At 29.8% G+C, this 144,179-nt stretch overlaps 3 protein-coding genes across 9 annotated transcripts in view; 1 reads left to right on the top strand and 2 right to left on the bottom strand.

The window, feature by feature from the left end:
- Nucleotides 1-28,077, bottom strand: part of LOC142330315 (xylulose kinase-like) — a 64,324-nt gene extending 36,247 nt beyond the window's left edge. Inside the window, exons 1-7 of one of the 4 annotated variants that reach the window (XM_075375536.1) lie at nt 27,953-28,077; nt 23,135-23,211; nt 16,052-16,134; nt 11,900-12,047; nt 8,518-8,697; nt 3,463-3,564; nt 1,100-1,231 (exon numbers count right to left, since the gene is read on the bottom strand). In XM_075375536.1, coding sequence (XP_075231651.1) covers nt 1,100-1,231; nt 3,463-3,564; nt 8,518-8,697; nt 11,900-12,047; nt 16,052-16,134; nt 23,135-23,188 — 699 coding nt within the window. In that variant the 5' untranslated portion in view covers nt 23,189-23,211; nt 27,953-28,077. Of the gene's footprint in view, nt 1-1,099; nt 1,232-3,462; nt 3,565-8,517; nt 8,698-11,899; nt 12,048-16,051; nt 16,135-23,134; nt 23,233-27,801 lie in introns of all 4 variants that reach the window. The other 3 variants (XM_075375535.1, XM_075375533.1, XM_075375532.1) reach the window with 3 other exon arrangements.
- Nucleotides 28,078-54,360: 26,283 nt separating this feature from the next.
- LOC142330705 (cytochrome P450 4C1-like) lies at nt 54,361-94,023 on the top strand. Its single transcript, XM_075376151.1, has 13 exons — nt 54,361-54,532; nt 57,731-57,837; nt 61,765-61,852; nt 63,141-63,326; nt 66,493-66,568; nt 69,515-69,641; nt 70,165-70,169; nt 73,910-74,031; nt 78,825-78,937; nt 82,146-82,380; nt 84,822-84,841; nt 88,903-89,080; nt 93,854-94,023. Exons 1-13 carry the CDS (start codon nt 54,361-54,363, stop codon nt 94,021-94,023), a joined length of 1,599 nt encoding a protein of 532 aa, XP_075232266.1.
- Nucleotides 94,024-95,976: 1,953 nt separating this feature from the next.
- Nucleotides 95,977-143,645, bottom strand: Polr3E (RNA polymerase III subunit E). Of its 4 annotated transcripts, none has more exons than XM_075374898.1 (10): nt 143,475-143,645; nt 142,606-142,707; nt 138,186-138,334; nt 131,095-131,288; nt 126,366-126,550; nt 118,671-118,881; nt 114,443-114,645; nt 110,344-110,513; nt 104,199-104,338; nt 95,977-98,373 (listed from the first exon to the last, which is right to left on the bottom strand). In XM_075374898.1, exons 1-9 carry the CDS (start codon nt 143,508-143,510, stop codon nt 104,239-104,241), a joined length of 1,350 nt encoding a protein of 449 aa, XP_075231013.1. In that variant the 5' UTR covers nt 143,511-143,645; the 3' UTR covers nt 95,977-98,373; nt 104,199-104,238. The 4 variants fall into 4 exon arrangements, with proteins under 4 accessions (XP_075231013.1, XP_075231012.1, XP_075231011.1 ...); XM_075374896.1 differs by lacking the exon at nt 95,977-98,373 and adding an exon at nt 107,399-107,627 and having other exon boundaries at nt 104,208-104,338; XM_075374897.1 differs by lacking the exon at nt 95,977-98,373 and having other exon boundaries at nt 103,940-104,338.
- Nucleotides 143,646-144,179: the final 534 nt, after the last annotated feature.

The raw sequence follows: 144,179 nt of genomic DNA, 5'->3' as shown, positions 1-144,179 counted from the left end.
AGTGACAAATGAAGAGGTATTGCAGCAAATCGATGAAGAAAGAAGCATTTGGAAAAATATAGTTAAAAGGAGAGACAGACTTATAGGCCACATATTAAGGCTTCCTGGAATAGACGCTTTAATATTGGAGGGACAGGCAGAAGGAAAAAATTGTGCAGGCAGGCAGTGTTTGGAATATGTAAGACAAATTGTTAGGGATGTAAGATGTAGGGGGTGTACTGAAATGAAACGACTGGCGCTAGATGGGGAATCTTGGATAGCTGCATCAAAACAATCAAATGACTGAAAACAAAAAAAAAAGCGCATGAAAATCATTCTAATACACAATCTAAATTTTTATTGATTATATATTACAAAATGTAAGTTGTGAGAAAATAGTCCTACTAATACAGATTTTAAAAACAGTGAAGAGAACTATTATCTGTGTAAAAGTAAGGACCATTCAGCATACTTGAGCACATGCATAAAATCGTATGCACATCACATGGCTGAACTCCAACTGAAGATTACAGAAAATACGCCTGTAGTGTAACCATTCATTTTTCACATCCTGCAGACAGATACATTGCTGGTGAGTAGAGACATAAATGTTGCTAGCAGAATACACCAATCTTTAGCAGCTAAATAAAGTACAAAAAAAAATCCTCTCAATAAGGAACACCACTGTATATCGAATCATGCTTGCTTCATACACACGGCACATCCATTCTTTTCCTTATCTACAGTATCAATAATTAATTTTAAGACAAGAGATGCCATATAACAAAGATGTTAACAATCCTACAAGAACATTAATTTTAATTTTTCAGTCAGACAATAATTATATATAAGGTATAAATACATATATATATTTTATTAAATCATATAAATTAAGTTATACAGGCTATGAGTTCCAAGTGTAAGTTGTTTATATTGAATTATTTTAACTTTATGTTGAATCTATAGTTTTGACACAGAGTCCAGTTTTGCTACAGTTTTTCTATATTTGTGAATGTAATATGTCAATAAACATGTTGTTACTACCTATGAATCAACAGAACTGCAAAATACAACACAAAAAGATATTAAACATGATTTATTTATACTACATATTAAATACCTGTAGGCAAGCCTGAGACCATTCTTTCTTTTGAATATCAAGCAAATTCATGCCAGATGCATCAGACCAGTCTATTGGTGCATAAGATCCAAGAAATAATGAACAAGCAAAACTACTCACTAATGAGATTCTCTGAAAAAAAAAAAATTATGTATGTCATTAAACAATAAAACTAGGTTTCTTAAAAAAAATTAACTACATTTTCTTTATGAAAATCACTCAGAGTAAGACTGATTTACTGCATTATCAGTTTTAGTGAGTCTACTAGTAATAACATGTTTTCCCCATCCCAATATAACCTCTTAGGAAAAATGTTAAAATTTCATGGATATAACAGTAGCATTTCTTATTATATCATTTTAACTGACTATTTTACAACATTTTTCACTGATAATGTTGAATTTTTCATTTCCAGAAAAGAAATAGGAAAACTGAAAAGGTATGATAATGAATTATTTCACAAGGGTATGAGCTTTTAATAATGTTCAGTAACTGACAGCAGCAATATACTAAGCACTCACAAATGGGTCAACATCCACATGTGGATGCAAGGTATACACTAAATGCAAATCAATCATAATTCTGCTATTTGTGTTTCATAATCATTTTAAACTAATTAGTTTGTTAGTTAAATAAATATCAGTAATCATTATAAGCAGGGATCCTATTAAGCAGTGTAATGCTCATTATTCTTATTTTAGAGATAAATGCATACATACTACATTGAAAATATTTTTATGACAAGGAAAATAAGTAGAAATTTTTATTGGAGAAAAATATCATTATTTTCAAACCTGTAAACCTTACTTGAACTCTAATTATATATTAAATTTAAAAAACCAAAAATTCTGTGAAATATCATTCAATGCTAAATAGCCATCATAATTGAAGTACAGGTATGAATATAAAAATTTTAACAATAAAAATTTTTACAAAGCACAGAATTAAGATGTCCTTAATCCTTCCTTAAGTTGTCCTAAATTCATTCCACTGTTTGTGAAAACCCATTCCTTTAAAAATGTTTGCCATGTTAATTTTTTATACATCATTATTTAACAGATAAAAATAGACACTTGCTTAATGTGTTAGATTATTAAGTACAGTCATGAATTGAAACAATAGGATATCATTCAGAATAAATGGAATTTTATCAGTTTAATAACCTCTGAGAGTATAGGTACAAACAAAATGTAAGTAAAAAAACTTGTACTCACACACCTCTGCATACTTTATTGAAGGAAATGTAATGACAATTCATTGGTTCTGTAATCTTTTGGCTCTTTCCACCCTAATGTAAATAACCTTACAAGTGACAACCAGTGACATTATATGCCATTAATTTTATAAGAAATCAAATTATTCAAATGTTGCAATTAATTTTTCTTTAAATAATTATAATTTTTTATTACAAAATGAGATGCTAAGTTGCCACTTACTACCAATCAACAATGATCTTACACAGAAGACAATGGTTTTTTTAAAAACATTTTAATAAAAGGTAAATTTAAAAAACCAGATTATAGCACAAGACAGATTATAACACATATGTTCGTGGAATTCCATGAAGTTTCTGTGAAGCTTTCCTTCAATCCTACTTCCCATATTTCCATATCCTTGATCCCTTAATATCCATAAAAGTGAAAGTGAATTCAGTCTGCTACACAGACTTCATCAGTATAACTGGGAAAGAAAAAATCTGTAAGTGATTCTTCCTTAGTATAACTAGATAGGTTGGCAAGTTTGGTTGAAGACTGCTTTAGACTCTTTATTATCTATCTGTGGATAATGATAACTGCAAAGAACTCAACTCTGTAATGAAATGATCATCGGCTAAAAGTCTACTCCCTCTAATCTAAATTTTTATCTACAGAATAGACCAATCTAGATAAAATCAGATGTATCTATAATTTACATGAGTGTAAAAGTTAAATAACCAATTTATGGTATGAATTTTTTTAATAGTATCTGATTCACAGGAAGTTAAAGTTCATGTACTATCACTTGTAGCAATCAAAAGGCACTGAATAAATTAATAGTAACAGATCCCAGTACATATTAAAAGATACTAATGTTAAGGTGCCAAAAAGCACACATTAACTATTGAAGCAAGTAAATACTTGCTTGTTGTAACTATTATCAATTATTTATAAATAATCTTAAAAAAGAAATTTATTTTACCTAAACCAAATGCATCACTGTTTATCACACTCCGTTTATCAAGCAATTTAGTAAACATAATAATACACCAAAATTAATGTCAAATCTCAACCACTGTCATCACTTAAAGAAATTAATAGAGAATATATTCATTCTAACTACCAAAATATATGTAAAAATGATGTGTAGTTCAAGTAGATAATTACCTCAGTGTTTGCATAAGCATTAGGTTTAGTTTCAGCTATCTTTGCAATTTGCGCACCAGAAAATCTTTCATAAGCTTTAGAACCAGTAATTTCAGCTAATTTCTGAAAAAAATGAATCTTTAATAGCATTGAAACTACATTCGTTTAATTAACACCAAAAATTAGCAAAAACATTTAAAATAATAACTGATCATTTTAAATGAAGTTTAATCTTTTCTCTTGAGATATTTTAAATCTGTATTATTATGAGAAAATTAACCTCATCAGGTAATTTAAGAGTATATTTCTCTGAAATACGAATCTCTTTCTATAATTATTACATTTAAAATCATACTTAAAAAAATGTACCAAATCTACAAAAATAAAATTACAAAAAGTTATCAAATTTTTAAAAACTTGCTTTATACTTTTTACTTCAATTAAACTATTATCATACATTGCATGAGTTTAATTAATAGGTTAATTTGGATTTCAAAAGAAAACACCATATATTGAAATTTTTAATATATTTATAAAATACCAAACAAATTTTCAAACATTTACTATACGAAGTAACAAAATAGTAAAGTTTTTGCATAGTGAAGTTTTATAATGAAGTTTTTATTTCATTTACTTAATTAACTACCACAATGTTTTACAAATGTTCTTATGAGTTTTTATAAAAGATTTCTCATTTGATCCATCTCTGATAATGCATCATTATTATAAGGTTTTCTTTCTGTTAATTTGGAGCCAAATGAATCATTAGGAGCTGTGTCTCAACATACTGCCCGCCAAAAATCATCTGTACGCACATGCACATGCGTGTGCGCGTGCACACACACACACACACACATATATATGAGTGATGAAATGTTGCCAAATTCAAAACCACAAAAACTCCAGCATCAAGTTTTTGCCATTTTTCTATGACAAACAGCTATCAGATTTGTCATCTGCGACCCCAAAAACCTTGCATAGTCGTTTTGCATATTTTGCAATTTTTTACACCTGCACCCTTAATTTAGCCTGCATGGGAGGATGTTTGCAAAAGTAATGGTGGAATATTGTATTGCCTCCCGACCTTAATAACAGTGCAAGATTTCATCAATTGGCAATGTCAGGAAGTATGTTAAATTAAGGATGCAAGATTTGAGGACAAACACAAAAAAAAAAAATCTGATGTGGACAACACATGACTTCCTTGTATGCCTATTAAATTACATTTATACATTTTTTTTTTTAAATGAAAAGTACATAAAATTTTATTTCATTAAACACTTTTGATATGTTTTCATTTTTTTTATTTTTATTATTACTATATTATTATTCATCGTAAAACTACTAACCTCTCAGAGGTTAATAATAATTATTAATAAATCAATATATATATAAATTAAAAAAAAAGAAAGGAGATGAAGTGTGATTTGAACTGTTACGCCTTCCCCTAAGATCCAAATATTTCATTATTTAAATTTTTTTGCCTGTAACTCTAGAACCAGTGAAAATAATTACCACTTATGATATATCATTGAAAAGCTCTCAATGAGAGCTTAATTCAAATTTCTAAATTTTTGAACAATGCATTGACAAAAGCAATGAATATTCAGATCATTATGATGAATACTGCGGCAACTTTCTATTTATATCCCAATTAGTGTCACAATTTCCTATTTCCAGTTTTTTTTTCTATTATTTTGAAAAACATTTTCTCCATTTATTGAGGTAGTCAGTCTAATATGATACCATTTTTAACAATTACACAACTATAACTAAAATATTTATACTGGTCGTAAACTGCTGTTTTTTCATTCCTGATGAAGTATGGACTTCCACCAGCAACAATCCTCCTCATCACTTTCTCTTTACTGTACTTGTATGTGTCACATAAGCATAAAGTTTACAATTTCAAGTCTTAATACTTAATATGAAGAGTAAAAAAGCAGTAGGCTACTAGATAAGGGTTTTGTGAAGAAATCAGAAAAAAATAATACAGGACAAAGCATGCAATGGAAATATAAGGAATTAGAAGGAAGACAGGAATATATCAATGGGGATGGATTATGGTGTTTAAGACAATGTTTATCAACCTCTGAAGAAGGGTTATTTACCTGTTTCACAGGTAAATAACAATAAATGGGAGGCGACAGCATATTAAAAAAAAATTATTAAAAAATTTATTAATTTACTGAATGGAAAGCAAAACAAAATACATTCTGACAAAATAAATAATCAAAAATACACATTTACACTGATACAATACACTTATAAATAGGATTGTATCGGTACTGCACAATATAACTTATCAATACTAAATTAAAAAGAAGTTTAAGTTTAAGTTTACCTTTGCTCTGCAAAGTTTTTCAAAGGAAGGTTCAGTGTTAGAAATAACCACTCTGAGTTCTTTTTCTATATTTAGCTGAAATCTATATTTTGTCTTCAAAGCAACCACCGCAAAAAATCCACTTTCACCAAGGGTAGATGTTGAAAATGGTAATAGTATAAGAAATGCTCTTGTTTTCAGTGCAAAAAACTCATCCTCCCCTGTCCAAAATTCAAAGAATGATTTATTACTAAATTGTCTTTTGATTTCGCCGCTTGCTGTGAAGTTTATGAAGATTTCTTCTTCAGCAGTTGAAAGCCCTTTAGGAGTATTTTGAAATTGATATCTAACCCCAATCATAACTTGTTACCAAGTTGTTGTCAGCAGGAAAATACTTTTAAAATTCTTTACCAGCATGGTTAAATGATTTTCAATGGTTACAAAACAACTTTCACATGTTGTTCTTCAGCCTTAAAATTTTTAACACGTTCATCCACATTTGCAAACATTTCTAGGGTTTTTGCTTTAAATTTCTGCTCCACAATTCCAATTTTTTACAGAAAGCATTAACTTTACCATTCATATCAAACATATGTGTATTTGCTCCTTGGAGTTGAAAATTCAAGGTATTTAATTTCTCAAATATGTCAACCAAGTACGAGTAGCTCAATTCCATCACAAATAAACAATTTTGAAACTTCTTGGCTTTCAGTCGATTTTCCTCATCTACAAAATGGCAATTTCATCTTAATTCATAAACAGGTTGCAAAAATTTCCCACGTGATAACCATCTTGCCTCACAATAAAATAGTAACACTGAATGTGCTGCATCCAAGTCTTTACAAAGTGCAGAAAAGAGTCTTTTTTTAGGGGTCTCATTTTTATATAATTTACTACAGTTATAACCATCATTAACATAATATTCAGACCAGAACTCATTTCTCTGGAAGTCAGAGCTTCTCTGTGGATCATGCAATATGTGCAGATGCACTGTGGAGGGTTTTGTTTCACAAGTGCTTGTATACTTTGGAATCTTACAGACATTGAATGAGCACCATTGGTGCATATTCCAATGCAATTTTTCGACTGTATGTTTACCTTGATTATGAAAACATTTAAGATAGCAAATAATGCGAGTGCTTTGCTTTGAGTTCTAATGGCTTGTAAAAAAGTAGTTCTTCTACTGCTGACATACAATTACAAAATCATACATAGGCAATGAAATGAGAATCTTTTATTGCTATCTGTTGTTGCCTTATCAAGCTGAATTGAAAACAATTTGACATGCAACTTCCCGAAAGGCTGATCTGTACATTTTTGGCTAAATCACCAACTTGATGGGCAATAGTATCATTTGATAGAGGTATGGACTTAGGTATAAACATACCTAAGTATGTTTAAGAATTCTTAAGAATATTTTCTTGATTTTATTTTCAGACCCACTCTTGTCTGTGCACTTGATGCTTCACTCTTGTCAAATACTCACTTAGGCCCACTTAAAAATTTATCCATGATTCAGTATAAATCTGCTCCCATGAATATTGTTTGCTATCTTAAATCTCCAAACATTGTTTTTAAAATCTCAACTGCAGCTGGCAAAATAAGCTCTTCACCAATGGTGCTTTTTACATCTGGTATTTTATATGAAACTTTATAAAAGGCAAGTAAAGCTTTTTCATTCAAAGACAATGTTTTTTTTTTTTAAATTGATGTTTGCTTTTCATATGATTTTAATTTTAATTCTAAGAATTCTTGGGGTTTGTTAGCGTATTCACTATGAACAGTTTCCAAATGTTATTCAAGGTTATTAGGTTTCAAGCTGGCTGCTGCCAAAACTTTTGAGCAAATGACACAAGGTGCCCTCTTGTGTACTTACTTCAGTACTGGTAAACCCAAAGTTTAAGCATTCTTAAGAATATTTTCTTGATTTTATTTTCAGAACCACCCTTGGCTGTGCACTTGTTGATGTTTCACTCTCATCTAATATTCGCTTAGGCCCAATTAAAAATTTATCCATGATTCAGTATAAATCTGCTCCCACGAATATTTAATACTATGAGTTACAATAAACATGCAAATTACAACATTCTCGATAGATTCGACAGTGATAAACTATCAACTTGAATGAGACTGGCTCAAATCAAACGAGGTGCAGCATTTATACAAGTTTGAGCAGACAGTCGTGCTCACTTTCAAGAATGTTGGAGACAAATCAGAACTTCTCGCGAAGCTGTGGGAATGTCCAATATGGAGGACATAAGACAGAGAACAATAGAGGCATCAATTCTGGTTTTGTCATTGCAGCGGATTGGTGTTGCCAAATATCAATAAATTTACTTGTTCTTAGTAATCTGTAAGGTTTGTAATTAAGGTCATTGTGTAGCTTTACCATCAAACTACTCAAAATACATTATTATTGTATATTGTTATTATATGAGAGGGAGGGCATGATGAAAATTAGGACACAAATACTGAAAGGTTGAAAAACGCTGGTTTAAGAGAACAATCTACAGAAAAATCAATGAAATGTTGCCAAGGAAAAGACAGTTGAATCAAATTTTTTAAACGTGAAGAAAAGAGAACACTTGTAAAAGATAGGTTTAGAAACAGAAGAGGAAAATTAAAGGAAAAAGCAAGCCAATACTCACATCAATCTTGAGGTAGGAAAAAGAAGAGTTTATAATTTAATCATGCAAGAAGCATAAAGATTAAAACTACATAAATCAATTTCACATATTTATTATTTTTTATACCTCAGCTCCACCAACAGCTTCTTCTAACATTTGGCATTGTTTTGTAGTACTTGAGTCCATCCAAATAGGGGAATGGGAAATAGAAAAACATGACGCTAATTGAGAATGAAGGAAGTTTGATGGATCTAAAGAATGAAGAATATTCTCAGCACCTATCTGCCAGTATACAGTTCCATGTTGCTAAAAAAAGTAATTAAATTCCTGTTATTTACTCATTAATAAAGAAATGAATTAAGTGTTTTATTTTGTTCCTAAAATAAAACTCTGATTTGTACTTATTTTCAGTAACGCTGTGTCATGAATATGTTCTATAAGACTAAATAATCGATATTTTAAAGGGAAAATAACCTTAAATGAATTTATTGATGTTGCAGTTGTAAACTAAATAAAAATTACCAATTACTAACACCACTTTAATAAAAACATACGTAAAAACAAGAAAACAAGAAAAAAAAGAAAAACACAATCTTTCATCAAGCTCAATGTAAAAGATCGTCTAGTCATGTAGTTTATCATGATAAAACTACAAAGCTAAATTACAACTTATCTACATTTTATGAGATAATTACAAAAAGCAAAATGCAGTCTATTATTTGTGTATTATGATAACTTATACTTATCTTTTTCACTTTTTTTATTTTTACCCTCCCCACCTCCAAATCCAATTACTTTTAGCATCATAACATAGTAAATCTTTCTTTCTTGATCATCTCACTTATCAGATTGAATAAATGTTAGGATTTTTACCCTTTTTAGAGATATAAGTAAAACAGAAGATAATTTCAAGATTAACAAAATTTTTAAATCAAAACCTGCCATATTAATTTTATATGTACAAAACTTTCATTACTACTCAATACTACATAACCAAATAATTAACTTAAACAACTTATTTTTTACTCTACTTTTACTGCTAATATGTAAAAATATTAATTAAACACAACATGTTTCTAAATAGGTTCTGTGTTACATTTTCATCATTCGATTAGTAAAAACAAATTGTAACTAAAAATGATAATTTTTTTATTAAAAAATAGGTAGAGTTACAACAGAATAAAACTGTACTGAACTGGTCTTAATATCTTTTTTTTCTGTTTAGCCTCCGACACCACCATAAGGTATTACTTCAGAAGATGATATGTATGAATGTAAGTGAAGTATAGTCTTGTTCAGTCTCAGGTTGACCATTGCTGAGATGTGCAAGAGTAGCTTCTCCCTCACATTACAAAAATGCTAATATCTATTAAATTATCCTGGTTATTCCAGAATAATAAATGTGTAAGAATGAATTATAGCTTAATAAGATAAACATACTGATATGCTGCAGTATATTTAGCTCTGTGAAGAAGACAAAAGGAAACCACTTCACCTGTTCACTTTCCCTAGTAAGCCTGATATGAAATTCTTGTTATTCTAGCTAGAGAATGATAAGCTAACTTTGGGTTTAACTTTCATATGTTTAAATAACCTATAACCTGTCGATTATTGCACACATGAAGTGAACAAATGCAAATAGGATTAACACAATAATAGGAAAAAACAGTCATATAAATAATTTACTTTATATGAAATAAATTTAATGTTATACAGACACTAAAATTTAAATGAGGAAAGGAAGTGGATTTAGGACAATCAGTCATAGCATTTTTCAGACAATCAAAGAAGACAAGCGATGGCAAAATATTAACTATTGAATTAAACTGGATATATTTTTTGTAATAGTACATGTTTTAGATGCACAGCAGAAACTGACACCTGGTTAAGCCATACACATATAATCAGGTAATTACTATGAATATGTAATTTTATGGTTTTACAGATTTCTATTGGTTTAAGATTAGAATACAAATGGCTAAAAGAAAAAATGACATTAAAAGAAATTCAAGAGAATTAACATTGTGCAGTCTGAATCAAAATCATCCAACTAAAGAAAAAAAAACATTTTGAGTGAACAAAAATTATAATTACATTTCGAAATAAAATATTACTCTATAAAAATTAGAACAATTTTATTTTTTAATTATTTAAAGGGACAAGAATTTTTAATGCTATTCACTTTAATATTATTCATGATGCCATAACTATATTTCAAAAAAGAATTACTGGCTCTCACATTTGTACAACTTGAAGAAGAATTTAAAAAATACTAAAAAATACAAAATGTCAGACATCTCAGAACAAAAAAACTTCAGGGGTCTTTATTTAAAAAATCTTCAAAAAAAATCTGTTCTGTTCGTTCTAAAAGTTAAACATGAAAATAAGTAAAGAAATGAAAAATAATGATTACTGCAACAGGAAATAACAGCCAATAACTAGAAAACTTTTATCTAAAAATGGCTGTTAGCTAAAAATGTTTAGCTATTATGTAGTTGTTAAAAGGGCATACTTTAGGATTTTTTTTGTTTATTTCAGATGAGCATAAAATTGAGTTAGGTCAAAAAGTAACAAAAAAAAAAATACATTTTGTAGTTTTTATTAGTTTGAAGGAAGATTCCTATAGATTTTCGGAGTTGCATAGATAAATCTGATATTACATCAAGTACAAAGTACAACTAAGTTTCAGAAAAGGTAATTTTTTAAAATTCTATTCTAAGATCATAACCACTGATAAATACAAACAGAATGCAGTGAAAACTACACTCAATTTTTCTTTTAACACTGATGATATACAAACCAGTTTATTAAATGTGACTTAGACTGTATGCATTCTATTTTACTTACACATTTTAATTTCTAGGATATTATTGCCTGAGAGAAACTGTTCCCTATATTGAAGAAACATCAGGTTATAAGAGGTAAAGTTTATTAAGGAACCAAAAACTCAAACCATCAGACTGACAGTTTAAAAAAATAAACTACGATGAAAAATACATCAAAATTTCATCCAATCTTTAAAAAATGTTACCAAATGGGTAAAAAAATTATATATATATATATATATATATATTTATTTATATGTATAACTTTCTGATAATTCAAATAATTCACCAACATACTGACCACTGTGTCAACTAAGAAAAAAAAAAAAAACAAATAACCACCAAACATAGTAAGAAAAACAAAAAAAACGACCCAAGGAAACGAATTGGTCAATAGTCCAATTTCACAAACCACAAATAACAAAAACAAAAATTAAATGAAATTTTAAAATTTAAAAAACATAAACCCTAACAACCACAAAATTTATAACACAACTTAACTTCACTGTCATACTATTGGTATTAGCGCTTTAGGTTTTTTCTTACTGTGTTTGGTGGTCTTGGTGGTTAATTTCTTTTTTTGGTGTATGTGTGTGTGTAATATTTATTTTATAATAGTATAATTAAAACAAATTTAGAATTCAGAAACATAATTGTATTAAGATTTCAACTTACTGACCTACCTGAGCAGTACCAGATAGTGCTGCTACCTTAGAGAAATCAGCACCACACACTCTTAACTTATCCAACAACAGATCCAAGGCTTTAACCCACATAAGAACAGGAGCAGTTACAGTCTTTTTATCAGCTCTGACAACACCACTATGAGTTCTTTATATAAAAAAAAAACACAAATATATCTTTTTTTAAATTGTATAACAGCTGTATTCATTAGTTGTAACAATCAGTTACCAACTATACATTTCATTAATAAATAAAATAACATTTGAAAGTTGCTTCTACAGTCAAATTTTAAAATACTTTCTTTTCTTTATATATAGAAATTCACTTTCAGATTGTTACGCAGCTGCTTTATAGATAATTTAAATGCTGATTTTTAATGGGATCGAACTGTAGGTAAGTAGGAAATCTCTTTAGTAAGTCATTTAAAAAAAATATTTTATCAGTTTTATTTTTGTTCATTTATAAATTGCTTTTTCTAATTTAGAATTGCTAGTTATAAATTTTGTATTGTGTAACTTAAAGATGCATTAAAAAACAATAAATAAATCCACACAGCAAACAGACTGATGATAGCAACACAGAACAAAATCAGAGTGAGTTTATATTAATGCTACATGATTCAGACATCTTAGAACCAAAACCTTCTTATTTTAGTCTTATTTTAAAAATCTGTTATATGCTCTTTTTAAAAGCTGAACAAGAAAATGAGTAAAGAAATGAAACATAATGGTTACTGCAACAGGACACAACAGCCAATACCTGGAAAACTTTGATCAAAAGTGGCTGTTGGCTAAACTCTTTTAGCTATTATATAGTTTACATTGATACATAGTTTACAATAGCTTTTATATGCTGCATATAAATTTTGCATTTTGTGATTAATATTTTTAAATATACCACCTGTTTTTATGAAAAAATGTATAAAGCATAACTTTTATTCCAAGTAGTAACTATATAGTTTTTTTTTTATACCAGTGAGTGAATGTGCATATAGTATTCCCGAAGTAATATTCTGTAGTCATTTCAACTCAATCTACATGCTCCTGATATGTGGGTATGTTATTTGCTACTTTATAGTATGAAATTGTTAAAAATAGAATGGGTAAACCAGACAAATGTATATCATGTGTAAAAGCCACGATATAATCAATATAAAGCTAATAAAAAACTACAACTGAAAAAGAAATTGTTCTGAATGGCATACGTAGAAAAGCTCCAGACATAAAACGAGCACATGCAATGCAGAACTGTTACATCTAATGCTTAACTCTGGTAATTTCATATTGGAATAGTCCTCTCAATCAAAATTGTAACTATAATAGGGTAAAAATATTAAACTTTTGCATAAAATGTAACAATTAAAATTCTATTACATTCAATGCAACTAAATAACAAAACTTAGTAATTCCTGTTTATAAATTTAAATTAGTTTCAGTAAAAATATTTCATTTAAAATAATTATAGAGCAATCTATTAAAGTTTTGTTCATAATCATTTTTAAATAAAAACTTGTTTGACATTGAATGCTACCTATACATTATTTGCCTTTGTTTTAATATTTCACAGTTACTGTTCATTACATTTGTAAGGTCAAACACATTTTTTCTGCTTCCTTGGTTATAAAGTAATAAAGTTTAGCATATAGAAATTTATTTTGATAACTTACAGATTCGGTTGAGGTCTCATTCCATAGCAAAAGATATCAAGTTTTGACTCGCATAGTTACTTTTTGAACTATGTGAGTCAAGAATTTGATTAGTACTGAATACTGTCACCAATTAAAAATGGATACATTTATTGGTGTGGAACATGCTGACTGTGTGTTTTGGTTTCACAATTTTCAGTCAACAACTGCAGTTCAATGTAATTTTCGTATATTATGGTAAGGAGCCTAGTAAGCATAGAATTTACTCTAGATATCAAACCTTTGTTGAGAAAGGTTCTTCTGTGAAACATACAAAATCACCAGGTCACCCATGCATCCCTGAAGATGCTGTGAAAAAACTCAGAGAAAACTTTGCAGATAGTTTGAAGAAAACAACCAGATATGCGTCATGTAAGACTGGCATTGCACAAACATCTGTTTGACATGTTTTACGCAAACGATTGCACTTGAAGTATACAAAGTAACCATGGTTCAACACATTACAGATGATGACCAAGTTGCTCAGTGCAGTTTTTTGTAGAAATGATGGATAGAACTGCAGACAATGTATTTTTAAACAATTCAATTTTTAGTGATAGTCAACATTTCATATAAGTGGCAAGTGAGCACCCATAACTGCTGAATATGGGGTGGCAAAAAACTCATCAAACTTTGAAGCACATTTGTGATAGCCCTAAGGTCAATATTTTTTGTACCCTAAGCAAACAAAGATGTACAGCCCGTTCTTCTTCCTATAAACTACATGGTGTAGTTTATATGGACATACTTCAAAATTTTGTAATTCCTCAGTTAGACTATGATCACTAAGATGGATGACATTAATATCAGCGAGATAGGGCACCACTTCATTACTGCTTAGAAGTCTAAGATTTTCTTGATACCAGATTCCTAGGTCAGTGGATTGGTTGTGAAAGTCCAATTGCATGGGTACCTCACTCTCAGATTAGACCTTGCTACATTTTTTCTTGTGGGGTTTCATTAAAGATCAGGTTTAAGTACTGCCTTTGTCTGCAGATCTTCTAGAGCTAAGACTTTGAATTAATGCTGCAGCTGCATAGGTAACGCTCGACCTGCTGGCTACAGTCTGGAATAAAATCAACTTCAGGTGAAATGTACATCGCATTACAAATGAAAGCCAATTCAAACCAAAGTGAATGATAGGTGACAAACGTGATATATTTTTCTATGAAATGAGACCTCAACTGAATCTGTAAGTTAAATTTGTGAAGTCATTTTTGAATTACCTGGTATATTTACAAGATGGTTTCCATAAAGAACACACTAATTGTAATGTCACTGACAAAGAATCTGTATATTAACATTAAAAAAGATTTTTGGAAACAAATTTTCATATATTATTTAGAAAACGAGCATTCTAAATTTATTTTAAAATGTTTAATAACATTAAAATATGTTGATTGTAACTGCTTCTGAATCTGCCAGGGGAGTTCTCTTTTTTCTGCATAAGTCTGGCACTTTTTTACCAATCATTTTGTCAATTTCATATTCCCTGTTAAAATGTTTATAACAAATGAGTGACCACGATTATAATAGAAAAAGAAACTTAATTACCCTTAACAATAAAATTTTCCCATATTAGTTAACAGAATGATCAATCCACCCAATGAAGATCACTTCAAAACATTTGCATTTTTACAAAAACAATGTTGGAAAATAAAATTTACTATCTCATGAATAACTCAAACCATTCTCTAAATGAAAATAATCATATGTGAATATGATTAAAACTCTTGCATCACTATGATCACTACTTGCATCAAAGGAATGAAATAAAAGCAGTCCTGAAAAAATTTATCCACCTGTTTTGAATCTAATTACTAACAATCATACACTAGCACAAACACTACATAACATAAGCACACATTTACTTACCTGCTTTTAATATATAGAACAAAATTAATCTTTTTACAACCCTGTTACTTAAATAAGTTTTTCAAAGTAATGCAATTATATAATTAAATAGAAACCTAAAAACCATTTAAGGAACATACTTACTTTTTTATTTAATAAAGTTCCATTAAATTCAGCTTCATAGAAAGAAATTTTTTTTATTTCAAAGGTTTAGATTTAGAGGTTTTTATTAACTAATCCTATTATGAAATATCTATAAACGTAATACAGATGATCAAAATTTAACTTCACCCAAAACTTCTTATCTGGATAAATATCACTTAACTAAAATTGTTCCTACATCAATAACACATATAGTTAAATAAAAATGTATAATGATCATACAATAAAAAAAATAATAATAATAAAAAACTGAAAAAATACATTATGAGATACGCAGAAGATATTTGTTTTATTTATTTCAACAATCATTAGAAACAGCCATATACTGAATACGAGTTGATCAAATCATGTTAAGTACAAGTCTCAAAATAACAGTAATTCACAATTCAAAAACTTACTTAGCACTGATATTACAAAAATACAATCTCATTTAACTTAGTATATTACAAACCTGAACTCTGGAAGCATACTATCGAATTGGACATGAGTTTCCGATAATATTTGAAGATTTTCATCGACAATGACTCCTTTCAGCTGAAAAAATATCATAAATTTTTAAATTAAAAAAGTACAATTTTCTAAAAATCACAATTATATTAATATAAATCAGGATACAAAGAATTGTTTCAAATAAATTAACAATTCAGAAATGGAAATAAAGTAAAACAAAATCATGATAATCTGTCATTCGTAAGGACCTCAATGAACAGAACAAATAAATAACAAAAAAACATACTGAATTACACAGTACCTCCAACACAATTGAGAAAAAAAATCACAAACGAAAATTCTTTTAACATTACTTTATTCTCTCTATTCATTCCACTACCTGTAAGGCAGTAAGAGCAATTTTGAACAATTTGATAACTGCATTCCCCTAATGTCAATCTACTAGGAGAGGTCTGAAAAAATAATGTAAAAAAAAGCTACCAAAGCACTGCATGACTTTCCCAGTTAACAAAAAAAAAAATTAAGAGTTGAGAAAAAAAAACAGAAATTATATTTTTTAGAGGGGGAAATAAATTTCAAGAAACATTTTTCTAAAAATATTCATACATAGGTTAAGCTTTAAAAATTTGTTTAAGTAAAGTTTTCTCTAAATCTAATACCCTCTTCAATAAAGGCTAAAATAGAAAAAAAATGTTCAAAAAAGCTTTTCTGCATTTAGTCTGGGGTCTATAATTTCTAAAAATTGTAGATATATTTCTTGATTGCTCTATGTATGAAGTATAAATTTCCACCAATTTTTAAAAAATATTTAAACCAAAAGCAGATACAGTAAAAGAACAAAAACATATATGTTTCAGTTTTGTGGGGATTGATTATTTTTAACAAGAATTTTTTAGATTATTTATAGATGCATTGTAGGTAACATATTTGCTTTAATACAATTTTCTGAAAAATGCATCTGAAGAAAATTAAAACTGTTTTTTTCGCATTATTCCCCAACTCCTTAACAAATTTTGAAAAAGTTAATATGATCAATGGCCCATATATAGAAATACTTGAGCCACATTTGAAGAAAATTATTTTGGTCAATCTTGAGATATAAGATCAAAATCAGTGTGACACACACATGTATATATAAATACACATACATACTTAAATATGTATATGTTTCTTTGATCAAGATGAACTAGTTAGACCCTCAACATAAATATTTGTAGAAAACCTGATACTCCATTTTTGACGTGATCACCATTCTTTCCCCTTAAATACAGCTATTCTAGCTAAAATAACTGGGAAAGTAATATTATTACTGATGTTTTCAACATTAGATTTTTCTAAATCCAAAAGAAACTGTACAAACGGTTTTCATTCTCAATGATAAATGGAGATCGGTATATTACATATTGTTAAATTATTAAATTATCAAATTTTTTCTCACGTCACAATTTTTATTTTTAATATGCTACTTTCTGACATGTTCAAGATGTTATGGAATAATCAATGCACTAAACGATTAAAATACAAGATGTGTTTATATAACAGATGGGTTAAGAAGTTGCATATCTTTATCAATCTTTACAATACTGATAGTTAGATTAACTTACAGTATTATAAACTAGTAGGCTAAAGGGTGGTGCTCAAAATAATAGAAGTTTTTATTGTAAATCAAAGATACAACATCTAAAACATATAAATAAGCTCCATTATTTATAATTTATATTTATTCTGGAAGAAACAAACTGGCTTCTCAAGCTTTAGAAAACAGGTATTCTAAAACATTAAATAAAACTCTTCAAACCTTTCCTATATAATAATATGAAATAACAGTTACGTTATGAAATTATTTTAATGAGGCACTGATTTAAATAAACCTGTTTGAATTACAAATTAATCATCTGTATAAATAAAGTTTCATTAATGCAATAAAACATCACACTAAAAGCAGCCGATATGTTTTGAGTTGATGTACAATTCTCTTAACTAAAAAAAGGAAGAAAATCATTTAAGTAAATCTAGCTATCATTTTAAGTAACACCAGATGAATAAATTAACAACAGTTTATTTTCTACTTTTTTCTACAAAATTGCATTTTTAGCAAAATTTCAGAGACTATCAATGAATATATCAGATGTATCAAATAAAAATATAGCTTTATATTCATTTAATTTCTCTCATCCCAACAATCATAACAGCTATTATTGTGTTTTAACATTGAAGATATGGGATGAAAATCATATTCTCAGAGGAAATAAATTTTACTGGTGCCTCTTGTGCTGCTGATGTTATACAATATTTATTAATTATTTTTACAAAAGGAGAGATTTACTCAATAAGTATTATTAGGCAAACAATTTGAGAATAATTTAACAATAGTCATAAAAAGATAATACAACAAATAAAATGTATATTATCCAAACTAAGTAAACAATTTGAAAAAAATACTTTTGACAACAAATGAACAATTAATTATGCAATTCCTTTATACAACTTTTAAACATAATGTTTTCTTTTTCATTTTTATTTCTGAACAATTTATATTAGAATGCAACTGATTAAACACCAGCTTTACATTCTTTTAATTTCCATCGTCACTACAAAAATAACTGCTATGACTGTATTTTAACATTGAAGATATGAAAAATTTGCTATAAAAAATTTACTACTTAGCAAAGGTTTTGAACTTTAATTGATTTAATATACAATGTTCATAGAATGACGATTAGAAACCCCTCAGGGGCAATAATTAAATAATTTAATTATATCAAGTGCTGCTGGCATAAGGTTTTAAAATATCTTGTAATTTCCCTTCGGATTAAGCCCTGAAAATTCTGAGAAAATAACTCAATTAAAATCATAAATGCAACTTCATTTCTGCAAAAACAATATGACACTAGTAACAGTATCCAAAAGGGAATCATATCAAATATTTCTTAGCATTGGTGATCTAAGAATTCCAATTTGTAAAATCAGCTTTTTTTGTCATTTTATTATTACTAATCTCTTTAATACTTTTGCTATTCTATCATATATTCCAGGCAACATAAAATCATAGTATTATAACATACACAAAGATGCATCCTACCTCTACCCGAATAAACTACAGCAAATTATTGGACAGTTTCCTTGTCTAAATTAACAGTTGCATTTAAAGAAGTCTGTTAGATTTTTTATCTGCAACCTTTAGCTCACTATCCTTTTATAGCATCAGCAGTAGCTATGTTTTATTGCTTTATTTATAGAATAATAATGATGATCTAGTAACATTAGTCATAATTTATCTTAATATATCATCCATCAATACAAAACAGAACCAGAAATTTGTGTACCAGGTATAGCTTCTAACAATTTTTTTCTGTTAAATAATGACAGTTTAATAAAGAAAATATGTATGAATGATTGTATGAAATTGTAACAGACAATTCTTGAAAAACACCACAATCGAAGTACATTAATAAAGGATATAACTATAATAATATATACAGAATAAATCATTAAAAATATCTGGGAATAGTGGAAGGAACTGGGCTAATCATGTTCATTATGCAAAAGTAAACTAAAGAAAATTTGTATTTATGTTCAGGAGGTACATGAGACTTAAAAAAAAAATAAATAAGACTGATTCTATAATACATAAGTTCAATCCCAGATTATGTTTGTACCACAGTAAGGAATGCAGCATAGTTACTTCTGGAACAATTAGACATCACACAGAGGGCTGTAATAAAACAGATTCCTAACCTAAATCTACTAAAAAAAAGTTTCAAAATAAAATAAAAATTTAATTATTTGGTAAATTTACACAAGTTTTATCAACATTTATTTAGATAAAACAAAATGTCTTTGTTATCAAACATTGATACTTTACAAAGATACTGAAGGAAAATAAAACAGACAACATAAAAATCATTAATCACTTTCTAAGACAAATTCCTATCACATATAGAGGCAGACATAAATTCTGAGAGTTTTATATATAATACTGCAAATAATCTGAAAAATGTTTATACAAATGTCTGGGGTTCACAAAGAAGCTTGTAAACTTGCTGTTCAAGATTAGAACAAATGAAGCTAAAAATTTGGTTGCTTTAAAAATATTACTAAGATTTTTGCTATTATAACTGTTTAGCAATTACATTAAGGTAATAGCACATTCTCGTGGTATTTATTCCCATAATGTTTTAATGGAACCTTTTGCCCAAACCAAACAATAGAAAACAAAGTTGCATTTTAATATCATATTAAAGAAAACATTAATTGCTAAAAGGTACTCCTTAGTGCACAATACATAATTAATTAATTTAGAATGTATTACTTGTTATTGTTTTTGTTTCATCTTGTTTATTTTTATCACAAATTTATTGTATAAGCTAAACACTGATAATAACAAGTTTGTTTTTAATGATAATATATTTATATGTTGACGCATGTGTGTATACATTTCAAAATATTAACATATTATTTCAAAACTATTAACATATTATTTCAAAACTAATACGTCAAACATATAAAATTAAACTACAAGTCAAAACCTATTTTTTACACACTTACAGATAACCTTCGACAACATAAATACATCTTTTTATATGCAAAATAAAAGTTAATAAATATGACACACATAATGAATAACAGTAACATATATTTTCATGTCTATCTTAGCAAAGCTGCACGTGCATGTGTGTTGTTTATTTACAGAAAAATGTTTAAGTCACATGTACAGTTTATAAGGACAATATAAAATTTCTAAAAAATATTTAAATATAATTCTACAACAAACATGTAACAGTTTAACAGTTATTCATAACAGCCTAATAACATACATATTATTTTTATCATAATGAATAAATATTACAGATAGTAATTACTGTTGAAAAAGTGCTGATAAAATAATGTATTATGGTTTTTTTTTTCATAAAACTTCAAACAATTAATTAGAATAGATTATGATGACATTAGGTCAATGTTTTTAAACGTACAGACAATTGATTTTGTTATTTTCAATTAAAAATAATGCATAAAAAAATATTCCCAAAGTTATTAATACATAATAATTCATCACACTTGCTAAGTTTTACAGTATGATAAATATAAACTCATCGACTACAGGGAGAATTTAATTTTAAATTATCTGTTACAATATGTTTTTATATATGTTGATACAATAATCATAAAGGATGTAGGCAATCCCATACAAGATGAGCTTTCCAAGTTACTTCAAAGACTAGCATTCTTACAAGATAATAAGAAACCCATACCAAAAGTGAAGTGACTTCCAACTGCCTTCTTGACAGAGTCAAATGTACCGTAGCACAATGGCATGCCAAACCTCCCAATATGCAGGATTTATTCAGCTCTACGCAACCATCATTCTTCTTATAAGTAAGTGGTTGTCTAGTAAACAGGGCACCTCGTATGTCAGACGTTTTAAATGTATCATAGTTATAAGAGCGAGACAAGTAGTTAAAAACATAAAAGAACTATATAATACATTCATTCTTTCAGCCAAAAAAATAATGTATTACATCAGTAATGGTAGATGAAATGTATCTTTTATTGATTGGAAAACCCTTTCTTAGCACAAGCAAATAATAATTTTAAAGCTCTTTCTTTTTTATTTTAGAATCGTCTTAAGGATATTAATCAAAATAATTTTTCCTGACTTTTCCTAAAGACACCTTTAGGAATAACTCTGTCAAAATTCAACCTCCCAAATGGAATTAATTAGAAAAGAAAATTGAATTAATTAATTAAAGAAATGGAATAAATGAAGGGTGAATCAATGACAGTTTTTTTATTTGTCTGAACATGTTTAATACCTCAGCAGTATTTTATATTGGTTTCTAACACTATAGTATAAAATAAAGCTACAACACTTCTTTTATCCAGTTTACTTTTAATGGAGGGTTTTCTGAAGATTTCTGAAACATACTTTCAGTTTCATAATTGAAATCTGTGCTGAGTTTAGAGGTTGAACTCAACATGTTAGAAATTGCAGGGGAATTAAAAATTCCACACTCATCTTGTTTCACCTTTAACAATATTTGATAAGGCAATCCGAAACTTATTTTGGATATTTTTGAGTTAATTTCACATTCAAACTCTAAATTCTATTGCAACTAGATCTAAAATTAAATGGGGACCACGGAATCCGGTTTTCCCTTTTAGAGTTAGTCAAAAGGAAAAACTCAAGATGTGTTTTTCATTTGATGTTGAAATTATCATCTATGCTGAATTTTAAATTACAAAACTTTACAAGATATGCAAAGAATAAGGAATACAATGTAAGTAAAAGTTTATGTAAGTTAAGAAATTTCTAAAAATTGGAGCAAAGTTAAAAAATTGTTGTATTAAAAATATTCCTGACAAACTTCAATGTTGCATCACAACCCTATTCACCCCCTTAGGGATAACAAAAGGAAAAAATTCTACTTAATGATTATTATCTATTCCTGGCAGGTTTAAAGTTTCCAGCTCTTCAAAGGAAGGTATAATACAGAAATTAAAAGAATTATTAATCAAGTAACTGTACCCATATAATCATATAATCAAGAATGTTTAAAAATAAGTAATATAAAAGTCACATTTAGAATATTTCAACACAGCTGTAAAATTTTCCACATCACTCTAAGGAATTAAAAACTAGTACTCTTCTCAATCTTCAGAAAATAGAAAAAGTAATATTTGATTAATCAGTCAAGTTTTTTCACCAATGAAAAAATGATCGGTAATTTTCTATTAGCACCTTTTAAAAATCACTTCCTGATAATTACAAATCAACAGGCAATAAAAATAAACCACCAAAATAGAACTTGATGAAAAACTAAGTTATAATTGTACTACTTTCACAAATACTTTTACATCAACCTTATTATAAAATTAACCAAAAACAATACGAACTACGAAGCAAAAATGATTTAAAATCAACAGCAAACAATGATCAGAAAATACAACAGAAAAGTAATGTTGTTTATAATATAATAAAACTAATTTCATTTTTCAGCACTGAAAAATACCCAAATAATAATAAATTTAAACTAAAAACCTAACATTTAATAAAGAAATGACTAAATTAACTACTTTAACGTACCTGCTGGGTACTCAGATCAATTCCTAAATACGTGCATTCGTCTTTCAAAGTCATTTTTTATTATGAGTGTTCAACACCTACAATAAAAAATAAAGAATCTGTAAATAATAAACACTATCACACAATAATTAAATGTTACATAAACACAAGGGTTACAACTAAATTTTTCAACAGCATTTTAAAATTTGAAAAACTGCTTAGATTAATTTATATATTTTTATAGCGATATAAGAATTACACAAAAAATTTTTAAGATAAACTTTAAAGAACTTTTAGTTAATAATCAAAATATACAGTGACAAAAAAATGATTACTTTTGTTTGTTTATCCATATTAAGTCCATAAATATGTAATTTGTTCATGTAAAATGCAGTTTAAATTCTTCAAAAGTAGAAGATATTTATTTTTAGGATTATAAACCAAAAATTCTAGAATTAATTATTAGAATTTAGTGTACAATAATACCTTAAATGCTGAGAGTAAAAATAATGAAGAATTTTTAACGAAGGTAGTAAAAATTGAATTAAGAAATTTATTTTACATTTTTTTGGCTTGATTTTTTTTTTTAAATAAAAATAGTTTAAAAAAACATGAAGAAAAAAATCGCTTGCAGAACAATGACGGTGGGGAACCTGCACATTGATAAAAATGTTTTAAAAATAAAGGAATGTAGAGAGTAGTAAAAGAAACAATCTTAAGTGTGAGTCAAGGACTTTGAAATGCAGGAATATGATTATTTTTCCTAAATTGGTTCAACTAATTTTCTTAGATTTTTGTGTAAAAATGCTTAAAATATCACAAAACTATTATCATTATTAATCTGTTGCTAACAATACTATTGTTAGTACTGTTATCATAACATTAGTATTGTTGATGACAATAAAAAATATCTTAAAATTGTTTCTGTAGACAATTTAATTTTTCATTTAAAAATATCATTCAGTTAACCATGATCAAAAAAAAATTCTAATGGAACAACGAGAGTAACTACTCTACAAAATAAAGTCATAGAAATCAGTCAATTCCATGAAAAGTAAGGTTCCCTAAAAATACAGAAAAAATACATATTTATCAACTTGACAAACTCTTCCTTTTTAAGTACTCTAAAAACATATACATATTTGAGTAAACATTAATTTACTTATTAACAATTTCTTAACAAAAGCATTTTAACAATAATTTTTAATGACAATAATAAATGAACAAAACACTTAAATAATGAATTCAAAATAAAATCGTCGATTTTATTTAAAATTTCTTCTTTTAATTAAGAGTTGCTTCTGGGTCAATTAGGGTACTGTACACTGTGTCACCAGAAATTTTATGGTTGTAGTAAAACATTTTACTTAGCATAGATTTTATTCTAAAGGCATAAGGTATACTTAGTAAACAACAAATATAATGATTATTGATTAAACATAATGCAGATGCACTGCTCAATACTAGACAAACTTTCAGTTATATATATTATAGAACGTAACAGGCTGCACCATCCACAGATTAAACAGCTACCAAAATATATACCACTAATAGTTCTCTTACAAAACAGAATTAAAATAATCCAAGTAAACAGAGATCACAATACAAAAAAAAACTAACAAAAAAATTGCAACAAACACACATGTACAAACCCAATGTATATTATTTTACCAACATGAATATTTTTGGTTAAAAAAAAGTCTTGCCAGAAATATTTTTGCTGTATTTTATCTACTACATAGTATGATGTAGATACTCAATAGATGGCAGAGAGGTAGAACATAAACAATAACAAAATTATATTGGAGAAAATATAATTGGCCTGAAAAAATGTTTAAAAATAAATCATGGGACTGAACATCATTCATTATCCAGAAAAAATGAACAATTTTGAGAATAAATTATTTAAAAAATAAAACTATTTAAAATCATGCAAAAAATTGCAAAATTATATTTTTTGATAATTATTATAAGAATAACATGAAATCTAAATTTATATTCTTAAAATCTTCACTTTCAGAAGTTAGCACCAAATACAACTACAGTTGTAGTAATTGTTAGAAACTACTGTAGTTGATAGTTGTAAGGAAGTACTACCCTTATTTTTATGACTAACTTTTCAGCAACTCCATCAAAAAGTTGAGATTTAAAAAAATGTTAGGAAAATATTATTTTCCAATTTTTCAAAAAATATTTTAAAATGATGTTTCAAGTCTCTTACTTTACATAAGAAATTTTATTTAAATCTTTTTATTTTTATTGGTAATACAGGCCTATAAAAAAAACACTATCCATATGGAAAAAAAACCATTAGGAAGAGACCCATGTGTTCAAAAAAACATAAGAAAAGGAATGTAGAGAAATGATGTAAAGAAATTGCTACTAAACATTATCTAAGATTCTGAAATAAAGGAATATGTATCTTTTTTCTCAACTAAATCTTACATATTTTCACATGAAAATATTTTGATTATCTCAATACCATCACAGTGTTCATTATACAATAAAAATGCAAACAATCCAATAATAAGCAACAATGTCAAAAAATGAAAAATATTTTCAAATCGCTTTTGAATTGCATACAATTTAATGGAAGAATCTTAGAACAGGATCACCAGGGACTCTTCTTCTACAAAATAAAAGAATGAATTATCAAAATCAGTCTACTTGGTAAAGAATAAGGCCTACCATCCATTAAAAAAAAAAAATATATATATATGAGTGTATGAAGAACTGATTTTTTCATGAATCACCATTAAAATTTACAAATAAACAGTCAACTAAGAAAAATAACAAAACCACAATTCATTTTCTATACCTTTAGCATTTACTAGCACAAAAAATGTGGATTAACTAATTTTTGCCTGTAAGCTTCTCTTTAAAAGTAAGAAAACATTTTAAAAACTACATTATTCACCTTCTTTTAAAGACCTTTCTATGCAACAATTATAATTTATCTAAACATCTTTCAGCAATTTAAAATGTAATAAAAACTTGCTCAATAACGATTATATAAAGAAGATCTTTTTAATTGATTCACAAAGCCATTTAAGGGCCAAGTGTGGTTTATTAAAACTGATTAGTTCAAACTGTCCCACCGGGTTGGTCTAGTGGTTAACACGTCTTCCCAAATCAGCTGATTTGGAAGTCGAGAGTTACAGCGTTCAAGTCCTAGTAAAGCTAGTTATTTTTACACGGATTTGAATACTAGATCGTGGATACCGGTGTTCTTTGGTGGTTGGGTTTCAATTAACCACACATCTCAGAAATGGTCGAACTGAGAATGTACAAAACTTCATTTACACTCATACATATCATCCTCATTCATCCTCTGAAGAATTATCTAAACGGTAGTTACCGGAGGCTAAACAGGAAAAAGAAAAAGATTAGATCAAACTACAACCTGGCATAAGATAGGATCTAGATTGCTAGATTCTGTGTCATCTGAATTACACATATTCACAATTTACATATAGTTCTTTATGTACACACTAGTGGGCAACTAACCTGGCTGCTTTCCAGCCAGCATTTCAACATTATTCTTACCATGTTATAACATAGGGAGAACCAATTTTCGACTCAGAGTTGTAACTTGATTCTTCGAATGTTTTAAGTCATTGCACATCCTAGATCAATTAGGTCTCAAGTTATTGCAATTTTCGTGTTTTCTACATTTTTCTTACCACTTTATAAAATATTTAAATAGAAAACTAATTGCTGTATTTATCAATTTTTAAATTTTAATTATAATTTAATTCTGCTATTTTTACATCATCAGAAAATTGATAACTACCATTATTGTAAGCAGTAGCATACATATCAACTAATGACCTACAAAGACACAACTAACTATGATTAAACTCAGAAAATTGTAACTGTAGATAGTTTGCTTTGACCATTTACTAGTCTATTGTTACATTATCATTCGGTTAAAAATTATATCTGAAACCATTTATTAATTCTGTAGACACACATTTATATGTGTACCAAATTTCATATTTATTAAAAGATTTTTCACTTGTTAGATAACAAATTTTAATACCTGTTTTCATATCTGATGTCAGATATTGAATTACTAAAATATGATGACAGCTGTTATCTAAAATACTACAAACACAAACACTATCAAATTTATCAATTACTCTTATTTAAAACGTACACTTTTATTTCAATTACAAAAATATTTCTTAAAGCCCAAACCCTTTCCTTACATAATTCTAATCAATTGTTACAGTAAACAGACATTAAATACCTTTACGATATTATGTAGCAGCTATAAATCCTATACTAGTTAAAATTTTAAAGCTTGAAATACATTGTAACAGAAACAAAACTCAACATTTAGAACCACTTAAAAAATTATATTTTGAAAACCTAACGTATATTGATTAATAACCTGAAAAAATTCTACAACCTATTAGTACAACACTGATAAATATTAACAGAATAAGTTAAATTCGAATCTTAACCCGTACAAAATTGTAATTTTAAAATAATCTACGCAACGTTAAACACCACTAAACATCCACACAGATGGTGTAAGAAATAATAATTACAACTGGTCATAAATAATAACGAATAATTTTTTTTAAAAATGTGTTTGGACTGAGACATGATAAAATCATACACTTTATACAAACACCAAAGTACTTCTATTCTTTATTAACGAATAAAATATGTTAACATACCTGAAATATAAATTTTAGTTCTACCTATTATCACTATTTATTTTACACTAACTTCTATATTATTTCTATTAGATCGGTAGTATTACATAAAAATTAAAAAAATATATATACATCGGTTAAAACCAATTCGACAGATTTAATAAGACATAACCTCATACTAACGATCTGGGAGTTCGTTCCTGAATGAGCACGAGTCTACGAACCAATGAAAAACAGCGCTCTGTGCCGATAGTTTTGGATGTGGAGCAGCAAACCGTAGCATTTTACAACTACGTTAATAATGATGACTGCAATGATACATAATGATGACGTCAACTATATACACCCTACTCATTTTTTGTGAAACGTGTTGTTCTAAATACTAATAAGGAATCATTTGCGATCCCATCATTTCGCCACATCATAAAAATGTTTTTATATAAAATTCTAGGTTTATATATTAAAAACAAATGAATTTATGTAGTTTCATACGATTAGTAGTGATAAAAATTTAAATTACCCCTTACTATAACTAAAATAAAAACGCAGCTTCGTTTAAGCACAAAACAACTGCAAACTAAAATAAAATATCATACAATTTCTTTAATGCTTATAAAACATGAGTAAAAAGATTATCACTCCAAATTTTTTTTACATCGAGGTCAAATATATAAAAAAATTATTAGTTCTATTATTGAAGTTTACCACCTCAAATTGCCTGAATAGGGATTTTACCGATAAGTTCCTTAAATTGTAGGCAAAAAAGTTATTTTTTATATTTAGTTTTTTTTCATTACATAAGTCAATTTTATATTTACTGCGATTTTTTTACTTATTCAAACACTTCAAAAAGGAGGAAATTCCCAATTCAACTTGTATGATGTTTTTTAGAATGTATACTTAAGCTTTTCTAAAAATCACATACTGGTATAGTTGGGGTATGAAATCTGAATTTTGTAGTCAAGCAGCTAATATGCTGTATATCAACAATTCTACAAACATTTCTCGTGTCGGTGTTTACAAAACGGAAAACTAAATCTGTTCATTATTTAATCTCAATCATTCTACAATTTACATTAAAAGTAAATCTAATTTATCAAAGAAATCGCTATCCCACATTGATATTAAGTATAATTTAATAACTATTTTATAATGTCAATTAAAATAAAATTATCCTGAATTCAGTGGCGGCTCGTAGCTAAAATTAGTGGGGGTGCTCCTCCAGAAATTTTTTTCTGGGCCTTTTCAAGGCCATGGTTAAAATTTTCTGTGAAATTAAAAATCTAAAAAATGAATCAAATAGAAGAGCAGGAAGCACGATAATAATCTAATTCTACACTTTATCACATTCAAGAATATGGTACACGGTTTTTATGCATATTGTGCTTTAACTGAATTTATATATATCTTAATAATATTCGGTTTAACTGAATAAATAATAAAATTTCAATACAGACAATATTTTGTAGTATTATTAGATAATAACTTAATAAAATGTCCGCTTAAAAACACTATACCAACGATGTTTAATTTATATTTCTATGTACACAGAAACAAATACATAATTCCTGTTTACTAATTACCTTCTCTTTTTGCCCTTCCAGCGTGTTTTTGGACAGATTTGGCAATCAAAGAGCCCTTGCTTTCCGCCATCTTCTAATCACTATTGAAAAAACAACTAAACTACTTTCATATTCCTTCCACCGACTATACTAGAAAAGGGAACGAAGAAGGAACGTGCCATATGCACGCGGAGTAAAAAATAAACACCAGCACGTCAGAGTTGGCAGTAACAGTGCTCTCTTTCCCTCGCAGCTTCCTATGTGCGCATGCGCACAACAGCCAAATACCACGCCGCTGGAACTGTGAAGCGCACAGTTCCATACAAAGATTTTTGTATTTTTTTCATAAACTGGGGTTGGCTACTGACGTTAAGCTTAAGAATTATAAATTGTACAAGTATAAAGAAAGAATTAAAGAAAGAAGGATTCATTATATTAAATGTTATCGATAATATCAACTGGAAGTTGGGAATGCTGCAGTTCCACAGTGCCTATACGCGAGCCGCCACTGCCTGAATTATATTACTTGTAATTATTGTTTGAAAATGTTACAGGTATTTCTAAATCTAAATTATGATAATTTATGACCCAGCGATAAAAAATTACAAATGATGTATTTGTTGATAAATTGATAAATTTAAAGTCAACACTTCCTTTTAAATGAAACAATTTTGTGAATACGATTTACTGTAATAAATCAATCATTCTAATTAGCTGATTAATGGTAAAGACATACATCGATAGTAAGTATCAAATACAAAATTAAAATAAGTATTATATTTATTCTAATTATAGAATACATTAAACTTGAAAGCTTTGCGTAATAATAATGTTCATTATTATTATTATCATTATTATTTGTTAATCGGTTGAGTCGTTTCGCCAGTACCGCGTTTTGCTTTTCTTGATTTATAGTAGTGCGTATATAATAAAGGTTAATTTTTTTGTGATCTGTAGTCGTAAGCAGGATGAATGAACTTAAATCCACTGTGACTCGTTAAAAATTATGTCGGCAAACTCGGGAGTTAATCAGTAATGTGTAAAAATTCATGAAAGAAGAGCAAGTAAATTTGCAAAGTTGGGAAATGATAAGCATATTATTCCAATTCAAAAATGTGAAGAAAGAACGGAAGCTACTTGTAAAATATCACGATCGCAGATTCAAAGAGTAAGGAAACAGAAAAAGGAGTCAATAAAAAAATTACAAGAATACCCATCAGAGACTTCTACTTCTTTCAATATACCATGAAAATACAAAATCCGTGACAAACCGGCAACAGGCCTAGATGATCTCGACATGTGCGTAGTAAGGACAGTAAACGAATGTCATCTCAAAGAAAAAAAATCCCTTTTGGGACGCCGGAAGGCGGAGGTAAATTTCACCGGTGCTAAGTAGCGGATAAAAAAGATTTACATCTTAAAGTAAAGAAAAACTTCAAATTTACTCAATACGACAATGGTTGAATGTGAAAATAAATGTTTAGCATACAACAAGAGCCCCATCTTCTAACACAATTCCAGAAATATTTTGGTCATCCTTTGCCGTAAGGGTTGGTCATGTCAAAAATTGTTTCAGAAAAACGTTTTAGGTAATGTTTAGAAGATAATGACCACTTTAAACCGATTCAATAGTGTGCCTATTAAGAGAGGTATGATTTTTTGTCTTCGAAATCCCATTTTTTCACCCCATGGGCCAATAGTTGGTGGTATCAAAAAACTTTATTTAGATAAGTTTTAGACCCTTATCCAAAGAATAGTAGGAACTTTAAAAAAAAATCGATATTTTACTTAATAAGAAAGTTATAGCGATATTTTGTTTTTTTAAAGTCTCCCCATTTCCACCTCTATGATTCGATTTTGGCCGTTAACGAACTCGACCGAGATTTTGGGACGAGTTATTTTTAAGAAGCAATTTGAAAGTGATTGGCGAAAAATTACGACAGTTATCGTGTCCGCAAGAAAGTGAAATACGAGTATAACTAGATGATAACATATCTGACGGTGGTTTTGTGGTCTGGGGGATGTGAAACGCAAAGATATGTCGAAATTTTACCCATTACAATAGGTAGTTTTCTTATGAAATCTACCTAACAATTTCCCACCATTCCAAAACTGCTGGTAGGTCTGAATAATTTAAATTCTCAGAAAGTAAAAGAAGCCTAAGAAGAGTATTTACAACAATTGGATTTCAAATGGAAAAAAGACTGAAAACATTTGGAAATTTGTTCTTCAACATCGTAGCATTAGAATTAAACGAATACAGTATGTAAATGCGATCAAAAAATTCAGAACTGAAAACAGGCCGATTGACAGACCTTGATGAAATGTATATTTTGTCAAATCATACGTACGAAAGCATGGAGAAATGTTTCAGGGGGAGGACTTCTAACTCCAATTTTTAATGGCAGCAGACTGATTATTGTACATGCTGGGAGAGAAATGGGATTTATTCCGGACACGATATTAACCTGAAAACCAAGTGCAACAACTGGCTACTACTACGACTCTATGAATGCAAATAATTATTTAAAATGGGCTGAAGAAAAATTAATTTCCCGAAAATTCCTTAATAATTTTAGAGAAGCATCTTATCATAGAACATTGTAAGAAGAATTACCGATATCCAATTCAAGAAAACAAGAAATGCAGGACTGGCTACGTAATTAATACATTCCATTATCATCTACTATGCTGAAACCTCAACTATACGAGATAATTAAAAGGAACAAAGAAAAAAAATTGTATATATTTCATGAACTTGCCAAGAAAAATGGACATGAAATGTTACTACATGAAATGTTACTGTCTGTACACCCAGACTTAAATCCTATTGAAATGGTTTGGTCTGAAGTAAAACTATACATTGGAAGCCACAATCTCACTTTTGACTTTAACGATGCTTCAACTGATTGCCGAAGATAAATCTTCTAAAATGGACTCGTCGCGTTGGAAACCTTATTGCGAAAATGTACAAAAAAATTAAGATAAATATATTAGACAGGAGCACATAACTGACAATACTACAGAATCTCCCGTGTCGTCATTTTCACTACCACTTATCATCTTCCAAAGATTCTGTAGTATTGTCAGTTATGTGCTCCTGTCTAATATATTTATCTTAATATATTTATCTGGAAGATGATAAGTGGTAGTGAAAATGACGACACGGGAAATTCAGAATTTAGCGATTTGGGTGATGACATTCATCCGCTTTAGTTTCTAGTGTTTTGTTTATTTTTATTTTTGCAAAGATTGTGTATTATTTAAATTTGCGTAAAACGGGCAGAGGCTTAGTATTTTATTTTCTAAAGATCTATAAAAAAATTTACATAACTGAAAAACAAGATGATTTTTTCATTAGGTAATAAGAAGTAACAGAAATATAACTGTACATTATCAATTAAAAATGAATTAATTATATTATTTAATACTTATCACATAATAATATTATTACTTAATATTAATTCTTGATAATATTAACATGAATGAAACAATTATAATAATAATAATAATAAATATTAGTAGTGCTAATTTTGCGTAGTGTACAAATATACAGACGTTTCCGTAGCGAACCGTATGTTTTGCCATACTGGGGTAATAGGTTGTCAGTTGGAGCAGAATCAGTTGACACTAAGCTTCAAGATACATGCCCTTTACTTATCCTACTTATTTCTACTATTTTTATACGTTAAAAGATTAGTTCCTCTGTCAGTAATAATTTTAATCTTCCAAAAAATATCATTGGAAGATTTTTTTAAACGAAAAATTACAGTGACCAAAATTTAGTATTTGAAGATATTTCAAATTATCTGTACAAATTATCATTATTTCAAATTATCTGTACATTTTTTTGTCATTATTTTTTTATTATTGTATAAGATAAGAGTATCGATATACAATCCGAAGCCATTCTAATATTTAAATAACTATCGCAGAAAACTTCAAGAAAACTAATGGAAAAACTTAAGATGAAAAACCAACAACATTCCATTACAGGAATTTCCATCTGCAGTTTATTCTGTAGTCGTTACTCGACTCTGCAATCCATAGCAGTCGATGTCTGTAATCTCACAAAAAAAAGAATTACTAAAAAATCTCATGTGAACAACACGTGACTTTCTTGTATGCCTATTAAATTACATTTACATATTTTTCTAAAATGAAAAGTACATAAAATTTTATTTCATTAATAACTTCTGATATTTTTTCTTTTTGTTATTATTGAATAATTATTCATCGTAAAAATTTGTTTACAATGAGAGGTTAATAATTATTACTAAATCAATATATTTAAATTTAAAAAAAATAAGTTAAAACAAAAGGAGAAAAAGTCTGATTCGAACCGATGTTCCTTCACCTAAGATCCAAATATTTCAATAATTAAAATTTTATTTGGCTATAACTCTAGAACCAATGAAAATAAGTACCACTTATGATATATCGTTGAAAAGCTCTTAACGATGGCTAATTACTGCAGTTAAAAAAAGTCCAAAATCCTTTTTTTTGGATTTTGGGCTTTTTGGACAGTTTTAGTTCAATTGATGTATGATCGTTTTTGAGTTATGCGAAATACATACGTACAGACATCACGCCGAAACTAGTCAAAATGGATATTTCCGTTGAAATCTGGAAACCGAAATTTTTCGCGATCACAATCCTTCACTTCGTACAAAGAAGTAAAAAGAAAGTTACAAATTCTTCTTTGTCATTCTTATCTTTAAACAGTTAAAATATATATCAAAAACCACTTAAATCTTTCATTTAACGTACTTTTTTAACATGGCAATTTTAATTCTACCGAAGACCATTTTCGCAATGGTCAATGGTCTTCAGTAGAATTAAGTTGTTATCACAACTTTAATTTTTTCCATTATTTACATCAGTTCCATTGGAGTAATTCTGGGAAGCGATGAACTCTTATAAATCTTTAATATCGTTTAAACATATTTATCAATTTTGTGATTGTTTTCTTCTTAAAACGTAAACGCTACAAACTGAAATGAAGGTTAACGAAAAATAGAATATGAAAAAAGATAATATGCTTTATAATTTAATTATTATATTTTTTTATGTTTTTCTGTAATTGTTCTTCATTTTAATATTTATCAGATAATTTTTATGTAGTTAAATAAATCAACAAGAAACAACTTCATTTTTTTTTTTTTTTAATTTTAGGTGCTGAATTAAACCCGTTTTTACTAAAGAAATAACATTTTTAAAATAAAATTTTCAGGATTAATGGTTTTTTTATATGTAGAATGTAGATTTAAAATTTAGATACCAAAGTAAAATTTGTGATAACTTGAAATTTCTTGTATAATTACATTTTATTATATGAATGGATTACAATAAAACTAAGCAATATTGTTTATTAAAATGAAAAACGAATTAGATTTACTAATGAAAAAAATATAATTTAAAAGTTGCAAACAACCCTGTTTGAGCTGTTTAATAGATCAAATATTTATGTTCACGTGGTTTCCATTTTTTCATGTTAAAAATACATAAATATGAATAACATATATACATACATATATATATATATATATATATATATATATATATATATATATACACACATATATATTTACACCCATGAATGTCAGTATACATGTACTTACAGAAATTCTTAAAATAAAACTTAAATTCTTAGGAGTACTTAAATTTTGTCTGTGGAGATGAAAAAATCACATAGTGAAAATGTTTCATCCTCAGGGATGTAAAACTATGTTATCCTTAGAGAAAAAATTATTGAAAATTTATCATGTCTGTTACACAAGTTAGAGTAATTGCAATTTACCTGTTGACTATTCCTAACTTATTGGCTGTATGAGTACAATCAAAAACCGAACTCAATATTATTTACGACATTACATCATGATAACCAACCCAAACATTCATCGTATGTGATCCAGAATTTTTTAAGACAAGTACAGAATTCTGCAAGTTTGCCAGGTTGCTAGTGAATTTTTATTATTTCCCAAACCATATACTTTATATTTTAATTATTTTATTTGCTACTCCTGTGTGAACTTGGAAGATTTTTTTAAGAGGATGAACAATCTGAAATAATAAAATATTGTAAATATAAATAACTATGCCTTTATCAATAATAATAAAATCATGTACTTTTCATTGTAATATTTTTTTTATATGTGTGGCTTCTTTTTAATTATGTGAGAAGCAGCTGAAATGTAATACAGACTGGAATGTAATGAAAGAACAAAATGTTGCAAAAAGCTACAGATGCTGCCATTTTGTCATTTAATCTCCTTCTACTAGCATTCCAAAACTTGTTGAACAAGACTTCTCATTTTCTGTCAGTCACCATTGTTTTGGAGTCGAATACACTTGCTATGTCAAAGTGTTTAAAAAATTGAGTGAAAATTGATTGAACAGCAAAAAATGTTAACGTTAGTGACATTATCGTCTACTGATGTCTATTTTAATCTGAAAACCATATATAGTGATGAAACTGTTGATTGAAATACTTTGAGTAGATGGACAATAAAATTTTGTGCATAGAAGCTGGTAAAGCAAATATTGAGGATGAACCTCATAGCAGTCAACTAGTTTCTGTAACTGATGAGAAGCACCAAAAGGAGGTGAATGAATTAATTCAGAATGACCATTCCATCAGACAACAACACAGCACCTCCCAGATATCCATATTAAAAGAATGAGTAGGACATATTATTACACAACTGGACTATCATAAAATGGGTTTGCAGTGGATGTCACATAAACTCTCAGAAAAAAACAAAACCAACAAAAGGAATGGTGTAAATAGTTTCATTAATGTTATCATGACGAGGGAGATGATTTCCTTTACAATATTATGAAAGGAGACAAAACTTGGGTGTATCATTACAACTGAAAAAAAAAACCCGCAAAGCATGGAATATCAGCATTATGGTTTATCACAATTAAAAAAGTTGAAAAGATAACCCTGCTCAAAAAAAATTCACTTGTCAATGTTCTGTTATTCCAAATATGAATACATGACTGAGTAACTGGAAGTGAGGTTGACTGTAAAACCTGTGAGATACATAGGGATGTTAAAACACTTTAAGAAACGTGTGTGTTGTGTTAGACAGTCATTGGAGCTGAGAATTCTGCAAGATGATAATGCTCAGCCACAAGCATCGCATACAATCAACTCTTGTGAAGTTGAAATTTGAACTTATTTCACATCATTCATACAAATCAAATTTGGCACCCTGTGATTATTCACTTCTTTCCACTATTAAAGAGGGATATTAGGGATATTCATTTTATCACAGATTATGAACTGGAGGACGCAGTGAGGTTGTGGATCAAGGAAAGAATGCCATCATTCTTCATTGAGAGAATGTGAAAACTGGTTCACAGTTGGTAAAAATGTATAGCTGTAAATATAACTAAGTGGAAAAATAAATGAAAGTTTTTGTAATAAGTAAAATTTACTTTTACGACACATTTACCACCTCTGATACTTTATGTATGGTTTTATATGGTTTACTCTTATTTTTTTCTACAGAATGTTTATTTTAAACATTAAATAGTGTTGTTAGATAATAATAAATCATTTGAATATCATTGTATAATATTGCTTATTATGACAACAGAGGTCTGTTGGTACCTTGCTGTTTCATTGGGAATGGGTAAGCAGTTTTCCTACATGGATCAGTATAATTCCATAATAATTAAGTTAAAGAAATTAAAACATAGTTTAAACAATTATTAATTAAAAATTTACGTATTTAATATGGTGGTTTATTAACGCGCTTAATATTAATTTTCAAAATTCTAAACTTTACTTTGTATTTTTTTAGTGTAAAACATATCCAATGATTTTTAGTCAATTACGTTCAAAACATAATCGAGTTCCAAAATATTCATAAATAATATTCTTGAACTCACCAGGTCTAGTGGTCTAGTGGTGAACACATCTTCCCAAATCATCTGATTTGACATCGAGAGTTCCAGCGTTCAAGTTCTAGTAAAGGCAATTATTTTTATATGAATTTGAATACTACATCGTGGATACCGGTGTACTTTGGTAGTTGGGTTTCAATTAACCACACATCTCAGAAATGGTTGAACTGAGACTGTACAAGACTACACTTCATTTACACTCACACATATCATCCTCTGAAGTAATACCTAAACGGTAATTCCCAGAGGCTAAACAGGAAAAAAAAGAAAAAAATATTATTCTTATATTATAACTAGCAGATCCGGAAATGCTTCGCTATTAATAATTAATAATAAATTAATATATTTAATTTAAAAAAAAAAGTTAAAAAAAGGCGATGAAGTTGGATTTGAACCAATGTGCCTTCAATGTAAGAGCCAAATATTTCATTAATTAAAATTTGATTTGTCTGTAACTCTGGAACCAATAAAAATAAGTACCACTTATGATATATCATTGAAAAGTTCTCAACGAGGGCTTATTACTGCAGTTAAAAGTTCAAAATCCAAATGTTTTGGATTTTGGGCTTTTTTGGACACTTTTGGTCCACTCAATTGCAATCAAAAGGGAAAGTGCACAACTAGATGTTACAACAGTCCTAAATCCAACATCTCAACATCCTATAGCTAATCGTTTTTTGAATTATGCAAGATACATACATAAGTACAGACATCACACCGAAACTAGTCAAGCAGGATTCAGAATGAATATTTCTGTTGAAATCTGAACACCAAAATTTTTCACAATCACAATACTTCCTTTACTTCCTACAAGGAAGTAAAAATAAATAAAAACAGTTTTTTTTTCCTTTTCTTATTTACACATTGACAGTGAAAGTGTACATTTATAAACTAACATAGAACTTTGCATATTTTTCTACATGTAATGTTTATTGAGAAAAGAATGTTTACAAAATGTACTTTATTAGCAGGACACACATCAGTTAAATGTAACACTTTCTAATTAGAGAAAATAATAGTTTAATAATTCTATGGAAAAAAAATTTCAATATTTCCAATAATTTCTCATTTATTTTTTTTTATTTCACTTATTCAATTACACAGCTTATAAACACATTTTATTTGCTTTGTCTATAACAAAATGACTCCTCCAAAAATACTGGGTTTAGAAAATCTGTCAAAATATATCATGCAAACACAATTTTTCAAGTCACAGATGAAGATGTTCAAGGAACATTTTTTTTTTGGTAGTACTTGTACAGACGTTGAATTATAAAACTTTCTACCTTCACTTCCCTGCCTAACAACAACCTTGTTTCCTCACCTTTTCTACCAACTCTGCTTTTCTTATTCACAATCATTACTTAAATTTGCATAAGTACGTAGAAAATTTTCAGCAGATTCTAAACTGTTTAGTTTTTTGCAAACAAATTACAAGTTATTTTAAGAAGTTGTACATGCAACCAAAATGAATGGTAAAATATTTTGGTTTGAGAGAAAGCAAAAAGTTTTCTTGTGGAACAATATTATTACAGAAATATTTTTGTTTTCTCTAAGTTAATATTATTTTTTGTACGACAAAACAATTTATAGTTTAGTTAATAAATAAATTAAAAAAAAAACCATTAAACATCAATTGGCTCAAGGAGCCATATTATGAGAAATGGAGGGGGTTAAGTATACTTTCCAAAAAATGTTTACCTTATACTTTTAAATAAGTATTTAACTATTAACATTTTAAATAAACCTGTAACACATATATTACCAGTATCTTTACACATCAATCTGTATTATAAAATAAAAGCACTGACCAAAAATTTTAAGAGGGCCCATAAAAGCAATATAATAAACAACTGAACTCATGTGTTAAACAGTTACTTATCTGCAAGGGCAGTGAGGTTCAGTCATATAACAAAGGAAAGCCTTGAACAGACTAGTCAACCAACAGCTTGAGTTCAAGAAAATTCACAGGATTGATGACTATTATACTGTGGTTGCAGTTCTCATTCACAATGTAATGTGTTTGGAATTGACCTCCAAATAAACACAGTTATGCAACTGTAACACGGTAGAGAAAAACATGCAACAGTAAATATTTAACCCAGAAAACTGCATAAAAACATCTTTCCCAATACAATAAAGGGGGAAAAACAAAAACTTTTTGAACTAAAAAATAACATTATGTTAATATATAAAACACTGATAACAGAATATATTAAATCTGATTCCTCACAGAAAACTGCTATAATTGTACTTTTTATCAACTTTACACTAATACTCCTTAAAGCAAAATTTATCCATCCTTTTGACTGAAGTCCTGCAATAAGGCAAGGGGAAAATACATGGCTTTAATTTTTTTTTCTTTTTACAAGTCGCCAATGTCACAGTTGCATAATTAATTTTCAACTGATATAAATTCTTTATCTTTTAAATTCTAATAAAAGAATTAACCCTTTTTTATAAAATAATAAAAATCCTGACTCACTTTTTAAGTAACTAAAAATATTGAGGTGTATTCTGAGTTATGATTCCATGAAAACAAATTAATAAGATGAGATCCACCAGGTTAGTCTAGTGGTGAACGTGTCTTCGCAAATCAGCTGATTTTGAAGTCGAGAGTTCCAACGTTCAAATCCCAGTAAAGGCAGTTACTTTTATACGGATTTGAATACTAGATCATCGATACTGGTGTTCTTTGGTGGTTGGGTTTCAATTAACCCCATATCTCAGAAATGTTCGACCTGAGGCTGTACAAGATTATACTTCACTTACACTCATACATATCATCCTCATTCATCCTCAGAAGTAATACCTGATGGTGATTCCCAGAGGCTAAACAGTAAAAAAAAATGGTTAGTACAGATGGTGTTGCCAGACGCTAAAGCGAGCGAGATGATTACACTCAAAGAAAGGGGATTCCCCGGTTCCATCGCAGATTAAATAATAAAAAGTTCCATGCTCATTTTAACCAGTCCGAATTGTAGATGCGACAAAAATATGAAAATAAATGGTTCAAATTTTTAGTTCAGATTACCAATATTATATTATTTATTGTGAAATTTTGCCACCCCCAAAAAGTGCCACCCAGGGTGAACTGCCGCCACTATGCTATGCCACTGTCATAACATAAGGAAATATGTAATACACAAGGAAGATTAATCGACTTCTAATGTACAATGTCAAAATGGAGTTTATATAAATATATGATGAAGTTGTTCTAAGATATCACAATAATTAATACACGGTTACAACCTATTTGTTTTCTATAGAACTTTTGTTTCTATAGAACCATTGTTCTTGTCACTATTTTGTAAATGCAACGATGAGAAAAGAAACATTATATGAAAAAGTATTGATTGCTCTTCAATGTAGTTGCTCTACATCATGGGTAGATTCAGCTGACTGTACCACTGAACAATTGATTCTAACTGCAGACCATTGTGGGCTCTACACTAAGCTCGCCTCCAACAAAAGACTGTTGCTGTCAGCCAAACTCTACAGGTAATGAGAAAGAATAATTCAGCCAGCTTTAGATGATCATACTGAACCTGGCAAGTGAATTCCTAAGAGTTTACACCACTAAATTTTACTTGCAATCTTCAATAACATGAACACAATAGAGGGATAGCCTAAATCTCCTTGTACAAGGTGATACTTGATGCTGTATGCAATAGATCAGCACACGGTTTGATAGAAGAATCTTAGAGCGAAAGGTTCATGCTCAATTTACTGTTTGTTTCCTGTACAATGGCTGAGCAAGGTGAAAACTGCAAGGGTGTGTAATTATCCTATCATCTTGTACAGTAATTTAGTGTAGGGCAGTTTTGTAGTGTATAATTTAAAATCCATAATCCACATGAGGTGGAAAGATTTGATCAATTATCGTACCTTTCATTTTCAATTTATTTCTGGAAAAGTAACACATGTGCAATAATGGATAAAAGTTGAAAGAGGGTAGATATCATTATGATTTTAATGCGATATTAATTGCAAGACACTTTGATAATGTAGCATTGGGTAGTGAACAGGCTATCGGCAATCATGTGCAAGTGATGAATTATGATTCTTTTCTTATTTGAATTAGCTGTTTAAAAGCTATAGATATATAGTAAAATGTACATGCAAAGATAAGGATTGATAAAATTCAGTAAAATAATAAAACATTAAGAACATTTTATGAATATTTTATATTCATAAATGTAAACGAATACAGTTAAGTAAGGAGACAAGTTCCATTGTCTCTTTCTTGTTCTAAATTCCCAACCTATTAACATACCTCACCCACACACCAATAGAATGAAAATAAATCATGGTTTTACAAAAACTGGGTACAACATAATAAAGTATTTCATTTGTATCTGTAATTAGTAAAAATAAAAGTACTTCAAAAGGGCTAATGCTAAAGTACCCTCCCTCATCTATCCCTGTCTTTTTGAGCTCAAGAAAATATTCTAGATGAAAATCATTATGGTAAATTATATATTTAAGTAGTTTACCACTCGATTAACGTACAGACTATATAAAGGGTATTAGTATACAAGAGGTATAAAGTATTAAACTTTAGTCCTTCATATGATTGTTTAATTAAATTTTTATAATACCTTCAAATATAGACAGGAAATATGAAACAGTTTCATAAAGTTTCACATTCTTAAGTATGGTTTAAAGAGAAAATATGTTTTCATATAGTTTCATAGTTAGCATGTACATCAAACTTTGATTTTATTTCAAATTATTAAAAATGTTAATCAAAAATATTCTCAGTAATTAGAGGAAAAACAGATATAAGCTTAATTAGATTAGATTAGAGGAATTAGATTAGAGGAAAAACAGATTAAGCTTATCCTGTATCACTGATACAGGATAAGCTTAAAAGGAAAACATCATTCTTTTTATGTTCGAGTTACTTTCAGAGTCTCGTAGAGTTTCTATTCAGGAACTATGAAACCTACTCTTAATCAACTGTTCTTCAAACTTTCAGTAACAATTTAATGGGAAATCCAATATGTTCACAAATTAATGAAATGACTGTTTTGAATTTTTTAGCTATTATCATAAGAGATTCAGAACATATATGAGGTATGGAATAAACATGCAATTCTGTGTAACCTTCTTGGATATAGTTAAGGGAAATTAAAAAAAATATGAGCATTTCAGTATCTTGTAGAAAATACTCATGACAGATTTTAGTTTCACCTCAACTGGAATTATGTTTCTGAAAAACTAGTTTTGTGCCCCTTATTAATACATTTTTCTCAGCAGCAGCTTATTGTCTAAGGGACACATTCTGAACAAACTCTTCTGGTCTTGCTACCTCTTTAAATTCCCTTAAATTTTAATCTCATCAGGAATTACTAAAAAAAAAAAAAAAATTGATTTTTTTTAAAGATCCCATTGATTAATAACTATACCAAATTTTAGTTTCTTAGATGTTCAGAAAACTGAAAAGCTATTGATATGAGGACCTTCCCATTTACGTGTACAGGTAAAAAATGATTAGTTAAAACACATTTTCATAACATACAACAGAGTGGTTTTAAGAATGAGTTTTTAAATTTTTTCAAGATTTAAAGTCTGGAGTACTTAAGATAGGTTTATTGAAGTGTATCTATTTCTTATATATACGTCATAATACACTTTATATGAAGTGTTTTACATTTTTTAGAACGTTTTCTAAGTATACATACTGTAGTTCTTTGAATTTAAGATGCATCCTAAATTTTGTAGATAATTCTTTAAAAAATAAAAATATCCAATAGAAATATTAAATACTGTACAATCTATTTATTATAAATTACTATTATAAATTAGTCATGTAAGAATTTTGTATATATCACTATTTTTCATTAAGTTCATCTTATATTGAAAAATTAATTAAAACAATTTATTAACCAATCCAAATATGCAGTAAAACACCTTTTTATTTTTCTGTTTAGCCTCCAGAACCACCATTAAATGCTGATAATCATTTAATTTTGCCGCTTGGTATAAGAGAATCGTTTTTAATCAACCACTGATAGTATTGTGTATGAATTCGATCTTTAAAAGATTTATTAACCCTTGACATCCCAGTGGTTGTAACTGACTTGCAATATCTCCAGGAACTATAACAAAATCACATTTTCCATTTGTCAGTTTTGTTTTAATGTTGTCAGACAAATTACAAAGAAAAGCATCTAATACCAACAAACTGTTCTGTTTCAGAAGTCCACTCACTCTAAATTTCCATACACAAATTTTTTTTTTTAAAGAGGTGAAGGAACCGCATTTACAGGCGCCTAATCAGTGTCGGGGTCATTAACAGGTTCTGCAAGATGTTTTATTAAATGCGTCCCATACAAATCCTAACCGATCTTGCATTAGATCGCTCGTCATCCAGGCGTTCAGTTGAACCCAAACAATTATACTGTCACAAGAACCCTCTTTTGGAGCAGATTTCCTGTTCAGAATTACTTAAGGTGATAATTTGTTTCCGTCGGCAGTAGCACTCAACATAACAATTACTCTTACTTTCTCATATCCGGTTGTTTTTACCTTTACTTGTTTATGTCCCTTCACACTTACGGTGTAATTTGGTGGCAGATCAAATAACACAGCAACTTCATCAGCATTAGCGATTTGACTGAGACAGTATTGTTTCTTTAATCGTACATCGATTAAGTAACGTTGATATTGAACTCATTTACGCACGTAATCTGATGGTAACATCTGGCAAATGGAGGTTCTGCGACGAATTAATAGACATTAGCTTTTCATGAATTTCTCACACCATCCAGGGCTAGCCTTAAATTGAAGACCATTATTCTTGGCAACTTCCCTGGCCTTTAACATCAGTCCATCTCTTATCACCGGAAGACCTTTTGAGCGGAGTTCCTTGAAATTGACCAAAATAGTAGCATCGATTTCCGTTTATTTTCAGTGTTTTGTTCCCGAAAAATATTTCTTCATTCGTTTACACGCAAATAATTTCTGTTTCATACTGCGCCACCGACGCACATTCGTTTCATTTACCGAGCACTGTTTAACGGCGGAACGATTTTCGATCTGTTCAGCGCGTAAAATAACCTTGCGTTTAAAGTCTGCGTCGTAAGTGAAACGGTTTTTCATGATGATGAAACGGTTAGAAAAACACAACAACAAGTAGAACGGCAACGGTTATGAAAAAAAACGAACCGATTTCTAACTACATTGTGATCCCGTACGCCTGTTCAACATCGAATGGAGGTTAGACATGAAACGTGAAAGAATTTTGTCATCGTGCATAGAGCACACGCACAAATTCCAGAACGATGACTCATCACTAAATTATGTCAACAATAAAGCTCTTTGAGATTGGTCATCTTTCTAGAAACTTGTGTACGTTCTGAACACAATGACAAATGTTTTTTCACGTTTCCTGTCTGGTCTCATTCGATTTTGAACAGGCGTACGGATTCAAAAACTTCAGCTTTACACCTATTAACTATGCGTTTATGTCAAATAACATTAGACCTCCAATTTAAGTCGAACCTGACATTTCGACCCTTTAATCTGTAAAAAAAGGTGCGTCTTAAATTCGAAGCAATACGGTATTTTGATTTGTAAATGACTTATTTGTCTTTTAATATTTGCGTATTGGATCGTCGCTTCGGCGGAATTCCAATATTTAACTTGCCTATGGAATTTATTACCTATGTATGCGATGTAAGCAGATAACGCTTCCACAGTTCAGTTATTCAAAGTTTCCTAGGCCGAAGAAGTTCAAACAAGGACATTCAGTAAAGGAGCTTATGGCTAGTTTATTTTTTATTTTTTGAGACAAAAAGGTATCTTGCTTGTGAAAGAACAATTTAGCGTTCGTGGAACTACTGTGAATACGAATTATGAAAACTTAAAAAACTTAGAAGAGATGTAAAAATAAATGTTGTAGGATACAACTCCGTGGGAATTGGTTTTTTCATGACAATGTTCGAACACATACGGCAAATCGGACAATGAGGCGGCCGGCCTCCGTGGCGCGAGTGGTAGCGTCTCGACCTTTCATCCGGAGCTCCCGGGTTCGAATCCCCCGGTCAGGCATGGCATTTTCACACACGCTACAAATCATTCATCTCATCCTCTGAGGAATGCCTAACGGTGGATCTGGAGGTTAAAAAAAAAAAAGACAATGAGACGATAAAAAAGATTTCTTATACCGCTGACTTAGCTCCCAGCGATTATTTTCTTTTTCTTCACCTTAAACAGTGACTTGCATTATAAGGTCTGACAATGACAAAGAATTGAAAAAAGGCGTTACCGCACGATTTAAGTTTCTGGCGGTGGAATTTCTTGAAGAGGGAATGAATGAAGATGCTAATGAAATTCTATGAAAAATGTGTTGAAGTTGAAGGCAGCTATTTAGAAAAGTAATAAATGAATTTAATTTTTATGCGTAAGTAATAAAATCTGTTTATATTTTTCAGTTTTGTTTTTATTTTAAAATGAGCCCTACTTTAAAAACACGCCTCGTACAATGATCAGTAGTATACGATATTATTCTTAACTGACTTGACTTACGTATCAATGTTTCTTAACCTTTTTTTAACGTTGTTTACCTAAATTCATTTAATGATAAATTTATATAATAATTTTTGGAAATTTTATTTTAAGCAATGCTTTAACCATTAGCAATTACCGTCATCAGGGTTTATTGTTTTTATTTATTTCTTTTTCCTGTTTAGCCTCCGGTAACTACCGTTTAGATAATATACTTCAGAGGATGAATGAGGATGATATGTATGAGTGTGAATGAAGTGTAGTCTTGTACATTCTCAGTTCGACCATACCTGAAATGTGTGGTTAATTGAAACCCAACCACCAAAGAACATCGGTATCCACGATCTAGTAATCAAGTCCGTGTAAAAATAGCTGGCTTTACTAGGAGTTGAACGCTGGAACTCTCGACTTCCAAATCAGCTGATTTGGGAAGACGCGTTCACCACTAGACCAACCCGGTGGGTAGGATTTATTGTTTGATGTCAATATTATTTACGCACGTTAACATGTATAAATAAAGACATACGCATCGCTCGTTTTTTAAATAAGCATTAATAACTCCAATATATTAGTTATTAATATCTATTCGTTTTAAACGCTTATTTAAAATTTGATTAAATAACAAATAATTAGGTAAGATTCAAGGAAAGTTTCACGCATGATATATACTGTTACCGTACACTCAAATTTTCAGCTGTACAATTAAAGAGAAAAATTATCATAATTCACAAGACCTTGAAGCCGGTTATTTCATTCCAAGTTATGAGAAAAAAAATGTGTAGACTAAATTTTGTTACGACATGAAAAAAACCGTGATATTGAATTTAACTATGCTAAATGGTATCTTGTGGTAGGTGGAAGTGAAGAACTGATCAGAAATAAATTAATTCTCCGTCATCGCATACTTCTAACTTGGAAAAACATAAATTTATTTAAAATAAATAGAAAGTAGATAGTGAGCAGGTAAGTTCACAATTTATTTTATTATATAGTATTTTTATTCAATAAATTAATAATTATTAATAATAAATGAAAATAAAACAACAATTTTACATAGCCTATTTTATACTATTTTTAAAAAATTAGACATTTAACATCTTTCTTCAATAAATTAATATTATGTTAAAAAAATTGAATATCTGGGTTTCTTCCATTATAAAAGATATAAACTTTATTAAAATAAACATTTAAGAGATTTTTATTATTAGAAAAAATAATTCATTCGTAATAAAACGCACACAAGAGCAGCAGATCGAAAAGATTTTCTGTATAACATTAAACAAATAAAATATTTTTTGTCGTTATTAAAATGCTTTGATCGTTAATGAAATGACGTACACAGAACATGGTAAATGATTTTTCAATTATATCATTTACTCTTGGTAGCCGCTGGTAAATTGGAAAATAGAAAATTTTACGGCTATTAAAAATAACACAAATCATTGTTACAAAAAAAATAAGACAAGACAATAAGAGAAGAATAGACATAAAAAAAATTATAATAAAGAAACAAATATCTGTAAGTAAAATATTGCGTTTTTTAATTAAATAATATGATTATTTGGTCAGAAAAACTTTCGTATATTACTTTCCAGGCGAATGTAGCTAGAAAATTTAAAAGGGAAAAGTATGGTGAAAATGCCAAAAATGGAGTATCGAGTTTTTTCAAATCTTTAGGTTTTAGAGCCCAACTAGTTCATCTAGACCATTAGCTATTTTTCTACCGGCTCAAATATATCTATTTAAGGGACATTGATGATCTTAATTTTTTTTAAATTCATTTAGGGGTTGTGGCGAAAAACCAATTTCGATTTTCTTCAGAGGCAGTTTAGAGTGAACTTCATTAAAGTAAATTTAATACCTACAGTGCATACATAATCTATTTTTTTATTTTATTTTTTTAAATCAATCCTCATCTATTAAAATTGCAATTTTTTTTGTTTTGTTTTTTTTTTGCTCTATCTTCCTTCAGTTTTAATATTTTTAAGCTATCAATAAAAGTACGAGTATATTACAAATTGTGATATATATATAGTATCAAGAAATATTCACAATTTTTTAAACTTATAAACCCCGGAACCCCGAACCTAAAATGCAAAAAAGTATTTTTTTTCTTATTGAAGAATGTGTTAGATTTAGAGAAAACTTTACTTAACTAAATTTGTAAGCTTAACCGATTCTTCTTAAGCTTAAAAATGTTTCTTAAAATTTATTCCTCACCTCTAAAATATAAATATTCCGTTTTATGGCTCTAACTCTCTTAATTTTTATAAAAAAATTTTTTTTTTCTTTGTCTCTTTAAGATCAATTCAAATTTAAGGAAAGTAATTGTACGAAGTACAATTATATTCCTTTATTATGCCTATATTCCTAATTATTCCTTTATTTTTAAAGGAAAGTAATTAATTGTCTAGAAATATTGAAAAAATAAATTATACATTTTATGATTGTAATGAAAAAAATTGCTTCTCCTTTTGGGTCCGGGGTATATTATAGGGAGCCAACACTAATTAAATTTTAAATGATCTTAAAGAGACAAAGAAAAAAAATAATAATAATTAAGAAAGTTAGAGCCAAAAAACAGAATATTTATATTTCAGAGGTGAGGAATGAATTTTAAGAAACATTTTTCTTAAAAACCGGTTAAGCTTAACAAATTTGGTTAAGTAAAGTTTTCTCTAAATCTAACACATTTACTTCTTTGTACGAAGTAAAGGAAGTATTGTGATCGCGAAAAATTTCGGTTTTCAGATTTTAACGTAAATAACCATTTACGTTAATATCCATTTGGTCTATTTTGACCATCCCGGAATCCATTTTGACTAGTTTCGGCGTGACGTCTGTACGTAACATATCTCGCATAACTCAAAAACGATTAGCTGTAGGATGTTAATATTTTGGATTTAGAGCTGTTGTAACATCTAAATGTGCACCTCTCCTTTTGATTGCAATCGACTGGACCAAAAGTGTCCAAAAAGTCCAAAATCCAAAACATTTGGATTTTGGACTTTTCTTACAAGGGGAAGGCACATGGTTCGAATCCGACTTCATTTCATTTTTTTTTTTTATTTATTTATTTTATTTAAATATATTGCTTTATTAATAATTATTAACCTCTGATTGTAAAAAAAATTACTATAAATAATAATTCAATAATAACAATAACAAAAAAATAGTATGAAAAAAATCAGAAGTTATTAATTGAAATAAAATGTGTAAGTGTAATTTAATAGGCGTACCAGTCACGCGTTGTCCACTTCAAATTTTTTAGTTTTTTTTCAACCGACGTTGGTGCTCGATTTGAATGAGTTTTTCTCCGAGACAAAACTGAAGAAGTTCAGTTATGAACTCCAAAAAAAGATGATTTTTTATTTTTTATTTTTAATATACGAAAAAATGTCCATAATTATTTTGAAATATTTACATTTTTCAAACAGGTCGGAATAGTTCATTTTCGATTGATTGTAGTTTACTTTAGATCCTAAATTGTAATTAAAGGACCCAAATCATAATTTTTAAAAAAATCTGATTTTGACACCACATGGACTTCCTTGTACGCCTATTAAATTACATATATACATTTTTTTTAAATGAAAAGTACATAAAATTTCGTTTCATTAATAACTTCTGATATTTTTTCATACTTTTCTTTTTTGTTATTATTGAATTATTATTTATTGTAAAACTTTTTTTACACTGAGAGGTTAATAATTATTAAAAAAATCAATATATTTAAAATAAAGAAAAAAGGTAAAAAAAAAGTAAATGATGTCGGATTCGAAGCGATGTGTCTTTCCATCGTAAGATCCAAATATTTCTTCAATTAAAATTTTATTTGGCTATAACTCTGGAACCAATGAAAATAAGTACCACTTATGATATATCGTTAAAAAGCTCTTAATGAAGGCTTATTACGGCAGTTAAGCAAAAGTCCAAAATCTAAATTTTTGAATTTTGAGCTTTTTTAAATATTTTTGGTCAAGTCGATCTAGTTGTGCACCTCCCCTTTTGATTGCAAAAATGAAATGATGATTAAATACCGCTTGCGCTACAGAGGCCGGCTAAGTTTAAGAGTTACGATTAATGATGAAAAAGCTACTTTATCAAATAAAACGTCAGATTGGCCGATGCAGCTATTGAGGATTATTGCAGGGAAACATAAGTTATATTTTAATAACCTCAAGTTACCAAAAGTTGTTACATGTTATTAAATACTGAATAGGATTATAATCGAAAATGAATGGCCGGCGAACCGGGATACAAATTTTAAAACCTGGAATGTTGACAAATTTAGAAAAAGATTCTTCGTAATTCGGCTTTAAATTTTATTAACGAGTTATTTATTATGTTGTATCTTACGTAAATTTAATTTTATATTTACTTAATTGGCATTACACCTCGACGGTAACTGTAAGAAACTAATATTAAAAAGGGTTTTCATTATTATCTTAATCTTTGACAGACGTTTCACAGAATATCTAGACAAATACGGAAGCAGAAGGTATTTTAACTTTTTTTTAATGTGATTTTATAAGCTTTATCTGGGTTTGTAGTTTATTTATCATAGTGTGTTTGTTTTTAAATATTATACTCGATATTCAATAGATATGGGCTTGCAAATACATTTCAGGTAAATATTTAAAAGCCATTTTATTTTTTTTAAATTCCGATTTTTAAGGGTGCGAAGGTATACGTTTTCATGACAAATGAACATAAAATAAAAGAATTGACCGCTACAGGAAACGGAAGTAACCATATAGCGCAGGCGAAGCAACGATGGGGAGCTAATCTGTATATATAAAAATTAATGTTTGTCTGTCTCTATGTCTCTTATGCCTTCCTAAACCGTTCATCCGATAGCGATGTAACTTTGGTGAGTTGTGCGCCCGCCCGCGAAGATTTCTGGATCCGCTAGGTGGCACTGGGTTCGAGATATTTTGGAAAATTTGTATTTATGGTCCGATTTGGGTCATATTCAGAACATACATTACTTATGTGAAAAGACAAATTTTTACAAAAAACTATAACCCCTAGGTGACGCCGGTGTCGAAATATTTACGAAACAAACAAATATACAAACAGACTTTCTTCTTCTATATATATAAAAGGTAATGTTCGTATGTATGTCCGCTATAAACTAAAAACTGCTGGACCTATTTACATGCCGGAAAAATGTAAAAATCAGAAAAGGGAAAAAGGTAAATAGGGAAAAGGTGAAAAAGGGTAATAGGGACAAACGGGAAAAAGAGATAAAGTGAAAGGTTAAATTTTGTGATCCGTAATGTTCATTTCTTTAATGTTTTATCAAATTTACAATTGTGTTCATTTAATATATATTAAATATAAAGCTAGCAATAGTGAAGCATTGCCGGGTCTACTAGTATTATATAAAAAGATGTTAAAGCCACATGATACGACTTTGTTGGTGTTAACGCCCGCAACAAATCAAACAATAAATGCACACAGAACTATAATAGTCTTTTTCAGACTGTATTTAACGTACCAACTTTTCCGTTAAAAACTGTACTTTGTTTTATTTCATAAGCTTCATAACCTATTGTGCAGAGAACAATACACTTAGGTAGGGAATATCCAAGTCTATTCTCAGAAGTAACGGAAACCGCAAGTCACAAAAGTATTGTAATATTTCCTGGTACCGGTACATAAATAATTTTATAACTTAAAAAAAAAAATATATATATATATACATTCAGCTTTAAATAAAATTCAGCCTCGTAACAATGTAACTGTAAATTTTTCCGGGATATTTATGCTATTAGGTTATGAAGCTACATAATTAAAGAACAACTTATTTTTTTAATTTCATCATGTAAGTAGTAAATAATGAAAATAAATACAAAAATTACCGCTTTCTTCTTAAAGAACAACTAGTGCACTACTTTGCTTCAACTGATTACTACCACCTGCTCATAGGAGTAAATATTATCCCCACAAAAAAAGAAGAAATATGGATTTAAAATAATAATTATGGTAAGAGAGATAGCCTTGATTAAAATTAAATTTAAAAAAAATTACCTAAATTGTTTGGCTACATATTTCAGAAGACTCCAAAAAAAATATTTTACAAATTTGATTCTTTGTTTTGAAGTATTTTCTTCAGTGTAGGTTGAAAATTAGCTGCATTTCAGGTATCTGCATCACATGCGTTTGCCAAGTTGCTGTGCAACAAAATGCTATTCACAGCAACGGAAAAGGTAACAAGAAAACTCATTACTCCACATTTTCCCTAATAAATCTAGCAAAGAAGTTTGCCTTTTGCAAGTAGTTCTGCCACTTTTGGGAGTGATTTTGTCTCACGTTAGGTTGCCTTACATTTCTAGTAAAGCCAGTTATTTTTACACGGATTTGAATACTAGATCGTGGATACCGGTGTTCTTTGGTGGTTGGATTTCAATTAACCACACATCTCAGGAATGGTCGAACTGAGGATGTACAAGACTACACTTCATTTACACTCATACATATCATCCTCATTCATCCTCTGAAGAATTATCTAAACGGTAGTTACCAGAGGCTAAACAGGAAAAAGAAAGAAAGGTTGCCTTACATTTATGGCATCTCACAGACACACATCAAGTATGACATAGGTTAAATGATAAACCTGTTATACATCAGTATTTAAATGCATAAATTTAATACTAAAAATATTTTTAAATGTTATAATAAAAATAAAACAGAATTTATTACTTAAAAAATTATTATTCAAAAAATTCACACATTAGAAATCTGGAAACCAATTGAAAACAATATGACAGAATGTAAATCCATAAGAAAAATAACAAAAATTTTAAACGGTAAAATTTATGTAAAACAAATAAAAATTGCTAGATAAAAGTAAATGCGATAATAAAATGTAATGTTAACTAAATGAAAGTAGTTAACATTTTTTGCAATAAAAGTTATTAAAATTTAAATATAATTGTAACAAGAGATAAATATTAAAATTAGAAAACACGGCTACAAAGAAAAAAAAATGGCTCTTTAATATAGGATAATTAAAGAATATGCGGGTTTACAGTATTCTTATATATATTTTACATTTAATCTATATTTTACATTTTTTAAACTTTATAAATTATTATTTTTTATTTATTTGTATAACTTTAAAATTTATTTATTTTTATATGTATATATATATATATATATATATATATATATATATACACGCACACAAGATATTTATATAGCCTACGAGACTCCTGGTAACGTAACGAATCCAACCCTGCATCATACATCTAAATCAGTTCAGCCATTGAGCTGATACAGTGGAACAAACACAGAAACATTACTCTTCTTTTTGAGCAGTTGTGTAAAAATCTAAAAAAAATAAATTCATTGTCTTCAAAATCAGTAGAGAGACATTACGGTAGATAGTTATTATAGTTTTTATTTTCCTTTAGTAAAACCTGTAAATGACTAGACATGAAATGGAAAACAAATGTCAGAGAGGTCTACTACCCGTATAAATTGCAGGGGATGGATTTTTGTCCTTTGCTGCTAAATTTTTCTTATAAAATGGCATTTTTATGAGAAATTGTACATTTTTCATTATGGAAATTCATAATTATTCATTGAATGAAAGATAAGTTTACATTCCAATCCTTCTAGATCAAAATCTTTGGATTTCTTTTCAAGATAATCTTTTATTTAGAGATGATGAAATATCTATTTATATGAAAAAATCTGCTTCATTGCAAGAGGAATTATATCTTTTGATTAGAAATTAGTTTAGGCTTTGAGAAAGTTCAATAATGTTTTCTCTTCAAAATATTTTACATTTATGCCAGTAAAATTAAGAATTTCAAAAGAAATTTAATAAAGAACTAATTTATCTTGCCTTACTTTAAGATGGCTGCACAGCAACAAAAGGTTGCCTATTTAGATCTAATTCTCTTAATAAGAACAAAATATTTGGTCGTGGGTTTTTCAACTAAAGACCTGATTTATTTGATTCTACTTATCTTGCAGTGAAATATTTTTCATCTTTGAGGAAAAAATTGTTGCCATAAGATTAGTGTCATTAAAATTGTTAATTCCTAGAAATTTTTCTTTCCTTTTTAGTTAAAAGAATGGAAATAATCTTTTTCAATATAAATATGCCATGAAGTAAAAAATCTATGCATTATAACTTTTATTTGTTTCTATTTTTGTTGAAATTCAAAAACTCATTAATGAAATATAGTATCAAATTTTTAAATTTAGTATGAAATCAAAATTTTAAAATAGATCAATTTCAGTGGATGAAGAAAATTAAGCCTGACTAAAATTTAAACCATGAACCTTTCAGATATGACGGGGAGATGCTACCACCCCACCATAGAGAAAGAAGTAAGGGAATATTTTATTTAAATATACACTGATTTTAATACTTGTATAATAAACATTTTTCATCATTGAGTAAAAAGTTTTATAAATTTTTAGTACTTTAGCGCCCAATTTTTGTTAGATTCTCATGAACATGGCGAACATAATTCTAATGAACACAGTTTAATCTTAAACTTAAGATAAATACTATGTAAAATGTAGAAACAATAACCAGAAAAATTATACTTTGTTGCAGATTAAAATGGGATTACTTTTTATGGCAGGAGGAATATTAGCAATCATAGTTTCAACAATATTAATATTTTTATTTTTCTGGAAACTCCATCATTTGAAGTTAGCTAGATCATTTCCAGGACCACCGGCATTGCCACTTATAGGGAATGCACTGATGTTTGCTGGTGTGGATCATAATGGTAAAATTTGAATAAAATATGAAATAATACTATTATTTAGCACAATTTTTTCTTATTTTTTTTTTTACTGATGAATTAATTCACCACAGAAACTTACAAAAAAAAAGCTTGTACATGGGAACATGAAAATGAAATTTGTAGTGTATGAAAAATGTTATGCCTGACCAGGATTCAAACCCAGGACCTCCAGATGAAAGGCCAAGATGCTACTATTCTGCCACAGAGATCAACATTATATACTTTATTTCTTAATTATTAAGTATTTTTAAATTACTTTATGTTTCTGTAAAAAGTCATAAATATAACTTTTTTAAACGTAGTAGTAGAATATAAGGTTACGGTCATGTTTATGAAGTATGTGTTTGTAAATCATGACTGCAACAGTTGTCCCCACTAAAAAATTTCTATAATACCAAATTAGCCCGCATAATAAATACTGAAAAATAAAAAAATAATAAAACATACTTTTTCATAAAAGCTGTAAAATCAACTTCAAAAAACTGCACTAACCTAAAAAAATACAATTTTTCAATTCTTCAAAAGTTCTGATTAAAAACAATCACAATCAATGTACTAATCTCTACTTTGGCATGTCTTAAAAAGTTTAAATTTAAAGAAGCATTGAAAAGTATATATATTTTTTTTTTTTTATGAATTAGTGCAGTTTTTTAAATAAGTTTTTCACTTTAGAAAAAAGTTATTTTATTTACCTATTTTCATTTATTTTAAATTTGACAGCCCTTCAAAAATGTGAAAACTGTTCATAAGAAACAAAAAGATGACAAAACTAGCTCTTTAGAAAAATAAAAAAACGAATCCAGGAATAAATATTTTTTACCATAAATTTTCAACAGACTTTTATGGAAAAATTATGGAAAATTATTTGTGAATACACAGGATGATATTAATCTATACATCATTACATAGTAATATCACAAAACTAAGCAACAACGGCAAAGAAGAAAAAATATTTTTTTTTCTGTATTGATTATTTAATTTTTCATAACAAAAATACTCTACTTAAGATCTAATCTGGAAAAAACTTATAACAAAACCACCAGAGAGGGAAAACAATACAGGTCAAATTACTATTCACACACTTTTCCCAGTGGTGTTTCCACTTCACGAAGCTGTCCTCTCTCTCTTTCTGTTTAGCCTCCAGAACCATCGTAAGTTATTACTTCAGAGGACGAAGTATGTACAGGTATGAATGAAGTATATAGTCGTGTACAGTTTCAGGTCAACCATTCCTGAGATGTGTGATTAATTGAAACCCAACCACCAAAGAACACCTGTATTCATGATATCGTATTCAAATATGAATAAAAGTAACTGCCTTTACTAGGATTTGAAATTAGAACTATCGACTTTGAAATCAGCTTTTTTGCGATGACGAGCTAAACACTAGACCAGCCAGGTGGGCTTGTGAAGCTGTCCTGGATAGCTTCATTTGAAGTAGGCTTTAAGGTCCGTGACAAATTTTCTTTAATGTCATCAGTAGTCTCAAAACGGTGTCCATTCATCACAGATTTTAATTAAGCAAATAAGACAAAATCGCAAGGAGACAGGACTGGTGAGTAGGGAGGCTGAGGGAGGACAGTCATCTGAGTTTTGGCACAAAACTGATGAATGGACAAAGCCGAGTGTGTGGGTGCATCGCCGTGGTGAAGGAACCATTAGTTGTCTCGCCACAACTCTGGTCTCTTTTTGCAGAGTTTTCACGTAACCGTTGTAAAACGCCTTGATAGTAGGCTCGGTTCACTGCACAATTTCATTAAAATCGAAAAAAAAACAGAGAAAATCACTTTGGTATCACTGATGTGCTTTCTTGAGGCGTGGAGATCATTTGCCGATCCATTGTGATGATTGAACTTTCGTCTCGACATTGTATCCGTAAACCCAGCTTCCGTCTACCATTATGATCCTTTGCACGATTGTTTCATCGTCATCCGCTTGTTCAAGACGTTGCCGACAAATATCTACTCGTTGTTCTTTTTTCTGTTCGGTCAACGAACGAAGAATAAAGTTCGCTGCAACTCGATGCATGTTCATTTTTTCAATCAAAATGTCACGGCATGATCCAACCGAGATGGTAGTCTCTTCTGCACGTTCTCTGACAGTCAATCGGCGATTTGAATGCACCATATCGTTGATTATCATCAGTTGAAGTCGAAGGCTTTCCTGGTCGAGGGTCACCTTCAATCAACCCTTTTAAATTGTGAAAACCATTCGTACCGTTGCATACGACCCAGAGCAACATCTCCGTAAGCTTGTTTCAAAAGTTGAAACGTTTCTGTAAAGCTTTTTTCCCCAGTTTCATAAAAAAAATTACGTTGTATCGTTGCTCCCGAAATTAGGTCACTACAAAAATCGCTACTAACACGAAAATTAAACGAGATGTCAACAATCCAAGAACGTGTGGTTACAGAGGAGGTTATGCGGAACACAATGCTACCAATTGCACGTCACTAAATATCTCCGTTGCACATAATTAAAAATGTTCGGTTATTTTCTGAACAGACCTCGTACACTTTCAGATCTTTGGTAACCATTACTTATTTCCCTGCACATAATGGTGTCATAGGTGATATTATCAAATTCTAGTAATTTTTAAATAACATCATATTTTTAATTTCTACGGACTTCCTTTCTAACCGCCTTCAGTAAAAAATCAAAATAATCTATGATGAGGTTTTTCTTAAGATTAGGTACTTATTTTTTTATTGAAAAACTTAACAAGATTTATAAGGACTGTAAAGAAACACACACAAAAAGTTTAGAATATTTTTACAGATCAGTGTATATTATATTAGAAAAAATTTGAAAGAAATATTACGAAAATTTGACTTCTTATTATGTTACTTCATTCCTAACAATTTTTTTCTCTAAATTTACAATTTTAAGAATTATAATCTAGTGCCTTACAATAATTTTTTTTTCAAAATCTGCAACTTCTGAAGTTCTGAACATTTATGAATGTTTCTTAAAATAAGAAAAAAAATTCAAAAAATAATGTATTACATTTGGAAATTGCATGTGTTACATGGTTGCAAAGTGGCCGACTTATGAATAGAAAAAAAAATCTTTTGTTATATTAAATATATTACATTAGAAATATAAATTTAATTTAGCTAATATAGTTCACATCTATAAAATTTGAAATTAATGTTAATAATCAATATTGTCATATTTACTTAGAAATGATACAAGTTATTAGTCGCTTACAAACAAAACTTGGTAGTCCAGCAAGGATTTGGTTTGGACCACACCTGGTAATTAGTATTGCTGACCCACAGAATATGGAGGCAAGTATTATCACTTATAGTATAAGTGTATAGTAAATATTATATTAGTAAATAGTAATATAGTATAATTAATATATAGTATATATATAGTAAATATTAATATTAGTAAATTAAGTATTAGTATTAATCGAGTATTAGTAAATAATATTAAAATGTTTTTTGAACAGTAATAAAAATAAATTTAATAAAATTAAAAAGTGTTTTCAAGTCATATTGTTGATATGCAAATACTAGAAAAAAAATTATAATTATCTACCCATCAAATAAAATATTATAGCAGGCACCCCGCCGCTATAACAATAACAATATACACAGCAATACAATTGCCATTGCTGTGCACATAGGCTGACAACTGCTGGCTTACCGCGCTATTAACAATCCTGAAAATATCTTATTCTAACATAATTGCTGCTTTTTAAACAACATTTGCTGTTTTTGCAATTTATTAATGTAATTATTATTACTAATTATAATTATTAACAAATAGCTTATTACCGTTACTTTAATCTAATTACCTTACATGTATGAGACATCAGTCAGCTTTCTTCAAAACCACTTAATGATTCCTCTTTTCTAGACGTAAAATGTCACTATCACTACGTCTAATTATAAAGGATTCCAAAGCATTGTCTATTAAAGGCTCTCGCGATAGATATTCATTTTCGATGTCTATCACGTGAATACATTTCAGTATTCAGTCTCATGGTCCCGTTAAATTGGTTTGTTCCTCAAACAGACTTTTCACTCTTTCAATATTTAAGTCCGGATTTCGATTGCGAATGCATTATTTTACTTCTGACCATATCGTTTCTATTGGGTTTCTATCTGGATGATATGGAGACAGACGTAATTAATACATTACGGCCTTCTTTTTCTAACATGTCATCCAAAAGGTAGGGCCCGAATCTTTGCTAGTGACTTTATTATTTCATATAATTGCGATTTACGGAAGCTCTCACAAAATCCCATTCCTTTTTGTTTAAGCCAAGATATCATTTCATTCTTGGTGCTGTTAGATTTCGGTGCCTTTTCAGTAAAAACGTTGTAGTAAGAGGTATTATCAATTACGAGAACACTTTTTGATTCTTTAGGAAGGTTAGATAATAATTTTTCACCGATCCATTCCATATAATTAATCGTGTTCATTTGGTTGTATTCTCTTGAACTGTGACTAGCCTGCCACATAGTGAGAACATTAGGAACAAATCCTCTTTCTTCTCCGGCATGGATAACCGCTCTCCCTTAGAGATCGGTTGTCGAAGGATTTTTCCAGAGCGGTCTCCCCAGGACTTGCCAGAAACATCATTACTAAGGACGAAAGTTTCATCCGTGTAAAAAAATGTTACGGCTGAATTCTCTGTAATATTTTATGGCCTGCAAATACTTTACCCTTCTATCCCGTATATCACTCCTTTTTACCAACACAGAAGATTACCTTGGGTCTTTCGCCACTTAAAACGGAGATTTTTTAATATAATTCGAATACACTTTTGACTACCGTTAAAGTCAATCCTGTCTTTTAGTGCTGCGCGCAATAACTCGGCTGTTGGAAGACAATTTTTTGTTATGTGAAAGTTATACATCGATCTCCGAACAATATATTTATCAAAATCGTCCAGTCCAGTTATTGGTCTTGATTTTTCCCTGCGCTTGTTAGGGGGAACGACTGAGAAAAGGTATTATGAAACATTTAATTGTCCGAACTCGTAGAAGCGGAATTTGAAACTGTCATGTTTTCAAATTCATTTTTAATTTTCGTAATCAATCGGGTCGCAACGCCAGCGGCTTCAGCAGCTCTATCTTGAGCTTTTGTTAGAGGGATCATTGGGGCATTTGTTGACGCCTTTTTCTTTCATAAAGTTATATTCTCTTCAAACGATTTCCATACTCTGACTATGAAGCACTTTCCTCAAGTTTTGATACAAAATGAACGTCCTCCATGATTATTTGAAGATAACAAATACCGTAATTTAATTTCAAAGAATACACAGGTTTAAACTAAACACTCGCGACAGACACCAAATTTAACACATTCACTATATATTTAAACAAAACAAGAACATGAAATTATTGCACAAGTGTGCACAAGACTGAACTCAAATAATACGTAAAATTTTCCATGCGTAAGATGATCTCATTTTATTGTTTTGAAATGTATACTAATTAGGATATGATTAGCTACGTACAGTAGTCGTTCGTAAAAATAAAGTATTTATTACTCCTATTTATAAGTAGTATTTTTAAATAAATAAAAGATAATATAAGCTGTGACAACTCTGACAATGTACTGCATACTATGTAAATATACAGAGCTGTACGATATGTGTTCGTAAAGGAATGATTATTTGTACACCCGCCTATCTCTCTCGCACGCAATATGCACAGCTATACGCCGCCCGCTACATTTTAGTGATAATTTCCCATTTGGTATTTACATAATAATTTTGTTTGTAATGTAATCCGATATTTACATCATATAGTTACAGTAAACTTTTACCGAATATTAATTTCTGTTACCAGTAATCTACAATAAATTACAGAAAAAACAAAAAATTACAAGATTTAGAATGTTATAAAGCACAGTTATGAATTAAAAGCTTTGATTTAATTTAATCATAATTTTTAAAAAAGAATCCTACATGATTACAGGAACAAATATCAACACTTATTTTTTTATACTAATGGTTATTAGTATAAAATAAATATTTTCTAAAAAGAGTACATCACATACCTAAAAATTTGATCATCTTGAGGTGGTTGGTAATTCCTTTGATTTTATGGGATTAATTCTTATGGTGAATAAGAATGAAAAGAGTTAATACATCATTTAGAAAACCAGTTCCTGTCGATCATTTAACTTTTTCATCGGGTGCTACTTCTGTTTTAGCTGACTATTATTCATATTTTTGGTTAAAGACATCGGTTAATATTTTGTAAATGATTTACAATTGTGATGTTTTATAAATATAAAATTTTTGAATTTAATCTTAGTAATAAATTTTTGTTATTAATATAATTACACACTGAACTTGATATTTACACCGATATATTCAATTGTAGTGTGTATATACATTGGTGTATTTTCATCCATTCATCTGGTAGATGAAATAGATGAAAATACACCAGACCCTTGATAATAGCTGAATCTCAGTCTAGCTGATTTACAATCCGGCATGTAACTGTTAGTCAAATTTACAATGATGTAATAAAAATTTAGTTCATCAGTATCTTGTGAGTGCGACAAGCTACAATTTTTCAACCCTTAATAACTATACTACAGTAAAATGTATTAATCTATTCACTTATAACCATTTCACTGAAATTATAAACAACATAAATAAATTCATAAAACTTTATTTAAAAAATATTATGCATGCAATCTATCTCATTTAAAAAATTAAAAAATGATTCTAAATATTTATAACGATATGAAAAAAGTTTAGAAATCAACCATTGGCTGTTGAAAAATCAAAAAGAGAGAAATAAGTTGGGAGAGGGATAGGGCTAGTGTATCATTTACAAAATATTGTGTGCAATTTGTTTCATTTGCTACAAAAATATTTAAACCTATTATATTTACACACTGGAATCTGTAATGTCAGTATACAATTTCAAAGAGATGTAATAGCATCAATATTTTCATTAATGTCATTTCTGACAATCACTCACAGATGTATATTGGCATACATAAGTGTATTTAGTCAGAACTAAAAGTTAGTCAACTGCAATCAAGCCGACTCTCTATTCTCACTTCTAGTGATGTTATAGATTACATTTGACCCTAATGGGTAGATTTAAAGTAGAACTGGTAATATCATTTCGACAGTTTGCTCCCAACTTAACAAAGAGCAGTTTGTTTGGATAGAAATCTAGTTTCACAGATTTTGTTATTATTAACAATTAAAAAGAAACTGTCATTTTTTTCAGATCATAATGAAAAGTTCTGAGAATTTAAATAAAAGTATACATCATAGGTATTTCAGAGATTTTATGAATGGAGTTTTCCTAGCAAAAGGTAAGTTATATAGTTGTAAATTATTAAGTTTGTATCAGATTACTTTATTTAAAACATAATTTTACATAATAAGGAAAGTAGAAACCAAATAAAAAGTATTTACAGATTAAAAAACTATTACTAACAAATATTCTTTTGATTTATAAGTTTGACAAAAAACTTTTGTAAATGAGATTTTTAATGAAATATTACCAATATATGACACACGCAGCATGAAAAACAATTTTTAAATGCATTTAACAAAAAATAAAACCGAAGGACCAAATATTTTTGTAATTTTTCATTAAATTTATTATTATAACCACAACAATTGATCATCTGCACAAACTACCTGCAATAAAAAAAAAATCATTTCCTTACACAGATCTCTTCACACCACCTTATTTTTCATAGAACATCCACCTTTATTTTTCTTGGCTTGTTTTATTTCCTAGTTCTACTCAGATGCAAATGTAGACATTCATTCACTAGGTACTCTCCTCAGGATCACTTTTGTTGATTTGCAAATGGGAAAATTGTTTAGAAAAAAAATTGATTTAAAACATTTATTTTCTGTATCTAGAACATCTTTTTTAAGATAATTTTATGGTTTTTTTTAACAGGAGTAGCACTGTTGTTAATGGCATGCACCCTAAAATGGTTAGGAAGTTCCTATGTGATTGAATAGTAGGTTTGATCTGCTTGATCTCAAATATATGAGAGATCCTCTCACATATTTTATGAAGTAAATTATTTATCTTGATCCATTAAAGCACTAATTTTCACTGGAATTTTAAATTTGTGCCCCAAGACATAACCCAAGGCATAAGCAGTGAGGAAAATTTGTTTGTTTACTAACTGCACATTTTGTAAAACTGAAGATGACTTGATGTTTATTTACAGGAACAGACTGCAGCACAAACGATGGAAAAATTTAATCAATTCCTCCAAACCAGAACATTCCTACCTCAAAAATTATTCTTGCAGACAAGTGGCTTCATTACTTTGATACACTCATCTTTTTTGTACAATTTAATTACAGGAAAATTAGTGATCTATATAATATAAGTTTTGTTACTTTCAATAACTTATTTTATGATTAATCAAAACAAACAAGATGACTGTCAAGTGGGAGTATTAGAAATTTATGAAATTTGTAACAACTGCAAAATTAACAGATTGAAACCCAGGATTTTCTTGTTTAAGGCAGAAAAACACACCTTCTTGTTGAACAATAACATTATTAATTTATACACTTGTTACTGTTAGTAAATTATACACTTATTAAAGAAGTTATTCATTTTTATAGATGAGAGATGGAAAAAACTACGTAAACTGATGAATTCAATGTTTCATACAAGTTCCATGGAAGAGCATGTACAAATTTTCTATGCCCAAAGTAAGATAATGTGTGATATTTTAGAAGAAAAAGTCGGTAAAGGAGTATTTGATATTAGAGACACTTTAAATGACTGCATCCTTGATATCATCTGTCGTAAGTTTTGCATATAATTAATCTTAATTAGTTTTTCATTTAATAAAAATGAAACATTTACTTTAAAGGGGTTTATTTGACAGGCTCTTATATATCATATGCAGATTTGTAATCAGTATTTTATTTAAATAAAAGGGGAAGATATATGCAAGCCATTAATCTCTTTCTGTGAATAACTGTTTAGAGAAATTGAAAGTTCAATTTAACTGCAAAACAGTTATTTTTAATAGTGTTCAACAGATACTTGTTTCTAGTAAATCAATCTAACAGAATTACACCATTAATTTGTTAATGTAATGATTCAGTTAAATTGAGGACTACCTTTATTTTTTTGTTTAATTTTATAAAAAGTACTTATTAGCAAATAAAAGAAAGGACATGAGAATTTAAAAAAAGAATCATTAAACTATTTGTTAATACCAGATTCCAGAAAACAGTTTAATTGTTATTTGTTAGTTAAACAATAGAAATAGTTAACATTTTCCTTATTTTTATATGCACTATAAAAAAACTCCAATGTTAGGCTATAAAAAAAAAACAATTTCAAAGGTCAAAGGTATCTGCTGAATTACACTATTCTACTATTCATTTTTTTATTATATATATATATTTTTTTATTATTTTTTTAACACACATGAGCTTCTGTTAGGAAAAAGCTTTAAATGAGAATGAATATTAATAACTTTCAGATAGAATGTGTGACTATGTAATCTATGTAACGTACATGTTTAGTCATTAACCCATAATTTGATTTATTGAATGCAATTATCATTACTTGCTAAACAAAGTTGTTTTAGCTGTAATGAGATGATCTTAGCCAAGAGTTATGTGGTAAGTAGCCATATCCTTTGCCTTCAAAAATAAACATTATTAGTTAATGGCAGATCATTAACCAAATAAAAACATATACACAAAAGAATTACATTCTAACTAGAAACCATTTGTCTAGGCCTTAGGCTTACTTTAAATACTCCTGCTTTTTTTCTTTTTTTTAATAATTGATCTTACATTTTCACATTCATGAACCAAAACTATACATATTAATTGTAATTAACAAAATAATAAACTTTGAGATTACTATCAGTTTATACATTTTAAGGATTACAGAAATCTTTTGATAAACTCATCCTGTATGCTTATTATTCAATAATTACATTTATATGCGTTTATATAAAATAACTCAACCACAGTTAAATCATCATGTTCAATGTTTGTATTCATAAATAAAGAGCTTGTCAATAATGTGTAAGAACTGTGGTGAAACCCCAAAATATTTAGTTATTTATCAAAAAAAGGTTTTCTAGAAAATATTTTTCTTGTATTTCTTTAACAGTAATAAGTCATTTCACCAATATACCTATTCAACCTCAATGTTAACCTTTTCAACCTTATCTATTTGTTTCAATGTTACTGTAAGTTCTGTAGCTGGGGAGTAGAGGGTCTCTGCCTTGTTCACCACAACAATGAGCCTCTTTGTTAAAAAAAAAAGCTATATTACTTTGTCCCAAATCCATTTCTCTAAGTTAGATTCTAAGACAATTTATTTTTCAATAACTTTAAGTTAGAAATTCTTATAAAGATGTTAGAACTCTGACCTCTGAACATATTATTAATCTGATTATTTACCATCTTCCTCTTTACTTAATAAATGAATATGCCTACTATATTATATAATTATTGACTATTAATAAAACAACTAATTTTTAATATACAATCCTTTAAAATCCTAATAATCAAAGCATACCATTGAACAAGTAATAGTTGAAATTATATGAAAAATACTCAAAAGATACCCTTATTACTTATTTATGAAAACAGCTAATCTCCATAATGTACAGAAAGCTTATTAAAACCAAAAACTTCAGTCATGAATAATTAAGGAGTCATGATGTAGATAATATGTGGTAATAGAAATTACAATTAAACTAATCAATCTATAAACATTCTCACTCTATGAATTAAATAAGATAAAGTACTGCTGTCAAATTACTAGAGTAACAATAATTTTAGTGTTCAATTAATTAATTTCGATTTCCATAGTGGAGTGGTAGCATCTCGGACTTTCTTCTGGAGGTCCTGGGTTCAAATTCTGGACAAGCATGGCGTTTTTCATATGCTACAAAATTTCCATTTAAATTCTCATACAAAGGTTCCAGCTTCTACGGTGAATTAATCATTCATAAAAAAAGATTATAGGAAATAAAAAAGAGCTATAGTAAATAATTATGAAATAAGTATTAAAACTATAAAATGGTCAACCATTTGTTCAAATCCTAGTAAAGGCGGTTAATTTTATATGGATTTGAATACTAGATCGTGAATACCGGTGTTCTTTGGTGGTTGGGTTTCAATTAACCACACATCTCAGGAATGTATAACCTGAAACTGTACAAGACACTTCGTTTACATTCATACATATCATCCTTATTTATCCTCTGAAGTAATAACTTATGGTGGTTCCGGAGGCTAAACAGAAAAAGAAAGATATGGTCAACCATTTATAAAAAAATAATTTTTTTCAAGTCTAAAACTAAATGGTGAAATTGATTAAAAAAATTGTTATGAATAATTGGAATAAAGAAAAAAAATAAATATTTGAAAAAAATGTTTTTATAAAGAAAAAAGTAACGATATTGTAATGAAGAATTTCTTTAAAATAGAAATCCACTTCTTGGAACTAACAGAATATGCAGCTTGCACAACGATCAACATTTCTGGTGTTAGCACTTTCAGTCGACCAGTTTTGGCTGCATCTGCCACATTCCCTGTATCTTAGAAGTATAGCTGCTTGATGGAGAACTTGTTTGGTGCATCCACACCATACTTTTCTGTGAAGGCATTCTGGGTCTGGGCATAACTGGCACATCTAATATGTTGGGAGACAATGAATATTCCCTGCTGCATTGTATAACCCATTTTTTCTCAATTAAACTTTCAACAAAAGAAGGAAACATTCTTCCATAACGTTGTGTCACTTTGTGAACACTGTAGTATTTTTACATGTGTGGCATTTAATTTGACCACTCAAAGAAATAAACTCCTCCCTTATACAAGATTTAATTTATTCTTTCCCTTAAAATTTTAGGTAATTTAAAAAAATTTAAATCAATTAAATGTACACGACAATTTTATATATTATAACATTTATACAATTTTTTATTTCCAGAAACTGCAATGAGAATACCAATGAACATTCAGCTCAATAAAGATTTAAATGTTACTTTTAACAATGATGTTAGCCAGTAAGTAATTTCTTTAATTAGTGTTTTTAAATCTGTAATCTATTTTAAAATAGTGTACTGCAATCAAATTTTTTAAATGTTTAAAGTTGTAAATGTAGTAAATGAGGTAGCAGGAAAATATTATGAAAAAAATGCTAATTACTGCATGCATTCATATTCCACATTTTTTATTACTATCTGTTTAATTTTTACCTTCTCCTTATGTCTACTTAAATATTCAAAATTATTAAATTTAATTAGCATATCGTGAAGTATAATAGCACTTTTGAATTCATAAACATTATTTACATTAATAATGTTAAACAAATGCATACATAGTTACATTATACTTACGTTATTAACATATTAATTGCAATATAAAGATATGTAAGGTTTTATGGCACGTAATACTTGTTTAATAAAACTGTATTTTTGCATACATTACATTTATCAAAAGTTTTATTACCTTGTCCGTTTTTGTTCTGAAAGCCACTGCATCTGAATCAAGGCCTTCCAAATTACACAATTACAATCAAAAAATACAATGAGAAAAACATGTTTTAAAAAAGTAAATATAGAATATTTTACTTGATACGAATGACGCCTGTTTCAAGCTATGAAGCACGTTGGAAGCAATAACACAAAAAGTAGAACGCAATTGCGATGAGTGCGCCTAACGGTAAAATACTGAACACCACTCCAACGCTTGTTTGATTGAATACTACCTTTAATTAGAACATTAGCAAAAATAAAATAGTTACTTTTTTACTAAAGCAGAATGATCGCAGTTAAATAGCAAAAATAAAATAGTTACTTTTTTACTAAAGCAGAATGATCGCAGTTAAATATATATTATTTTATTCTATTGGAAATGCATCTAAAAGTTATTTTGGTCATATTCTTGGTATAAAAGATTATTTTTGGCATAACCTTTTTCACCAGCGCCAAGAAGATTATCGAAAAATATTAACAAAATAAAACATACGGATTCTTATTACCTTTCGTATATTCTGTTGTTTTATTTTTATTTTTATTTTTAGACCAAAAAACATATGTATGTTTGTGTGTCGCACTGCTTGGCCTTATATCTCAGGATTTAACAAACTGATTTTCTTCAAATTTCACTCAAATATTTTCTAAATATGGGGCACTGATCATTTTTTCCAAAATTTGTTAAGGGATGGGGATCCCGTGAATAGACCAATTTTGATTTTCTTCAGAAATTTTAAATAAAACTTTATTAAAGCAAATTTGTTACCTGCAATGTATATATAAATAATCCAAATTTTTTTTTTCTCAATAAATCAGTTTCCACCTCTTAGAATTGAGTTATATGTTTTTTTGTTATTTTGCTCAATCTCTTTTGGTTTTAAATATCTTTTGAAAGTACATATCTATATATATATATATATATATATATATATATAAATTAATGTTTGTCTGTATGTCTCTTATGCCTTCCTAAACCGTTCATCTGATAGCGATGAAACTTTGGGGAATGGTTGGACGCATGCCAGGTAAAGTTTCTGAATTAGTTTGGATCCACTAGGTGGCGCTGTGGATCGAGATATTTTGAAAAATTGTATTTATGGTCCGATTTGGCTCATATTCAGAATATGTGTTATTTACATGGAAAGAAATACCTCTGCAAAAAATGGACCTGCTAAATGGCGCTGGGGTTGAAATATTTGGAGAAAATTGCATTTATGATCGGATTTGGGTCATATTTAGAATATATATTAGTTACGTGAAAAGAAATATTTTTACAAAAAAATGACCCGCAAGGGGGCACTGGAGTTGAAATATTTGGAAAATTGTATTTATGGACCGATCTGGCTCATATTCAGAATACATATTAGTTATGCGAAAAAATAATTTTTGCAAAAACTATACCCGCTAGGTGGCACTGGTGTCGAGATATTTATGAAAGTAAGAAACAAATATACAAAGACTTTCTTCTTCTATAGATATAAAAGGCAATGTGTATGTGTCCTCTATAGACTAAAAAACTACTACACCGATTTACGCTACTGGTCCGATTTAAAAGGAAAGAGGGGAAATGGGGAAAAGAATAAAGAACACGGAAATAGGGAAAAAGAGAAGAAGGGAAAAGGTAAAAAGAGAAAAAAGTTGAAAGGGAAGAAGGGAAATAGGGAAAGAGATAAAGTGAAAGGTTAAATTTTATGAAGTTCCGTAATGTTAATCTTTTTAATGTTTTACCAAACTTTCAATTGTATTCATTTAATATATATATATATATATATATATATATATATATATATATATATATATATACATATATACCCAAATCTAGCAATAGCGAAGCATTTCTGGGTCTGCCAGTTTCTTATAAAAGTTCAAAAAGCTAAACATATAAAGCTATTAAAAATGTCTGCAATTCTTTTTAATAAATTATAGACCCTGGATATAAAATGCAAAAAGATTTTTTGAAGTTTCTTTTTGTTATTTTTTCCTTTATTAAAGAGAGTGCTAGATTCAGAGAAAATTTTACTTAAGCAAATTTGTTGAGTTTAACCTATATATGAATATTATTACAAAGATATTTCTTAAAATGTCTTCCTCACCTCTAAAAAATATTGACGCATGTTTGTGGTTCAACAAGGATATTAAGAGACTAACAAACATAAAAATTTCTAATAAATACAATTTATTACTCTAAAAATATATAAAATAAAATAATTTTTATTATTAATAGCTGGGAAATTGATGCAATAGTTTCCCAGCTTTTTTTATCTACTTTCCACAAAGAACTCTTAACAAAACTACACAAAATTTCAGTTTTCTAGCAATCTGGGTGATGAGAGTTTAGTGAATTAGTAAAAGCTTTCTCAATTTATACGAACAGAAAATATATAAAATGGATCAAACAAACTATAAAAGATATACTTATTTTTAAAATATTGAATGCAAACTCTTTTATAATGAAATTTGTTTTTTTTTTTGCAGTTTATCAGAAATTATTATGCAGAGAGTATCAAAAATATGGCTTTACCCAAATTTAATTTTTGATAGGACAAAACTTGGAAGAGAAAGAGATAAGTTAGTGAAAAAAATTCTGGATTTTATTAAATTGGTATGTACGTAATGGTGTAAATCATTTTTATTTTAAATTTAATGTTAACTATTTTTTGAAAAAAAGACATTGTTTATACATCTAAGTGAAATGTTATGAATTTAACATAGGAAACCTAAAGGGCTGTGTTAATTTCTTATTCTTTACCGATATAAGAATAAATTTTTAGTTATTACAATAAACAAAGCTGGTCAAATGGTTTAATAGTCAGTGTGTTGCCTTCTAGATCATTTGGTTTCAGGTTCAAGTCCCAGTAAGTCCAGTATTTTTTCAAATATTGTTTCATTCATTTCATCTTCTTCATTAGAATATGTACAATTGAGTACAGTACATTGAGGTAGTGTAAAAAAAAAATATATATATATATATATACTACATGTGAATGAGACATTATTATAATGCATAAAAATTGCATGAAAACTATAAAAATTCAGATAGTTATAATCTAAATTTTCAAAAATTAATAAAAAAAAATCACAACAGATCTTTTGATACTTTGACATGAACTTTTTTGCTTTTACAGTTTGGGTAAGCTTAATAGATAATAAGATAATTTTCTTCTCCAAATCATTTGAAATGCATAATAAAAAACTAAGATATAATTTAATTAACATAATGCAATTTCACTTAAATGATAACAAGGTTATCACTTAACCTAACTGGTTTAGAAGGTATATAATTGGTTTATATAACTTTAACTGGTTTATACAGAATGATTCAAAGAAACGGGAAATTTTTAAATTAAATAACGCTAATGAAATTTTTTTTTTAGAAAATGAATTTTATTTCATATAATTGTACAAATGTTGCCATTTTAGAATACATACATTTTAGTTTATATTTTAAAGATGACATCTTGCAGGTGACCTCCTCTTCTACGTAAACTCACGAAGTCTCTTCGTTAAATTGTTCATGGTTTGACGTAACATCTCAACTGGAATTTCCGCAATTGCTTCTCGGATCGTTGCCTTCAGTTCTTCCATTGTAGCAGGTCTACTGTGGAACACTTTGCTTTTAGGGTGAACTCCACAAAAATTAATCGCAAGCTGAGAGATCAGGCGATATGGAAGGCATCTAATGTCACCATTTCGTGAAATGACACGTTGTCCAAACAATCGGCGTACAGCTGCCATCGATATTCGTGCAGTATGTGACGTTGCTCCGTCTTGTTGAAACCAGGCTGTGTTAAGAATCAGTGAAAATTTCTTTTGTTGTTCCACAACAAAGGTTTCAAGCACGGCAACGTAACGAGCCGACGTCACTGTAATCGCAAGACCGTTGTCATCCTCAAAAAACATAAGGGCCTATAACACCGTAAGATGACATAGCACACCACACGGTCACTTTCTGGCTGTGCAACGGACGCTGGTATAGCTGCGTAGGATTTTCTTGTGCCCAGTATCTGAAATTTTGCTTGTTAACAAATCCACTGAGGTGGAAATGCGCTTCGTCTGCCATCCACAGTTCGTGAACAAACTCTTCGTTATCGTTTATCTTCTGAAGCATTACATTACAGAATTGTGCTCGCACAACTGCATCGTTAGGTTTCAGTTCCTGGACGATCTGCAACTTGTACGGATGGTATTGCAAGTCCTTCACTAACATTCTTCGAACACTTGAATATGCGATTGTAAATATGCTGAGAGACGACTGATTGACCGATGTGGACTTCGTGTAACAGCATCTTGTAAAGCTTGAACATTCTGTGGTGTACGGACGGTTCGCTCACGGCCTGGAGGTTTCCTTTTCATTGCCGAACCGGTTTCCTCAAAATTAGATATCCGTGTTTTAATTGCATGTTCTGATGGAACACGGTCGTGCCGCCCCAGATTAAAATGACGGCGAAATTCTCTACGCGCTCCCTCCACACTGTCATTGTTTTTGTAAAACGCTTTGATAGCAAATGCACGTTGCGCACCACTCCAAGGATCCATGACAACTAAATGGCAGGTTAGGTTAGAGAGGCTGGCGCCACTTATCAACTGGTAACAATCGCCCATGGCTACCAACACAACTTTCAAAATTTCCCGTTTCTTTGAATCACCTGTATATATATATAATAAACCAGCCATTCTAGGTGCTGTATCTCATACTTTCTTTCATGAACAAGAAACCTCTTTGTACTTTGTCATCTAAGAATGTACCTTAGGCTTTTATCAGGAGGGCACAGTCTGTCAAGTGCTAAAAAATGAATTTTTAAATGTGTGCACATGTGTGTGTGTGTGTGTGTGTGTGTGTGTGTGTGTGTGTTTGCATGCACACATATGTTTAATTTAATTGTTTATGTATTGTTATTTTTAAAACAAAATCTTTCTTAAAACCCAAGTGTATGACCATGAAGTGTGAGATGTTTCCCAATTTTATTTGTGATCAAATATCTTCTAATAACAATTAAAAATTTAACAAAGCTATAACTACTAAAAAGTAGACAAAACATAAAAAGGTAACACTTAACTGAGGTAAAACTTTAATCATTAAAAATAATACAAGACTACTCGTATTTATAAACCAGAATGTAGCAATAGTTGTGTAAGATAATATATGAAAGTAGAACTGCATTTCAGTGATTTATAAGATTAATTGTTTCATACATCTTTTCTTAAGTGTAGATGTCAACTGGTACCACTTTTCTTATAAATTTACCCTGTCTATAATACACATTCATTGATCCTGTGACAATAACATTATAGTTACCGAGATCCATCTAATAACTGTAATTCAATAACAATGATGTGACTTAAATTATCTTTTATTCAGGTTTTTTATAGTTGCCTAATTCTCAGCTAAATAACTTTATTTTTTTCTGATTAGAGGAAATGTATAAAATGCATTGTTTCTCAATATATGGGGTACATTAATTTGTTGCTTTACATTCATTATCTCTCAGTCTTTCTTATGTGACACATGTAAAACATATGAGATTCAGGTGGCACTAGTTAGAGTTGATTTCTTTAATGATGTTAATTACACAGCTAGTCTCTGAAGTGAACAGAGTTAACACATCTGTTGCAGAGCTGAACATCTCCTGGATTTCAATATGCCAATGTACAACAATATGTTTAGCTTTGAAAGAGAGCAAAAGGAAACCACATTACCTTTTATTTTCTTAATAAGTCTGGCATGAAATGCTTCTTTTTTTGAGAAAGGCAATGCCAGTTTCACAAGAGACTTGTATCTCATTTTCGATCACTTTCAATTAATGGTCATGATTCCTACTTGCATAAAATTTTATTTTACAATGAAAATAGGTATTTTTAAAATAATAAAAATTTGCATACTATTATTTTACTATAGAATAAAAGGAAATTTAAAAGATAAAAACTAAGAAAATAAGTACATCCTGACTCAAAGGGGAAGATCCTGCCATGTGACGATTCCAATTGCCACATCACCCCCTCTGTACCTAGCCCTGATGGGCTTTACCAGAAGTCATCTTCTGAACCCACAGACTGAATAACATGTCTCAGTTAACAGCTTGGCCTCCGTCAGGATGCCACCATTGTAAATGTCACGAATGACATTTCCATCTATCTAAGAATGTACTATCAATAAACATAAAACAAAACCAAAAACAAATTATTCAAATGAACAGAACTGAGTAGAAATAAAATATTTAAATTTTGTGCTATAGTCCTACCAATGAAATAAAATTAACAATATCATGAAATAACAGAACAAAAACTATGGAGCAGCCTATATTGACGACAAGAGAACGCTCAAGCAATCCCTAACCACCCAGATAAATTGAGCTTCCCATCCTACATGCCTTCCACAAATTCACTGAAGAACCATATATTTCATGACGCTCTCCGCAATTGACCATTCAGCCCGGCTTTTCCAGTTGTTAACATTTAAATCTAAAAGTAGACCCAATATCCCTGAGCTACCTCACTACCTCTAATCTTTCCTTTACCTCTAGTCTTTCATCATCATACCGATGAAATACATATAAATCATGAAAGGCATCATCTAATATGCCACACTACGGAGACAGACCCAAATCAGCCAGACCGAAACAGGCAAACCTATCACTAAAAGCACCATGGCCCAACAGAAACTGCTTTATATACTTGTTGGAAAACATCTAAGAGGCGCCCCGCAGACTCCTCACATCAAGGAAAAGACCATGGGAGTAACACACATCTGCCGTCGCATTCCACCTATTCTGCCACACACTTTTGATGGATTCTCAAAAGATTCAGAATCCATCATTCTCAATCTTTTTAATTCTAGCAGAAGTTAGTTGACCCAACTTATTTGTGAAATAGCGTTGTTGACACTCAAGCACAAGACATCAATAGGCTTTATTCCAGCAATCATGAGAAATTGTATGATAACCACCTGTCATCATTAACAACAAAAGGCGCTGGGCCCTCAACAAAATGTCCCAGTAAGTTTTAAATTTTAGCCTATCTGCTCAAACAGATGCGGGCATACAACATAATTGCCTCACACACCCTTATAGAGAATACTCATAATCTTAAAATTCAGAACCAAATCCGGATTAACTACATCAAAGAAGACACTACTGGCCTTCTTTGTGACATACATTAAATAAAACTTAAAACTAGAATTTTCATCAAGGAGCACCACCAAGGTAATTCTAAACCTGGACATATCGAATTCGATGAGCTGACATTGAAACACGGACCTGCTAAGTCACAGCCAAACGGCCCTTAAGCTACATCATTTTGGTTTTATCTGGGCTGAATACCATCTTATGTTGACGGCTCCACAGCTCAAGAATCCTACATGCCCAAGAGGCGTAGAGTTCAACCTCATTCCATGAACATCCTTCGAGCTGCAGCAGCCCGTCATTGGCGTAAGCGACAATGCGACAGCCACATCAAAAGTCAAACTCCATAACCCACAATAAGGGGCCCATCACACTGTCTTGGGGATAACCCTTAGACAGTGTCTTCTCCACTTCGTAGCCACCATCATAAAATAGAACGTCTCGATGCCCAAAGTAGCTATTCATTACATGCATTTAATTTTTGGTACTTTAATTGAAATAAAGCAGAAGGCTATCATGTTAAATGCCCCAGATATGACAAGGAAAATCTCCACAACATACCCAGAACTACTATTCTTGACAATGCTTAAACTTGTAAAATAGCATCTTCTGTTCCCTTACCAGGATGAAAGTCATACTGATCCTCCACCAATAACCGTTACGATGTCAACCTCATTAATAAAGAGATATAGTATCTTCTTGAAGACCTTACCAATAACTGGCAATAACGTAACAGGCTGATATGAAGAACTAACAGTGAGATCCTTGCCGCCACGCTTAAACAACAATTTAACTATTCCCTTCTAGAAGAATGTCCTTCTTTCGTTTACGTCCTAGCATTAGGTAAACAACTTCCTATGGGTCTTTGTTACCTTGTTCCTGAACAAAGGAACACTGAAATTCACGTTTGGCCTGCCTTACCTTGTGAATAGTAACAACATCTGAGCTCCTTATACCTCGAAGCCAAATCTGCTCGCGGCTTGGGATCACTCTCAGTTTGAGAGGATCTTCATAAATGGAGAACAGATGACTTCAGCTCAGTCAGTTCCCTCATCTACCCTCTCGCAACCTGAACTGCGAGGAATGGAATGCTCAGCGACATCAATGAAATCTGCTGATAACCTGCCAGGTCCTCAAGATCAAGGCCATCCAGACTCCTGTCCAAGACACAGAACCTGGCCGAAAAAATGTGACAAACCTCTGCCAATTGGCTTTCCTGTGCAAAAAACGCCCCTGCTGAACTGGGAAATTATACCTATAACCATTACTCAGGCCACCAGTGATCTCGAAGACAATAAATCGATGGTCGCTAGAGTAATCATTGACAATCTTCCAACCACAGACACATGTGGGAATGTATCTTCCAAACGTGACATTAATATTGATGTCAGCAAATTGCCTCCAACTGTCCACCATAACAGCGTATGATAGATGTTCACCAGAAACATTAAAAATCATGTCATGTTGGATGACTAAACCTTCAACTGCTTCACCACCCTGATCGGTATAATCACTTTGCCACATAAGAGATTTAGCATTAACATCGGTATCAATAAAAATACAACTATGCTCTGAAAACTGAATAATTTTCTCCCAGACCTCAAGATGACGCTTAGCAGGATCCTGATACTAGAAATAAGAACTTACAACACAGAGATGTAAATTCTGAATATCAACCCTAACCAAACAACATGTTTGTTAGAGAGTTGCTGCAAGAAGACACAACTTATTTCTCTTCTGTACAAAACAGCAGACATGCTGACAGAACCCCAATAAAATTGCTTCCATCCCGCAAAACCCGGCAGGTCACCAGATGTAAAATATGGGTGCTGCAACAAAACAACATCTAATTTACCAAATAAGGTCACTTCACCTAACTTCATTTGAACAATATAGGCACCCTGTACATTCAACTGGCTAAAACTAACCATCAAGAGAATTAAAATACATCTCGACAACTCTCAAATATGATCCACACTCCTTGCTATCAACAGAGTGCTTGTGATCTTTCCTCAACCTTTTAAAATTTATTCACAATGGAGGGTCAGCCTTTTTTGGACAGTCTTCGCGCTATCTCTCTTCTCACAGCAGTGGGCACAGATAACGTGCAGATCACAGAACTTAGCCCTGCGACAATCAACAACACCGCTGAACATTGACGTACTATTTAACTCTGCAAGAAGCAAAATCAATGAACAGCCTCCCTTCAGCAAAGAAGGTCTTTAACAAAGAAGGACCCACCTCTAACATCCAGTGGTAGCACCCTGGATTGCACTGTTTTAAATAAAAACTGACACTCTAACTTAAATTCAGCCTCGTCCAACGGGATATTCTACTCTCTAATGACATCACCTCATCCTCAACTAGACGCTGGTCAATATTGTAAACTATCATTTTCAGATGGCCTCTTTCTTTTTGAATTGGCTCTCATATCATTTTTCTCGATCTTTAGTAAATTCAGTATAATTTTAAATGTCTCCTTGTTATCAGCAACCACAACAAGCCCCTTCTTAGAATCTCTTATGCTTTGAATTCTGAGGTTCAACTTCTTTGATCGAAGAACGACTTGAAATTCGTGCCTCATCTCTTTACTAGTTTTAGTATGTCCCTCTTTCATATTAAAGAACAGGACCAATGGTTGCTTTTGAGACAAACTGGCCTCTCACTTGTCCTTGATAACATCTGCATACTATTACCATTGGGCCTTGGGAGGCTCAGTAACTGGCAAAGGAACAGTCTTCTTAACCACCACTTCCTTTATTTGGACTGACTTAGAAGCCAATGCCTCATTATATCCTTCTGCCATGCAGACATAAAAACTTTTCTTTCAATTGTAGGGTCAATTTTGATCTTACACTAGCTGAGGAACATGTGGGATTTTCCAGAAGCCCATCAGCTGCTCAAACTGCTCACTAAAAACCCTCATCAAAGGCACAGAGCCACCAGGTTTACCTTTTGATTTCAAAAAATCAGCCTCAATACTTTCCTTTACCTGGGATGGAAGTCCCTGTCTGACTTTCTTCATCACCAGAGGAGGCTGATGAATCATCAGTCCTTACCTCAGTGACCTCAACAGCCTTAACAAATTTGGACTTTGGTTGCTTCTTAGATTTATCTTCCAACATTACACTTGAAGAAATAAAAATCTAACAAAGCTCACTATCTACCTACTAACTCAAATAGTCAACTGTCCATAGTGAGGCATGAGCAATCAGAGGCTTATGATTTATAAGCCTCTGATTGCTCAGGAGGATTCCTGATTCAGGAGGATTCAGGAGGATTCAGTGAGTGACAGGAGGATTCTCCTGTCACTCACACCTCTTAGCTGCTGTTGGATCAGCTGTGCAAGAACTTGGCTGACTAAGCAAACACGCAATACCACAGATTACAGCACACACCTAAAGAGTATAAACAGACCAACAGTCATTGCCACTCCATCATGCACAACCTGAACCTGAACAAATAGCTTTGAAGGGCCGTCGTAAATTAAAAAAAAAACTTATTAAAATGTAAACTGCCTGATCTGTATAACTATTGAACTGTGAAAACAAGATTATTAAGTGAGTTAAAACTTTATTTAAATATAACAACAGACTCCACATGATGGCATTTATTAAAACACTTTCCTTTTTGGAAATAATTTATATCTATATTAAATAATTTATTGAAAAACATACAAAGTTTAAACTGTATAATGTTTCATAAATTGTAATAACGAAAAAAAAAGTCAGAAAGAAGACCATTTCATTATTTTAATCAGCAGAAAATAATAAAAAATGTTTTACTATACTTTTGTAAATAAACTACAAAAAATATAATAATCATGACTTCTATTCAATAATTATAAATATAAGACTTCTATTAAATAATCAATGAACTTTACTGTATTTTACTTAACAGTAAACGTTTTATACTTTTTTTCTGGTTTTATTTTTTACAGGTTATTGAAAAAAGAAAAAGATTAATAAAAGAAGAATCGAATAACAATGGAACCAGTGATGTCTATAACGGTATTGTAAAAAATTATGCAAAAATTCATGTAGAATATTATTAGAAATCCTTTAAAAATCATTTCTAAGACTAGATTACAGAATTTTCAAAAATTCCTCAATTTTTTCTTTTATTATTTGAAATTTAAAATTGTTGTAATATTTCTGAAACAATGCTTATCTGCTAGAGGGGCATCCACATATATATCCAAGTATACATGCTCCTGAAGAAGATTTTTATGTAAATAAGGAAGTATTGATTGTAACTTATTTTCTATTTTTCTAATTTACTTATATCTCATCTAAACAAATTACCCTAATAATAACAAGAAATTTACATATTTCTTTATTTTATATTTTTTGATGCATCGGTTAATATTGAGGAGTTTATAATATGTCTAACTGCGTAAACATTGCGTCTACGAAGCTGGCCGTTAAGCTTTATAAAATTGTTATTTTTTAACCACATTACTAAATTTACTTTAAATAAATTTTTATTTTTTTAATATTTATGGCATTTTCAATCACTTATCATATTTCTCTGTGATATTTATACAGTAATTCTAGAAATAGGTAGTAGTACTTACTATAACATTATATTTAAAAAAAAAAAAATTTTAATATTTTTATTAGATTATTAAATTATATGTAATGGATTCTTTTTTTAAATTATTTCAGAAATGAAGATTAATTATAGAAAACCCTATTTAGATTTGATGTTAGAATATGGTGCTCGAGAAAATCTATCAGACGAAGAATTGGCATTACAGATTAATGATTTAATGGTTGCAGTAAGTTATATGTTTTAAGAGTTATTTAGGATAATACATTAAGGATGAAAGATGTAATAATAATAATAATAATAATAATAATAATAATAATAATAATAATAATAATAATAATCATTAATAGGTAATATGTGAATGTAATCAATAGTATAAACCATTCTTTTTTTTCCATTGTTTATTTATAGTCACACCAACGATAATTGTCATTAGCGATTTAAAGATAACTACATGATCATAAATAATTAAACAATAAACACAAACTAGAACAAGAATAATGAATGGATAATAAATATTGGAGCACTACTAGGCTATTTTCACAGTGCATCAGTATTCCGTAAGGAGTCTCACATAAGCAATACCGCTAAATTAGGTTCTTCATCCCATTATCAGAGAGAAAATGTAGCAGTCTTTTGATGTATTTCTTCTGATTAAGTAAACACTTCACATCTAAACCCAGGTGTAATTGTTATCAAATAGACTCGAACACTGGGCAATCTATGAGTAAGTGGTAAACAAACCATTATACATTCCACGGCTCACAGATATGCTGAGGAGAGCCAAATTGTGTCCAATTCTCAGCCAAGTCAGGATGATTTGATCTCTTCTGTTGTTTGGGATAAAAGGTTTCTTGAACACATTCTCTTGGATGCCATGTAAGGCTGTCGAAGAACTTAGCAGCCAGAACTTAATCCACTAAGTATGTAGTTTGACACGGACTGTCTTCATGAAGTCGCTCTCACATGTTAACTCTGACCAGAGGCCATTTGTTGCTGCTCTCCTGGCAGCTTCATCAGCCTGTTTGTTCCCGAGGATGCCACAATGGCCCAGGACCCATACAAATACCACTGTCTTGTTTATTCTTGAGAGGGTATCATAAATTATTTGAATATGGGTTCAGATTGTCTGTATTTCAATCTCTCAAGTACATTCATTGAGCTGTCGTCACTACGGATCTTGATAACTCTCAAGGAGTAAATTGCGTAGACCTCGCAAAAGAACACAGAGGAATAGGCACTACGATTATATGTTATCTCATTGTCAGGGAGTATTACAACAGCCACTTCCATCGGTCGAGGCAGAGCCATCTGTACAGATGAGTGTGTACCCATTGTACTCCTTTAATCATTTTGCTAAATTGGTCCCTAGCAGATTGGTAATGTGGGTCTTGTTTAAGACTTCCAGACAGTAAATATTTAATCTTTAGAGATGTGAGCAACCAAGGAGCATCACATACTATTTCCTTTTATCAGAACAGACAGGCCTAGTTCTGTAAATAGCGAAGCAGTCTGAAGTTGAAAGGCTGCGGTAAGGACTTCTTCCCCTTGAGTTGTAGAGTGCAAGAGGGCCTGGTCATCAGCCTTGAGCAGGCCTGCTGATCACATACTTGATAGCCTGGTATTTCCTCCTGTAATGTAATGAGAATTCATAGGATTCCATTACTATACTTGGTATAAGGATAGTGACACATTTGTCACAATCAAATATCGATAGAGGCATTCCCCTATCAATATTTGATTGTCAAGTATTGTGCAAGGATTCTAGTAAGCCCTTTGTTTTTTCTCTCACAGAGTCATACAGAGTAGATCCATATTCCAGCTTCGGCAAAACAATGCTTCTATAAGTGTTCAGAATGATGATTTTGTCAGCACTCCAGTTGCAAGATGATATGTATTTAAGGATATTAATCCTGCTTAGATAATCGACCTTAATGTACTTAATGTGGCTTAATAAAAGCCTGCTTTTCATTAAAAGTCACAAGTTTAATCTCATTTTTTCCCTTTATCTCATCTTCACCCAAGTTTAATTTGACCATGTTCTTGTTGCCTTGCTGTCTTAGAGAAAACAATAAATCTTGACTTAGTTAGCGACAATTTGAAACCACTACACTGTGTCCATTTTTGCACTGAGTTCATGAATTCTGTATTATCTCCCTAGTAGTTTCAATCTTCTTGCCTCTACAGGTGATAGTTATATCATCAGTGAAGATACTTTTTTTCACTGGTGAAGTGATCACATCAGCTATCCCATTAATAGCCATCAAGAAGAGCATCACACTTAGGTCAGATCCCTGAGGAACTCCATTTTTAATTTCAATGACTTTTGAAAGTATTTCATTAGCCCGGCCATGGATTGTCCATTTGCTTAGAAAATTAGCTACAAAATTCAACACATTCTCATTAACACCGTTCTGCAGTAAGACAAGCATTATCCTCTCTTTCCAAACTGTCTCACAGGCCTATTCAATGTCTAAGGTTACTGCAAGGAGATGCTCCTTAGAGGCAGATGGCTCGCACACATTAGTCTGTATAGATACTAGGTGATCCATGGTAGATCTCTTTTCTTTGAACACGTATTGGTGTTGGAAGAAGAATTTAATTCTTTCCAGATGCCATTTCAGTCTATTATTTATTATCTTCTCCATCATCTTGCAAAGGGTGCACTTTAAGCAATCAGATGGTAGTTCTCTGCCAAAGTGAAACATTCTAATTGTACCATAATTCATATATTTTATAGTTATAGCTGATAAAAATTATGTACTACTTTATTTTCATTATAGCAGTATTTTTCTAAAAAAGTAAGAAGGAACTTTGCAAAGAATAAAATCAGATTGCAATATAGGTGTAATTAACATAATTTTATTTTATTATATTGTAGATTTTAAAAATCACAATAAAGTATATAAATTATATAGATATATATTTTTATTGTAAACTTTTTCTTTCATATATGGTATTGACTCTTCACAAATCTCTTGTATCAAATTTCTAATTCCATTAATTAAAATTTTAGTTAAATTTAAAATAAAAATGATCATTATCATTATTACTGCTAATTAACTTTATTTGGCTGACTAGATTTACAACCTTAATTATGATATTTTTTATTAACATCAAAATGAAATACAATTACTATCATAGAATAAATGCAGTATGCTATCATAAACCCCATTTGTAGGACACCAAATCTTTTTACAATTGTAATGGACTTTATACTGCATATTTTATCCTTCTTTGTAGTATTGTAATTCTATTATGTAGATTTAAATTATTCTTATGTATTGTGTTTCAGACATTTTGTTACTTTGTTGTAAAAATACCTAAGATATTTATATTATCTTGTGTTCATAAGCACATCCTATGTTTTTTTCTCTTTTTTCAGAGAGAGAGAAGATTATTCTTAAATTGTAATAAATAGGTGTTTTACTTTATAGGGATCAGATACTTCAGGTGTAGCAGCAAGTTATGCTTTAGTAATGTTAGGAATGGACCAAAAGTTACAAGATCGAGTATATTGTGAATTACAAGAGATATTTGGTGATTCTGACAGACCAGCCACAATGGAAGATATTTATTTAATGACACAGCTTGAAATGGTAGTTAAAGAAACAATTCGTATAACTTGTCCACCTCATATGGCAAGAACTGTTCAAAAAGATGTACAACTTCGTAAGTGTAAATTATGTTAAACAACCAAATTGCATGATTTAGTGTACAATCATTCAAGTTCCATATGTGAAACTGACGTGTTAGGTATATTTTTGTAGGCTCCGTGAAATTTGTATTTTGTTTACTACTTTCACAATTTACACCATTCATCCTTATTGGATGTTTTTTGCACGGGTTGGATTTGTGTTTTGTGCTAATAAATTAGGGTGTGACTATACAATTTTTTAATTGTTTAAGGAATTTTACTGGTGGGTAGCCTACAGGCTACACATGTCATTAGGTTAGTTGTTTTGTTTCATCACCCTTACTGGGACTGGGCTTGTGCTGTATTATTCTTTATTTTTTGTCTGTGTTGCTTTATTACTTATTTCTGTTGTTTTATTCCTTTAATTAATATTTTGTTTCGGATATTTGTTGCTAAACAGACATCTTGTTTGTTGATTTGTTGCTAGCCTGCCATTGGCTCTTTGGTATCTCTGGTTTATTTATGTTTATTATACTTAGTGTTTCATTTATTATACTTAGTTTTTGAATACGAACAAGATGTCTGACAGGAGTAAGACCACGCAGGTATGACCTTCTGGTGACGTGGTATTCAAGATTCAGCAGGATGATTCTTCCTCATTGTCCAGTGATGAAGAGCTGTGGGCTGGACCATCAGGAGTCCTGCTGGTGGTTATATGAACTTTATGGTTCAAGATTTCCAGGGGGCTATTGGGAATGCTGGTAGCTTCAGTCCTCTTTTGAGAACTTTTTATAAACATTATGCGGCAGCATTGCATGTTTTGGAAGGTCCCAGTAGGACCAGTAAAAAGACCATATGTAAGGTGGTTGAGAAAGAATTAAAGGAACTTAAAATGTTCATGATTGCTTTGGTGAACGGTTATGAGTTGATTGTGACTAAGCCTCCTGTGGTTAAAGAGGTTGTTAATGCTTCTACTCGGGTGTCACAGTCAGTACTTAAAGGAAAGCATGAGGCCAGTTTATTTCATTGGCAACCCGAGATCCTGTTCGTACATTTAAAGGAAGGGGCTGTGGCAAAGACTAGCAAGTGAATGAAGGATGACTTTCAAGTTGTTCTGTGTGACAAGAGGCTGAACCTGAGGATTCAGAATATCAGAAAGACTCAAAATAGGATGGTCATTGTCGCAGATGACAAGGAGACTGTGAAGGTTATTTCAGATTCTCTAGAGGTTGGCACATCTAACATGAGAGTTGCCCCAAAGTGACTGAGGCACCCAAGAGTTATCATATATGATATCGATTGGCGGTTATCAGAGGATGAGATGCTGATTCATTTGAGGCAGCAGAATATTCAGATGGATGAAACTACTTTCAAGGCTGGGTGTTGGTTGCTATTTAAATCGGGTAGGCATGAGGCAGAGGATTATCATGGTGTATATGAGGTTACTCCTGAGATTCTTGATAGCTTGTCCAAGCTATCAAGAATCAGGAATCAAGAATCAGGACAGGTTATTCATTGATTTTTCTTCGTGCAGGGTTAGAGAATACTTAGATATCCAGCGCTACTTCAAATGCTGCCAATATGGTCATATGGGCAAGAATTGTAAACAATTGGCAGTGGTCTGTGCACATTGTAGAAATGAAGGGCATCAGTATGAGGGGTATCCTAAGAGGTCTGAGGGTCCTCTTTGCAATAATTGCAAGCGTTTTCGAAAGGACTATGAGCGTTCTGTGAACAGCAAGGAGTGTTTACATTATCAGAGAGCTATTAACATATACTATAATTCTATAGGTTTACATTGTTAGTTTCGGTCAGTTGAACGCACAGAGTACAAACATTGTTCAGGTGCTTGGTGAGGTTGCTCTTTGCAGGAATTTGGATGTTGCTTTACTGCAGCATCCTTACATTGTTTCTGGTGGTCTGCCAAGTTTCTCTCGTTGGAAAAAGTTTTTTCATGATTCTAATAGTATGTCCACTGTTCTGTGCAGAAGAGAGTTAGACTGTGTTTTTCTTCTACAGCTCTCTAATTATCATCATGTTGTCATTTGTTTGGATATTCCACACTTGCATCTTTATGTTGCAAGTTCATATTTTCATTACCATGACCCTGCTGATCATTTTGAGTTGTGGGATAAAATCCTGAGATTCTCTGGTCACAATCCAATCCTCATTGGTGCAGACATCAACACTAAATCACATTTGTGGCATAGTGGTCTCACTAATGTTGGTGGTGAGTTGGTTGAGGGCTTTATAGCCTTATTGGTACGCAGGTTTTTAATGAACCTGGTGACTTGCCCACAAGTTAGGTATGGTAGATGGGCGTCGGTTGTTTGATGGAACGAACGTTGATAGATATATTCCTGCCAATGTTTGTAACTAGAAAGTGGTTGACAATTGCTCAAGAGATCATCGATTAATTGTTTATGAGATCGTTAGTGGTTTGCGTGATCGTTACCGATGTAACGTTCCAGTTCAGCGGGGTCGGCTTCTGCACAGGTATGCGGATTGGAAGAAGTTTGATCTTTTGTCAACCAGACTTGAGTTTTGGATCGGGGTCTGGAGACGAATAGCCTACAGGACGCGGAGAGATAAACAGCAGCTTTTATGGATGCCACTGAGTACTCGATTTCCCGCAGTTCTGGCCGAAAGGTTGGCTCCTTGGTGTAATATGTAGTTATCTAGTATGAAGAAAGCTGTCTGTCATTTAGGGAGGCCTCTCAACGTGAGGGTGATTCTGAGCGGCGGGCAGTTCTTATTGGCGAATACAGGGATCAGAAATCCAGCTATTTTCACGAAGTCCGGACGGCCAAGAGGGATTCTTCGCGTTCCAATGTGAACGACCAGGGAAACAAGGATCCCTTGGGAGTCGTGTGTAGAATAGTCGGACACAAACGTAGAAAGGACGTTCTTCTGTCCGCTCTCTCGACCCGGCAGAGCGTGGTTTCGGATATTTCCTGAATTTTACGCAACTACTTGACGATCTTCTCACTGGTAGTAGCGAAGCTGGAGAGACCGCATACCGTCTTCGGGTATGGCGTGAGGTCGCTCTGTTTCGCGGGGATGCATTATCTGTGGAGATTGCTAAGGCTGAAGTGCGTCGGGATATCTGTAGTTTTGGTAAAGGTAAGGCAGGCGTCTTTAGTCAATCAAAGAAAGAAAGACTTCTTTCTCTGATGGCCTAACGGCTGAGCTCTTTGTTTCCTCGGTTGGAGTCAACATGAGATTTATCACACGCGTATTTAATAAATTTTATTTGGAAGGTTCTTCTCAGTGTGCTAGAAGAAGGGGTTGTAAAATTTTTAAGGGAGCAACAAGGGTCCGACTGTTAGTTCATCGTATCGGCTCTTGACGTTGCTACCGGTTATCGGCAAGATCTTTGAGAAGGTGTTATATGTTCGTATAAATGAGAGGTTGGCCTCGCGTGGATTGCTGATGGAAAACCAGTACGGGTTTCGTTCCGGAAAAAGCACTGAGGATGCCATACTTTGTGTGGTAAATGTGGTGTTGGCCAGTGAAGGGAAATGGTCTTGGGGATCTTCCTAGACATATCCGGAGCGTTTAATAATATGTGGTGGCTCTCTATCATTTTCCAATTACAGAGGAGAGAATGCGCTGAAAATGAACCGCAGGTGTTGAAAAGTTATTTCAGTCATCCTGCTGGTCGAAGGATGCTCGTGGAGAGAGGTTGAACTCAGGGCTACTCGTGCATGTAGGGTGCTTGAACTGTGGGTTCAGCAACACAAGATGACTTTCAGCCCGGAGAAGATCACGATGATACTCGTCAAAGGCCGTGGCGGAGAGTCGGCGAGTTTGAGTGTCGATGTCAGGCTATCGAATAAAGTACACTCATATACAGAAGTACCTCAGGTTCTCTTGATGAGAAGTTTCAGTTCAAGAGGCACCTTCAATACGTCGCAGAAACCACTTGTAGTGCCTTTTTTGCAATCCGACGTGTGGTGAATCTGGATTGGGGTCTCAATTTTAGGACTCTAAGCATCCTGTACAAGGGCGTGTGAGAAGCAATTATGTTGTTTGCTGCACCAGTTTTGGCAGATAGGATGAAATTCCGTAGTTATAGAGATATATTATTAAGGGCCCTGCGACTATTACTGTTGACGCTAACGGGTAGTTACCGGACAGTTTCACAATCGTCTTGGTGATTGAGAGGATGAAACCGGTTGATATTCTAGCTCTTGACAAACAGGAGCGGTATGTTAGTAGGAAGTTGGACGAGTTGACTTCCAAAAAGAATCGGGAAATTGAGGAACATGGTTATGGTGTGTGGCAGATTAGATGGGATGAGGCTATTGACGGCCGATATATTCACAATCTTTCCCAGATATTAGAAGCTTGCAAGGCGCCTCATGGGTTTCCCCTAACAATTACGTAAATCAGTTTCTTACCGGTCACGGGACCTTCAGGGGTAGACTGGCTGGATTCGGGTCTGTGCCCGGAGTGTAGGGTACCGGACGATGCCTTCCTTGTGTTGTATGACTGCGCCAAATACGATCTGCAGCGCACCGTAGTAATTTGTCGACTGGATACCGTCGGAGTAACACTTGACATCAATCAGAACTGAAAAGAACAGGCTAAATGGTCAGTGGTTGCAGAATTTCTCCACTATTTGGTTAGGGAACAGATTGCGAAGGGAATCTAGGGTGCAGTTTGGTCTTGTTCCTGCATACTTTGTTTTGTTACGGTTTCTTGTTAGTGCCAAGGTTTGTAAGATGACCTTCGGTAAAGCCCATCAAGATTAGGTACGGAAGGGGTGGTTGGAGGGAGTCTTCCCCTAGGGAATCAAGATGTAGAATCTCATGCACTTTCACTTAAATTTTATTTATTTAATGTTCTTTTGGTGTCGTAAAAGACTTTTTGTTTTATCATGGAAACATACATTATTATTATTAAAATGAAAGTAGAGTTTACTGACCATGCTGTAAGAAATGAACATTAATTTTAAACATTTTAATTGATTTTGTGTTTGTTTGTTTTTCAAACTCCGTTTTAAAGTTTAAGCTTCATTCACAAGTTTAATGTTTAAAAACCATTAAAATATAAATTTGGTTTGACATTCACAAGAAATTATTAATTTTGTATATGTTTTTGCCAGTAACTATCACAATAGAAAAAAAAATAAGGAAGCTAATAGTGCACTCGCCCCCCTTTTGTGTTGCAGGGCATTGATTTTAGTTCTTTACTAGTGGTTCTTTCTGGCAGATTTTCGATTGGAATGTAATCATAACTATTGGCTAGAAAGATGATGCATTGTATTTTCCCTTCCTTCTAGATTATAGATTTTTATTATTTATATTAGGGGGCTGAAGTGGTAAGAGAAGCAAATTTTTTATTCACTCTACTTGATGTAATTCCCTTCAGTTCATTTTTTAAAGATATTTTGTTGCAAAGACCAGTAGAGTCAAGCAGAAATGCACTCTTAATGTATGTTATACATACACTCTTAATTTTTTGAGAAATATAAGTGGTTGATCCACATATGGGTGATAATTGCCTAGACAGGATAGGTTGGATTGGCTGGTGAAGAGGATGGATCTAAATAAAAGGTATTTCTTATGTTTTTATGTCTTCAGCATACTGCCTGGATTTTTTTGTTGTTTTTCGTGTATTATTTTTTCTGAATCTGACTCTCAGATGTAGTTGTCTTTTTAGAGCACCAACTATGTAGAAACACTTAAAATGAACATCACTAGTGTAAAAGATAAATTAATGCAATATTATCACTTAAATAGGTTTTTAATCATTATTTTGCTTCATTTCTTTAAAGAAAGAAAGTAATTCCATTTTCCTCTGTAGGATGCAACATGTATTATATTACGTCAGAAGGTTTATTATATTAGGTCCTGGAGGTTAAAAAAAATAATAAATAAATAAAATACTTTTTCATCACATTCTAGACAAGAAATTATACTTCACCTAACACTGAATATCTGCCATGGCTTGTTCTTATATACACACTATTATCATGCTACCCATATACTCTTGTGGTAGTCAGACTAAACAATTTTAGGTTCTTTCATATACCTAAATTTTATAAGATGTTGAAAGTCTGTAAACACTGATTACCTCTACTCGGCTTCAGGATCACCAGGCAGGAGAATTTCATATAAGAAGAATCCCTGTGGTAAGATTTAAATTTTCTGTAATCATAGATTTGGGATTTACTACAAGAATGAATGGTAATTTATATATGTATGTAGATTAGCAGTTGAAGGCCTTATTGGAAGTAAGTCTTTACCTGGCATTACAGTTCTTGTAGGAATCCTTTGGGTGTACCAACTATATCGAAGATCAGCATTCAGTTGAAATATTACTATGAGAAGATTGACCTTAACCTCATGGTATTCATTATATAATTAATGAAATTGTGTACGTTAATGATATTAAAAAATTAAAATTTTTGTTCTGCAACTGCTTTAAGAAGCAAGTAAATGCTTACTTACACTATTACAACAAAAGAATATTGTTAAATAACACTGTTTATTTTATACTTGTATACATATTTTTTTAAATATTGTTTATTTATTTTTTTAGAGGATGAGAACATGATTGTCCCTGCTGGTTCAACTTTATACATGATGCTGTATAACATGCATAGGAATCCAAAATACTGGACTCGTCCAAATGAATTCTATCCTGATCATTTTTTACCAGAAAATGAAGCAGCAAGACCAAAGTACAGTTATCTACCATTTAGTTATGGTTTACGTATGTGCCCAGGTAAATAACAATTTTCTTTTTCTTCCATTACAAAGAAATAACAGAATCGGATAATTTTTTTTCAATTTGGCCGCTAAGGATCATGTTACGAGTTCTATTTTCCCATGTTCTGCTGTTTACTTTTTCACCAATATTCATTATCATTATCAATTTAGATGCTATTTCTTTCTTTCTTTCTTCTGTCCACTGATCTTAATTCTTAGTTTTACATTTTGATTTGAAAACCCAATTTTTGGATTTTTCTCTAAAAATTTGCCTAAACTGAATTTCCTCTTCAGAGATCTGGTTTTTTTTCTCAGGCCTTTTCTGACTTCTAAGAATCAATTTAATTAAGTTTTACAGGAATTTAAATATTTTCTTTGTCAAACTATTTTTGTATATACTTGAAAGATACCCATATCAAAATAGCCTTTTCTCCCACTGAATTAGAAAGTTTTTTGGAGTATTTCAAATTATTTTTTTATTATACAGATTTCATTCACTTTTTTTTGTGGATCCTAATATTCTTTTTTCTAATTTTTCTATTTCTTCTTTACTGTTTAGGTTTAATTACCGTTTTCTTATCTTCACAGTTATGGAAAGGTTTTTTTTATTTTACATCCCCTTTGATTATTCGGTAAACTTTCTCCATTTTCCTGATTCTTTCATGCATCACCAGTTTGCTGGATAGTTTTTTCGTAAACCTTTAAACTTTTCAATTCTTTGCATTTGTTGAAGTTTGAGTTTAATGAATTTGGTACATTTTTTTTATTTGTCATGAATTTAGTTTTTTCAATATATTTCAAGATTTTTAATCAATTTTCTCCCTATTTCTTTGAGAAATTTAAGTTGAATTTCTGCTGATTTAATGTTTAGTATCAGAAGTACCAAATCATCTTTGAAGCTAAATAGCTTATCTTGATTACTTTTTTTTTTATTTTTATACCCAGAATTGTAAAATTCTTCTAATGAAAAATTCCAATCAAATTATTTTTTTTTTAAACTGTTAAAAAGAACCACTGATATGAACATTCCTTGTTTGACAATGATTTCATCAGAGTTTTGAATAAATTTTCTGGTTTTAGGATTGATTCCAAATTCTTCTAGAGTATTAAATAAAGTTTATCTGTCTATCAAGACATAGTCTTTCTTAAAATCCACAAACGTTACTACATAGTGATTAGTCGATATTGTTTTATGTTTAATTATACTTCTAAAATTGAAAATTTGTTCTGAACAGGATTTACTTTTTCAAAATACTCAATAATAATATTCTTCTACATTTTGATATAGTTTTATTAGCTGTTATGGAGAATTTTGTAAAAATAACATAAGGGACTGGTAGTATGGAAGTATCTCTACAATTATTGACCCCCTTTAATATAAAAAAGATGAGTTAAGGCAATTTTACAATGGGTAGGAATTTTTTCCTCCTCCTACATATTTAAGAAGATGCCAGACTCTGTGGCATGGGTGGTAGCATCTCAGCCTTTCATCCAGAGATCCCAGTCAGGCATGACATTCTCACATGCTACAAAAATCTCCATTTCACCTCATCCTCTGATGCAACACCTAACAGCGGTCCTGGAGGTTAAAAAAAATATATCGTATTATTTAAGATTGATGTGGCTAACATTGAATTTTGCCTGGCTTGTTTTAACCGTTCTAAGTTTATTAAATTTTTTCCAGAAGCTTTATTACATTTTAAGGGTTTGATTACTTCTTTGATTTTTTTTTGGAAGTTCTGAATCTGGAATTTACTAGTTACTGGATTAAAAAAATTAATGTTCCTTTAAGCTCTTTGCAGTTAATTTTTTTTTGTTTTAATTCCAAATTTTCATTTTATTTTTAAAGCAGAGACTAAAAAATAAATAACCTTTAATTTTGATCAGTTTAATTTGACCAGAAGTCTCTGGAATTATCTCTGGGGAATCCTATTGTAATTTTTCTAGAATTTTTTCAAAATTTCTTCTGACATTTCTGAAAATCGTAGAAATTTATTTTCCCTGTTCTTTTTTTATTTTTTAAAAATCTTTGATTTTTTGTTGTTTTCTATGTTTTTTTCTTTTCATGGAGCTTATATTTAACAATTTTTATTCCACTAATTATGTTTTTTATAATTCAAACCAATTTCCAGATTTTGTATTCTAGATATTTTCTAGCATTTCTTCATTTTGATTCCATCATTTTAGTTTGGAATTTTGATTCTAGGTTTTTGCATTTTGTTCTTGTACAGAAATTTCATTTTAATTTTGTAATGAAAATGAATGATCAGCACTGAAATTTACTTTTCTTTGGAATTTTACTTTTATTATTTCTTTAAAATTTTCATTAGAGATTACTAAATGATCAAGTTTAAATTCTCCAAGATTTGGACGAAAGACTTACTCAGGTTTTACTATTTCCTGAAATTTTTTTTAAAACAGACTGACATTTTCAGGTTGAAAAGTTTGCATAAATTACCTTTTCTCAAATTTGATTTGTTATTTTATGGCCTGAATAATTTTCTATGGTTCTTTTGAATTTCTTTTTCCATTCCATTTGCATATTGAAATCTCCTAAAAGAATTTTGATATTAGAATTCAGAATTTTAGAGGTTCCTGATTCTATAAGTTCCCAGAACTCTTATACTTACTCCAGGTTGTTTTGGTTATTCAGTGCATGGCAGAGAAGTTTGTTTTTGCACTTGAGCAATACCAATTTGGTTCAAAAAAGTATAGGGACAAGGGAAGCAATTTTAGGCCTCAGATTAATAGTAGAAGTAAGATTAAAGAAAAATAAACCAACATACTTGGCGTTTATAGACTTAAAAATGGCATTCGATAACGTAGACTGGAATAAAATGTTCAGCATTAAAAAAAAAATTAGGGTTCAAATACAGAGATAGAACAATTGCTAACATTTACAGGAACCAAACAGCAACAGTAATAATTGAAGAACATAAGAAAGATGCCGTAATAAAAAAGGGAGTTCGACAAGGATGTTCCCTATCCCCGTTACTTTTTAATCTTTACATAGAACTAGCAGTTACTGATGTTAAAGAACAATTTAGATCTGGAGTAACAGTAAAAGGTGAAAAGATAAAGATGCTATGATTTTCTCATGATATAGTAATTTTAGCTGAGAGTAAAAAAGATTTAGAAGAAACAATAAACAGCATGGATGAAGTCCTAAGCAAGAACTACCACATGAAAATAAACAAGAACAAAACGAAAGTAATGAAATGTAGTAGAAATAACAAAGATGGACCATTGAATGTAAAAATAGGAACAGAAAAAATTATGGAGGTAGAAGAATTTTGTTATTTGGGAAGTAGAATTACTAAAGATGGATGAAGCAGGAGCGATATAAAATGCCAAATAGCACAGGCGAAATGAGCCTTCAGTCAGAAATATAATTTGTTTACATAAAAAATTAATTTAAACATCAGGAAAGCATTTTTATAAGTATATGTTTAGAGCGTCGCTTTATATGAAAGTGAAACTTGGACAATTGGAGTACCTGAGAAGAAAGTATTAGAAGCTTTTGAAATGCGGTGCTATAGGAGAATGTGAAAAACAAGATGGGTGGATAAAGTGACAAATGAAGAGTTGTTGGAAAAATATAGTTGAAAGAGACAGATTTATAAGCCGTATATTAAGGCATTTTGGAATAGTCGCTTTAATACTGGAGGGACAGGTAGAAGGAAAAAATTGTGCAGGAAGGCAACGTCTGGAATATGTAAAACAAATTGCTAGGGATGTAGGATGTAGGGATTATACTGAAATGAAATGACTAGCACTAAATAGGAAATCTTGGAGAGCTGCATCAAACCAGTCAAATGACTGAAGACAAAAAAAAACAGATTTTCCTTTAAATATTCTACAACTTTTGAAGTTAAAAATATTTTCAACTAAAAATCTAGTTTCTTAAGCCACTAGAATTATTTTATCTTCTAAAACTTTGATTAGTTCTTAAGATATGGATTAGAGTTGATGTTTGAGTTTTGAAATATATTTGTTTCAGAATTTAGATTTTAATGTTTGGAGGTTTCAAAGTGCTCCAATTCACTTTTACACATTGGTTCGGGTTTCCCAGAATCCTTTGACCCAAATGAACTGTATAAAATGGAAGTGGATTTCCTCTTGAATTACCACCTAAGGTAAAATTCCTTCAAAATAAACTTCCCATTGTGCATAAAATTTGTTGTGAGTATTTTAGTGTTTCACTTAACCCAAAATGAGCCAAATATGTTAAGTTGGAATTCTCCTGATTAGTTCAACTAAAAGAAATAATTTTTTTCATCTCTCCAAAAGCACCATGTGGTGAACATCCATTGGAATTTGATCCTAACTAAAATCTTTTAAGATTTTTTACAAAAAATTTTCTGGGCGTAAGAGAATCATTTCCTTGCATCAAAAAAAAAATATTTATCCTTGTTCCCCAAAATGCAATAATCAACTATTTAGTTATGGCTCATATATTTGCCCAGAAAAATTATTTTTCTTCAATTACAATATAAATAGGGTAATGGAATAAAATAATTCTTATTATTTACAACAAAGAATAACTAACTAATAACTGTAGATATTTAATAAAACGAAAACAAAACTTAAACCAAAACCATTATCCATATCCATAGATAGAATAAAAAACCACATCAAGATGAAAAATTCATAATTACTGATTTAAAAAAAACATGTAAATTTAAGTAATTTAATAATTATTTTATAAATTGAAAAAATAATTTTAAGTTTTAAAATGAAGAAATTAAAAAAATGAAAATTCAAGACAAAATATTTTTTCATGTTCCAGGACATAAATATGGTATTTATTCATTAAAAGTTATATTATCAACTGTTTTAAGACGATTCAAGGTTATATCAGACCTTAAACCAAATGAACTTAGATACAGAGTGGCAATTATGCTTGAGTTAGCCAATGGATATCCATTACAACTTGAACCAAGAACATCTTCAAGATAAAAATCTTCGTTGACGTCAAAAAATCAATGAAAAATAAAAGAGACTTAATGCACTTAATTTTTTAATTATTTTATAATTATTAAGTACAAATAAAATAATGCACGTCTTTTATTTTTAATTCCTCAAAAGCACTTTTTCTAAACGGCCATCAATTTTTGTGGTTATTACTAGAGCACATTAATGCTAACAGGATGCAGTCAACTGCATCCAACATTAACATTTGATTTGTGATTCTTAGTGATCTAACAATTAGAACTAAACATGGAATTACAAAATAGGTCTGAATTTAAAGAAGAGAAACATGAAAGATAATATTGTTAGAATGAAACAAGTGTGCTGCACGAGATGGTGAGTAGTTTTTAATGAGGTTATTCAATACCACTCATCACTTCATTTTTTTAAAAACTAAATTAAAAAAACTGAAAACACTAAAAATAATATGCCTGTTCACTAGAGCCTAGGCATCTTTGAATTCAGCTATTATTTAACATCATTTCTACATGATGTCACTCTAACCATCTCAGCAAATTCTACAACCTTTTTTTTTACTTTTAAGGCCGTAAAGGACCACTTTAGTCAGAATAATTCAAATCTTTTTTGCCGATCTTTTGGCCTTTAAGTTCTTAGCTTTTACTTTCTCCCAATATTTAGTCATTTTTAATGATCTTGCTTTACGATCCTCTTCTGAATAAACCCTTTTTGTATAATTAAAAGTTCTTACTTTAAAGTTGGTATTCGGATCTTTAATAACAAATATTAATTTTTCGGATTTATTAAGTAAATCTTCGTAAGTCAAATTTAATTCTTGCATGTCTTCTTTAATTTCTTTGATCCATAATGGCAGATTTTTTAAAGACCAGAATTAATCGATAATTCTTTTAGTAATCCTATACTGCGGATATCTTAACAAGTGTGCACAGAAAGAAATTCGCTTCTTTTTCATAGTATCAATTAAGGATTCCAAGTTTTCGTACAGAAATTTATTAGGCAATAATCTGTACTGATTTTCGTGTTTATATTTTTTGTTTATGCAGGCTCTAAGAATCCTGCGTTCAACTTTAAGCAAAGGTTCAGTCCTATTTTTCTGATTTAATCTAAATAAAGTCTCGCTTGCATAAGTAATTACCAGTTTAACCAAAGTTTTGTAATGTCTAATTTTAGTGTTAATCGAGAGCGATTTTTTGTTGTAAGTATTTTTGGTTACTTGTAGCACTTTAAATAATTTATTAAGTCTTTCAGTCCAATTTTGTTTTTCGTTACAATTACAAATAATGATCTCTCCAAGATATTTAAATTTTTCTACAAGTTCTACTTGTAACCTTTATATCATTCATTAAAAATCATTCTGAACTTTAAATAATTTAGATCACGTCAACCTGATATCTTGACCTTTATAGGGTCTTTAAATCAAATAACCCACAGCTTTTATATAAAGCCATGTGCAAATATTGGTACATCAGGTAACTATAAATCACCAGTGGTATGAACGTAACATCACCATGGCCACTTTACCATCTCAGGCTATTAAGGTTTAGATTCATAGAGTAGTGATGACCATATCACTAAGGGCAGTATAGATAATTGTACTTTCAGACCTGAACTGAACTATATTCTGCCTTCTTCCTGGGTCACATATATTGTCTCAGTTTGACTTGCTTCTGCCTCATGCCTTGACAGGCCAAACCTGCACCCTCATATCACACAGCAGGTATTGGTCTCAGGACAGCTGGGGCAGCCCTTCAGTTGATCACTTATCAGTAGAATGATTTAGATATACCATGAATTGCCTAAAGCAGTTTAATCACATGGAAGTAAGTGGTCTTGACCAAAACCTCTGGTGGGATCCAGGGGAGGTCTACCTCAAAAAATTCCATTGCTCTCAGCAAAGAACTATTTTATGAAAAAAGAGAGAAAACAAATACATGAATATAAATAAATACAAGTTTTTATTATCAGAACACTTAGCAATATATTACCATACATATATAAATATATATATATATTAATTAATATATTACAACTGATATACAAAATATATTAACAACATTTAATATAAATGTTACCGAATAATAATAATATTCATTTTATGATTGCAAATAAACTTCTGAGGTGGGCTGAAAGATATTGTTTCCCTTTTATAATTTAGATACATCACTTTTGAATAATATTTTGATAAATGAATTAATAAGTATAAAATTTTGCTATTTAATAAATGAGATTTAATAAAGAATATTGATATAAATTACAGAAATAAACAATTTAGAGAATGCTTTATCACACTAATGAAATTGCATTAAAATGATCGCTTATAGTTAATTTACAGCCAACTTTTATTTTTATGTTTAATTTTCACTATAAAATGAAATTTTCTACATACGATCCTGACAACCACTTATTATGAAATACGTTGACATTATCTGAAAACCGTTATTGTTAGTGACCATACCCATCGCCAGATACAGTTGTTGGTACAGTAAGTGGTACATGAACAGAAATATATGGATATACCCTCATTAAATTAAAGGTAAACAATTATTTAGTCTTTATCCTACTTTTAAAAGGTAAGTCTTTTTTCATTTTCAGGGATGAGCATGTAACTGCTGAATAGCCTAAGGTTAATTAAAATGATAAAAATACAAGGGAAGTTACTGCTTTCAGAGGAACTGGTCATACTTGTAATATAAATACAAAGAATTTAATTTTGATATTTAATAAAAAATATTTTATTGAAGTGAACTAAATCACACTGCCAGTCACTATTAATTATCAATACCAACCCAATTAATGTAATATATAGCCATCAGTTGCTTAAGTGGCAGTGCTACATCCAAACTACATACACTCTGCATTTGTAGTTTCATAACTGCCATTCCCGAGCGAAATTTTATACACAAGTTAATACTACAACACAGCCATGTCAACATTACACAAAACAGCACCATCTCTAACTTAACCTGTGATGTAAATTGGTTTCTGAAAAATATACGGCTTTCCCAGCTTTCTGTAACAATTTTATTACATTAAAATGACATCCCGATGGGAGTATAAAACTACCAATCCAATTATCATTCGGTATTGGAAATTCTGTTCAAAAGAATTCAATTGTTAATATAATTTATCCACAATTTACTCATTAAGTCATGTTTTACTAAAATTATTACCATGCTTCTGAACTACAAAATGCATTGTGAAATACTACTTTATTTATTAGGTTTGTATTTCACAATCATATTTTACTTTTGTACACAATCATTCAATTATTTTGAGACAAGGTGTTTAATGATACAAAAAACTGCTAATAAAGAAAACTGTATCTAAACATACAAATTACCAACTACTCTACGTAATATAGTAATTCTGTTTACTAATAACTTTTCTGAAAGTTATGATTTTTGACCAACCACAATTAATATCTTTTTATATGGTAAATTCATAATTTCCTTCCCAATTATTATAAAATGGCATAATTAAAACTCATCTGTAAAAGTCATAGCACAGAAACTAGAATATTTAAAAAGAATACTTTTTTTAAAACGTTATCTTTTATAATAACAATTATTTATACCAATCAATTCTAATACAATTGAATTTATTACTAAATTTGGTACTTGTTTGTTATCGCATCACAACTTTTTTCATTTTTTTTTATGTATTAAACAAAAAATTTGTCTGTTAGTAAGCAAAGCAAGTGTAGGTTGTTTGTTTAGATTACACTGACTTGTGTACTGACAAATTGTACATATATAAACATACCCTATGCTCATTTTGCTTGCTAACCTCGTCTAATTAACATTAAATCTCATATGCATATTACATGCTACGATATACATATGATTCATCAGTACATGGAGTAAACATAATATAAAGTATTTTGTAATGTTTATTTTTCATTAAATTATGTACTTTTTCCACTTTAGATAAACATTATTATTCATTTTCTCATGAAATCTGAAGAAGATGCAACAAAACAGTGACGGTTTGATAAGAAACAAGTATCCTAAATTCTGAATTTATTATAATTTATTATATTATTATTTATTTCACTTAAATAATTATTAAAAAAAAAAAAAAAAAAATCAGCGTACACTTTATTAACAAATATTTTACTTTCATATTTTAGCACTGGGCAACCACACAATGAGTGATGTACATGAATCAGAAAATAGAGTTAAAAAATGAGCTAAATTATTACCTAATTTTAAAGCAAAATAAGAAATTAAGTCATGATTATATATTACACTAAATAACACACAAATGACTGGCCAGAATGCTTTGCAGGTCACAATAACTATTTAGCATAATTTTATATAGTTATTATTAATGAATCAGGATAGGGTGACACCTTTTGTGCTAAAACAAAAAATGTATAACTTATGTAAAGGTAAGTACTTCAAACATAAATTTTATGAAATTCATAAATTTATCCATAAATGTATGCAAAATTACCAACTTTCCATATGGCTAATAACATCAATCAGAATTGCTCTAAGATCATTACAAAATCTCTGTATTGCACTCTTAGTAACAAATTTAATACAGTATTGTAATTTTTAATATTTATACTTCATTATTTCACACTTTAAAAAGAATCATTAAATAAAACAAAGAACCTTATCATTTTAATGGATATTTGCAAGTTTTTTCATAGAATATTAGTTCACTAAAGTGATCAAACTACTTGCTTATATTATTTATTATGTGAATTGGTGTTTTTTAACCTGTATTATTCTGTATAAAATTGTTAGTTTGGAATTTGTTTATTTCTGTAATCAACTATATATAAAAATTTGTTGTGAATGTAATATACTAATTACAGTAGAAGCATACAGAATTTTCCAATGCAGAACAACAATGTTAGGAAAGTATTTTATTTTTTTTAAATTCAGCAGGAAAAGGGTTTACTTCCAAAACTAATTAAATTTCATCTAAGCTGAAAATTTTTAATTTGTAATGATTAATGATAGATATAACACATCAACAGAAAAGGAAATATATAATAAAATATTTTAAATTATTTTTTGCCAAAATTAAAAAAGTAAAACAAGTGTGAATGATTTTGAATACAGCTGGTGGTAACATTTTTTTAAATGTAAGATTAGATATATATATATATATATATATATATATATATATATGTGTGAGTTTAAATAATTTAATTGCATATTCATCACAAATGTCTATTAGAATATCCTATATCCAACTTATATAATGATAACCCAACCTATTCAAAGTCCTTCAACCTATTAGACACAAAGGTGTATTAATTCCATAGTAAAGAAGATATGTTGCTAGCACATCAATCATCAGTAACACTTGCTCCTGATGTAAGAAAAAATTGGCCGTTAACTATTGGCTGATGAACATGCATCTAATCAATATTGTAATCTATCAACAATACTGTAATCTAAAAATAACCCAACTTTTTCTTTTAACAGATTTTAACATCTAATTAAATTTAAGTTATCTTTCTTTTTTCCTGTTTAGCCTCCGGTAACTACCGTTTAGATAATTCTTCAGAGGATGAATGAGGATGATATGTATGAGTGTAAATGAAGTGTAGTCTTGTACATTCTCAGTTCGACCATTCCTGAGATGTGTGGTTAATTGAAACCCAACCACCAAAGAACACCGGTATCCACGATCTAGTATTCAAATCCATGTAAATTTTATCTGGCTTTACTAGGACTTGAACGCTGTAACTCTCGACTTCCAAATCAGCTGATTTGGGAAGACACGTTAACCACTAGACCAACCCGGTGGGTTGGTCTAATTTAAGTTATCTAAAAGGTCCTTTCAAGTTAATAATCAGACTTATCAAACACAATGAAAAAAACCTACTGAGAAATATGAATATTTAAAAAAAGTAATTCCACTGAAATAAAGAGTAAAAGAAATTCCAAAACTTTTATAAAAAAAAAAAATTTCAGCCTACCCCAATTCATTCATAACAATCAATGAGACTACTTTAGTATGTGGTCTATCACTACAGTACATGCAGTCTACCATACCACTGTGTATATAATCTGTATACTATTTGTTAATTAGATGAGGTTAGCAAGCAAAGCAAGTATTAGGTTATGTTTAAATCACACAAGTACACAAGAACGACATTCCCTAACCAAACTTTTTTTTTTTAACTTCCGGGACCACCATTAAGTACTGCTTCAGAGGATGAGATGAATGATTTGTAGCGTGTGTGAAAATGCCATGCCTGACCGGGATTCAGAAAAGAGGTCCCAGGTTTGAATCGCGGTCAGGCATGGCATTTTCACACACGCTACAAATCATTCATCTCATCCTCTAAAGCAGTACTTAATGGTAGTCTTGGAGGTTAAAAAAAAGAAAAAAGTTTGTTAAGGTAATGTCGTTTTTGTGTACTGAACTTTATATTATTTAAACATAACCTAACACTCGCTCTGCTTGCTAACCTCATCTAATTAATTAACCTAATGTTCGCTAACCTTGCCTAATTAACATTAAATATATAAATTATATTTAATTATATTAATTTACTATTTAAATTACATTAGTTAAGACTCATGATGATGGTAGATCGCATACTAAAGTAGTACTCACATCAATTAACCTAAACCTAACTTCTAATAATTATACACATATATTACACTATATTATATATTATGCATTACATTTGATTAATTTGTCGCTAATATCACAATCAATCTTAACTCTTAAATTAACCAATAAAAAAACTATATAACATATTACAACCAATGATTTTAGGGATTAAACTTTTTTTTATTAAAACTGAATGATAAATAAAATATATATAAACTTATGTGTGTGTTCATTAATGTTGTTTACACACAAGTAAAATTTATGAACTAACAAAAAATAAGATAAAATCAACGATAGTTTTTATTTAATGCAATTATCACTTAAATATTTTTAATATAATATATAATTAAAAACAGAAATACAGTTAAAAAATCAGTTAATTACAGATATTTAATATGTATGCTGTTGACATTTACTATCATGGGTTAAAGGTGAACATTTTAACAAGAATTTCAAGGGACATTTAAGAACTATATGCCTTATGTACTCCTTTAACATAGAAAATCTGATATGAGAATGACCTTGAAAAACTTATGTAGCAGCTACCTAAACTACTAGAAGTTCCACCTCTGCAACAGTGCATCCAGAATCACACCTTCCATAAAACAATATTAGGAAACCAAGAATAAAACTGAACAAACCTTTGCCCGTAAGATATGTAGTGAAAATAATATACATATAATAACAAGACACAGGACAAGAATGTGGATAGTCCCACTGCTTATTAGCTTACAATATAAAATATATATAAATTTACATAAGAAATAACAATCAAAACAGAGAAAATAAGTATGTTAAATGTTACCAAAGAAATCAATATTTCGGCCAAGGATGAAAATTTATTTGCATAAATACTAACGTTAAATAGTATATACAGAGTTAAATATTATAAGCTGGGATAAATAGCACAAAAAAAGTTACAGATGAATGGAAATTTACATAAAACTGGTTAATAAATAATACAAAAAATATATATATATATTATGAAAATGTTTTGAGTTACAAAACTGAAGAAAAACAGATTCTTTTTTTGAGTTAATCCATTTCTTAAAAAAATATTACTGAGAAAAACTTATCTTCTCCATGGTGACTGTCACTATACTACTTACAACTTTTAATTGAATTGCTGGAAATGAACAATTTTGTGACTTGGATTGTACAAGTTTAAATTTCACAACTAGAATTAAAAGAGCTTGACTTCACTACCTAAATAATAATACATTATTCCCAAATTTTGTATAGTAGAGGACTTCATGAGCTCAAAATTTAGCTAAAAATTAATGCCAATTGATAAAAACAAGGTGTAAGGAACATATCTGAGGATGAATAACCATTTCATGATTACTTGTTACATTAAACTACTGTTAACATTGATAATACATACTGATGTTGATCGTTAAACAATCTATTTTAGAAACAATAAAGAACCAGATTAGTGTATATGCAGGCTAATTTTCAGATGCACAATGTTCAGTGATTATTCATAATGCATCTTCCTCAAAGATGAAGTATTTTAGAGTTATTCCAGAAAACTGTTCTTTATTTACACTCTGATTAGTAAATTTAAAAAGAGAAAGATACAAAAAAAATCTGACAGCAAAGTTTTAATACTTTCCTGGCATCGGTTAATTAGTTTGTAACGGCAAAGTTGGTGAAAGGCTCAATAAATTAAATGACTAAAAACTCTTAAGAAACTATTTTAATGAATTTAATAGAGAATAACTTTAAACGAAAATCACTTTTACTTTCCTGGCATCATAGCTATGGTCCAAGAAGGAAAGTATGATAATTAGTCAAAAAATGGAGTATAGGTTTTCATGCATTTCTCAATGTTTCATGACCCAGGGATCCCAAAAGAAAAGTAAGGTTCTTACCTTTTGTAATGTTCATATGCGAGTTAGTGTGTTTGAATTTTAATAATGTTTTGACTAGATAAACCCATTTTACTGAACTTTTGTACAGAGAAATACTTGTATATATGGGGTAATTTATTGGTAAAATTTTGGAGTCATATTCTCCAACGGGTAGATGATTTTTTAGAGTCAATTTTCTCAAAATTTTGCAAATATAACCCCACTTTATATTAAGCTCAGTCAGTACATGTGTGCATGCTTATCTTATAATTTAAAGAAAAAAATCTCCCCCCAACATTACCCCTTCCCACAAAATTTTTTTTATTTACTGGATATCTTTTAGTACAATTTTTTTTATATCTTTATAAATATATTACTTGCACTACTTAGCAGTGCAAGTGACCTCCCCCCCCCCCCAAAAAAATACTTTGGGGCAATATTGGGGGTAGGAAAGCAAATAAAGTTAAAAAATATTGATTTCTTTTTAATTTTTCAAATTTTTTTTGTTTATTTTGATGTATCATTATTTTTCCACCAAATACGAATAAATAACCAATGCCAGGAAGGTATTACAACTTTGTTTAAATTTACAAATAAGGGTAAATAAAGAACAGTTTTCTAAAATAACTCGGTTTTCTGAAATGACTCTAATCTTTGAGGAAGGTGCATTATGAATAATCATTAAAAAACATTATGCATTTGAAAATTAGTCTGTTAATTTAAATAGAACAAAATTATCAAAAAAAAAAAATCTAGTCAGTAATTCAGAACTGATTTTTCACTCAAACTCTGTATTCTATTAAAAATAAATGAATAGACAAAAAAATACTAATACTTTTAATACTATTTGTGTAGATTATTCTATTTCTTTACATATAGCACAAGCATTTAGAAGTTAACTTATTTTATTAAATAATGGTATATCTTCAAAAATTAGTTAACCAGTTTTTCATAAGAAAAAACTAAGGAATTTTTGAACAATAAAAAATAAAATAAAACTTACAAAAACTCTATTAGTATAAGTTTCTAAAAAAAAAAATATTTTTACTTCAAAACTAAAAAAAAAACCGTTAAATAGAAAACAATAATAGTGATAAACTTGCACATATTTACTACAAATAAATCTATTAGTCTTATGCAAAAATTAAAAATCTTTCTCACTGAACATAAATTCATTCTTTATTTTGGTTCAATTTTTTTTTTTTTTAATGGATAATTAACACCTTGTCCGCCAGCCACCTTGTTTCTTCTATCTTTAACATCTGTCAAAGATAATTTGTCTTTTTTTGGGTCTTTAAATTATTTTTATAATTTTTTGTTATATAAAAAGAAAAAACAAACAATTCTGAAATAGTTAAAAACAGAGTGCTAATCATTAGTGTATAATTATTATAATAAAATCTACTTCCAATGCTGACAAGTTAATATTGTTTTTTTTTTAGCCAATGAAAATCATATGTTACTTTATTAATATTATGGGTATGGAAATTTTAGTTCATACATTTTTAATAATTGAACCTTATGTGAAAGGTAAAATTAAATTGCAAGTAACTAAGTCTAAGAAAAAGCTAAAAATACCAACATAAACATACCTTTTTTATAAAAGCATTATATTAAGGACACATAAAAAACAAAATTGAATTGAATTTAACCACAACCTTTTGTACAGAATATCAAAATGGTTCTTCTACTCTTTTCAAAGCCAATAAAATGAAGCATAAAATAAATAGATTTGTCACCAGCTACCTGTGTTGGTTAATTTCCTTCCTTTCAGAGCATATGACAGTTAAGATGTAAAGATAATTCTTGCAATCTGTTGGAGTAATTTATAATTAAATATGCAAATGAAATAACAGTTCCATAAGTAGAAAATGCAAATATTGAACCTGTAATTAAAATAATTAATTTTAAAATAAAAATGTGATGAAAATAATATTAGTTATTCATTTATACAGGTATCACTGAATTTATGTTTTAACATTTTGGAGTTTAAGCAATATGGCACTTATTTTCATTCAGGTCTCAAGTCAGGTTTCAATGTTGGAGATTCAAATAAATGAGCAGGAAACAGCAAACATTTCAGTAATACTAATGAGAAATAATTTAATAAATGCAATAAAACTGAGAACTACAGATCATTAATGAGCATTATACAATTTTACCTTTTTATTTATTTTTAATACCAAAATCCATCCAATACATAATGGTTGATATTTTTACCAGTAATTTAACAGCGACGGCTTAATTTCTGTCAGCTGCTGGTTAATAGTAGCTAGGTTATACAAGTAAACATCAAATAAAAAGTAATGCTTGTGAATTGCTCTTAAAATGGAAAAATACTAGCATGTGTAAGCATGTTAATAATAGTGGAGGGTGCCTTTCTTTCTGCCCTGTCACTAATAATGAAGATATCTGAGAAGTAAGTAGACAGTAACATTGCACAGTGAATTAATATTAAATTTCTGAAAACTGAAAGGAATTATTTCAATCATACATCTGTACAAGATTAAAGTCAGTTTGAATAATATTAGCATCTCCCTCTCCCTTTCTTGGATCAAAGTGTATTATTGATAGAAATCACTTGTAGTCAGCAGAGAATTGTAAATGAACCTCAGTCAATGAAGACTAATAGACTGAAGCAAAGCTTTTATTTAAGAATTTATACTACAAAAATCTCTAAAAAAAAACTTGAAATAAATATGAGTATACAAACAATAGTAGTAGTTTGAGAACATCTCAAATTTAGCAATGTATTTCCCAGTTTTTACAATCTGAATACAAAGAAAGAAAATTAATAGCTATCATACAATTTCTGCAGCTGTATGAAAAGAACTGACACATGTTCATAGTTTCTATAATACCTGAGATGAAACATGGATGTACAATTTCAACCTAGGGCCAAAGCAACAAAATATGCAACAGCAGCATTCAAATAATCTCCATAACAATGGAAAACCCCAATCTTACCTGGACAACTAATGGCAAATTTCTTTAAAAATTCACAAAATATATTCTATTTTAACTTTCTCAATTATCACTATAAAGTACTAAGCCAGAATTTGAAAAGATAAAAATAAAGCCAACAATCTGTTCCTAGAGCAAATTCCCTACTCCTACATTTATTTTCTCCAGCACAATGTTTGCCTTCACACGACCACTTTTTAATTGTGTGCTACTAGAACTCCAATAATAAATAGCCTCCATACACCCCGAATTTAGTGCCACTACTTCCTGTTTGCCTGTTAAAAGAGTTTTAGGAGGGAAGAAATTCAACTTGGATGAGGTCACTGTGCGAGTATTGAACAACATTCAGCCACAAGACTATTCTTCAAAGGTAGCAGGCAATGAGGAATAGTGTGTAACTCAATACACTCAGAGTAAATAAATTACAGACAGGAAATTACTGTCTATATCTGACCTCCTTTATAAAAACTTAATATTATTGTAACGATTTAAATCAATTTCATTAATATTTTAACCAAACAGAAATTCAGGTTATAAGGATTATCTAAATATTAAATAATAATTATTATTATATTTATTAAATTATTTTACAAATAAATAAAACATAAGATTTAAGAAAATTAATCTAAGTAATACAATTTGATTCTAAATTACATTTCATTCTGTAAGATACTGCTATGCAGTATATTATATTATTATATAAATTGAGACACTAAGACAGTATCCAAATGTATAAAAGTACACATAAATTCAATTTATATCTGACCATAAACAAATCTGGTACATGAGGTTCAAAAACAATTTTATTTCATTCAAATCAATAATTTTTTTTTGTCTTCAGTCATTTGACTGGTTTGATGCAGCTCTCCAAGATTCCAAGAATTACTATATCATCAGCAAATCGTAGCATCTTTATCTTTTCACCTTGTACTGTTACTCCGAATCTAAATTGTTCTTTAACATCGTTAACTGCTAGATCCATGTAAAGATTAAAAAGTAACAGAGATAGGGAACATCCTATCAAATCAATACCAAATCAATAATACAAAAGAAAATAAATCTGATCTGAAACTTAAACTTAATAAAAACTGAAACTTAATAAAAACAAGGATATTTTTTTGACTACATAAATCTCTTATAAAATATTCAATAAAAAAACTTCCTTGAAATATTAGGAGTTTGAAAATAGTTTAAAAAAGGTCTAAAACAGTCACTAAAGAACAAAATATTATCTTTAAAACAATATATTTTGACAAACATTAAAGTATTATCTACTAGCAGTGTTTTGCCCTGTTGGTTGCTGGTGCTCAAATTGGCAAATATTAGCAATCAGCAGAACACCAGTATGTTTTTTTTATTATAAGGAATTTCTGTGAAGAAATTAATGAAATAAATAAAGAAATGTTTGCATCTGTAAAATGAAAAATATTAAATTCATAAGTTTCAACATAGAGTTACTTTAACAAAAATAACACTAAAAACTAAAAATAACACTAAATTATTACAGAGTATTCAATAAATAATTATATAATCACTTCCTAATGGTTTATATAACAAAATGTACTCATGCAAGAACATAGACAACACAAACATTTTAAATAAAATTAAAAACGTTAAAATTCTTTTTTTTAAACTAACAAAACATCAAATACATATATTTCCCTTTATTACTAATATGCACCAAAATTCACAATCTTTGTTAATTACATATTATAAAAGATAAAACAAGATTTTGGCAAAAAGTATATATTTGCAGATATAGTACATACATAACAAAAATGCAGCAGCAGTCTTTATTTAAGTAATAAAAGTAAATAAATACATATAAATATCTCATTCTTTTATTCATCATTAAATAATACACCATAAATAATTCCACTAATATTGTTACTTTCAGAGTAAATTTAATCCTTATGCTATAAGAACCTATCAATTATCAGTTGACAGTAAGCATTCCAACAAGAGTTAATATCTTATTTTACCTGTTTAAACTGAATTTTAAATAGTCAAATTATCTTTCAGCCCACCCTAGTATTAGATTCTCTAATTTGAACATGATTATCTTTAGGTACATGACTTGAACTTGTAGATGATTCTCTTTTACGGGTACGTGTTTTACTAGGAGACATATCACGAGAGCCAAATGCTTCTTTTAACTGTTTATATTTTGCTTCCCACCACAAGGTTTGTCGTTCCACAACATCAGGATACCTGGTAACAGAATTTTCAAGCTTAAATCTGTTTAATTTATTTTTCCCCCAAGTAAATGGTTTTTCAATAAAGCTCACAGTTCAAACATTAAATAAAAATTGTATCACAATAAAATAAAAAATGTTTAAACCTCTTTACTTGCACACGTCACCATATTATGTATAGTAATAATCAACATAATGAAAGTAAATGAGTCAGTAAAATTCTTAACCATTAGAGATTTACTCACGACTTCTCTTTTCAAAACTACACATCAAAAATCATATAAAAAACTAACCAGACCAATTTCATTTTATTTTTATATTAGACATGTTATTAAACTCATTTTAAAAAAATCCTTTTCGGCGCACTGGAAGGTGGAGGTAGATTTCACCGGTGCTAAGTAGGGAATAAAAAAGATTTCCACCTTAAAGTTAAGAAAAACTTCAAATTTACTCAATACATCAATGATTGCATGTGAAAAAAGTTTCACGTGTTTAGCATACGACAAGCCCCATACAATTCCAGCAACATTTTGGTCATCCCTTGCCGTAAGGGTTGGTCATATTTCAGAGAAAAATTATAGGTAATATTTAGAGGATTAACGATCACTTTAAACCGATTTGATACTGTGCCTATTAAGGGAGGTATGATTGTTTTTGTGGTTGAAACCCCATTTTTTCCATCCCCCTGGGCCAATGGTTGGTGATGTCAAAAAACTTTACCTACGTAAGTTTTAACCCTTACCCAAAGAATAGTAGGAACTCTAAATGAATTTGATACTTTACTTAATAAGAAAGTTATAGCAATATTTTGATTTTTCGAAAAAGCCCCCCTCCTCATTTCCATCCCCAAACTCCAATTTCGCCCATTAACGAACTTGACTGAGATTTTGGGTCATTATATTTTATGTATCAATTTGAAGGTGATTGGTGCAAAATTACAGCAGTAATCATGTCCACAAGAAAGTGAAAAATATATATAAATGTATAAACTTTTGAACTGATGGTGGTTTTGGAATCTGGGGGTCTGTGAAACACAAAGATAAGTCAACATTTTCCAGAAGTTGAATCATGGTACCCATTACAATAGATAGTTTTCTTATGAAATCTACCTAAAAGGAAGTTGAGATATAAGTAATGACAGGCAAGAAAATGCAGATCTATGCCAACAATTGAACTATTTGAAGGTATTTTGATTGAATGAAACTATTTGATTCAGAAATTTAATAAATCTTTATTTTAATTCCTGGGCAGAAATTCTGCCAGGAAAATTGATGCTACCAAAAAATATACAAATTAAAAATAGATTTGAAGATTACTGGCATTTACCATGAAAAGTTTTAGGAATAGACAATAGTACTAATACATGACATCATGGCTTATATTAGAGAATAAAACAATGAACATTTTAATAAGTCCTCATAAGCAAAGTGGGTCTGCAAATATCATCCAGGAAGTCTGAAAAACCTTCCATGCAACCTTACAAATCTTCAAAAAAAAACTTAAAAAATGTGACTTGTGGAAAATTAACTGGTAAAATTGTTTACTTTGTTTAAAAAGTTATGTATTAGAAAGTGATACTTCTTGAAAAAAATTGTATGAAAAAGCACTATACTCATAATATTATTATTTTCCTACATGTTAATTTAAATAACAAACTATTTTATGCTCTCTGTAGTATAAAAGCAATTCAGTATTGTTTTAGCACATAAATGGGTTCAATCTCAAATTTTATAATAAAATAAATATATATATATTTTTTAAAGTAAATAAGTCATACTATCATTTTATATTATTCTGTAAGGGTCCACAAATCAGGTGCCCAGTTGTTAGGGATGCTGTATGGTTGGGGAGTTTGAAAACCATTTGATTACGAGTTACAATACATAAAGCAGGAAAAGATAAAAAAATGAAGAATCTATAAAATGATACCTCACCTGCAGTCTGACCAAAGCCAGTACGGTAGTTGACTGAACTCTCAGTGTATCCGTTCAGGGAAGAAGGGATTGTAGATAAGGGAAAGTTTAAACTTTTAACATGTTTAATTACTTTTATTGTTTATAAATATTTGACTTATTACATGAGGTGTGATAATTTATTTTAAATTAATATTATTTTTTGTTTCTTTTCTTCTAAAATAACTGTGGTTTAACAGAAAACTGAAATAATGAATGTAAAATTTTTTTATTGATAATGGATGATTAGAATAAAAAGAGTTCATTATTTAATTTTTCCTTTTTTCAGTTTTAATTGCGTTTTTTTAATTTTTCATTTTTTTGTGTTAACATTTTAAATTTATTTTATTTATTAGAACATTTTACTCTTCTGTAAAAAGCAATAATCCTTTAATAAAAATAAAAATCTGACAATCATAAAACCATAATTACTTAATTTAACCATAATTTAATAACATTAACAAAATTGGTATACTTAATGCAGCTCAGATTAAAGATTTACAGATCAAGCAACAATCCAAAGACATTATCTATGGTATGTATGTTTATTTTATAAATGAGGGATGTATGATTGTTTAGTGTATTTATAAAACTTTTAGATGCTTCTGGAATATAGATCTATAGACACAAATGTTTTTCAAAAATTATTGGTACAGAATATTCATAAAAATTTATTTTAAATTATTATACATCAAATACAACTACATAAATTAAATTTAAATAAAAACTATTTTTAAGTATTTCAAAGTAAATGTTTTAAATTAAATATCAATTACTTACTTTTCAATAAAGTCTTTGTCCTGAGGCAAGATAAAAGTCCATCCTTTGCTCGGTTGTGGTCTTGCTACTTGAACTAGAATTTCTTTTAATTCTTCTGGAGGTAATTTTAAAATAGTAGCTATTTGCCTTCTATCAATATATTTTCCATCTGCTTCTCCTAATAGGTACAACTAAAATAAAAAGCAAACATGAAACCTTTTCTACTGTAATGACAAAGCAGTAATATTAAACAATAATTCCTTTTATCAAATATTTGACTACTATAAACAAAAAAAATTATAAAAATCAAAAATAATAAAATAAGACTATTACAATCTACTTAAATTATTATTTTTTTTTATCTTTCAACATAAGCATTATCCTGCTATTAAATTAATCTATGTAACAACCAATTTATTCATTTATACTTCTTTTTTATTTTTTCACTTCTGTATATTTAATATCAGTGGTCTAAGGAAATTATTTCATTAACATGGATTCACCTAACAATTATACACATTTATATTTATCAAAATGTTACTCTCAAAATCTACCAAGTGTTGTGGAATCATCAGTCTGTAAGTAATGAAGTTTACAGTCCTATCAATTATTAGTTTTAAAATTAAATTTCACTTCAAATATACTTCTGTACTTAAAATCAGCCAGGTTTAACATTAACTGCAATTATGTAGTTTTGACAAGAAAGAAGAACGTGAAAAGCCTTCAACAAACTCATTAATCTGGATTAAATAGTCTAAATTTTTAGTTAATCTCAACCAGCCTGTAAAATCTCTAACAATAATTTTGAAGAAAATTTAATAGATTGGAATAAAAAAAAAACATTTTTTTAAAAGTTAATTACCTCTAATTCTAGTATTAAACAAACCGTGTTTTGAAGCACCTTAACATATTTTAAATATCAATAAGGCATTCTCTAAAAACAATTATTTAACTCCTCCATCATCTGCAACAACTTTACTTATTTAATTTATTATTTAGTATTATCTTTTTCTTTTATTAGTCGAAACAGTTTTGCTTCAATAACAAATGATGCCATTCTCTTTTCTTTAAAAACTAATTGTCTAATATTGCTTTCTCTTGCGACTACTGTTTAGAAATATCTTAACAAAACACAATTCAGAATTTGCTTTTTCATATTTTTACTACAATGAAAATTTCAATACATATTAACCCAATTTAAATACCTTGGAGAAATAATAACAAACAACCTAAACAAAACAACCTCAATCCAAACAAGAACAAAGAAACTAGCTAAAGTACAAAAAATAACCTGATACACCTACAGTAAAAAATGTGTACCCATATATGGAAAAATAAAACACTACAACGCAATTATAAAACTGCAAGGCAGATATACAGCAGAAACACTCTTCCACCAGAAAAAACAATCAAAGACTGACAGAATCCAGAAAACTGAAAGAACCTGCATTAACAAAAATTACCAGAACAACAGGCAATGTTCAATCGTGCCCAACAAAGTTGTGCGAAAGAGTTAGAACCCATCACTTATACCACGCATAAGAGGAGACTAAGATTATTAGGAAACATCATGAAGATGCATGATTTGAGACTTCTGATACAGTATAATCTCAACTCGAAAAACTGACCAAGACAGGACGCAGTTGGATCAGAGAAATAAGGGAGAATCTGAAGAAAATTGGTCTTACACCACAGACAAGATACAATTAAACAAAAAAATCAAGGACAATAACATTTGCTTCACACTTAAAGAAAGGAACTCACAACACAAACATTTTTAACACCAGGAGGGACATAGAGATCAGAACATATGAGAAAGTACTGGGAGGGCCGCAAGGCCCAAACAGTCCCTTAAAAAAGACTTGGATAATGGATTAAGTGATCCTTGTGGTCATAAAAGATGAAAAAAATAATAAAGAATGAGAATTTTGTTTATACACTTCCATTAACCATCCTTTATACATCTTTTTTTTAAATATTTTACAATTTTCTAAACTAAGTTTGCAGTACACACATTTTTCTAATAATTATTCAGCAAGTAGAATCAGTTTTTTGTTCAGTATAAATGTCAATCCTTTTAATGTAATCTATCTGCCAAACTTCTTTATTTTAAATCCAAGTGGTTTAAATGGATTTAAACATTTAAAATAGCAGTTTAAATGTTAAGCCATTAGTACTAGAAATTGTTTTTTTCTTCAACAAAACCCCTTTTATTTAATTTATATTTTTCCAAATACCTCCTTTTTTAACAAAAAGAAGTTTATATAATGTAGGTAATCATTTGTTAGAATGCAAATATAGTATCACTGATTACAAAAATAATTTACAGATTTTGGAAGTTTGTAAGAATGATTAAAAAAATGGATATATGAGAAATATTACATTCACAAATATAAAAAAAGAATATAAATTGTTAAACAACAAAATCACATTCGAAGAAGATGATTTAATTAAAACCATAATAAAATACAATCTAACAGTTTGCAATAATGACATTAGAACAAAGGAAAAACATTTTATATGTTACATCATTCCAGTGCTGGACAGCAGAATTTGTATATTCGTCAATAATAATAACAAAATTTATAAAGCAATAATATATTCAATGAATTCAAAATTCATAAATTAAATAAAACAGTTTATTTTAATGTAAATATAGAATTAAATACCAACTGAAGATGCGGGATCCTGTGAAAATTCATCCTTGGAGTTAATATGTTAAGTTTAACTTTTATCTATAACTTAATTTTGGTGGTTTAAATTTCATTTAATATTAAATATATATAGACAGATCTATAAATATATTTTAATACCATTATATGATAGGTTGAAATCCCTCTGATGGATGGAATGCTTCAATAAAGTAAAATATTTCAATTAAAAACTGCTTAAGCCTTTTTAAGATTATTCTATAACCCACAAGTATCACTATCATACAATTTTCCCATTAACTTTGACCCTACGTAAGAGTTACATTTAAAAAATTATGTTCTATGGTCTTCCATGACATTATTCTATTTCTAGTGTTTACACCTCTTTTACTTACAACTTATTATTTTCTTCATTAATAAAAAATTATGTAATTGTCATTAACTGTTGTTCTTTAAATGATTTCCAAAACATTTTATATTTTCTTGTACTAATCATACTTCTAAGGTATTTCTTCTGTGGTTTAAAGTTTGTAAAGATCCTCAATACCATATTGAATTACACAAAAGATTACAGCAGCAATTTAGTTCGGGAACTTTTCAGACGCGCGCGTGTGTGTATATATATATATATATATATATATAACTTTTTTTTTGTTAGTGTATGTATTACTGTTTATTTATTAATGTAAGCATATATGGTTGATATCTAGAAACCAAAAGAATAAATGTTACACCTGTACAAAAAAAAACTTTGCACACAATTCCATATTATTAAAATGGAGAAAGTTTGACAAACATTACAGTTGAACTAGAGGTGACAAAACAAAACTGTCCAAGACTAGAAAGAAAAACGGGTTAAACACACAAACAAAATTTTTTTGTAAAAATGGTAGCTGGGTCAATTCATTTGAAGTGACTCATGAGTGGATGCTTGACCAATTAAAAAAAAACTGAAACTTACCCATTTGTTTCCTACATGTCTCAGGACCTTTACATTATTATATTTTTTTATTATTTTCTATTTAAGCAGTAACCTGTAACAACCATTTGTGTTACGGTGAGCACAACTATTTTTGTGATTGTAAGGGTTTATTGAAAAAAAATCGTAATTAAAAAACTATTGGTTCTGGAAGGATGAAACAAAAAGCAATTTATTCATATTTTCTCAAGGTAAATAATTGGTCCAGTGGTTAATTTACCTATCTCTCTTCTTTCTTTGAGAAAATTATCAATAAAGTTGAACATGAAAAACTTAAAAGCTTAAATGTGGTATTCAAGTCTGGTTTTTCAGATCACCTAAAATACTGATTAACTACTGATCAAGCAAATGTACCAAAAATAAAAAATTGCCATTTTTTTTTAAATCTGAAAGTGTTTTTAATACATTGCACATTTTCTTTTTAAAAATTTTATAAAACTACATTAAAAAAAATACATAACATTAGGAATGTGAAAAAATAAAAACTTACAACATAATCCCTAGCGCGAGCCATAATTTCTCCAGGAACTCCATTATTAGTACTAAAAGATTCTTTAGGATATAAAAAATCTGATCGAATAACCCAATTTCCTAAAACAAGGACTGCAGCCTGTTGCACATTACGTAACAATTTGACTAAATCACCACAACCGACAAGCAATGATGACAACTGACCAAATGTCATTACTTTCACTAAAACAAAGTAAAAAAATACATCAAAATAAGGAAACAAAGTCAATCTACTCATAAATAAATAAAGTAATAACTTTCTAATGTTATTAAAATGAAAATAATAAATACACTAAAATAAATATCAAAAGTAAACTAGAACATTACAATTAACAATAAAAAAAGAACACTGGGTTGAGAAAACCCCACATGCAGCTAATTTTACTAAATTACATCAACATATAATTAATTTGGTGATAATGAAATGTAGATTGGGGTTTAAAAACCTGAAGAAAAGGTGTCAGATGAATCGGTGGAATTTAGAGAAGCTTGAGGAAGAGGAGGTAAAGAAGATTTTTGAGGAGGACATCGCAAGAGGTCTGAGTAAAGAAGATAAGGTAGAAAATGTAGAAGAAGAATGGGAGAATGTTAAAAAGGAAATTTTTAAATCAGCAGAAGCAAACTTAGGCGGAATAAAGAGAACCGGTAGAAAACCTTGGGTTTCAGACGATATATTGCAGCTGATGGATGAACGTAGAAAATATAAGAATGCTAGTGATGAAGAAAGTAAAAGGAACTATCGGAAATTAAGAAATGCTATAAACAGGAAGTGCAAACTGGTGAAAGAAGAGTGGATTAAAGAAAAGTGTTCAGAAGTGGAAAGAGAAATGAACATTGGTAAAATAGACGGAGCATACAGGAAAGTTAAGGAAAATTTTGGGGTACATAAATTAAAATCTAATAATGTGTTAAACAAAGATGGTACACCAATATATAATACGAAAGGTAAAGTCGATAGATGGGTGGAATATATTGAAGAGTTATACGGAGGAAATGAATTAGAAAATGGTGTTATAGAGGAAGAAGAGGAAGTTGAGGAGGATGAAATGGGAGAAACAATACTGAGATCTGAATTTAAGAGAGCATTAAAAGATTTAAATGGCAGAAAGGCTCCTGGAATAGACGGAATACCTGTAGAATTACTGCGCAGTGCAGGTAAGGAAGCGATTGATAGGTTATACAAACTGGTGTGTAATATTTATGAAAATGGGGAATTTCCATCAGACTTCAAAAAAAGTGTTATAGTTATGATACCAAAGAAAGCAGGGGCAGATAAATGTGAAGAATACAGAACAATTAGTTTAACTAGTCATGCATCAAAAATCTTAACTAGAATTTTATACAGAAGAATTGAGAGGAGAGTGGAAGAAGTGTTAGGAGAAGACCAATTTGGTTTCAGGAAAAGTATAGGGACAAGGGAAGCAATTTTAGGCCTCAGATTAATAGTAGAAGGAAGATTAAAGAAAAACAAACCAACATACTTGGCGTTTATAGACCTAGAAAAGGCTTTCGATAACGTAGACTGGAATAAAATGTTCAGCATTTTAAAAAAATTAGGGTTCAAATACAGAGATAGAAGAACAATTGCTAACATGTACAGGAACCAAACAGCAACAATAACAATTGAAGAACATAAGAAAGAAGCCCTAATAAGAAAGGGAGTCCGACAAGGATGTTCCCTATCTCCGTTACTTTTTAATCTTTACATGGAACTAGCAGTTAATGATGTTAAAGAACAATTTAGATTCGGAGTAACAGTACAAGGTGAAAAGATAAAGATGCTACGATTTGCTGATGATATAGTAATTCTAGCCGAGAGTAAAAAGGATTTAGAAGAAACAATGAACGGCATAGATGAAGTCCTACGCAAGAACTATCGCATGAAAATAAACAAGAACAAAACAAAAGTAATGAAATGTAGTAGAAATAACAAAGATGGACCGCTGAATGTGAAAATAGGAGGAGAAAAGATTATGGAGGTAGAAGAATTTTGTTATTTGGGAAGTAAAATTACTAAAGATGGACGAAGCAGGAGCGATATAAAATGCCGAATAGCACAAGCTAAACGAGCCTTCAGTAAGAAATATAATTTGTTTACATCAAAAATTAATTTAAATGTCAGGAAAAGATTTTTGAAAGTGTATGTTTGGAGTGTCGCTTTATATGGAAGTGAAACTTGGACAATCGGAGTATCTGAGAAGAAAAGATTAGAAGCTTTTGAAATTTGGTGCTATAGGAGAATGTTAAAAATCAGATGGGTGGATAAAGTGACAAATGAAGAGGTATTGCGGCAAATAGACGAAGAAAGAAGCATTTGGAAAAATATAGTTAAAAGAAGAGACAGACTTATAGGCCACATACTAAGGCATCCAGGAATAGTCGCTTTAATATTGGAAGGACAGGTAGAAGGGAAAAATTGTGTAGGCAGGCCACGTTTGGAGTATGTAAAACAAATTGTTGGGGATGTAGGATGTAGAGGGTATACTGAAATGAAACGACTAGCACTAGATAGGGAATCTTGGAGAGCTGCATCAAACCAGTCAAATGACTGAAGACAAAAAAAAAAAATATAATTAATAATGATAGGGTAAACAGAATGTTATGAAAAAAGTAAGAGACCAACAATTGCTGTAGACAAAAAGTAGTGTAAGGATTTAATGTTTTTTGAGATTTCATTTTTTTTGGATTGGTATTTACTCATTAATGTAAATCAATCTGAAACCTTATTTTGAAATAAAAAATATTTAATATTTAATTTTGTAAAATCAATATTCAACATACTTTTTTAATTTTTAAACACAAATCATATTTTAAATATTAACCTCTCCTTTTCTTAACCACTTTTTACGAAAAACAGCCGCTGTACTTTTGGAATAAAATTTAATGAAAAATTGTTAACACATATATTATTCAGTTATATAGTTTATACAGTATATAGTTATATAGTTATACAGTATAGCTATATGGTGTGGAAAGTATGCAAATCATGTCAAATCTTTCATGCCAGGGGTTTTTTTTACATGTTGATGTTTCATATGCCCTTTTAACAAAAAAAATTTCACCATTTAAAAATTCTGGAAGAATGTATACATCCATGCTGGCCTGTTTTCTGCTTGATATTTCCAGACTGGACAGACCAATCTGGATGTAACTTGTCACAATGATTTTGGTAAATGGAACACTATCTAAGTTGATCAAGACTAGGAGATATGGTGGTAACCTTACGGGTCCTGTATTTCAAGATTTTACATAAAGTATAGGTAAATTTTTTGAAAAAAATTCAATGCCCTACATAACTAAGATACTTTCTGATGGAATTTGATCTTATTCAAACCTCTATAAAGGGATGGGGAAAAACCCCTTTTTTTCTTTTTTGTAGTTTCAAGTGGTCTTGTACTAAATATATGATGATCCATTATATTAATTATGTGTTTGGGAAATTTCATTCATATACCTATTTTATTCACAAATAAATGACATCTTCAAACTGCACTAACTAATTTTTATGAATTTTACACAATGAATTCTGAATACGGCTAATTGTTTTGGTAATAATTAATATTGAGGCAGGTGAGATACATCATCACAGGTCTCTTATCTCAACATTTTATTAATAGTAGAATAATTGTTTTACTTATTTCATTATCTCTTACAAGGATAATACACTTTTGATTGAAATTTTACATTTTTCACAATCAAAAAGGTAGCCACCATAAATGGAAGAAAAGCACAAGTCATCAAAATGACCAACTCAACAACTTGTTTTGACCAAGTGCTTATATAAATATGGTCTCTTGTTATACAACCTCACTTACTGCTGCCTCCTTTTGTTCAACTGAACCTACTTCTTCAATTTTTGATTCCAATATTTCATTAAAAAATTCATTTTGATCAGCATTATCCATTTTTGACAGTGATAACAAGTTTCTTGGTTTTGCCCGGAAAATTATACAATTTTTGATTTTTTAGCTGATGTGATAATTTTCTGAAAACCAACTGAGCACTTACTTTTCATAGTATTGCCTTATTTTAAGAATATTATTTGGTCTGATAGATCAAAGTAAATAAAAATTATCAAAATTTTTAATAAAAGTAATCAAAAATGCTGTAAAAAAAATAAAAGTTTTAACTAGTGAAAACTAAAATAAAGTATATAAAGGTGTTATAATTTAATAAACACATTAATTTACATATAAAAAAATACATGCCATCTCTTAATATAAGACGAACTTGTTCACTAAGAGGCAATGCCTTAATAGCAGTTAATGATAAAACATTTGAAGGTAATGAAGGAATTATCCAAGACTCTTCTTGTAGTGATGGTAATAGATTTTGAATATACTGTTGCGGTTTCAAACAAAGTGAACTTGTTTCATCTTCACCTCTTTCTTTACTCAGTTGTAATTTTTGGCGTTCCATCTGTAAAGAAAACATTTTGTTATATAAATGAAAGTGGTATTAAAAACATTAGACGTGCTTACTGTTACTATTTGTTGAGTATCTGCAGTATATTGGAAATTTTCACAGCGTAATTAATCTCGTAAAATTGTTTATAGTAATTAAAAGTAAAAGGTAAAATGTACTCACATTATACATATATTTAATATACACACAAATACCTAACATAATTACTACAAATAGAAACTGTTACCAGAGAACATCAAACATTCACTTATATTACTCTGTTCAAACTTTCAAACACAAATTATTAAAATGTTTTAAAAATGCTAAAAGCATGTCTTTTAATAGGTTTCTGCAAACTTTATATATATAGTCCTCATATATATAGTCAGTCATACGTGTGATATGAACGCTATATGTTGATTATATTCTCATCATTTATAACCTGGTAATAAACAATTAATATCTATTAATAATAAACAAATTTAATTCTTATACTTAAAATACATAATAGTAAAATGTTAAACTATTTACATGTCAATATCGAAATAAACAACAAAAAACATAAACCAAATTTAAACATCAGTAAATAGAAAACTACATATAATATAACAATTCATAAAAAATCAAATCACCCCTGGTCTCATAAAATTAACACACAAATTTAATTAATAGAGCAATTACATACATACATAATAACAAAGAAAAGTTAAATAATGAAATAAACATAAAACATATAGTGGTTGAAAATGGATATGATACTATTTTAATTAATAATATTTATAAAAAAAAAAAAAACACTATTAGAACACAATAACGAAATAACTACCAACAATCAAAATATAATAAAGACACAAAAGAGTGAAAAAATGTACATAAAGTATCTAAGCACTAAAAATATTATTGAAGACATTACCAAAATTTACAATAAAGACATTTAAACCAGCATACAAACCTAATAACCACAAAATCAAATATTTAAAAAACAGAACTAATAATAAAAATAATAAACTAAAAAATCTGTGAAATTTATAAAATTAAATGTAATGACTGTAATGGAATTTATATAGGAAAAACAAATAGATCATTTAAAAGCAGATTTCTTAAAACATTACAGAAATTAAAAAAATAATACGTTAGGGTTCACCTAATATGGCATACCATCTAATAAACAATTAGCATTCTATTTCTGATATTAACACAAATTTAGAACTATTAAAAATTATTAAAAATGACATAAAATTAAATATTGCATAAATAAAAACAAACAAATTTTAATTTGATAACCATCAAAAAGTGTTCAAGGGAGATGGTCTTACAAAAACTACGATAGCAGCACTCGTGTAAATTAATACACAATTTTCATTATTTTAGCATTTTCATTTTTAAATCTTTATTATGCAATAACAGAATTACTTCAATCATGACTGAGGATGTGGGATACTGCAAAAATATTATCATGAAACATTAAGATATGTCTTATCTTATATCAATATTCTGTACTAGGTGGTTTATTTAATAGAATTTAAATATAATTTAACAATACAGAAGAATAATATGAATCTGAAGATTAATTTCAGTAAAATAATCTATATAAATAAAAATGTAAATGTTCGTTTGTTCAAAATCTTAAATCTCTGAAAGTTCACCAGCTGCTTTTAAATTTTGACACAACATTGCATTCAAATACACACCTGTTTTTATATACCTACTATTATTTATATACTAAGATGTCACACCTGTGACAGGTAAAATCATGCTTTTTTTTAAAAGAGTGCTATCTGTTGGACATAAAAGCAACACATGCTATACTAAATATTTTACGATTCCATTTCAATGTTTCCAATACATGTGTCTGCTACAGACTAAAAAACTACTGCACCGATTTACACAAGGGGAAGAAGGGAAAAATCAAAAAAGAGAAAGAGGAAAAATTTTTAAAAAGAAAAATCAAAAAAGGGAAAAGGGGAAAATGGAAAAGGGGGAAACAGAAAAGGAAATAGATAAAAAAGAAAAGGAAGAGGGGAAAATAGTAAGGAGACAGGGAAATAAGAGAAAGAGAAACAGGGGAAGGAAAGGGAGAGGTTGTACATATAAAGGGAAAAGGAAGAGGAAACAGGGAAAGGGATATGGTAAAAATTAAAATGATGAAGGGGAAGTGAAATGGGGAAAGGGAAAATGTTAAATTTTATGAAGTTCTATATTATTCATTTTGTTAATGTTTTATCAAACTTTCAATTGTGTTCATTTAATCTATATATATATACACTTAAATTCATTTGTGTTCATTTAATCTATATATATACACTTAAATTTAGTATGTATCTATGCTTAATATATGTATCTGTGTTTTAGAAATATTTCATTTTTATTTATTATTCAAGATAAGAAAAACAGTAATTGAACTTTTCATTATCAGTTATTGTCAACAAACAAATGCCTAACTTTTAAGAAACATACCATACTGTTAATACTGTTCTAACTGTAAAATATGTATACAAAAATTAACATCAAAATGTAGCAATTATATGTTTTTAAAGAAACTGCAATGGAATTTCTACAATAAGAGAACACACTACCAAGATACACTACAACTGCTTTCAGCATCACTAACTTCTTATATAATTATATATATGCACGGTTTCAAGTTCACTAAATGCCAAATGGTTATTTATGGAATGCCTGTTCACTAGTCAAAACTAGATATGTGGCATCCCAACCAATCCAATTAGTGTTCTGCATAAACTTCTATTCACCTTCAAATTAATTAAGCCATTTTTAAAATACAGGCTTCATAAAAATACACCTTAAAAATAAATCACACTCAAATTATACTAAATTCAATAACAATTCAAAACCACTTTTCAGAGAGAGATTATTATTTTATCTACACCATTACGTGTATTTTTTTTAATGAATAGAAGTAGTGTGTAAATAAACTACTCTTTGATTATTTCACTACATTAATTTGTAAAACTGAATCCCAGATCTCAACACTGTCAGTGTTGTTGGATAATTTTTAATGCTGTTGGCAAGGACCATACTACCACCAGTTCAATTCTGCTTTTCTCAACTGCATTGAATTTAACTCTCACAACCATACAATTCTACAGTGTTGTGATAAACTTGCAAAGTGCAGTATCCCTTCCTTTCTTATTCTTAAAAGAATTTAATTGTTCCATACATCAGACTTAAATTCTATGACAAATAAGTAGTACCATAAATAGTAACATATAAAACGTTACAATCAAAGATAACCTTTAAAACATAGTCATTTGGCTTACACATTTTCTGTTTAATTCCGGATTTACAAAGTATTGACCAAGCGCCCTAAAATGCCACAGCCTTTGTCTTTACAGAGTATACAGTCAATTCCAGATAATTGGTCCACTGGTTAATTGGGGCAGCCAGTTTTTTTTGGGACAGTTCTTTAAGGAACAAAAACAAAATAAGATTTTACACTTATAAATATAGCAGTGCAAGGCACTTTCCCCTCTACTTAGGCTGAAGCCATTTATCGGAGTGGTGGCCACTGATTGCTCAGTTTTCAGTCTAATATTGTAGAGTTCAATTCAAAGTATAAATGAAAGTTAAGAACATTAGCTGCAGTACTATAACTGTACATGCATAATGTGCAGTGCCACACTTTTTTGTTTTATTTTGTGTAATTTTTTCATACTGTACTATAAAAATTTTAAAATACAATCTTTCATTGTTCGTTAATCGAAAAGTGCAAATTGTTTTGTTTCTTATATAAATTTTTTTATAAGCATCATTATAAGCATCATTTTTTATTGCATGCATTAATGATTTTGTAACCAATTCATGGCTGTCTCACTGTTAGCTAAGAACATCTGAAATAGTCAAAACATATAAATAGCCTAATCATTGGACTTGGTCTTGCTTCCTTCCAATAAATTGTTGGTTTCTTAAATGTGTATATGAGTCATCCGTCTAGTCATCACTTCTACCAACAACACAAACATTTTAATTCAACAATAAATATAAAGAAACGTATTCTGTGTAGTACACAAAATACTAAGCACAGTCATTATTGTTAAACCATCATGTGCATTTTTGTAAAAATTATTATGAGAGTAAGGTTTTACACATTCATTTTTATTTTATATTGTTTATTATTTTTGTTTTTCTTTATCGATTTAAATTTTGCATATCTGTATAATACGGGATGTGTTTCAGTGTTTTTATAATTAGCAGTTTTACATTTAGTTTTATAATTGTAGTTATGAAAATTCAAAAGAAAATTGGTGGTCGTTAACTTTTACGCAGTCAGACTCATGAAGTCATTTTCAATGTCTATTCTTTTATGAAAAAAGAAGCCTCGGAAAATCCACAGTCAATAATGAAAGTTCAAAAAAAGGTTGCTGATGGAGCAGGGGTTTCTTGCCATAGTGATCAGTGATTGAGAAAAGTAAAAAAAAATAAAGCATCAGGTAGTGGATTTTCTACTCCAAACAAAAAACATACACAAAATGAAACAAAATAAAATTGATAACTTTGACAAATGTGTTATTATTATTAGATGAACTATAAATGAATTTCATGTTTCACAAGGTCAACGATCTACTATAAAAAGTTTATTAACAGTGGTAAAGAACAAAATAGACTTTAATAGTGAAAAATGGGCCTTGCAGGAGGTTATTAGACAATTACGGTTCAGATGGAAAAAGACGCATAATAATAGAAAATTTTTGATAGAGAAAAATGATATTTGGGAGAAATGAATGCTATATCTACAAGCGTTTGAAAAATACAGAGCTGAAGACGGCCAATCATTTATATGGACGATATGTATGTGCATTCAACACACACAGGGCCATATTATTGGACAAACAATTCCGATGAGACATCCAGGTTATTTGCTCCGATTTCTAAAGGTCAAAGAGCAATTACTGTTCAAGCTGGTGGGGAAGGTTTTGTAAAAGACCCGTTATAGATTTTCAAATCTGGACAAAAGTCTGGCAATTCCCATGATAGTATGTATATGTGATAGTAATTACACAAGTAATGAAAAAAATATATCGTTCAATGAAAAACTGTTAAAACTCGAGCTATATAAATTAATTTCAACAAATCAACTAAAAAACAACTAGACTCAAACTAAATTAATTAACAAATCAAGATTCAAAATGTATAAAATAGATGCTTTACTTGCTGAAAAGGGTCACAGTGTATTACAGCTTCAACCGTATCATCTGGATCTCAATCTAATTGTGATGATATGGGCTGATATAAAGAATTATGTTTTGTAATAAGAATGTGACTTTCAAATTGGATGACTGTTTAAAATTAGTGCAAGATAAAATAAGTGCAATTAATAAAGATGACTGAATGCAAACATACATAATCAAATGTTAATCATAATAACAAACATAATTATCATAACAAAGGAGTTTGTCGTAGCACATGACATCACCCGTGATGTGATATTTGTTTAACACATCCATTCTAAATGATTGTTTCTACAAATTTCATTCAATCATACCTGCTGAAAGCACTAGCCCCTTTGTAATTTATGGTTAATTGTCACTTGTTTTTCATATCGTGTACACTGAATGTTCGTATTTCCATTCTTCTCTTAAGTTTTTTATTTCACGAATATGAATAACTTAATTTTACCAAAGAAGTGTGTACTGTAAAACTTTTTTTTTTACTGTCCAGTTGTTTTGTTATCTGCAGTAATATTTTATGATTTTTTTATTTCCAGTTGTTTCACACATTTTGTTGACATTTTTATGCATAAGCTTGTATCAATGTCTAAACTGTATCAATTTTTGTTGTTAATGTACCTGCTAACAGTTAATTAGAATTGGGAGTTAAAATGCCGCATAACAACTGACTTTGGGTGAACAAATAATGCTTCTTGACACAGTAAAAACATATCCACCTAACTTAAGCCAGCGTAAACCATCAGAACTAACCGGTGAACCGAAAAGTATAGCTCCATATCGTGCTCCAAGAAGATAAATATGCCAAGAATGGGTTTTAAAAATCACAGAACATCTCAAAAAAGAAAACTTTATGGAAAGGACCCACTTGATGAGGAAGTGCTGAATGAATGGTTTGCCACTGTAACTTTGCAAGGTGTTAGTGTCAGTGGTCCAATGTTCAAAGACAAGGCTAAAAAGTTTAATCTTAACGAATTAAAAGCAGCAGAACGCTGGTTATCTCTGAAATTGAGAAATCAGATAAAATACAAGAGGCCTCATGGTGAAAAATTGAGTGCCGATACAGAAAATGCTGCTTCATGGATATATATCAAATTCCCTGAAATTCTCTGGAATTTTTCTTCCACTGACATTTACATCACTGATGAAACAGGACTGTATTATTGTGCTACACTGGAAGGGTCCTTATGCTGCAAATATGAAGTGTTGTCTGGATCCAAAAAATCCATATACCGTGTTTTGTTGTGCTAATATGTCGGGAAGTGACAAACGAAAACTCGTCATAATTGGGAAGGCTGCCAAAGCCTCATTTTTTTAAGTGGCATAGAATCAACAGTTTGCTGGTACATTACGTTTCTAATGCTTGGATGATTGCAATCTTTTCAGAATGGCTTAGGTAACTGGGATGTCAAGTTGTAGAAAAAATTAAGAAAAATCATACTATCAGACTGACAATTTTGCTGCTCAACCGCGACAAATTGTTTAAAAAAAATTACTACTGAATTTTTACCGCCCAATACAACCCTCATCCAACCATTGGACACGGGAATTATAAAAAGCATGAGTCTATTTACTGATGTAAGTTGGTGAACCACATCTTCTACAAGCAGAAGAAAATTTACTGAATTCAGGCTCCACAGCTAGAGAAGTAAGTGCAAGAATCAACTTATTGCATGTAATTCAATACATAGAAACAGCTAGGGGGGAGAAGTAAGTAAAACGACAATAAAAAATGTTTTTGACCATTGTGGTTTTTGTAACCCAGAAGAAGAGCCACAAAATATGCAGTAAAATGATGGTAACACCTCACTACAGTAAGTTGAAAATTTTCAAGGATTCATGCAGATTGATGAAAATTTTTAATGAATACAAAATGAAGAATGTAACATCGCTATAGTAGAAAAACTCCAGTCCATATGTAGTACAATGGATGAAGCCAGTATAACGATGAAGATAAGCCAGAAATACAAGTTATGATTAAAGACGTAAAAAAATTTATTTTCGAACTTCAACAGTTTTTTATGCAGGAAGGAAGTGAAGGCAGTAACCCTCAATTGTAGTAGAACATCTTACAAATTTCACTGACCGTACGTCATTAAAATGAAAACGGCAGTGCAGTAGGATGAATTCTTTCAAAGCAAATAATCAGGTGAGACTTTTATGTTTTTATGCATGGCTATCGATTCTATTTAAACTTTAACACAAAAAATGTTTAATTTTATTTTGAGATCTGAAGGGAATATAAAATAACAACCGGTTAATATAAAATATAAATCTAATGAACAACTGTAAACAACTATATATAAATGTTACCTCAGACTCTCTTGATGTTGATGGATAATAATTAGTATCATACCATGGCTCCTCAGCACTCTTCATACTTAAATAATTAAAAGAACGCTCTCGAGCACGTTTCATTCTTTCACTTTCTTGTCGAGCAAATTTAACAGTTATTTGTTTATCTTTATCTTCTTCCTCTTCAATAGCAGAAAAGTCCACTATAAAAATAACAAATGAGTTCAGCCATAGTGAATAAAAAAAACCATAGTGCAAAAAAGTCACTAATGTTATATACTAATATAAAGAGAGCATCTACAATTTGAAAAAAAGGGAAACAGTGCCAGATTAACATACCTCGCTGTTATCTATTTATAACAGAGAAAAAAGTTTTAATTAGTTATCCGACTGATTTGATGCACTTCTTTCCTTCCTATTTAACTCCCATCTTTTAGTGTCAACATACAACCTATTACTGTTAATCATCAATTAGAAAATACCTTACTTTTTCTTTTCCAATAGCTTTTACCCTCTACAAAATTAAAATCGCTAACCTTGGTTGTATGGCCCACCTACCAAATTCTGCTACAAATTTCTCTTATCCAATTTTTTTAGAGCTTTTCATTTTGTGCTCAATCGAAACACCAAATTTTCAGATTCTCCTATACACTACACTTCTACTTTTTACAGTTTTATCTTGCTTTCCTTCTTCACTATTTCATAGCCAGCTGATTTTTTCCTGGACTTGTGTCAGTCTTCTTTTATATCTTTATCAATTTTTATAATTTTAAATAGCATAATTCTTTGAACTGTATATTTCATTCACCTACCTATATATTTAATTCCTCATTTACCTTCTTTAAATCACACCTTAATGTCATTACATTCTTCATTGAATTTCTCCCCTACTCTCTCCAATAATCAAACCAACTATTCTGATATATTTCCTTCAATTCCTTTATTCATAGTAGTGTAAATTAAAAATGAATATTACAAGCTACACCCTTGTCTTACACCTTCCTGAAGTTTTTCTAGTTCACTTCTCTTTATACTAACAGATTCTTGTACAAATTTCAACTAATTTTACTTTCTCTACATTTTAATCCAATTTTTATTTATATATTAATCAGCTCTTCCATTCTACATTATGCAATGCTTTTTGAAGATCTACAAAATCATTCTCTTCCATACTACATTACAAAATACTTTTTGAAGATCTAAAAATGCCATGTAGATATAGGTATATTTTCTTAAATGAAGTTATTCTGTGGGCTGAAATTTCTTTTAATATTTTCACACTTTTCTAATGCCAAATTGATTTTTATAGTATAGTACACTATCCAGCTCTTATCCTATTCTTTCATAAATTATTCTAGTTGAATTTAGAAGAAAGAGATGTCAGAATGCTGTAATTCTCATAGGTACTTTCTCCTGCTTTCTTTTGTTCAGTAAAAATAATGCCTTTAACGAAATGTGATGAGACTTTCCCTATCTAATCGATTACACACAAAAATGTGTAAAGCCTGTTGCTATACACAAGATAATGCTTTGGTCAAACAACAGATTAATTCAGATAGTAAATCATCAGTTCCTATAGCCTTCATTTTGTTTAAATCTTTCAGAGCTTGCCAAATTCAAATCACAGTATACCATCTCTGCTGATCTCTTTTCCCTACACTAGTACTTCAATAATACAATTCTTCCTTTTTGTAGTCCTTTTACATATCCTAGATAACACTATTTCTTTTCTCTCCCTACCAGTAGTTTTCCATCATCCAGACCTCTTGATATTATAACATTTTTTCTTTATTTCTGTAATTCTTATATATGCCCTATCTATATACCCTATAATACTTTTCTTCCACATCACATCTTCCCTTCAGCCAATTCTCCTTTGCTGCTGCTTCATTCCTAGAGGGTGAAAGTATATTAAAGTAAGACCCTTCACGGTATGTCATTTTCCTTCATATTTTCATAATCTAAAACCAAAAAGACTCATAAAATTCTGTTTATGAGCTGTATAGATATGTGCTGGCATGTATTTCATTCCACATCTCCAGAAAGGCTTAAAAATCATGAAATTTGCTGCATTGGTTTTTCTATAGGGAGATTGGTTCTATTAAACTTTTAAATAATGGGGATGAGGAAGGATGTTGAATAATGTCATATGACTAAAATACAGTAAAATTTATATTGTAAGAGTTAGTAGTTTTTGTAATTATAATTGTACGAAATTTTAAAAACAATCCTCCATCTCTCAAAATTAAATTTCACTGACAAATCCTAAAAATCAGACTTTAATAAATTTGTCCTATTTTTTATTGTTTTAACATATTATACCAAAACCTTTTTATTATTTTTCTCTAAATGAGTCACTATCAGGGTCCTGAAATGATTTTCAACTCTTGATAAGGGATAAATCTAGTTCTGGGAAAGTTGAAATGTCCTTCTGTGAGTTCAAAATTTGAAATCAAATATCTTAGCAGGAGATGGAAAAGCAACAATTTTTTTTCTGGTAATACCCCACTAAATTTAACTTAAAAACAGAAATCATGGTGTTATTCATTCATTTTCCCTCTCTTGAAAAAAATCCTAAACATCAGCAATTTACAAAAATTTAATTTAATGTAAATAATTTTTATATAATGAATTTTAATAAACTATAATCCACTAAAAAGTCAATCAACAGTTGAGATATGCACATTTCAAATATTTTTAATCAGAGAAATACTTTTACGAATTAAAGTACTGGCTTTTACTAGAATAACCCTGTTTTGAACTTTTTAAAATTACATTATTCATTACAAGAATATTTCAGCTTGGATTCACTACAATTTTGTTGTACTGATTATTTATTTATAAATGTAAATCATAAATAGATGAAAACATTTTAAATATAAAGTCATATAACACATTATAATAATATTTTGGTTAATAGTTATAAAGGCCTAATATTTACAATTTTATTTACATATATGGAAGTAATAAATAACACTGATAAACACAGCTTTTGTTTCCTAACATGTGATACATGACTTTAATCTGTTTTTTAATGCTGAAAACAAATATGAACTCAGAATCTTTCTATCGCCCACCATTTTGAAAAATTTTTTAATTTCATTTAAAGGATTTTTTCATTTTCAACATAGTTAGCATTTTAAGCTACTATATTGTATTTTGTTAGCTATAAATAAACAATACTAGGCAAAGAATTAAATCATATCATAGTCACATATTATGACATCATATCTAATACTGAAGAGTGAGCCTTCATGGCTTTCTTCTTCTAAACTTTCTCAGTACTTTATTGATGAAAATAATTTGGTTTATTGCACAAATATTGATGAACTTATGTTGCACTTAGGACAAGTTCATAAACCTGAGGACTGGCACCTTTTCATATATTCATCCAAGTATAGTTCAAAAGCGGTTCTACAACACAATGGTAACAAATATCCTTCGATACCAATTGTTTATGGTATTAATTTAAAAGACATATGATGTAATGAATGACGTTCTTGAAAAAATAAATTATAAAAAACAAGGCTGGAACATATGCGATTTGAAAGTTATAGCTATTCTGTTAGGCATGCAGTTAGGCTATACTAAGTACATGTGTTTTCTTTGTGAATGGGACAGCTGAGCTAGGGACAAACATTATGTTACCAAACAGTGGAAGAAAGGAGACAACTTAAATCCAAATGGAAAAATATTTTTCATGAGTCCTTAGTTGAACCCAAAAAAATTATTTTTACCCTTTCCCTACATCACGCTAGGACTAATGAAAAATTTTGTAAATGCAATGAAGAAGGACAGTCATGGATTTCCGAATGTAAGTGAAGGAAAAGTTAAGAAGGAATATTTGTTGCTGCTTAAATAAGAGAATTGGTCAAAGATGATGTATTTAACTCAATGTTAAATAATGTAGAAAGTGCAGCTTGAGCTTCATTTAAAGACATTTGTTAAACTTTACTCTGCGTTTTTGGATTCTTTATCAGTTTAGGATTACCAACTCACACATTAAAATTAAATTTAGGTGTTCCAATTACATAATGAGAAATCTGAAGCCATTAGTTATGTAATGGAGATCAACTGAAAGTTTCTCTAAAAAAAAACATATTATCGAAGCGACTACTTTAACAGGCTGTGGCAAAGGAGAAACTGGATTTATCCCTAGAATTCCAATCATACCTAATAACTTTCTGTCTCAATTTAAAAGACTCCAGGATCCAATTAATGTATGTATTGCAATGATCATCAATAAGTCACTCGGTCAAACTTTATGTACAGTTGGTGCAGATTTAAAAGCTGCTTGCTTTTCTCACGGGCAACTGTAAGTGGGATGTTCTCGAGTAAGCAAAAGCAGCGAGTACTTTATTTGCTGGGATAATGAAAGAAACAAAAGTGTGGTTTATAATAAAGCACCGATGTAAAAATTTATATAAAAACACTACTTGCATTATTCTACAGAAATAAAGATTTCATGTAACTCTCTATTTAAATGAATCATGTTACTGCATTTTTATAAATATCTCAAAATGATCAGATACTGATTTTACATACTGAGGACACATCAATGACAAATCTATTACTTTATACTTTTGATATTTATAAACCACAATAAAAAGTACTTTACACATACTATTAGCTATTTATAGCCTTGATAATTGCTTCTAGTTCATGTGTGAAGCTCCTAGTCTAGTATTTAAAATAACAATAATAACAGTAATAAAAATAGGCCAATTTTTTTTATACAAATACTCACTACTTCCTCGTTCTTTTAGTTCTTCTCTCGCTCTTTTTTCTGTCAAATCTAAATATGGAAATGATGGCTGCAGACTTATTATTCCGGTTAATGGAGACAATACGACATGTTTCCCAGAAAATGATGCTACAGCAGTACTAGCAATATCTGCCAAAACTTTAACACTCTGCAATGATGTCTTATCCATCAGTGGACTGAAAAAATTTCATTAAAGCATTTTACATTACATATATTTATACAAGAGATGAGAAAGTTATTTAATTATGAAAAGAATTAACTTTTCATTTTGTATACAAAATATAATATTCCATAACATTTTTTAAAACTGGAATAAGACCAGTAAAATCTAACAACAAAATAAAAGGCATAAACATGATAAAATAAAATTCCAAACCTAATATTAAGTCTTTATAAGGAAGATGAATGTAAAAATTTAGCTAATTAGTATTTATTTTTCTTTATAAAATCTACATTGAATGTAATAACAACTAGTCCTACAGTTTAAATATAATTAATATTTCTGTGCACAACTTGACAAAAATAGGTCTTGCAATTTCATAGCACCATTTTCTTTTTAGTATCAATCTAGACAGTAGAGATAATTTCTGCACATCATATTTCCCACAGAATGAATGAGAACATTATAATACATACAGTAATAAAACAATTTATCAAAGATTTGCTTACTTTACCAATTATAATAAAATAGGGAAAGTATTGCTTCTCGTTCAAGACTGACCCACTCAGATTTTTGTATCTTCAAGTCCAAAAATATGCATGACTCTTAAAGCATTTGTATATTTATTGGCACCTTTACATTTTTTTATATTTCAAAAACAGTTTTAACTACTAACAGGTAGTTTGGTTCAGTAATTTATATATTACAGAAATTGTATAAATTAAATATTTAATAAATTAATCATAAGTAGAGTGTTATTATTCAGGCAACATATCTTGAAATAGGGTTTGTACTTCAAAGAATTATACTTCTATGAAGTTTTAGTTTATTAAAATGTAATTTCATAAAAATTTATTTTAAGATAATAATAATCTTTCCTTTTTAATTTTCAAAACTTCAACCCACAACCCTAAAAATGTGAGACAAATTAGCTAACATTCCTATTAACCTATCCAAACTTTTTTTTTCTCTAAAGGAGGTGTTATCAGAGAGGAGACACTTTTTATTACATGGACAGCTATTCATACTGATTGAATAGCTCGGTATACGAGGTCTGTAAATAAAGTAATGAGAGATTTTTTTGGTAGCCAAAGTGGCAACAATGTAAAGTTACTAGTAAACATCTGGTTTTATGAACAGCTGATTTATATTAGGAATTAATATTTTTAGTCTATTGTTTCCACATGAGACATAAACAACAATTTTTGTGAAACGAGTTTTTGTTGCGTTATAAAAATGAGTGACACTAATTATGAGCAACGTCGTGCAATCAAGTTTTGTGTTAACTCCAAATTTTGACAAATGAATTGGGCATGAAAAAAGTTTGTGCAAAATTCGTGAAAAAATCTCACTGTTGAACAGAAAAACAACAGGGTGTGCTGCCATCTTCTAGGACAAATTAAACTGACTCTGATTTTCTAAAAAAATGTTATTACTGGTGATAAATTTTGGATATTTGAGTACAACCCAGAACCCAGAGCAAAGAATGGCACACTTCAAACTCACCACATCCCAAAAAAGCAAAAATGAGCAAATTAAAAATCAAAATCATGCTAATTTGTTTCTTCGATAGTAATGGCATTACCTATAAGGAGTTTTTTCCTACAGGACAGCCTGTAAATCAATATGTCGATCAAAGACATCTGGATGCTGCATCATGACTGCACCTTGTCACACTTCACTTACAATTAATGACTTTTTGGCAAAGAAAAACATTCCTGTAGTTTCTCAACAACCTTATTCACCTGACTTGAGTCCCTGCAACTTTTTCCTGTTTCCAAGTTTAAAAAAATCAAAGGACACCATTTTGGAACAGTAGAAAACATTTTTAAAAATGTAACCGACCATCTGAAGGATATTTCGGTTTCTGAGTTCCTACACTGTTATGAAGAGTGAGAAAACCATTTGAAGCGTTGCATAGCTTCCCAAGGGAACTATTTTGAAGGTGATAGAGTTGATGTATAATTGGATTGGAAATAAAATATTTTTCTAAACCAGTCTCATTACTTTATTTACAGACTTCATAAATGTATCCCCAGCTACATTTAGGTACTTCTTCCACCTTCCTGTAAGCTTCCGTATTATAATAAAAAATGGATTGTTCATCTCAGTCAATCTTTGACCTGCTCATTGTTGTCGAACTCTGTATTACATAAAATTTCTTCGAGGAATAAACAAAAAAAATTGATAGTGTGAGATCGAGTAACATATTATGTTATATTTAAGTATCAAGTTTCAGAAATTTAGAAGATACTGTGATAAGTGAAACAGTAAACAATGGAAATGAATTTTATATGTATACATTAATCAATGTTTGTATACATAAAATTTAATAATAAAAAAAAACACAATAATAATAATAATATACCTTTATGAATTAATTAAATAAACAATAATCTAGTACACATCAAACATTTTAAGTTTTAAAAACCTGCATCTCTTTTGTATATATTAACCAAACCCAATAAATATGATGAATTCCACCTAAGCATTAAGTTTTACAAAAATTCTTTAACTTCAATCTCTCGTCTACTTTCCACAAACAAGGCATTTTTTGAAATTATTACATTTTCATTCTTCATTCATTATGCAGTAAAATATTTAATGTCAAACTATTAAAACCATTATTATTTTGGAGTGTATACTTTCTCATGTTATTTTTATTTATGTTACTGTAACATGACTTTTATTGGTTAATTCATGATCATTTTCAGTTATTATTAGAAAAAATAAAATTTTATTGAATAAAAAAAAATTATGTAATGAAGGGCATACTCAAAATTATAAGGTTTATAATATCAGACATATGTATAACAAAGAGTACATATACATAGAGAAAGGAAATAATAATAAAATGATAATCTCCAAAAACATGTTAAACCTGGAAAATAGAAAAGTGAAAGAAATAAGATAAGAATTTGTTACAATTTATCACTTGGAAAGATATATATATGTGTGTAAATAAATGTATGTTTGTCTCTTATTTGTTCCTAGACCATTCATCTGATTACGATGAAACCTTGGTGAGTTGTACACACACCTGCAAAGGTTTCTGAATTAGTTTGGACCTGCTTGGTGATGCTGGGGTTGAGATATTTCAAAAAATTGTATTTATGGTCTGATTTGGCTAATATTCAGAATATATATATTAGTTATGTGAAAAGAAATATTTTTTGAAAAATGTATCTACTAGGTGGTGTTGGGGGGGTTGAGAAATTTTGAAAAATTGTATTTATGGTCTGGTTTGGCTCATATTCAGAGTATGATTAATTCACAAAAATTAATTTTTAATCACAAAACTAATTTAATTAGTTTTGCGATTTGAAAAGAAAGTTTTTTTGCAATATCTATACCTGCTAGGTGGAGCCAATGTTGAGATATTTACGAAACAAAAAACAGATATACAAACAGACTTTCTTCTTATATATATATATATAGACGATAGAAGAGTACCCATGCGAACAAAATACATATTACAAAATTTTACATTTTTTAAATTTGTCCAGAAGAGCTCATAAGCAAAAAGAAAAAATCTGAAGATCTCACAGGCAAAAGTATCTAAGCTCTGACACTATTTCTAGTGATCAGAAAATGGACTGAAAAAGTGCATTAGTGAAAAAAGCGTAAAAAATAAAAATAAATAAAAAAAGTGTTTAACAAACTTACATACGGTTGCATAATTAAGATAAGATTTTATTAAAAGTTTCTGAATTGTGCACACACCCGCGAAAGTTCCTGAATTAGTTTGGATCTGCTAGGTGGTGCTGGGGTTGAGATATTTAAAAAAATTGTGGTTATGGTCCGATTTGGCTCATATTTTTCCAAAACAACAAAATATTGATAAACGCACAATTAATCATATGTAAACATATACCACAGGCGAAGCTGCAACGAGGATGCTAGTTTAATATATTAGAATATCACAAATACAAAAACATTAACCCCATAAACACAAAACTAATAAATAGCAAGCTTAATATCATAAATTAAAACTTATACTTTTCATGATCAACTATCAGCTTTAACTTATGACAAAGTTAATGCAATTACAACTAACATAAATTGAAAAACTGATGATGAATCAATGAATTCAAAAAGTACCCTTTTGATGTAAATTGGCAAGTTTAAAAATTTACCTACTGCTTAACTTTGTATGTTCATGGGGTTTTTGTTGGTAATTATTAATTTTTAATACAGTAAACATGTTAAATGTATACCTGCACATGCAGTGTACACATGCATATGTGTGCAGGCACACATACACATGCATAATTTATTCATTTAATAATTAAAGGAATGAATAAATGACTGAAGAAAAATTATTACTTATACAATGACAATGAAACTAATTCTATTTTTAATACAATCCCCAGCTACATTTAGATAGTTCCTTATTACAGTAATAAAGAATTGTTTACCTCGGTAAATTTTTGACCAGCTCATTGTTGCTAAACTCGGTGCCCCATAAAATCTCTAAGAGGAATAAACAAAAAATTTGATGGTGCAAGATCAAGACAGTGAGGTGGATGTAGCAATACTTACAGACTCATCTTCTGAATAGCTTCCCTGTGTCTTTTGATCGGTATGAGGATGGATGTTACTGTGCAGAAGAATTACAATTTTTGAGACCTAATTCATGAATTAGAACTGAAAACCAACACGTAATTTTTAAGAAAGGATGCAAACACCTAAAGTTAATGTTTGATGTGGTTCATCAATGAAAAAACATGTAATTTCTTTTTTGCTGTACACACTATTTTGAAACAAAATTAATGGAAATTCTTATCTTGATACATCAAATAACAACTCCATTTCTCAAATGAATGTATTCAAAAATGTACATAAAATTTATTCACAAAAAGACTGTGTATCCCATACGTCAGTAGATTCATTAGCCAGACTTGAGTGAAAAATTAGCAGCTAAATTGACAGTTCTGAGGAGGCCTCCAAGAAGTCCGGATCTATCCTCTTATAATTTTTTTTTTATGAGTGTGCATTAAAAACATTGTTTACTTCCAAAAATTATATGACCTAAATCACTTGAAAGAATTAAGAAAGCAAATTACAACCATAACAGAAGATATGTTATATTGGTACAGGCAGAAACTGATTATAAATTGAATATTTGATGAGCAACACAGAATCTACCATGTACTGAGATTAAAAAATTTACACAAAACTATTGGTAATGCAGAATTTGACAATTAAAACAACATAACTGTAAGTATTTTTGTTTTCATTTGATTCATGGCTTGAACCACCATTCTTTTTTGACAAATCTATTTTTTTCCACTATATTTTCTCGAAATACTGTACTAAAAAAAAGATATTCAATACACAATAGCTAATAATGCCATGTCCATTGGAAAAATATAATAAAAATGTATAATTTATAATAAATTAGTATTATATTTATAATTATTTATACTGTAATTTTATTTATAATAATTTAAAACATTTGTTTAATTATTTAATTGAATTATTCATTACTGTTAATTTTCTAAAAATTCATCCTTCACTACATTTACAGTATCTACTACAAATATGTGTGCAAGGTATTTAAAAATATTTTTTTTAAATTCTCTTAAAGAATGCGTATACCTTTGTTACGAGGTGTGTGAGAAAAGTAATGAGACTGACTTTTTACTTACCAAAGTTTTTATTTTTTCAAACAACAATATTATCCCCTTCAAAGTAGTTCCCTTGGGCAGCTATACACAGGCGGAATTGCTGTTCTCACTCCTGGTAGCAGCGCTGGAAGGCTTCAACTGGTAGGGCTTTTAACTGGCCGGTCACAGTCTTTTGAATGTTCTCCAGAGTTCCAAAATGACGCCCTTTTAAGACAAGTTTCAATTTCGGGAAAAGGAAAAAGTCACAAGGAGGAACCATAGGAATGCGTTTTAAGATCAAAAATTAAAAAAAAAAGATGATGGAAATGGCCGTGTGACACGCAGCATTGTCATGATAAAGCATCCACTTGTCTACAATGTCTGGTCTCACACGAATCACTCTTTTCCTGAGCCTTTCAAGGACACCTTTGTAAAACACTTGGTTGACAGTTTGTCATGGAGGAACAAATTCTTTATGCACGATACCCCTAATGTCAAAAAAACAAATTAGCATGGTTTTAATCTTTTATTTACTCATTCTAAATTTTTTCGGTCAAGGAGATGATGGAGTGTGCCACTCTTCACTTAGCCGCTTTTTTTCAGGATTGTACTCAAATATCCAGGATTCATCACCTGTGATCACACGATTGAAGAATTCTTGGTCATTGTCAATCCTCTCAAGAAGATCAACGCACACGTTTCTTCGATTGTCCTTCTATTCCGTTGTGAGGTTTTTCGGCACCAATTTCGCACAAACCTTTTGCATGTCCAAATCGTCTGTCAAAATTTGATGTACGGTGAAAGTGTTTAAATTTAAATTTTCACTCATCATCCTTATTGTTAAGCGACGGTCTGATCTCACAAGAACCCTCACACGAACGTTTTCATCAGATTTTGAAGTTGAAGGTCTCCCTGAGCGAGGTTGATCTTCAACGTGTTCTCGACCTTCCAAAAATGATTTGTGCCAGTGGAAAACTTGTGCTCTTGATAAGCAATGTTCCTTATAGGCCTGTTTCAACTTTTCAAAGGTAACACTAGCGGATTCCCCAAGTTTAACATAAAACTCGATTGCACAACGTTGCTCTAAATTCCGATGCTCTATTTTCATAACACACAACTTCACTGATGGCGCTGTCAAAAATAATGTGTTGGCTGAACGGAGTTGAAACTCATACTGAGCATGTGGAAGGGATGAACAAACAGGTCTAGCACAGACCGGTAGACACAGCATTGCCAGATCACTCGCAGTGTTACCAATCTTATTAATTTTCTCACACACCTCATATGTAAATAAACATAATTACCTCTGAAAACATCTTTCCTGATGTGGCTTCTCTCTTGAACCATCAACATTAAGTGCTATCTGCTCACCATGGCTGATATCATAATTGTTTGTTTGTGTATCCATGGCAAACTCCATTGAGACTTCTTGATGTTCCGGTTTAATGGAACACTAAATTGAAACAACAAAGAAATGATCTTAATATCAAAACAAACTTCATATTTTTATGAAAAAAAAACCCATACTTTGCTTTGGGATTTTTTTATACTTCTGAAAATTCATTTCAATATTAGCTAAATCTGCCAACAAAATTCACTATGAATTTGCTGATTAATTTTTATTTCAACATGTGACTGATTAATCATAAATATTATTATCATTACACGGCTAACAAAAACACGTTCTGTATTTTTTTTTTTTTACTCAAATATAAAATAATCTCAATGGTGATGTCTCTTAAAAAAAATTGTTTAAATGGTATTTATTCACTTCAGAGTTTATAATATTACTTAATATAAAAAGAAATAAAAATAGTAATTAAACTATAAGGAGAGGCTGAAATTTAATGCACAGTCGCTCATAACTTGCAAATTAAAGAAATAATCAAACAGAAGAAACATGACATATTTTTATTTTCTACAATCACCTTACACTTACTTTTCCAACTCACCATTTACAGTTACACATTTCTCCTAATGGTGAAACAATTTTCTCCTAACATCAGTAAAGAATGCTGGCAATCTTTCCTTGATCCATGACCTTACTGAAGAACTGCACAACTGCATCCTTCCCATTCACCATGAATAATGAAATGAACGCCCTTAATTTCTCTTTAATTATTGAAATGTGTGAAAATCACAGGATGCCAAATCTAGTATATATGGAGGGTGTGGAATAGGTTCAAATTTAAGTTAAGCCTTGGCAATTGTACGCAATGTGTGACAAAGCATTATCATGGTGCAGAATTATTGGGTCTGCAGATTGTTAAACAAGACACAGACACAACACACACACACACACACACACACACACATGTGCACACACAATGCAATGTTGTGTGACGCAACAAGTCATTTTGAATCAATTTATCTCACTCCTTTTGGTGCTTCTCATCAGTCACAGAAACTGGTTGATCACTGTTGAAGTTCAAGCTCAATATTTGCTTTATCAGCTTCTGATGCACAAAATTTAATCACCTACCTACTCATAGTACTTCAATCAACAGTCTCATCATCATAAACAGCTTTATGACAATGATGAATGTCGCTAGAATTAACCTTTTCTACTTTTAAAATTTCAACCACTGTACACTGTTTTAGATGTGTTGCCATAGCAGGTGTACTAGACTCCATAACATGGTAACTGACAGAAAATAAGCCTGCATTCTCTAATTTAATCCCTTTAAAAGAGATATTGAAAATGGCGCTGTTGTTAATTGTTAACAACAATTTGTTTCATCATAATTGTTTCAAGAAGTTGTTAAATTGTTCTGTGTAGAGATATAAGGTGAATTTTTCAGTGGTTTTTATTTTACAACATTATAATTATGAATGAATTCTTATGTGCAAACTAAAATTATTTTGGAATTTGTATCCTGATACTTGTTTGGTTAATAAATAAAGAATGAAATATCTACTCAACTGCTTTGTAAAAACGATGGAGTAGAAATAAAGCATTTACTGGTTGATCTTAAATGGTAACTAAAGGCTAAAGTTGTAGACAACATTAACAATGTAATCAACAATCTAGTAGTCTATATATATATATATATATATATATATATATATGAGTTGATTTTTCCTAGAAACAGCACTTCATACAATTAACTGTTTCACGTAATTAATTTAAAGTTAAATTATGTCTGTAAAATAACTGCATGTTTGATATTACTTTCCTGGCAAATATTGCTAGAATAGCTATATTTGATAGCTATTGACCTTGTCAAAAATACAGTATTAGTGAAAATAAAATGTTTTGGTATTTTATATTTCTTATCAAAAAGTTTACAATTCTCCATAATTATAAACCCTGGACCTTCATCACAGAAAAGTTTTTTGAAAACTTTTATGTTCTTGTTTTAGCCTTTATTAGAGGAGGAACTGTTAGATTAAGAGAAAACTTTACTTAAGTAAATTTGTTGAGATTAACCTATACATGAATACTTTTAGAAAAAATCTTTTTTTTAATTTTTTTCCCAACTCTAAAAAATACAATATTCAGTTGTTTTTATTTTTTGTTTTTGGGTCTAATTCTTTTAATTTTTATTATTAAAAAAAGTTTTTTTTTCATTTTCTTGTGTCAGCTTAAGGGCAATTAAGTAACTCTGGCCCTGTAATTTACCCTTTCTTTCTTTTTCTAGCCTCTGGAACCACCGTAAGGTATTACTTCAGAAGATGAGTGAGCATAATATGTATGAATGTAAATGAAGTGGTCCAGTACAATCTCAGGTTGACCATTCCTGAGATGTGTGGTTAATTGAAACCCAACCACCAAAGCATACCAATATTCAAATCCATATAAAATTAACTGCCTTTAGTACAATTTGAACCTTAGAACTCTCAACTTTGAAAACAGCTGATTTGCGATAATCAGCTGTTTATAATATATCCTTAACCCAAAATAAGAAGCAATTTTGATTACTATCATACTATTTTTCAATATTTTTAAACAATTCTTTATTTCTTTTTTTTGTTAAGGATCACTTCTTTATAAAAAAAATTTACTAAATTGTCCCCACATAGTACAGAAGCCTCAAAATCACGACTTTTTATTTAAAATGTAGAAATTTTGATGCCTATTTTTATTTATTAATTTATAAGGTATTTTTTAATACCATGATTTTTGGACAAGTTGATATAAGGTTATTTACAAAGGTTGATTCTGATGTGTGAAATGTTTATGTGTGTTCTGTGGATGAATATGCATCTGATTTGTACAAATAGCATTGTCATTCCAGCATAATGTTCATACTTTAGGATAGCTGTGTTTATCAGTAGTATATTCTCCTAAGTTGATCTAACGCATATTATTAGTGATTTTGCAAACAATACAATAACTTTTTTTGTGATTTTTTTATAGATCAGTATAATTGTCAGCTGACATAACATATATGAAAAATTTGTGCTACATAGGGCAATAGATTTGCTGTGGACAAGTGTGTCAGTTATGGTGGCTTTCTTACATATTTTGACCATGTGGCTAAGCATTTTGTTTATTCATATTCTGTAATGAAATGGTAAGTTTGGGTGTTTTTTGTTCTCAATCAACAATAACACTTTTTGAAAACATACCAAACAGATTTTCCAAGTTTTTTAAGATTTTTTTTGGAGGGAGGCAAAGAACACTTTGGGCATTATCATCGCCCGGAATAAAATTTTATAAAACAAAAACAAAAATAAATAGCTAAAGAAGACTAAAACTACATTAAAAAATAAGAAATTAAACAAAGATTTACAACTAATATCACAGCTAAAATCTCTTTTTTTTAAATAAAAAACACTTAAAACTAATATCACAGCCATAAAATAAAAATTTTAAAAAAGCGTAAAATTAAAAGCATTAAACATTATTTAACTTTAATTTTAACATTATCCATAAAGACAACTAATAATTGTGAAAACCATAAAATGTTTATTTTGAGTGACATAAGATTTCCTTCGAGTGAAATGATCTTCCATTCTACTAAAATGTTATTTTTAATAAACACCACTTTCATCATCCAAATCAACAAACTAATCTATATTTCACAATACAAGTAGATATTGTCACTGACAACATACACATCTGTACAAATACACAACATTGTCGATTTTTTCATAAGCCTTAACATGTGTCCAAAATATAATAACTTCACGCTTAACAAATTAATGACATTAATTAGTTCAGCATCACTTTTTGTCTGTGGCATCACAAAATTTTGTTTTGCATTTCTATCAATGTGAACAAAGACTGTTTGTTGCTTTTCATTCAACAATGATCTTTCACATACTTATATATTTTCAACACTTTAATCTATAAGGGTAATTTCCATTTTCTCCATCCAACAAAAAATCTCAGAATTCAATTTATACTTAACACATTCTTACTTTTTTGTCAGGAAGTAACTTCATGCAAAAACAGAGAGCTGTTTTGTTTCTACTTATCTCTTGAAACAATTCTTGTGTATTCACTTTCATTTTCCATTACTATACAATACACTTATTAAATTTACAAAGATACACACTACAAACAAAAATACATCAAATATGCAACTGAAAACTCAGTCTACATTTTTTCGACGTTCTCATAAACTATCACAAATGCTTTTTAAAATACACCCAGTGTTTAAAAATTAGAAATTTTTTATACTGGTACTTTTAAAAAAAGATAATAGTTTGATAACAACATATACCATAATTCTGTCATTTACTATTCTTTATAAAAATAATAAATCAGTAACATACCTTAATAATATTTGCATTATCAAAGGAATTATTTGCTGGGCGAACTGGGTATTGATAAATAAACAGATGATCTGCCAGATCATGTGAAAGATAAACGGGTACCTGAAACATAACATTAAAATCCTTAGTCAAATCCTTCCAATTGTTGCATCATTTCTGACTAGATTTTCTTCATATTATGTTGAAACATTACAACATAATTATCAGTTAAAAATGTTGGGGAAGGTTCAAGCAATTAAGATTCGTCAATAAATACAATACACTAGTCCAGAAATCTAATTAACTGGCCAAGAAAGCCACCAAATAATAAAACAGAAAAAATCAATGTTACAAACTGCAAGGAGCCAAGATTTCAAATAAAATGTATAAACATCTTACTGGACATCAATAATTAGGCAATACTTTCAGAACATTCTTCACTAATACTACTACTAAATAACAACCAGTTTCATCCCGTAGAACGTCATTAATATATTATTCTACAATAAAAATACTACTACATGGCTACCATAATTTACATAGTGTCAAGAACTTCATTAATGTTTTATGAAAAATAATTACTCTGTGTACTAATTAGGAAGAGATCGAATCACCAAGTTTGCCAAAATATTGTTTGGAGAAAAATAAAACTATTTACAAAAAAATAAATTGTTCACGCCAGCACACGTGCAAAATAAGCAATTATGCTACAATGGCAAACTGTAAAAAAATGGAAAACTGCCTTAATTAATTAATGAAAACCTACTGTACTATGGTTCACCATTTCTGTGCTTCAAATGTCACTGACATTAATAATAAATATTAATTCTTGAACTCCACGTTGCTGGTTAAATGTTAAATATCAATCTTTTAAAAATCATTAAAATTACCTCTTCAATAACAGGATCTCCGTCATCTTCGCTCATAGTAAACAATAAAGTAAACTTCTATGTTACAAATATAAGATTCATTTACTTTACTTTTAAATTATATATGCATTACTAAAAAATTGATCATAATAAATACTCTAACCTAACAGCTAGCTAACCCCACGAATCATTCTGACTTGAATGAATGAACGGCTTCAACGACAAGAGGCCGGCGAAGCTAATGCCACTGCGATATATTTTTTTAGTTTTGTCATTAGGACCGCGGTCAATTGAGCTTAGATTCAAATCCAACTTAATACTGCTTAAAATTAAGTGAATTCTCATGAAATTTCCCTGGTAAAAAAATATTATAATGAAACTGTAAGTATAAATACGTTATATAATCGTAATTTGAGATATCAGATAATGAATGTAATCAGAAAAATCATGCATAATACTCGAAAAATATCGTTAAATAGTCCCCCACTAATGAAATCAGTAGTATTATTGAAGAATTAACTAATCGTTTATCAATTTTTATGGGTATTACCCTGAGAAACAACTTTCTAAGGAGTCACGATATCTATTTAAGATTGAAGAAGTCTATTTAAGATTGTACAACTTTCGTTGTACAGTAACAAATATTACTTGTAGCGATGTTCGTCTATCTTTAGCGAATAAAGATTTTACTGTTAATAGATACTTCTAATAGCATTTGCATACAAC

Source organism: Lycorma delicatula, chromosome 9, assembly GCF_047948215.1.
Source record: "Lycorma delicatula isolate Av1 chromosome 9, ASM4794821v1, whole genome shotgun sequence".
Taxonomy (NCBI): domain Eukaryota; kingdom Metazoa; phylum Arthropoda; class Insecta; order Hemiptera; family Fulgoridae; genus Lycorma; species Lycorma delicatula.
Note: the sequence above shows the minus strand (reverse complement) of the source record. Positions and strands in the feature narration are given on the sequence as shown.

Coding starts and splice junctions, on each gene's coding strand:
- LOC142330705 (XM_075376151.1), top strand. CDS start 54,361: ATGGGATTACTTTTTATGGCAGGAGGAATATTAGCAATCATAGTTTCA. Junction 63,327..66,492: donor CATCCTTGATATCATCTGTC/GTAAGTTTTGCA, acceptor TTTTATTTCCAG/AAACTGCAATGAGAATACCA. Junction 74,032..78,824: donor GCCCTCAACAAAATGTCCCA/GTAAGTTTTAAA, acceptor AAATTATTTCAG/AAATGAAGATTAATTATAGA.
- Polr3E (XM_075374896.1), bottom strand. CDS start 143,510: ATGAGCGAAGATGACGGAGATCCTGTTATTGAAGAG. Junction 138,335..142,605: donor ATAATGCAAATATTATTAAG/GTATGTTACTGA, acceptor GTTTCAATTTAG/TGTTCCATTAAACCGGAACA. Junction 114,646..118,670: donor TCGTCTTATATTAAGAGATG/GCATGTATTTTT, acceptor ACTTTGTTTTAG/TGAAAGTAATGACATTTGGT.